General features: G+C 40.3%; 2 protein-coding genes across 3 annotated transcripts; one reads left to right on the top strand and one right to left on the bottom strand.

Moving 5' to 3' along the window:
• The first annotated feature begins 27,498 nt into the window (after positions 1-27,498).
• On the top strand, positions 27,499-45,366 carry igfbp1a (insulin-like growth factor binding protein 1a). 2 transcript variants are annotated; one of them, XM_041790679.1, is made up of 5 exons: positions 27,499-27,619; positions 39,728-40,122; positions 40,284-40,453; positions 42,478-42,606; positions 42,844-45,366. In XM_041790679.1, exons 2-5 carry the CDS (start codon positions 39,741-39,743, stop codon positions 42,952-42,954), a joined length of 792 nt encoding a protein of 263 aa, XP_041646613.1. In that variant the 5' UTR covers positions 27,499-27,619; positions 39,728-39,740; the 3' UTR covers positions 42,955-45,366. The 2 variants fall into 2 exon arrangements, with proteins under 2 accessions (XP_041646613.1, XP_041646612.1); XM_041790678.1 differs by lacking the exon at positions 27,499-27,619 and having other exon boundaries at positions 38,847-40,122.
• Positions 45,367-48,843: 3,477 nt separating this feature from the next.
• On the bottom strand, positions 48,844-105,909 carry igfbp3 (insulin-like growth factor binding protein 3). The gene is made up of 4 exons (XM_041791446.1): positions 105,359-105,909; positions 86,669-86,919; positions 78,391-78,510; positions 48,844-53,905 (listed from the first exon to the last, which is right to left on the bottom strand). The coding sequence occupies exons 1-4, from the start codon at positions 105,720-105,722 to the stop codon at positions 53,780-53,782; spliced, it is 861 nt and encodes a 286-aa protein (XP_041647380.1). The 5' UTR covers positions 105,723-105,909; the 3' UTR covers positions 48,844-53,779.
• Between the last annotated feature and the right edge of the window lie 28,084 nt (positions 105,910-133,993).

The following is a 133,993-nucleotide window of genomic DNA, read 5'->3' as shown; positions in this document are numbered from 1 at the left end:
CCTCTGTGCAATAATGTCATTAGTCACAGCTGCTAACTTAAGGCTAACATGTTCCAGATTCCTCATCCTGTCCATGTTTGCTCTCTGAGCCATAATGAATGTGATTAAATCCACCTGTGGAGGTTCTGACCCTAGAGGTCAAAGGTCAGGATCCAATGTTCTGTTCCTGCTTAAATGAAGCTAACAGATGTCAGCACCTGTAAATCACACACCACTGAGACGAATCATCTGAAGACTTTTGCTAACGACTGCACAGTCCTGGTTAGAAACAGTCGTTCATATTGGTATTGGATAATTTTCTCTATCTGATAACTCATCCTTCAGCAGCTCTTTGCCTCAAATACTGATGCTGTATGAAATTCACGAGCCTTATATTTTCTTCAGCAGGTCTCTGAAGTCATGTCAACGTCTAACTCTGAGCATAAGGTAAGAATTTCCCATGTGCTGCATTTGGTGTAGTGGTAACCTTTATAAATGTGGTTTTCTTTATAATAATGATAATAACTTTATTTGTATAGCACTTACAAAAACATGGGTTTACAGAGTGCTTTAACATGTGCAGAAGCAAACAGAAGAACAAAGCAACAGAACCCAAATAAAGGACAAAGAAGATAGAACAAATGACACCCGACAACATCAGCAGAATCCAAAACACTTTGAACCAAGAAACATGATCGAGAAATAATTCAAAATACATCAAAACCCTGGCGCCATGTAATGCCATGAAAACCAAGACATCATAGGACATCCATCAGAGTGCAGACATCATGTGATGCTACACAACTAAGACATCGTGGACATCATCAGGATGCAGGCAAGACACAGACATCAAGTGCCATAAAAACAATAGGAACCCAGGCAATACAGGAACCCAGCTACACTAGCTGAGACCAAGAGGACCAAAATTTGTGCAACAGTTGTTTGGTTAAAGTTTAAACCATCATGATTTTGGTAAATTGAGCATTTTTGTTATTGGGATAAACTTGTGTTTCATGTGTTACTCAACCTGTGTTACGTATTTGACTTAGAACAAGTCATTGTTGACTGTTGAATTTACACACAAAAAAAACCCAAACAGGTCAAAGTCCTGTGTTTGTTTGGCAATCCGACCACTCCGACCTCTTCTCCATGCACATTTCTCTCCCTTTAACACACATCGCCTCCATTAGAGAGCAAATTAAAGCTTTTTTTTTTTTTTTTTTTTTTTTTTAAATAGAGGATTTCCTGTAAACACAGGGAAGAGGGTAAAAATGCAACATTTTCTGTGTTAGAAGGAATGAGCTGCATGAAACAATACCAAAAAGATATGACACAGTTATAAGTACTGGGGATTTAGAAGTGTATACTTTATGGAGACCAAAAATTAAGGTCCCCTATTGTTTCAGCCGGGACCCCCTTTGACTGATTATAATATTTTCTTTTTTTTTTCAGCCTCACTGTCAGTCAATAAAATTCCTATTTTGTTAAAAAATTTACTGTACATTTAAAGTAGCTGCAATGATTTCAGTGACTTCTCTAGGCTTGTCTGGTGCTACAGATCATCTTGGAGTCTTCCTGAGTCTTTGATGCAGCTGCAAGTCTTCAGCTATCAGTTCTTCTCAGAGTCCAGTCATGATCTGTATTTTCTTGGTTGAACAGACAAAAAATCTCACACAAGTGGGCTGTTACAAAATAGAGGAGTGCAGCCTCCTGCAACTCTCCTGCCTAGCATTGAGTGCTACTTTTCCACTCTAATCCAAAATGCAAAGTCCTGGACTTGAACTACAGCATCAGTTTATCTGAGGTGACATCAATGAACTGCTACTCTTCTGCAGTGCTTGTGTTGCTTTGCATTGCCTTAACACGCCTCCAGTCATGAGTCTGCGCCCCCTTGAGGGGTCACACGACCCACCTTGGGAACTCTGTATCTGGTCAAAACACTTTATAGAAACAGAAACTTGAACTTTCGGAAGCAACTTTATAAGAACTCCCGGTTTAACTGTAGCCATTTTCCCAAAAAATGTAAGTGTGGCTGAAGCAGTCTGTTTCAATTATTTATCCTACATGTACTTTGAAAGATGGTGACATTTTTCGAGAAATACCTGCTTTAAAAAGATGTTGAATAAAAAATAAATAGCTGCTATTAATGAGTAGGATTTTTTTGGTGATTAGTTCTCTAGAGCACTGGTGTCAAACTCAAGGCCCGGGGGGCCAAATCCGGCCCGTGGAACAGTTAAATCTGGCCCCCAAAGTGATCTCATATTTCTGTTATAACTGGCCCATCAGTCTGAGGTTGCAGATTTCCTCAAGTATAAAAATGTAAACTTATCCTTGATGATTTAAGATATCTTTGTTAAGTCATAAAATCTGAAAGAGTAAGAAGTGAAAATATTTAGATAAGAAGTCTGGAATGCGGTTAAAGAAAATAATTGGTGTTTTAATTTCACATTTTTCGATTTAGCATCTCACAATTAGGACTCTAACGTAGGATTTTGACTTTTTATTTCATACTTTGAGCAGTTCAACTCATAATTTTGACTTCTCATATAATATTTTGAGCTTTGAGATTAATAATTCTAATTTTTAAGTGATATTTTGCCCTTTTTAACTAATTATTTTGTATTTTACCTCATATTTTCAGTGCTAAACTTTGACTTCATAATCCCATAGTTTGACCTTTAAAACTCACAATTTAAAATTGTGAATCATATTTTGACTTTTAATTTTATGATAACAAATTTTATTTCATATTTTGACCTTTTAAACTCATGATTTTGACTTACTCTCTAATGTATTTGCCATATTAAAACATTATTTTTCAATTTCAATTTCATGTTTTCACCTTTTTGAACTAATAAATTTACTTTTCTCAGACTGTGAGCCTTTAAGGTGATCTTTTTAACTTTTTAAATGTCAAAATCGTTTATCATCAGTGCCTTTTTTTTTTTTTTTTTTTTTTTTTCCATATTTTATTACCGGTGAAACAAGGTTGACAGTTTATGGTTAAAAGGTGACCCTGTCAAGGCCCATTTATGCTCAACATTACATACAGATCCGGATAGGGACGGAGCCTTCTGTCCGTGCTCTGCGTTCATTTCATCCGTATTTCTGCACGTTTCCATAAAGCTTGCGGATACGGGCCAAACGGGGCAGTACCACCGGAAACCGTGGGGGCAGTGTTGCTGTCACTACTCGATACTTACCTCTAGTGAGACACGAAGAGGAAATAGCAATGGCGAAACTTTTTGAGGAAAAGTTTTGCGAGTTAGTTAGAAACGCTGCCTCTGTTTTTGTCTTTTATGGAAGAGGTACATTATCAATACCTCCGCCACAGTCACCATGTTTGTTTTTGAGTTTGTTGTTGTCATAAACTTTTGACTCTGGGCTGCCCCCCGGTGGATGTATTGGTTAACATCCATGCCAACGTAAAGGACACATGGAAGTATGTGAGCAGTGACGGTAACATTGTTTGAAAAGGACGCATACATTTTCGTACGGAAAGGGAGTATAACTGGGCCTTTAGGCCCTCAGGTTAGTCCTGAATCCAGAATCTGGCCCCTGCTGTGATTGAGTTTGACACCCCTTCTCTAGAAACAACAGACTCAACAGTTGATAGAGGAAGCATGTTGGCAACAACCAACCTCGCTATCAGTCTATTTAGTCCTGGTTCACAGGTCATGGAGCTGGTTCTGTTTTGTAGACAAAGCTGTGCCTCTCATGTCTTTGCTGACTCTGTCCAGTGCGTACTAAAGTTACATTAGCCAATGGCAAAGCCCCCTGCTGTCTTTTAAAAGTCAGGTGTATGACTCATGACTCAGTCTGGGTTGTTTTCCAGAAAAATGTAAATAAAGGCACCTCCAGACTGCATGCTGGAAATCTCCCAAATTAGAACTACATTTAAGCAGTCACTTTTATCCTAGTTGTCTTGTTTGCTTTAACAGGTCTTATATAGGCCATCAAAAGTATTAACTGCACATTAAAGTAGCTGACAGGGACTTCTTAGGATCTAGGACACAAAGGTACCATGCATCCCAGTGCACTGCCAGGTTTAAATTTTGTAGTACGCACATAATGCAACACTAATCAACCACAATCAACCAGGCAACTGACTTTTAAAACATCAACCAGCTAAATTAGAGAGAAATGTACTATGGTGTTACACCTTATTAAAGGAACATTAGGTAAAAGTTTAACTTTAATCTATCTACATATTTATTTGTGCACCTTCCAATGTCCTTTTAGCTCATTAGTGTTAATAAAGCCAATGTGATGTGGAGAAGCTGAGATAGAGCATGCCATGGATGATTTCTGCCGTGTGTGGAAAATATCCGAGTCGTCTTGGTTTGGAAACCAGTCACTGACAAAATATGTGAACTTCCATTGTTTCTGGACTTCGTCATGGACTAGCTGGCCGGAGCCACCTGTTGTACCACAAATTACCCTTGACCATTACTATTACCAGTGATGCTACACTACACACAATCTTAACCCTCAGTCTCAAAATGTGCGTTCCCAAGAAGTGCAAGGGCTGTCCCAGTTCTCTTGAGAGTTGAGTTTACTGCCCTCTACAGTCTGAAATTCTAAGTCACGAGATAGCCCTTACACTTGGTTTTAAGGGACGAGTTTGAGGGCTTTACCTCTCTTAATTCTGAGATGTTCCTGGAGCACCCTTGGTTTGAGGTTATCACTCAAAGAAAGACGGCGGTGAATGCAGGGAAGAAATCGAGCTACAAATGTAAATGTCTTTGTTAATAGAGATCTAAAAATTATGAAAACCACTCCAATATCTTAGTTTAATGTTTTAATGTTTTTTTTTTTTTTTTTTTAACCATCATAAGCCGGTAACTGTGCCGCCATGGACAAGCCTATGGCGTCATTTTCATAGCGGTGATGAAGTTATGTTGTTTTAACAAGATACAGGTAACCTGAAATGTATGGAAAGTCATTTTTATAAAATAACCGCCCTAGTATGATCTACCGTATCCGCTTATCTGTCAGTAGTTGCAACTGGTGTTTGGCGTTAACTAATGGCCGTGTGATACAGTGATTTTCAGCTGAATATGTCCGTGGTTGTGGTGTTTATACATGTTATTAGGTTAAATATTAACTCGTTCTCATTCTTCTTCTTTTCCCCTGAATCAACAGACTATGCAGTTTTGGTACATTACTGCCCTCTACAGTCTAAAATTGTAACTGGTATTGAGGGGTGTCCCATTTCTCAGTCACAAGACGGACCTTACACTTGGATGTAAGGGGCAGGTTAAGACTGAGGGTTGAGCTTGAGAGTAAGATTGAGGGTAAAGGGGAGAACTGGGATTCAGCTTAAAGCCCAAGAACAGAAACAAGGAAAGAAATGAAAAGACATAAACACAGTGTGTGTCGCTATCATGGCTTACTTTTCCTAGAAAAATAAAATTAATCCTGCTAATAAAATGCATGCACAGTGCGCACAGGATTACAGCCGAGTGCATCACTGTAAATCATACTAACCAATGGCAAACCACCTGCTGTCTTTTAAAAGTTAAACGTATGACTCATTCTGACTTGTTTCTCAGAAAATATAAATAAATACACTTGTGGTTTCTGTCTTACAAAAAAACACTACGGAGAAAAAGTCATTTGACTTCCTGTTTGTCTTGTTTCCTTCTGTGAGCATTATAGAGGCATCATTATTAATCTGAGCCTCTGTGAAGAACACAGTTACAGGACCATTCAAGTACAGTGGTGGGTCAAGAAGAAAGATGGAGGGGGTTTAGTGGCCTCACCATCAACAGGATGCTAGTTGACTATTATTTATCCATGATACTAGAAAGATTATTTTGAATTTGTAATGTTTTATAAAAGGAAGGCGACGGATAGGATTTAATTAATGCAAATGCTTATTATTGCCAAGTACATTTTCTCATACAAGGAATTGAACTTGCTCTTAGGTGCAAAATAAATAACCTAGATGAAGTGTTGCAGCATGTTCCATGAGCACCATTAAGATATAGGTGCATGCTTTGTAATAAACTTTGAGATACAGAGCTAGTTAAGTGTATTGGGGTCAAATTGATGCACAAAACAATAACAATTATATGTTAATGCTAATATGGCTTCCATCTGATCACATACTTAACCCCTAGAAACCCAGTTTTTGGTAAAAGACAAATCTATGGCCACCTCAAAAGACAACACTTTAAAAAATAAAAGGTTTAGCTCCTACAGCTTAGAAAAGACCAAAGATTCATGACAGAAGAGTTGAATTTCACACTCAATTTAAAGAGATTTCTGGAGTTAATGTGCAATAAATCTCTCTATGGGGGGGAGGCAGTGTTGCACATTTACAATTTCTTCCCTAAAACTTTATCATGGTGGTAATGCTTAACACCAGCTAATTCATTGGTCATCACCATCATAGCATGGCAGTGTAATTTCATTGCATATGCAATCTCAAAAATGCTTTTCTAGCTCAGTTTTGTCAGAGCTAAGATATCTGCAGAGAATAATTACCATTTTCCATGGACTATTTTTTTTGACTAATTTTCTCATCCTGCAACAAGAAATAGGTTAACTGGTACCAATGTGCATACAAGATAAAGTATTTACCACAGTGTGCTTTGTTATAGTATTGGAATCACAGAAAATACAGTAATAAGTACAAAAGTGCATACAAGGAAAGGCATTTTATCACAGCAAGTTTTCTGGCAGTATTTGAATGAAAGTGAATAGATTAATTTGTGTAAATATGCAGATGAGGTGAGGCATTTTACCACAGTAAGCTTTCTTACAGTACTGGAGTAACAGTGTATAGAGAGATTAGTGCATGTGTATACAAGGAGAGGCAACAAAACAAAAATCAAAATGCTTTTCTAGCTCAGTCTTATCAGAGCTAAGATATCTGCAGAGAATAATTACATTTCCATGAACAAGTATAGCTCCTACAGCCTTAATTTTCTCATCCTGCAGGTTAACTGGTACCAATTTACATACAAGGTAAGTATTTACCACAATGAGCTTTGTTACAGTATTTGAATTACAATAAATAGTGTAATTAGTACAGATGTGCATACAAGGTAAGGTATTTTACCACAGCGAGATTTCTTACAATATTTGAATTAAAGATAATAGAGAAATTAGAACAAATGTGCATACGAGGTAAGGTATTTTACCACAGTGATCCTTCTTACAGTATTTGAATTGCAGTGAATAGAGCAGTTAGTGCAAATTTGCATACGATGTAATGTATTTTACCACAGTGAGCTTTCTTACAATATTTGAATTACAGATAATAGAGAAATTAGTACAAATGTGCACCAGGGTAAGATATTTTATCAGAGCGAGCTGTCATACAGTATTTGAATTACAGAAAATAGAGAAATTAGTACAAATGCCCATACAAGGTAAGGTATTTTACCACAGTGTGCATCTTAGAGTATTTTGGTACAGTAAATAGATTAATGAGAACAAATTTATTCGCCTGTGAGGTGAAGTATTTACTGCATTGAGCACATACAGTATTTGAGTTACAGCAAATGGATTAATTACTGCAAATGTGCTTATGAGCCGTTTTGCCACAGTGAGCTTTCTTACAGTATTTAAGTTACAGTAAATACATTAAATGGTGCAAATGTGCATATGAGGAGAGGCGTTTTACAGTGCATGAATTGTTCCGTTTTGCTTTCATGCCTCAAACAAACAGCACCAGGGTTCATTTGGTAGATACTAAAGGTGGGAGAAAAAATCGTTTCTTAGATGCGTCTTGATGTGGAGGTGGAAGATTCTGAATCGATTTATAAATGTCCAATAATCGATGATCGTTTGTAATTTAAAAATTCAATACTGTGGAATAGAATGAACAAAACGTGGAGCTCTGACATGCAGAGCATAACAGCAAGATTTATTTATACAGTTGTGTATCTGTGAAGAAGGACATTTTTAAGTCTGTAATTTCAGACGTGTTAAGAGGAAAGGATGCTGCTACCTTTGGTTCAGAGCAACTGTAAATTTCCAGTTTACACACATCTTCTATCAGAGGAAAAAGGCATTTAATTTAGCTCTATTTTTCTAAAAACAAATGTAATGTTTTTATTATGTTTGGCACAGAGAGAATAACAGAAATGTAAAAAAAAAAAGAAAAAAAAAACAAGTGCAGCAAAATGCATCAATAATTGATTACGAATCGAATCGTAGCCCTACAAATATAATTGAGTAGAATCGTAAGGTGCCTAAAGATTCCCACCTCTAGTAGCGACCCTTCTTTTCAAGCAGAGCTGAGCTCATTTGTTTGGTCCGTACCAGAGTTCGTCTGTGTTTGTGAAAGTGATCTTAAAAACCTCCTTAACACAATGAGGTGATCTTAGAGTCATGGTGGATATTTCCACAATGTTTGAGGAAAATCTGTGAAAGTGCTCTTCAGTAGAGATGGGCAATACCAATTGTTTTTAATTTGATACGATAACGATGCTTTTTGATGTAATTTTATTGAAACTGATACCAATACTTTTGAAGAAAGAATAAAATATTGGGCTCACAACCTTTCAAAAGTTACACATTTCAGGCAGTTAAAAAGGCGTATGCAAGTCATTCAGAAATTCCTTTAGGGAGAAACTTCAACTAAAGTAAAATGTTTAAGCAGGTTAAAAAAAACTATAATCATAGCACAAACTTGTATATAGAATTAAAATATCCACAACATAACCATTTTCTTTTCTTTTTTTAAATTCAGATAGAAGGGTTAGCCATCAATACCCACTAATTTGAAACAAAAATGTAAGAAATACAAGTCATCAAAGATTTTCATAGAAATATATATCTTGTTATGTTTCTACAATTTGGTCTTTATACGTTTTATGGAATTGGCATGTGGTCTCAGTATTTTTTATGTTTTCTTACTATTTTGAAATTTACTTAGGGACCACACTGAGAGAGAAAGACAGCCAGGTTCACATCACAGACTATAAAATGACTTCATATGCGAGCGAGTGGAGTTGCTGAAATCTGTGTTACTCATTAATGATTGGACCTCAAAGTCGCATGGTACGTCAGGATAGACATGTCCGATTGGTCCTTAAAGCCATGTAACACGGACGAGCAGGTAAGGCATGTTTGATTGGTCTCCAAATTCACGTGACACAGACTGGCAGTAAATCCAAAACAGTCTGGAAGAGAGAGGCAGGGAGGCACTCGGCGAAGAAGCGGTGGTGAGATGTATTTTATGGTAATCATTTGGTATCGATACTTTGCTAAAGGGATCAATACCAAAAGAACATCGGTAAATATCGATATATCAATACTTTAATATCGATACTCCCATCACTACTCTTCAGTTACAACTTAGTATAGAACAGTATAGTCAAGTATAACAAGCAAAGGATAAACATGATGCCAAGTGACCTTGACCTGAGACCTATGACCTTCAAAATTTAATAAGAATTTCCTTGAGTCAGAGTGGATAGTGGTGCAAAGTTTGAAGAAAATCCCTTACAGCATTCTTGAGATATCAGGTTCATAAGAATGGCAGGTGTACATCATGGATAAGCTGAAAACATACCAGTGCTCCTTGCTGTTACTGGTGCAGAGACATTAAAACTCCTTACTGTACATTTAAAGAAGCTTGCAATAACATTTTGGGGTGTTTTACATGAAAACAAACAGAAAAACCCTTTGGTGCTGATCTTTGTGTGTTTTTGTGCCTGGCTGAGTGAGAGGGGATGTTTTAAGTCCTGCTGCAGGAAGAGCCAACTTCCAAACATTCATCAGTGATGTGAAAATGTGTTTGTGTGTTTATAGAGCAGCTGGAAGTGCTGTGGCATGTGCAGCATCCTGAGTGACAGGTTGTCAGGGTAACACAACAAGACTGCCCTGACATGTTTAAAAAAAAAAAAAAAAAAAAAAAGATCAAGGTCGTGTTTCTCAACGAGTCAATGATAAACCAGTCGGCCTTTTGCTTCTTCTTTGTGATTCATGCTGATTGTGATGGGATGTCGATACTCGACGATTTACTGCAGCCAATCAGTGAATGTTATTGTGAGTGTTTACCACCTGCCGGACTCTCTGGTATGATCAAAGTCGCCCCGGTTCAGAAGTGCCAGTGACCACGCTCACACAGAGATAAGTGAGAGGAAACGGCCCTTTTTGGGCAGCGTTTACAGCTGCGATAAAGAGGAACCAGAGTCCATCATCAGCCTGAGTCAGATGTTGCTGAGGGACATTAGAGCTGTGACGCAGCTGAGCAGGACACACTGCAGGGGTAATGATAGTTTTACTGCCCCCCTCACACAGCTTACCCAATGACCCCGTGTGTCATAACATCCCTTACTGTAAACGCCGCAGGAATCTGGAAAGCGCCGCGTGGGAGGACGGACATTAACCCCCTTGCTTAAGTGTGTGTTTGCATCTGTCTGTATGACTTTGCATGTACATACATTCATCATTTTTTATATTTATCTGCATGCAGGTGTGTTTGTCTCCATGTTAAAGTGGTTGCATTCTTGAGTGTGAGTGAGGCCAAACACAAGTTGAACTTTCAGCTTGACATCAAACGTGTTACGTCTGCAGCATGTACCCGAGAACAAACTAAAAGACTGTTAGAAAAGATGGAGGCACTGCTCTCCTGCTGCCTGAAGTCCAGGTCAAAGCCAAAGTTTCAGGGATCACAAGAAAGTCTGACAGGTTCTAAATGTAGAAAACTTCTAAATGTAGGTTAAAAAATATCAAATAATGATAACTTTCTTCCTGCTTAGGTGGGAGAAATTCTTAGTCTTTATCTGTAATTTTTCATCTGCATGTGAGAATCTTCAACATGTCTTCGTTTCAGAACAACACTCCTATTTAAAGCTGAAATTCAATAAGGAATCAGCTTCATAGGCCTGCCCACAGAATTGACTGGACCCTGAAGAACCATGAGAATGGGCCCTGAAACATCATCTGAATCTGATCATATCTTTTAGTGTTCATGTTAACAGAGAAGTTTGACTTGCTATTCCACATAGGACAACGGTGCCACACAGCAAAGTGCCACGGGTTTTCTCCAACTGAAGGCAAGCGACCTCGCCAACTGGAAGGGTATCGAGAGCGCTGCACCGTGGTGTGCAGTTCTCATCAGCGGGCAGAGATCACGGGAGAACAGCGAGTTCATGCTATTTTACCTTTTGGGGTTAAATTATCATCCATTCCGGTATAAGTCCATGATATTATTGCTTCTGCCACTGGCAGAGTACATTAGGAAGTTAAAAGGTTAATGTTTGCTTAAAGGAGCCCTGTGATTCACTGGTGACCAGTCCAGGGTGTACTTCGCCTCTGGGATAGGATCCAGCCCCCCCGCGACCCTGAACGGAATAAGCGGTATAGAAAATGGATGGTTGCTTAAAGGATCTGTGGTTTCATGTAAAATTCTTTGGCTAAATACCTCAAAAGTTAACTTTTCCTCATCAATGGCACCATTGTAGCTCTGTGACCCACTGACCTCTCAGTGACCCTTTGCTCTCACTGCAGGATGAGATGTAATGCTGATATAGTGATGATTTATTATTGGAGTCTGTGCATTGTGTTGTATTTTGAAAGAAAGAAAGAATTGACAACGGGAATATGGCAGCGGCCAGCACTGGAAATAGACCTGCAGCGTATCTCAAATGAAGCGGAGAGGAGTGGCGCTTGCTGTGGAAATGCTCCGATAGACTATAGACACTGTGTGTGGAAATTGGAGGTAAATCTCTGATCGAGATGAATTCAATCAGACTGGGAAAAAAATGCTCATGTAAGCGCTGCTATTGTCCCACTCAAACGTATCTCTGTCCCAAATCTGGTGAGTTAGGATCTTGTCGCCTTAGCTGACAGCGCCCACAACTGCAGTTTCAAAGTGCTTCTCACCAGCGTTTATTGTTGGTAGGCTACAAAAGTTGACTCCTGCTTTTCTGAGTAGTATCCGTAATGCCTTCTTTAAAAAGCAGTGGGTGCAGACCTGGAAACTTTACCTTTGGAAAAACGAGTTGGAACGGCCCCTATCAAAATTTCTGCCCTTGTTTTATTTTGATTGGCTAATGAGGGAGAAGTGACTTTGAGTAGAACTGTTTCAATCGAAAGTGCAGTGGACGCAATGACAAAACAGCTGACATCAAAGGTGTTGTCCCTGCTCAGGACACTGGGTGCTGACACGCTGAAGTATTTTGGCTTTGAAAAGAGTGTTACCAGAAGTTCTTGCTTTGGACACCGGTCTTTATCCCTCTCTGGTTGTTGTTCATGGATGCTCTTGTGTTTCAATTACATGGGCCAGACGTGGCCATCGAACAGGCCGGGTGGATCTGGCACCGTGTAGTTCCATGGTTGTTGTTCATGTCTTTACTGATGATACAGGAAGGATATTCTTTGCTGGATGAGCTGCTTAAAAATGTGGGGATAAATTAAGAATATACCCAGTATCCAGGCCTCACTACTCCACTGGTTTTATCTTTATGCTAGATAAGTGTGTCTTTCCGTTTATGAAGAGGATCCGAGAGAACTAAGGCAGGATAATAAAGTCTAATTCACGCTCCTGTGAGCTTTTCACATTTCCTGAAAAGTAAATCAAAGCTGTTCCCTGGATAATCTTTTCCTGGAAGATCTGATGATGTTCACGTTTTATTATTTTCATTTTATGGGCTCTTAGCAGACATCCTAGAAAAAGAAGTGGGAAAAATAAACCCATAACTGTCCACATGGTCTGATTCCAGTAGTGCTTTCATAATTTTAACAATGGGATGTCCCATGTCTGTCTGCACATGTCAGTCTGTGGGTCAAAGCGTTGTTATGTAGACCTGTTTTCCATGCTTTATCGCTTTACCTCAGGTCACCCCGAGCCTCTCTCTTTCAGAGGTTATTATGACATTTTCTGCCCGGTTTTAAGGTGTTTTCTCTCGCCTCGTCACATTCCATCTGAGTGGACGATCAGAAGAGACCAAACATTCAGGAGCAGCTACACAAGGTTAGTAAGGGTCACTGCTGTTCTTACACAACATACAGTTCAATGAACCTGTGTGTGTCTGTGCAGGCAAACACGGCGTACGAAATGGAGAACAACACGGCTGAAGTGGGGAAATCCTTGATGAGACGCAGTCTCAGGGAGGATGTTTCCCTCTCCACTAATCACAAAAAAGCACTTTGTTTTTTTGGCGCTTGTTTGACTCCTCGAGGAACATTTTCTTTCGCAACCTTGAAGACACTCTTGTTGTGGATCTGAAGTTCCTGGAAGAATACTTTCAGCTGCACACTGAGAGTTTAATCCTTACATCTGGGTTTGATCAAATCTGATATTCAGTGAATCAGGTTGAATCATGTGCTCTAAATTTGAGCTCTGTTTTGCGGCCGACTGTGCTGGCGCTGGGAGACCAGAAGTGGAGCAAACAGTCTGTACTGTGAACCCTCTGCTGCTAGTTACCGCCAAGATTTGATACATAACATGGAACAAATTTCTAAAAAACACCAGCAGGGCCTTTAAAACATTAAGTTCAGACCACAGGTTCCTGACGAGACAAGATGAAACTTACAGTTGTTTGTGACGGCTGCTCTGTAGAATTTAGATCAGGCCCAAAAACTCCAGCCTGGCCAAACCTGAACCACTGTAGATTTTCTCAAAGCCTGTCCCATTCCATCCCATTAACTGTATTTATGAGCCCAAACCCGCAATTTTAATATAACGGCTGTTATGTAAAGTTTAAACTGGAATTCTGAATTTGTTTTATTGATCTGTTCAGATGAGATTTTCATGAATAAAACACAGAAGCATGTATTACGGACTTGTCCTATTTAATTGTTTATGATGAGAGCAGTGAGGATGAGGAGCAGACACACAGACATCACTTTACACCGAATACATGGAGCTTTTTGGAGATCACTTTGCACTGTCCTTTACTCACTTTATTGGTAAACTGAGTTACATGTCCTGACAGCATAAAAGGATTACCCACCCACATTTGGCTAAATGCTTATTTAAAATTGTTTCGAGTCTAAAGAGGAGAAAATCTTTAGAAAAAAGTCAAATTCCCCACAGGGTGTGAGCCTGAAATACTCTCTACAGAGTGACTAACATTAGCCTTCAATCTTTGCAGATTTCTATCCTGCTTTGATATGTGGCCTGTCTTCACTTAGATTGAGTATTTTTTATTTAGAGTAGAAAATGTTTTACTCAAAAGTATTAAAATTGACCCTTTTTGAGTGTATTTATCACCAGCCACCGCCAGAGCTGGAGTAAAAACAGAGTAAATTCTGCTGGAGTAAAACTTTAACCACACCCACTTTAGTTCCAGCTCAGCTGGCGTCACTCACGGTCAGTCACGGCTGCAGTTTGTTAGCTGTCTCAGCTGCAGCTAGTCCTTTGCAATCAAGACCTCCTCACCTGGTGATGAACTTTCAAACACCTGTGCACAACAGCATCTTCCCAGGTAACATGGCTCCTCTTCAACCTTTGATAATCTAGTGATTTTATTGTCTAACTCCATTTTGTCCTCTTTTTTTGCAGTGTCTCCATCTCACTGCCAGTGATTCTGCCAACCAGCAGCCAGCTCACCATCATTTGTACTGCTGTTGTCAAACTTCTTTAACCTCACTGCCTCATCTCGTGCTCTGCTCCTGTGGAGAACATTTCTAAAAGGAATGCAAAACAGCTCTGAAAGGACTAAATATCACTTTATAGAGGAAAAAAAGCTCTATATTGAATAAACTAAGGTCTGTATTACTCTGTAGTGGGTACAATTGTGTTTTTTACTCTAGAAAGTAAAAAACACTCTGAAAACATTACTCTTCAAACAGAGTAAATTTTACTCCAAATAGACTGGGACCAAATGTTCTATTTTCAGAGTATAATTTTATTCAAATTGAGTAGAATTTACTCAGGTAAATTTACAGTGTACCTACCGCTTTTTTCCATTTACTACTTTAAAAACTGTTATACCACGCTATTCCTACTGCATGCAAACAGCTAAGCTACTACTGAGCTTCTCAGATTTACATCCGGTGAAGTGAAGCTCACACAGGAAGGCAGCAGCCTTTAACTGAAGCTAGAGCGGCCTCTAGTGGTGGGAGGTTCAATTTGATTTAAAAGAGCATTAAAAGACTGGGATTTCATGCTTGTGTATAAAAAAAGGATATTTAATTAGTTTAACTGACTTGTAAATCTTGCACTAGTCTAGGTACCGGAAGAGTCCAGACTGCCAGATGTCCGGGGGGTCTGTGCCTTCATTCCTGTACTTTCGTCACAAACATTGTTGACTACAGCAACTCCAAGTGTACAAACCACAATGCAGCTGAGTTGCTTGATGGATTAATATCTAATCGTTCATTTTGAGATAGATCTTCTTGTTTTTTACTAAAAGTGACCTTTTTTTGTAAAGTTATTATTAGTTTTTACTGAATTAGTGTTTTTTTCATGAATATCCTTCTTGTGTAGGTAAATCTTATATTTTAACTATTTAATAGTAGAAAGATATTTGTAATGAAAAATATATATAGGTTTATAAAAGTAAAAAAAAAACAAAATTAATATGTAATTTATTGCCTTTCATAAATAAAGTATTTGTTTTCTCTCACTTGTTAAAATATTGTTTAAGACATCAACCACAGATGGTCCCTCTGATAAACAGCAAAAGCAAACAGTGAGTCATGGCCTTTTCAGATACAGTAAATATCAAAGAATCAAAATATTTTATTCAAAATGATGTGTCTCACACCCTCAGCATCATCACCAAACATACAGAGGGTTGAAAGTGGGTAATTTGGGGGTAAAAAGAGCGTCTACGTATAAATAACATTAAGACACTGAAGTTAGCTTTCAAATTTAGCAATCGTAGAAAGCTAGCGGGTTTGCTATCCCACGGTGTGAGCTTCCAGTCATTAAAAATGAGCTATGTAATCACAGTCAATCACAATATGCCAGGTAAGCAGGTGTAGGCTCCTGGACGGACCTGCCCTGTGACGTTCAGGCCTCGGCTGTTTTCGAATTGGCCTACTGCATACTCCTGCCAAACGCAGTATGTGGTATGTACTGTGCACTGCGTACTGCATTCGACAGTAGTATGCAGTATGACTGCCAGTCGGACAATATTGTGTAGTATGCTTGGCCCGGTTTAGCTGGTTTCCGGTATACAGAAGTACGTCATACACTGGTCAATTGCAAACGACGCTACAGTGTTTTCAATCCATTTATGTACAGAAATAATCTGGGAAGTGTTTTTATTAGATTTCTCGGGATTTTTATAGCCTTTGTTTCTAGCTTAGCATGTATAGTGCAGTGAAAGGACACACTTGACAGCACCTTTCTGGCCGTTATGAGCCGTAAAGGCAAAACAAAAACAACAGTGACCTTATTACAACTTATTTCGCTATAGTACCTGTCAAAAAAGGTAAAGATAAAAGGTAATGGCACTTTTTGTAACCGTCAGCCGCTCTGGTGAAAGTTTCGCCACTCTCCGCCATTACGAACTCTGACTTGGCGCTTTGCATTGTGGGTAACAGTAGGCAAAGCAGACTGGTCCGATGCATACTATGAAATTTTCCCAAATCAGTACATCATCCGGGTATTTTTGGCATACTGCAACTTTCGCATTTGTTCGCATACTGCATACCACATTTTGGGCAAATCAATACGCACTGCTAGTACAGTAGGCGAATTCGAAAACAGCCCTCCTTTGTATATGACATATTTTATTTTAAATGCTGGCAAATGGAAGTGTGAAACAACATAAATATTTTAATTTACAAATATTTACACTTTGTCAAACAAGGGGACAAGCTCTTATGAGTGAGAAAAGTGCAAAAAATTGAATGACAAAAAGGGAAATAGAAACAGTGCATCAGAGAAGAAACTGCCAGATGTACCGGAGTTCGTCATGAAATAAAGGGTCAAAGAAGAACAGTTTTTACAAAGACCACTAGACCACAGAAAGCTACAAAAGTTTGCATTTTGAGTGAACTATTCCATAATCCTCAGCAGTGTTAAGAGTCATGCATTACAAAGCAATGCAATGGTACATTCAGATTACTTTTGTTTTGCTTTTACCATCTCTGGGAATTAAGACGCGAGTATACTCCTTATAGATGTGCTACACCACTGGATAAAAAAGAGACTGGCTTCACTCTACGAAATTTTGCCTTTTTAAAACACATTTCCTCCCACATCCTGTGCACTTCATACATACAACAGAAACAGGGATGTACTGTTAAATAAATCTTTGTACAGTGCCAGATTGTTCTGTCTGTTCTAACCCTAGTGAGATCTAAGATCTGCAGTTTGCAGCAAGACTGTCTTGTTTGATTCTGCAAGTTTAATTGAGATTCTTTCTGTGAGTTCCTCTGTGAAATTATCTCTATAAACAACCTATCTGCAACAATATGGAACGCCTCCCAACCATTAGCCATCAGAGCAACTAGGCAGTTGCCCAAAAGCTTGAGGGAACAAAGTATACAACCAAAGAAATCAGATTAGATTTTCCTTCTTCCTGGAAGCTTGAGTCGCTTCAACTTCTCACACAGTGCCATTGTGAACAGACATACCCCTCGGTATTAGTCAGCTGGCATGACACCGGTCAAATGTAATACCAGTCAGCTTAGTGTTGTCAGTGACACTTGGAATTCAGGAATCTTCCAGTGAGACCGTTTCAGTGATGGGTCATGGTCACCTAGAACTGTGACTGGCCCCTGGACCACATCACTGATGCAATTCAGAGATGGCTTGCTAATGTTGTATGTTTATATATCAAGACATGGACATTTAGTCTTGATTTGATGACTCTCAGATATTAAAACACAGACTGCCACTTCTCTTTCTTGCTGATTTTGTGGTTAGTAGAGGCATTGAGTGTTGGTGGGTAGCTGGGCGGTAGATTTCCCAAAAGGGTCTTGAAAGTTGTTTTCCAGAACCTCGGTGCCATTTTAGTCTGGCTCTGCTCGTGACCTCCTGACAGTGTGGTGCGTTTAATTCTTTTGGTCTAAGTTAGGTAAGATAGTACTTCTTACCTGCATAATCTCCATAAGATTGGACAGGTTCCCAGTGTGTGTTGTGGGGCTTTCCACTGTGACTTCTGGCCGTGCCGATCGAAACCAATTGTGCCGATTTATTTTTCCATCACCAGTTTGGCCGTACAGGGCTACACCAAGCCACACCCAGAATGGTCCTACTCTGGGGTAGGGCCCAATCCCACCTGCCCTGCCTCCAAGTGTACTGCGATGGCATCACAGTGTCTGGTTATCATTCAGGGATGTGCATAATTAGCAACTGTTGCACTAAACTTTAAGATACCTGCTGGATTACCAGTAATGAAGAAGAAACTATGAAGTAGAAACAATGGCCAACTCTTGAACAGAACAATGCTTACTGAGGCCCAGCTATTTAACTGCATCAACCAAAAACGCCATGCTATCAGCTCCAGACACGCCCTCAAATGGGTAGCTCAGTTGTGGTGGAAAAGCAAACCCCCTGCCACGCTGGGCTGCTGTGCCAAGTCAAACCAAGTAGAGCTTAGCTGCTCAATGTAATGGTAAAGCCTCTTCGGCCTCTGCCAGGGCTGCCCCCATCACCGATTCTGTTTGTAATTTTGATGGACAGGATCTTGAGGTGCCCTAAAGGATAGGGGACTTTCTGGTTAGAATTTCATCTCTGCTTTTTTGTAAATGGTGTGGTTTTGTTGGCTTCCTCATCTGGGGGCCTCCAGCAGACACTGGGGCAGTTTGCAACTATTTGCACAGCGATCAGGATGAGGGTCAGCACCTCCAATTCCAAGGCCACTGTACTCTTATGGAAACTGGTGGATTAATTCCTCTGCAAGGGGAATGAGTCTCTGCCTCAGGTGAAGGAGTTCAAGAATCTTAGGGTCTTGTTCACAATTGAGGGTAAGAGGGAGAACGAGATTGACTGGTGGATCAGTGCAGCATCAGCTGTAATACGGGTGTTGTGTCGGTCCGTTGTGTTGGTCAAAGAGCTGAGCCAGAAGGTTCACCTATGATCATGAACCCTGGGTTCACGCGGTTACAGATACAAGCGGAAATAAGTTTTCCCCAGAGAGTGACTGGGCTCAGTCTTATTGAGGGGGTGAGGAATTCAGACATCTGGAGGGACATGGAAGAAGAGCTGTGTCACTTTTGCATCAAAAGGAGCCAGTTGAGGTGGTTCAGGCATTAGATCAGGACACCTCCTGGACACCTCCCTTTGGAGGTCTTCTAGGCACGTCCTGCTGGAAGAAAACCCTGGGGCAGACCCAGAATATGTTAGAATATTGTCTGTTCTGGTAATGCCTTGGGATCATCATTGAGGAGGAAAGTGTCACTAGGGAGAAGGATGTCTGGGGTGACTTGCTTGCCCTGCTGGCACCACCACCCAGCCCAGTATAAAGGGAAGAAGATGGATGGATAACCTCCATATTCATTTTTATTTGAGGCATACAGGCTACTTTTTTTGGTTGCTCATAGTGCTTATTTGCAGCTGTTTGTGCTGTCAATTTTATTTATGAAAACAAAATGTACTTTTACGTAAAAAATAAAGGGGGGAGGGGGGCAAATTGCTTAATACTCCAGCATCACAGAGGGTTTATCAGATGTTGCTCCTTCCCACACTTGTTGATCTTCAGTCTTTATTTCCTGCACTTTCATGTGAATGTTCTACTGTCACTGAAGGAACAATCTTCATGAGGGAAAGGGGAGGAGCATGAAAAAGTAACAGTGAGTTTGGATATCAAAGCTTTAAAATGGGCCATAATAAAAGTAAATCTACAACCCAGCTCCTCTGACCCATTCTTGAGAGCGTTTCCAGATCACTCTGCCAAGTGCAATCCTCCAGCTCTGTCTTCTCATTAGAGCCAGGAGAGAGGGAAGCACTGCAGCTAAATACACACAGAGTCACTCGGAGAGAGGAGGAAATTCAACACAATGGCTGCTGGCGCATGGGAGCCTGGATTTCCTGGGTTTCCCACACACAAGTGTACAATCACAAGCTTACAAATATATACACTTATTCAGAAACACACCGAAACACACAAACACACGTGAACCATCACGCCAAGACGCTGCAGTCTGATGAATAAATCCATCTCCATTCATAAGGGTGATGCGGAGTGAGTGTCCCGGGACTCCTACGTTGAGAATAACCCCGGCTCTGTTTCAGTGTTTTCTCTCTGACTCGACCTACGATGTGATTTTAATAACACCTGGATTATCCGATTAAGGAAATATTGAGAAGGAACAGTACAATTTTTGCTGAGGATTAGTGTCCCTGTGCCAACTCACATCGCATTCTTGGCTGCTGTGCCTCAGCCACGAGAGAGGGCACGGGTTAACCAGAGCACAACAGCGACATGTTCTCCTGAGACCGGAGACAAGACCGCTCCACACACAAAGACCAGACCTCCCATCTGAATGAGAACACCAGACTAAGATATTCATCCCTCTAAGCAACAAATGACGTACGTTATGACGTACATTAATCCTAAAACAACCTTAATCAAGTCAAGGCTTTCCCCTCTGTACATACAAACCTGGGGAAATCTGGATTTATTTAGAGATCTGCATCATTTGGCTCAGCTCAGCTACAAAAGCCAGCCAGACTTCCAAACAGCCCTGCAGCCTGTACCATTTCAGCTTTTCATAAAAGGACAGAATGTTAAGTTCACTGTCTGTGGGTTTCAGTCAGAGCAATAACAAAAGATGATGAGTAGAGATGCACTACTCAGTTCTACCCACCTCTTCTGCTTACATGTTTTTAATTGAGGACTACATTCAAAAGCTGCTCTCCACAGGGTGTATTCTCTACTGCAGTGGTGCTCAGTGGTGTGGCAGGGCACACTAGTGTGCCTTGATGCAAGTCTAGGTGTGCCTTGGGAACCTGAACAACCATACGTTAATACTATGACTTTATGGCAAGTAGCCTACTGTAACCAGGCCTCACAGATATAGCTGAAAAATGGGCCCTCCCCTGTTATGGTTTATTGATGTTATCAGTGTATGTGTGTTCAGATCAGTAGCATTGGTGCTGGCTGAAAAGCATGGATTTTCATGCATTTTCACCACTTCTTTTAACCACTTTTGACCCATTTTTACCACTTCTTTTAACATTTTGCCACATCTAACCCATTTTGCAACCTTTTTGCCACTTCTTGGCCAATTTTGTTATTGTTTGGCCATTTTTTACTCCTTCTTAATCACTTTTAACCCATTTTTACCACCTTATTGCAACTTTAACCCTTTTTGCCACTTTTCTGCCACTTGTGATTTATTTTGACACTTTTTTGGCGCTTTGAACCCACTTATGCCACCTTTTTGCCAATTTTCACCCACTTTTGCCTATGTCTGACCACTTTTTTGCCCAATTTCGCCCTTTCTTATCACTTCTAACCCATTTTTACCACCTTTTTACAATATTTAATCTTTTTAGGCCACTTGTAACCAATTTTTGCCACTATTTGGACATTTTCAACAAGGATTTGCCATTTTTAACCCATTATTTGGGCACTTTTTTTTTTTTTTTTTTACCAATTTTCAACCATTTCTGTCTTTGTTTTGCCACTTTTTGCCCTCTTTTGCCATCTCCATGATCCCCCAGTTGGCTTGGCCCTAGAAAGCTCTCCCCTTTTTCTCCCCTTATAGGCCACCTTGACTGTAACGTTATTTAAAAAGTCTGTTTTGTATCAATTTAAATATGGTGTGCCTTGAGAATTTGTCTTAACCTACGTGTGCCTTGGGCAAAAAAAAAGTTTGAAAACCACTGTTCTACAGTAAGCTAAGTTTTGGATAAATTTCTCATAATGAGGGAGAAAAGCTGCCAAAATGCTGGAAACTCTCATTATGTCATAAAAAAAATTAAACGAAATGTAAACACTTAAAGGTCACATATTTTACCCTTTACGACATGTTTATATTGGTGTCAGAGGTCCCAAAAACATGCCTGTGAAGTTTGTTACTGAAAAAAAAAACTCAGTATTGGATTTCTGAATGTCCAAAAACACCTCTGTTTTTAACCCTGCTCAGGACGAGCTGTTTCTGTGTCTGTGGCTTTTAATGTCAGTGGGGTGTTTGACTCCGCCTCTGACCACGCCCCTCCCAGGAAATGGATGTGGCTTAATGGATGTGGCTCTCCTGATCTGCCTCTCAGCTGCCAACTGGAGGGAGGATCAGGAGAGGAGGGCGAACTGTCTTCCAAGCGGGGAGTTCTCCTGTGATCTTGAGTCTCCAGCTGTTCAGAGCTTTGCTGCACTGTGCTCCAGGAACACTTGCTGTGGGCAATGGCGTACACCGTTGGTTGGCAAAAAACTATGTTCCAAGGACATGGCACAGGTGGAGTATGTGTAATCTGAGCACATGGTGAATGGAAGCAAGTTCTTTCTTTTCAATGACCAACACAGCACATCACACACTTGGAGATTTAATCACCAACAACCAGAGTCTTAACTTTCAAAACTGGGTATCTTGCATGGTCAAACACAAATATAGAGCTAGCAAGCTTAAGGTAGGTGTTAGCTACCTGCTACATCCATTACGGTAGCAATTTGGTACAGCTCCTCTCCTTGTCAGTTGGATTGTAATCTGTTTTACAGGATATGTTGCATAAAATCTTCTACTTCTACTGTCGTTGCCATGGCTGTGTTTGTTGTGCTTCCTCCTTCAGTCAGCTTGTGTCCTGATTGGCTATATTCCTGCTCAGTCGTCCCCAGTTTTCCTCCCTCACAACAGGATTTCTGATCCTAAATATTGAACATGTTTAATATTTGTGGTTACAGGTCTGAGCGGCTTGTCATCTGTAAAGATCAGGGAGGGTAAAATCAGATGTAACACCTCACACATCAGGATAATCCTGCAAGATATTCTTTAAAACCGCCTGATAATCAGACCTTTGCTGTTTTGATTGAAGGAAGGGAATCAGGCCCAAAATTGGCACCACTATCTTGTAGAGCAGTGTTTCTCAACCTTGGGGTCAGGACCCCCTTGGGGGTCGCGAGACACTGAGAGGGGGTCAGCAGATGTCTTAAAAAAAATTAAGAAGAATTTTTTCAATTATGCTGTTGCCACTTTACACCAGTTGTACCAAATGTTAACCCTTTCTCATCACTTTTTAACACCAATTTTAGCACATTTTTTTCTTGCCACTTTCTGCCCATTACTGCCTCTATCAACTGATTTTTTCAATCCTTTTGCCCATTTTCACCACAGTTAACCCATTTTTGCCCATTTATATCAAGTTTTCTTCCATTCCACCTAATTTTCACCATTTCTTGCACTTTATATCCATTTTAGCCACTTTTTAATGGCCTTTTACCACCAATTTTTGGTCATTTTTTCCACTTCTATCAAATTTTGGCCATTTCTGTTCTTTAAAAATCCAATTACACCACCTTTTTTTTTTTTTTTACCATTTTTAGCCTTTATGAACAAATTTTAGCTATTTTTAACCCATCTAAAAACCCATTTAAATGATGTTTATAACAAAAGTTTTTCATCTTAAAAAGGCTAAATGAATAACTAAAGATATTTGTTTCTTGATAAGAGTGGTTATTATTCAGGTCAAATATAAAGTATGGTTTTCACAGCTTAACTTTACAATGGACCATGGTTTTGCTGACCTCCATGGGCCCCCAGTTTGGCTGGGTCCCAGAAACCTCCCCCTTTATAAATCTTTATGTCTGCACATGACTATTCTTGAATGTTCCTGGCTGTTCAATCACCTTCAGGTCCTGGGGAGGGGTCCCCGGTCTCTGGCACCTTTAATTTGGGGGTCGTGGGCTGAAAAGGTTGAGAACCGCTGTTGTAGAGTACACAGTTAAAGGCCTGAGCTTTAATATGATTAAATAAATTGAAAGAAAAAAAGTTGATCTAGCTGATTTTCTTTTTGTAAATGTTAAAAAAGTACTGAAATAAACTTATGCCCAACTCAAACCTTACAAACCTTTAATATAACATACTCTACCTTTAAGAGTATGTCATGATAAAAAGTACTGCCTGAGTGCGCTGTAAATCACAGTCATTCTCTCTAGTAGACTTGACTCCATTGAACCTTCTCTATATGAGTGACAGAGGCTCTTATGCATGTATACGTTAACCTCAGAGAACCTCGTGGTTTTAGTCTGTGTAGTATTCATGCAGGTGTGCATTCTTTCAGTGGGTGTGATTTCAAACAAGCATGTTTTTCTGAGCTCATCTGTCGTAGATGCCCCCCACTCGACGCCCTCCAAAGGGCAAGGTTTAAATCACCATAAATGGATCCCGGAGCTTGTGTTTGTATGTGTGAGAGTGGGTGGGTGTGAGCCGCTCCTGAGACAACAAGACTGTTTTCCCCGCTGCTCTTGTCAAAGGTAAACATTCCAGTCTTGGGATGTTCAATGCCAAGCGCCGTTTGATCTCCATCATGTGACATCTGAAAGAGATGGAAAATCCCGCTTATCATCACTCCCCCAAACACAAAACCCTGCAGCAGCCTTACAGAGGCCCTGTGGTGTTTTGTGGTCCAGGTCTTGGGGCTCTGATGGCTCCCGCTGTGTGCATGTGTTTTTGAAAAAGTAGGTCTGTCCCTGACCTGAGATAACTCGGCTGTGTTTGAACGCCGGGCTCTGATCTGACAGCACAACATGCTGGAGGAGTGAACACATGTGGCTCTTTCATAAGAAAACTCCACATTTTAATCCTTCACGTCTCTTTGTCTTTACATCAACCTGCTCAGTGCATCCATAACTTTACTCAGCAGTTAGTCAGTCATATGATATCATAAGGTCTCATAGACAGACTTCTCACTGGAGGGGTGGAGGCCCTTTCAGGCTATAAAAAGAGGAGTTTAACATTTGGGTGAAATGAGAATAAATGTCCTGACATGCAGCATCCAGTCCACGTTTCAGCTCCCAGTGGCCCGGGGAGTCCACATTCCCTCACAAGGACACAGACTGCAGGCGTCGTCCTCAAATCACAGTTCAGCTGAGGACACGCTGAGCCAAATTCACTGCATGTGCACCAGAAAACATGTGACTACACTTGTAAAATTTTAACTTTGAATGCTGCAATGACGTCTGTTATTTTGGCACATGAAAGCCGGGTTTAGGATTATTTACTTGTGATGGAGTGTATTTATTTTTATGGCGGTTACGTACGTAAATCCTCCAAAGAGCATGCAGTTATCGTCTGTGCTCCAGGGAGCTATTTCTACTATCATTAAAACCAATTCAGCCTCCGCTGCAAATAACCTGCAAAAGTCTTTAAACTTTATAGAACTGGTCTCAGGGGGTTCATTTAAAGTGTTTCTTGATGCCCCTCAGCCGTTTCAGACTGGATGCATGGCAGCATCACAGATGTTTTTTTTTTTTTTTTATTGCGGCATGCATGGAAAAAGTCAGGCCTTTAGGACTGCCTGGGTGAGCGCTGCATCTACTGTGCAGAGAATCTAGAGAATAGAGGACTTACCTTTTTTCTGCAAGCTAGGTGCATCTCTTGGGCAAACCAGAAGGGAAATAAAAAATAAATGGCTATATCTACCTTGTTATAGTAGATATGCATGCATAGACATGCATGTCCACTTAGATAGAACATGTTTGCATATGTTTCTCAATGACCCTGATGAATGCCACAAACCAAAAAATGCATTTGATTAACAGCTCAACAGGCAACACTATGTTTCTGTCAACCAGAATGCTAGCTAGCTTGCTGACAGGAAGTTGAGCTTGCTGGGCAGGTTGTTAGGTTTATCCAAACTTAGGTTGAGACCGCGGATTCAATATGGAAGCCGCCGCAGATTGGCTTCCAAAGCAGTTTGAGTTTGCCTGTTATAAAAGGTTAACTATTTGGGGCCGAAATTCTAGATGTAACGTTAATATATAATCTAAAGATACCTTTGAAAGAAGGTAGTAGTTTCACCATGAAAAACTTCAACAATATCCACTTAGAACTTACAGAAATCCATCAATCCACAAACTTCAGATAGTTCATAATTCTGCTACCCCATCCAGCAATCACACAACTCCAATTCTTTAGCAATTACACTGGCTCCCAGTCAGCTACCACATTGATTTTAAGATTCTGCTCCTGACCTTCAAAGCCATCCGTAACCTCGCCCCTCCGTACCTTTCTGAATTCCCTCACATCAGCACCCCATCTCCCACTCTCAAGTCCTCTTCCTCACTCCACCTTATACCCCTTTCCCACTGGCCAAAAAACCCGCTTAAACACGCTAACAATTGGCTCCTGTCGGCAGTGGGAAAGGCTCTAATTGGCATTTAGACCTGCGTCAACTGACCCTGCAATGGACACAGGTTTTGATCAGCTCCAGTGGGAATGTCACACCCGGATGAACACAGGATGACTTTGCCGTAAAGTGCCGACGTCATAATATCGCGCCCGTAACTTGGGGCAACAAAAGGACGCCGGCAGCTGAGGGATGAGCGTTGTTGTTTTTTGGACTCACCATGTGAGATTTATATTTGCAAGATGGCACAGCACTGGCAAGACAGCGAGATCAGAGAGCTTCTATTGATCCGTGGAGAAGAGGAGATTCGGCACCAGGTCACAGGGACTGTGCAAGACACAACTATATACAACGTGTGCAACATTGGCGCACTGATGACGCACCAGAGGAAGAAAAAACAGCCACACAGCTCGTCTGCTGGCGATCAGACCCCGGTCTGCTGGCAATTGGAGAGGAGTCACTTGCAGATTGTTAGCGGGTTTACTCGCATTTATAAAACCTGCTTTTACACGCCAATTTTAGTGGGAAAGCAGTTTTACTGTCCCACCCTGACCCCCATGGGCTCCAGAGCCTTTAGTCGCTCTGCTCCCCGACTTTGGAACTCCCTCCCACCAGACATCCTTAATATAAACCCTCTCTCCATTTCTAAATCCTGTCTTAAACCCATCATTTCATACAGGTATATTCAGTCTGACTGATTTCTTTCAGTTAACCTACATTGTTTCATTCAGTTTGATTGTCTTGTCTTTAATTGTCGTGCCAATAAATAAAATGCATTATTATTATAATTTTTATTATTACTATTGTTAATTATTATTATTGTTGTTGTTGCTATTCTAATTATTATTATTGTTATTATTATCATTAATATTATTATATATAGCTGCAAAAAGCATGTTAAGAGCAGAAAGCTGGAGTAGAGTACACAGCTCAAAAGTAAAATTAAAATAAAATACTTCCATGCAGATGAACTTGCAGCTGCATTGTGCACTATTAAAGTAATGCAACAAGACATTATGATCATCTCATGGGAAACTTGCATTGATTTAATGCATTCAGTTATGCATAAAAGGACACGCTTTCTGCACAGTGAGAGTAAGAAAAAACAAACAACTGGACATCCGTTAGGACAAACTGTATTGGCTGCACATGAGCTCACCTCACAAGATTTATTAATAGCTTGTATAGATTGCTGTTCTTTCTTTTTAAACCTATGAACGTCATTGTCCCAAAGGTGGGTCAGTCATTACAAACTCAAGCTGTGCAGACAAACTTTGGTCAGACCCCCAGGCCTTTATTCTCCAGGAGATCACGTGTACACGGGACTGTAATGAGGTACATGTGCAGGATTATAAACTGATGCAGAGAATTTCCTCCTGTGATGGAGTTGTACAAACTGTGATCTTCAGAGGAATTTCCTGGTTGTGCCAATTTTGGCGCCACTTTGGACCAAGCAGGACTGGTTTTGAGTTGGTCCTTATGGAAGTAAGTGGCTTTTTCTTACAGACTGTTACTATTTAAAGTAAAACATGGAATTTTGGAAAAATTGGTAAAGTTTAATCAACACTTTTCATAAATTTTTTAGAGGTTACCTCTAAATATTCAGTATGACAGAGAGTTGAAGTGTTAGCTAAAAACCTAAACCACTGGTTCCCAACCTGGGGTCTTTGTCTTCTCTGAGGTTGTCAAAATTAGATTGGTGTTTATTAACTAAAGTCATGATGTAACACTTTTTAAATTCTTAATAACAAAGCTATTTTAATTGGAAATCATTTGCAGGCCTACTTTCAGGGGTTTTTGTCACTGAAACATTCAAAATCTGTTCAGTTTTAACAGCACTGTATCACTTTTTTCCTTATGGGTCTTGGGTTAATTTTTCTTAACTTAGCTTTTCTCAGGTACAGGTAGGGGTCTCCAAGGAAACTTGTAGAAAAAAAATTTGCAGTAAAACATAAGAAATAAGCCAAAGGCTAGCATGGTTAGTTGAAGGAGTAGTTAGTCAAAATATTGGCTATAGGTCAGTGTTGTTAGCTAAAGTAATGCATAAACAGTTGAGATATTAACATTTTTGGCTAAAATGATGCTGTACGATTGAAATTTTAGAACAAGAATGAAAGAGATGGCTAAACTAGTGGATCAATAATTATATTATCTAAAGAGAAAGACATTTAGCCTAAGCCAAAGTAATAGATAAACGGTGTAAAGATTAGCTAAAGAACACAACTTTTTTTAGCCAAAGTAATGAATAAACGGTGTAAATATTAGCTAAAGAACACAACTTTCTAGCTAGAGTAATGGATATAAATGGAGTAAATATTAGCAGAATAACAAGAATTTTTAGCTAAAGTAATGAATAAACAGTGTAAATATTAGCTAAAGAACACAACTTTCTAGCTAGAGTAATGGATATAAACGGAGTAAATATTAGCAGAATAACAAAACTTTTAGCCAAAGTAATAAACGGTGTAAATGTTAGCTAAAGAACAACACTTTAAAGCTTAAGTGATAGATTAATGGTGTAAATTTAAGCTAAAGAACAAAAAAAATGTTAGCCAAAGCAAAACAAACGGTGTAAATATTAGCTAAAGAACAAAACTTTGTAATGTAAATAAAGCAACAGTGTTTCAGCAAGTCGATCAAAGGTTCATGGGTGTAAAGCAGAAAACCCTTTAATGTTGAGAGTCTCCTTCTCCTTATTGTCAGGCTTTAGGATGATCTCACAATCTCAGCTGTTAATAACAAAACAAGACTCCTAATCTTCAGCAGGTTTCCAGACCATGCATAGATCGTACTCATGATGGCACCTATGCCCAAAAAGTTGATGACATTGTACTGCTTCAGCTTCATCAACTTCAGCCTGATCTTGGGCCTTGAGATGGTCATCCTGATAGTAAGCCCAGGCACTGTTATGCATTTTAAATGGAGGCCTACTTTGACTGGGTCATCATGCATGTACTTCCTCTACCCCATAGTACCTGATTCCCCACAGTGATATAGCGCAGAAGTTTCAATAACGGGATATCACTGTATAAAATACGATACTAAAAAACAGATTACAGTTGATCACTGGGAGGCTTAAGTTGTTACAGCACTGAGTTTAATGTATTCAGCTATGCATAAAAAGGACAAGCCTCCAGGTCAGCCACAGTGAGAAAAAACAAACAATTGGATATCCGTTAGGACAAACTGTATTGGCTGCACAAGAGCATACTTCACATGATTTATATAAATAGCACGGGCCAAAAGCTGCTTTGTCCTTTTAACCTTATCAGCTTCATTGTCTCAAAGGTGGGTCAGTCATTACAAACTCATGCTGTGCAGAGAAACTTTGGTCACGTTACAGACTTGTGTTCTCCTCGAGATCACTTCACAGTGTAGGGGAAAATAGATAAGTGAAAATAGCTTGTCTAGTTGTGATAACATTATTGAACAAAGTAAAGAACTGTCAGTTGGAAAAAAGAGTTTCAATACTGCAAACATTTCTTCAGAAACCAACAGTAAGAAATTAACACAAGGTACTGGTACCCTAATAGAAGTAAGTTCTAGGGGAGGACATCTCAGCAAGTAAGTGAGTCAGTGTTTTTTTAAATTAGCAAACCCTTATCTGTATAATAAGTCATTGTATAATTAACAGGTCAGTGCAGGATCTGCCCCCCCCTCCTTGATGAGAAAATCGTTACCCAGTTCTCCAAAAACTTGAATAACTTGATTGTTGTTCTTAAATTGTTGTTCTTATCCGGGCCACAGGCACAGCCCTTGTAAATTGCTTGGTGACTTTTGAACCTTAAGTCATAGGCACTCCCTCTGAAAGCTCTCCATTGTGCCTTTCTAATGAAGCTATCCATGAGTTCGTAGTTCTTACAAAATGTTTCCTAGTGAGCCTGGAACTTGGCTGGCTTTCTGGGGTCTTTAAAGGTCACATATTTTGCCCCTTTAAGACAAGTTTATACTGGTCTCAGAGGTCCCCAAGACATGCCTGTGAAGTTTGTTGCTGAATAAACACTACAGTATTGGATTTTTGCATGTCTAAAAACACCTCTGTTTCAGCCTTGCTCAGAATGAGCCGTTTCTGTGTCTGCGCCTTTGAATGTTAATGAGCAGTCTGGCTCCGCCCCTAACCACACCTCTCTCAGGAAACTGATGTGACTTTATGGATGTTGCTGCTGAGAGGAGGACCAGGACAGGCTGGAACTTGCTTCCAAGAGGGAAACCGAACCTGTAGGCAGGTCTAACTCCCCACATGATATCATCAGGGGAAAATCTGACAATGGCTTGTTTCAGCACACATTTTCACACAGGTTCTGATTGTCTTGGAGATTGTGGTCAGGCCAGTGGCACATATTTTTGTTGGAACCCGAAAAACTGTATTTTGCATAATATGTGACCTTTAAAGATCAAATCCACGGCAGTAACTCTAATCTATAATGTATTTTTTGATCATTCCTGCAGTAAGCTGGTTAGCTCACCGCCATATTTTCTGTTAGTATCCCAGAATGCAATGCGACTTGGCTGTGACACCCAATGGGAAGCTGTTCTGTCATCACGCCATGCTTTGCTAACCTGACTCGCCAGATGGATGTGTTTCACACATCCATCTGGGAAAACTTCAACAGGAAACATTTGAGAAAAGGCAAAGGCTTTGAAAAAAAGTCGGAGTGTGATTGGGTAAACGTTCTGTCATATCTCTATGGGTCAATTGCCACGTCACGACTCTGCTGCGCCTGAAAGTACTGCCTCTCGTCGCTGATTGGTCCTGTCACTTTCTAACCGGGCCCAAACGGTTCAGATGGGAGCTTTGCAAGGTGGATTCGTCAGTGAAAGACAAGGAAAGGGGTGTATCCATCTGCTTTGCAAGGATAATGCTTTGCTGAAAAGCCCATGTGCACAAACTTATAAAAATAAGAAAAGAGGCTGTAATATATCCCTCAGAGTCACTGCATTTTAAATAATGACTCAAATTCCTAAAAGTGCAAGGACTTTTTTTGTAAAAATGTTTGAGTTTTTGTCACAGAATTATCATTTTTAAATTTTTAATTCTTTAGTCCCAAAGAGATGGGAGAACAAGTTTTTACAAAACAAAAGCTCTTAGTCATGCATGTTTACCGTGTTTAATAAACAAAATCTTTGAGTTTTAATTTCTGATTAGTTTTTTCTTTGACCTTTATAGTCCCATAAGTTTTTATAAAATTCCACTGAAATGCCTGCAACACACATATTCTTAAAGCCCAGACTGTCCTAAAAAAAGGATGTTTGGAGCTTGACTGTGCACCACAGGGCTGATGTTTTACAAGCTTTTCCAGACAATAGGTCCAGGAGAGACACAATGGTTGAAAAATACCTCTGAGGGTTAAAGTAAAGGTTACAGTGCACCATTAGTAAGTTATAGGGCTTATGAGGACTGAAAGATTTGAAAAAAAAATGGTCTAACTTGATTTTTCTCCTCAATATTGTGATTGCAATTTAATATGCGATTAGCATTAGGTTCCTCATCTTGGGTATTTTTTAACAAATTCAAGCAACAAATCATTTTATATTATTGCCTACATAAGCATGCGCTTATTATATATTTAAACATTTATTTGCAAAATGGATGTACAGTTTTACTTGGTGGAGAAGGCTCTGCTCAAAAGATGCTCCCTGGCTTAGTCAAGCAACCCCATATGAATAGAAACAATTATGTCAATGAGTATTAAAAACAAATTATTTCAGATGCAATTAAGTCATATGAGGGTGCAACAAGCCTGAAGCTATAAAGAAGGAGGCTGGGGTGGAGGAGGTGAAGCTTTGCCAGCAGCAGCATGGCACATCAGCATTGATGAAGCAGGGATTATTGAGAAGTATATCATATTTCAACAGTTGATGTGTTGACATTTGAATGTTTGCATAATGTGCATAAAATCTCTGCAGCTGTAAAAACGGAATTTATTATACTGGTATTTTGACACCTTTCAAGTTAAAGGAAAATTGCAACTTCTGCTACTTGTAAATTGCAGCATGCTATATTGCGACTTAATCAAATCTGCAATTAACTGCCCAACCCTAGAGCTTATTCACTATTCGTTGTTTGTTGCCAGACCACTCAGTTGCCGGACTGCATGCCATTCAGTGGAACAGCATGCATTTATTTTTTGCGTTTCCATAGAGCAAAAGTTGGAAAGGGTCCCAAAAAACCGACCCCATACCGTCGCACTTTTCGACACCCTTCCGTAGGGGTACCAATCTTACCTATCCGTACCAAAAAGGTACGGAGATTTTTGGACTCAACGGAGATCCAAACTGTGTTCTGTGAATATGGTATCTGGCCACAAATCAAGTTTCCTGACATTTATCTCAATCTGATTTTAAGAACACAAAGCAGAGCCTGAAGGCTCACATCAGCCTGGTCTATCCATGATTGATGTTAAACTAAATTAATGCTTAAGATTTGTGAATACGAAGCCTTAGAACAGTTGATTCGCTGTACTGTAAGTAGTTATTCATCTACTTCCTACGTTAGGTAACTTGTGAAAAGATCACTCTGTGGTTGTTGAACATGCTCGTAAAACTTCAGGCTGCACCCTTTTTAAAAACAAGATCAGTGCACCAGGGATTTCAGACTTAATTTAGTTTGATTTTAACACCAGATGAACTTTTACTTTATTTTTAATGCGGCGAATTCTCACAGTACAGCTCTGAACTTTTGTATTTTGTCATAGAAACTGTTATAGACCAGATATATTCACCTATTCCATCAGCTGAGGATCTGTACTGACAGAATTTAGCATAAGTAAGATGTAGTTATTTTTTAAAAAGCACAGTCAGCTGAAATAAAACTGTTTAATGCTTATTCCCTACTGATTTCTGTCACTCATCCTTTTTATAACTCTGCGGCTGGACCAGCAGACTCGCACTGACTGTGACTTCAGATTCTTAGCCTTTTCAGCCCGCCCACCAAGTTAGGGCATGGGTGTCTGTGGAAACGCAATCTATTTAGGGGTTTAGCGTACCAAACCATACCAAACCTTACTGAATCAAACAGGACCCCCTGATTGAAACACGGCTTTAGTGTCAATCCTGCTGCTGTCCAGCTGCAGGTACAGTGAAGCCTTTAAACATGCAGGACCAACAGATGGAAAAATGTTTTGTCATGACTGACATTAACCTCAGAAATAGCTCACTAATAGATTTAGTTACTGACATTGTTTTCATTCGTCTTTTTAACCTACTCTGCTTTTAGATTATGTCATGTGTTATAAATCTCTAAAAGATGATGGCACATGCAACACAAAAATCCGGCAGAAATGTCAACTACACTGACATCAGATACACTTGGGTTAATAGTATTCTATTACTCTCTGCCACTGTCTTTAACCTGCACTATTGGTGTGTCATTTGACTAAACTCCTTTTCTCACACGCAGATGAAGATGTCAGCATACCATGTGGGGGGCAGTGGGTCGAGGAAACATGCCACATCACATTACACTAAAAGCTTTATTTAGCCTGCAGCTATGAGAATACAAATCTGTTAACACTGCTTGACAGATGATGCAACCCCATACAGCATTGCATCGGCCCACCCTGGTCACACAATGCAGCCAATTGCATCAGAAAAGTGGTTAAGATGAGGTGATTTACACATCGATTAACATGACAATGGATCAGTAAAGGGGGGTGAAATGGGACATATAAAAAGAGTATTCATGGAGATATTTAAGGGTAATTCCCAGCCAAGTTGCTAAGATCTTGTTTACTATATTGGCCAAGTATTTCATCATTTTCTGCTTAGAAAAAGTGCTAATACTTTCTGTTCTGATGCCTTTAAACTGTGTTTACTATGAGTTTTTATGAGTGCTTCTGCTGTAGACTTTAACACATGCACCTCTTGGTAAAAACTGAAAGGACACTAAATGTCATGCTCTATTCTGGGAGCATCAAACTTTAAGAAACACTCATCATCATTATTCTCCATCCTGCTGCACTGTACTCTTTATGCATGAACAACAGGACCCAGAGGGACAAGAAGTCTTTGGCAAACACAATCCCTCTGGCAAGTGCAGCTCCAAACTTCCTGACAGAACTGCTGGTCCTGTTTTGTGCTGTTCTGCCTCTTGTTGTTGTGTTTTGACGTGTGTATTAATAGGTGTAACTAACTGAGAGAATTGTGAGGCTCGGGACGTGTCTGTGGCCATGTCAGCGCAGCCCCCAGTTTCAAAGCTTTGGTCTATTATTGTCCCGGGAAACGTGGATTGGACATCTCCTGGACTGAGCCCAAAGCCAGCCTCAGTGTGCGGGCTTTGGGACACGGAAGGGATCCACATACCACAGTGTCCCGAGCCCCCAGTGACTCACAGGCGTAAACGGTGACCCTCATTTGCGCAGCTATTTCTGAAACTTGGGTTTATTATCCCTCTGGATGCACAAATGCTTTCTCATGTCGTTTTGGAGCTGCTGGTTTTCTCCCAGCACGCCCACGCTCTGAGTGCACAGCGTGGGCGTGCGTAATGTGCACTCATTATTAGAGTTTCGCAAAGTTGTGTAAGAAGTTTGGAGAGGACAATTAATAGAAAACCCTCATGAATGGAAAACACTGTCCCCAAAAAAGAGCTGCTCATTTGAGTCAGGCATGAAAACAAGGAGGAGATTCAGTAGTGAAATCAATCCTGTCTTTGTGAAACTTTCAAATTGAACTATGCAAAGCTTAAACTCATATCATCAACATGACTTCAGAGAAAGTCTACCGGTCCAGCTCAGACCTTCTAAATCAGAGATGAGCAAACTTCTGAGCACATATTGCATCATTCAGAAAACTCTCTTCACAGAGGAACACTGGCCTTCAAAAAGCAGGACTCTTAATGGACTAAGTGACTGTAACTAAGTATGCAATGTATTAGAAACACATCTTCTGTAATGACCTGATATCTGCCTTACTTGCCTGCTTTTTTTGCAAAGAACAGCCCTTACATCATTTCAACAAAGCTACTGACATTGAGAATGAATGGGGACAAATTAGCCACAAGCTAAGAGGCTAGCAGTGCCTCTTTAACGGCTTTTCTCCCTCATGTTAAAAAACTACATTTTGCAGGGTACTAGTTGAAGTGCAACGACAACTTAATTGAAGCTGACAAGTTATCAAGGAGTCGTTCATGAACAAGCAGGTTCCTTTTAAGAAGCGTATTCCTAATCTTGGTTATAGTGTTATAATGTCATTTAGCACAGCGGTTCTCAACTGGTGGGTCAGGATCCAAAACTGGGTCGCAGAGCTGTCTCCAGTAGATTGCGAAGGTGTGCCTGGAAAAACATCTGTGATGTATGGAAGCCCTAAGTGGACATACATTCATACAATTTATTTTAATAGCCAGATTTTCCTATGATAACAAGCAAATTTTGGTCATTCTCTCAAGTTTTCAACATATTTATCTCCTTTTCTCAGGATAACGAGGTTAGCTTTCCCAAAACAAAAAGATAGTTCCTTGAGAAATGACCAGAATGTCCATGTTATATTAGGAAAATGGATCAAAATAAAATGTGCACTTGTATGTCCTTCCAGGGCTTTTGGCATGATGTAAGACATTTTTTGGCCTTTCTCCTTTTTAAATCACTTCAGTTTTCTCCCATCATATTTCTATACTCTAAAATTTTCATGAAATACATTTGGGTGGTTGAAACTTTTGTAAATTTGGGTCGCGATTTCTCACAAGGAGGGTATGGTGGGTCCTGATGCCTGACCAGTTGAGAAACCACTGGTTTAGCTGACGCTTTTGTCCAAAGCTTGGGACAGGGGTTTGCTGGGTTAATGACCCTGCCCAAGGGCCCACATGGATACTCAGTATGCCCTGACCAGGATTCAAATCCACAATCTCATGTAAAAAAATTCAGCGATGTAAGCCACAGAGACATCCAAAATGGTACCAAAATGAAAAGCCACTTGGGAGCTGAAAGACCTTAATGGTTAAATCTTTAAAAAGAGCAAGAATTCCCATCACTCTGATCGAGGCTGCAGACATAAATAAAGCCATGCTTGTGTAAGTAAACATTGCATTTACACAACCAATTCAATCCAGACAAAAGCATCCCAGATGACCTCCTTCCTTTTCAGTACACTTTGAGGTTCATCCATGCAAGCATTAAGGATTACCACTTGGTATCTGAATGCCTGAAATGTATAGAAATCCTTGTTGATGCATTGCTGATGCAATAGGCCTTAGTCTTATTCATGTTGCATCAGTGAAACCCTAATGCAGAGAGGCCCCAAATGACTTAAACAGCAGTGGCATGTTCATTCTCTGTGCACTGATTTTCTTTGTAGTGCTATTTTTGTACATACTGTAGGTGAAACCACAATTTACCCACACTATACAGAAATAGGTAACATTTGTGTTTTATTTACTGTAAATTCTATTACAGGACAAAAAAACTAGATTTCACCCAAGCTGAAGTAAACCCTGAATGCAACTGATCTTGTAACATGGCTTTTTAAAGCCAAAACATAAATGAACACTTCTGATGGTAGTGTTTTGGATAGATCATGTAAGTGATTATTTGATGCTCTGTGACACTAAAGCACGGCTGGTTGGAGATCCTAGGCAAAGACCAATCCCACTTTAAAAGATATTGAATGAGAAGTACAGAAACTTAATGATCTTCAGTCATATTTTAATAAAAAACAGAAAATGTTGTCTGACTATTTTGGCAATATTTGGAAAAATGTAGCAAAGGCTTCCAAATGCTGCCAGCATGTTTGTGCAATTTAGATAGTGTTCAGGAGTTTGCATGCAAATTTTGGATTTGCAAAAAAATTCTGCAAGTTTTGGGTTGTTCTTCCACTGCATAGCAGTCATAGGTGTAGTCCATAACCTGACACGCTAGATGGATGTGTTTCACACATCCATCTGGAAAACCTTCCATAGACGGCGTTTGGGAAAGGGCAGAGCCTTTGAGAAAAAAACTCGGAGGGTGATTGGGTGAAATTTCTGTCTGTGACTTGCATATTTTGCAGTGCTGGACTATACCATTTGGACATTTTTAAGGGAGGAGCAGGGGCCCCCAGTACTGTATTTTACTCTGATACAAATTTCAGTCTGTTGACCAATTCATTTAGTCACTTTTGATTTAATAATGACACTAAAACATTGATACTGAATGTGTGGCTCTTTTGTGATGATCTTTTGGCTCTTTTGTCTTAATTTGAAACATAATCCCCATTTTTGCCACTTTTATCCTGCTTTTTGCATTTTTTTGCCACTTTTTGCCCATTTAAGCTGCCTTTTGCAATTAAATGCCACCTATTTCCCATTTTGCCATTCTTTCATGCGTTTTGCCCATTTTCCCACCTTTCTGCAGATTTTTGCCCATTCTAGTCACTTTTCACACTTTTTTGCCTTGGTTTTTGCCACTTTTGGACCATTTTTGTCAACTGTAACACTTTTTTTTAATCACTTCTCACCCATTTTGACACCTTCTGCCCTTTTTTGCCACTTTTCTCTCAGGGTTTGATGCTTTTAGCCCATTTTTACCACTTCTTTTTGTCACTTTTCACTCATTTTTGACACTTTAATCATGCTTCAGCAATTTTTTGCCTTGTTTTGTCTATTTTTGCCACTTCTAACCCATTAAAGCTGCCTTTTGCAGTTAAATTCCCACTTAGTTCCCATTTTTCCACCTTTTTGCAGATTTTGCCCATTTTTGTCTTTTTTCACACATTTTTTGCCATGTTTTTGCCACTTTTGGACCATTTCTGCCTTGTGTAACTCATTTTTTTTGCCACTTCTCACCAATTTTTGCCCTCAATTGCCACTTTTTCTCTTAATTTTTGCCACTATTCCCTCAGTGTTGGCCCCTTTTATTCCACTTTTCGTCCATTTCAGCTGCCTTTTGAATTAAATGTCTTTTTATTTTGCCCATTTTCCCACATGTTTACTGATTTTTGGCCATTTTCCCCAACTTTTGTCAGATTTGGACAATTTTTTGCCACCTTTAAATTATTTTTTGGTCACTTCCCACTCATTTTTGCCCCTTCTGCCTTTTTGCCACTTTTCTCTCAGTGTTTGCTAATTTTCGACAATTTTTACCACTTCTTTTGTCACTTTTCACCCATTTTGACACTTTTATCCTGCTTTGGCAATTTTTTGCCTTGTTTTGTCTGTTCTTGCCACTTCTCACCCATGTAAGCTGCCTTTTGAAGTTAAATTCTCACTTAGTTCCCATTTTTCCACCTTTTTGCAGAATTTTGCCTGTTTTAGTCACTTTTCACATATTTTTTGCCATGTTTTTGCCACTTTTGGACCATTTCTGCCACTTCATCAATTTTTGCCATTTTCTGCCGTTCAATGCCACTTTTTCTCCCCATTTTTGCCTCTTTTCCCTCAGTGTTTGCCCCTTTTATTCTACTTTTCACCCACTTAAGCTGCCTTTTGCAATTAAATGTCTTTTTTCCCCCCACTTTCTCACTTTTTTTGGCTATTTTAGTCACTTTTCACACATTTTTTGCCACTTTGGGACCATTTCTGCCACCTGTAACTCATTTTTTGCCACTTTTTGCCCATTTAAGCCACCTATTGCAATGAAAAGTCTTTTTTTGCCAATTTTCCCACATTTTTTCTGATTTTTGGCCATTTTTCCCAACTTTTTTCAGATTTTTGCTACTTTGACAATTTCTTGCCACCTTTAAATTATTTTTTGGTCACTCCCCACTCATTTTTTGCAACATTCTGCCCTTTATTGCCACTTTTCTCCCAGTGGTTGCAGCTTTTTGACCACTTTTGCCACCTTTACCTTATTGAAATTGCCACATTTCACCACTTAGATTTTGGCTCTTGCAAAGGTATTTTTCAAAAACTTGGCTCTCCTGTTGGGCAGGGTTGAGCAACACTGCACTAAATGCAATGCTGTTTAAGTGGATCTGTTTGGGGAGATATAATATGGTTTTGAGTGCCTGGTTTCCTTTTGAAAGACATTTGTGAAGTTTCTGACACATAAGTGAACTTTTCACTTGTATTTAAAGTTCAGAGGAAGTGTGCCAAGTGTTTTTGACTGTTTGAAGTGTTTCAGAAAGTCCTCATGACTTGAGAACAGTCCATAAACAGAGCTGCTCATCAGGCTCGAAAACAAGGACTGGATTCAGTTGTGAAATCAATGAAATCGGCTCCAGAGCGCCGCTGTGCGAACTTCTTCTCACGCCAAGTTGTAAAACCAGTGTGGGAGAATAGGACGGAGCCTCCGTGTTGTTCCTGAAAGCCGGCACGGCGCTGAAGTAGTTTAGTGTAGCACGAGGGCGAGAAAGGGGGGGTCCTTGTTGCAACATCAAACACTGTGTCGTCACTGGTCAGCGATACGTGCAGCAGGCACTGCCTGTTCCAAAATAAATATTGTTGTATACAAATGAGCTGCCCGGACATAGGCGGGCCAATCACAGCCCATCCTCTCATCACACCTCTTCATTCATAAGAGCCGATGCGTCAAACACTCAGAGGAGCCGGCTATAAATACGGCTGCGCGCAACGCACAGTTAGACATTTTCCCCAAATCAAAGGAAAGAGACAACTGAGCAAGAAGCGGAACCGTTTACCTTTCATTCTTCTTCTACCTTGCTCCACGTCTTATCTCCTCTCTTTAGTATCCTGATCACTATGTTGGCAATGGGTGGATTTTATTCGCAGCACGTCTTGGTGGCAGTGCTGTGCTCCGCGTTGGCCATCGGCACGTTAGGGTCCCCGGTGCTGGGGCCAGAGCCGATCCGGTGCGCCCAGTGTACTCAAGAGAAGCTGAGCCAGTGTCCAGCGGTGGCGCCCGGATGCGCCGAGGTGCTTCGGGAGCCCGGCTGTGGATGCTGCCTCGCTTGCGCCCTGACTGCCGGGGAGCTGTGCGGGATCTATACTGCGCCGTGTGGCTCCGGACTGAGGTGCACCCCGAGACCCGGCGACCCCCGGCCGCTGCACTCCCTCACCCGGGGACAAGCTGTGTGCACGGAGAGCACTGAGCCAGAGGCGACCCCCGAGCCCCAGACACCAGGTAGGCCTATAACATACACATTTTAACCCCCCCCCCCCCCCCCAAATCTTCTTCACCAACCCCCTCACCAAAAAAACCCCCACCTGCACGAGCTTTTCTGGAGCGTTTTACACTCAAATCCATCCAGTCCGGCTTCACATTCATTCATTTCCCTCCTCCAGATCAGGGAGAGCCAGAGCCGGAGATGGAGAACGCAGCCATCACCTCGGACCTCGGCTCCAGCAACTACCTCCCCGGGCACACTAAGCCCTACGACCCGCGGGCTGCTGCGGACGCTCAGGACAGCATGAAAGCCAAACTGATCGCCAACCGAAAGAGGCTGACCGACCAGGTGAGGATCACTCTCAACCTTCACGTTTCCTGCTCACAGCCGGTGAAATCCCCACTCTGATATGTTCCTAAAAGTTTTTGGGGGGAGGTTTGGAGACAGGGTTTGATCACCACACGGGGGCGCTCCTGTAAAATGTTTGAGGAGCTAATGTGGAGAGAAAAGAGGATGTGGATGCTTGTTATCACAAGTTGCAGTTTGATGCATGCTTTCTGATGACAAAGCACTGTTGATTATTATTTCTGTATGTTGGCTAGGGCTGGGCAACATGGAGCAAAATACCTCAATGTTTTTTAGGCTGAATTTCAATATAAAAGCCATTTTCTCTGTAAAGAAATAACACATGGTGTCACAAGCAGAATTTAAAAACTTTGCTGTGACTTTTAATGGTCAAAAGTTGCAGACATATTCCCAAACCCTGTCTAATTTTACACAAAACACTGGAAACTCTCCATATATTGAGGTTGTTTAAATTTTGTATGATTCTAAATCTCACTTATTTTAATTAGTAATGGTGGCATAAAAGATATGAAAAGAAAATGTTATGCTGTCATATTTTCACCATACAGAAGAGAGAGAGTCTAAATTGCAAAAATATGTTGGCAACATTTCCATACATTAAAGTTGTCCACTGTTTTTCAATACCATGTTTGAAAATGACCAAATTTTCATTATTTTAATGATCATTGCCACCAAAAACTGCAACAACTTAATGATCTTCAGTCATGTTTTTAAACAAACTTAAGAGGGCAATGTTGAAGTTGCACAAATATGTTGGCAACATTCAGAAAAGTGGGTGGAACTGAAAATTAGCACGGACAACTCACACCCCTAGCCAGTTTCACCCACTTTAGCAAGTGCTGCCAATGTATTTGTGCAATTTAGACAGTGTGCAGGGTCTTGTCTGCAATTTTTTTTAAATTAAAAACAATAAAATGCCCGATATTGGGTTTCCAGAACTTTAAGATATGATTGGTGTATCAAAAATTGCAGCAACTTAATAATCTTAAGTCATATATTTACCCAAAGAGAGAAAGAACTCTGGCAAAATTGCACTAATGTGAAGTCAACATTTGGTAAAGTGCATGGAACTGAAAAGTAGCAAGGACAACTCATGCCTCTAGCCAGTTTCACCCACTTTAGAAAGTGTTGCCAACATTTTTTTTTGCAATTTAGACAGTGTGCAGGAACTTGTCTGCAATTAATGACAACTGAAACAATAAATTGCCCTGTATTGGGTGCCCAGAACTTTCTGATTTGATTGGAGGTATCACAAAGTGCAGAAATAAATAAATCTTAAGTCATGTTTGTACATAAAAAGAGAGAGGGCAATGTTGAAATTGGACAAATTTGTTGGCAATATTAAAAAAAAAATGGGTGCAACTGTTAAGAAGCAAGGAAACTCTTGATTTGTTCCAGTTCCACCCACTTTTCTGAATATTGCCAATGTATTTGTGCAATTTTGACATTGTGCACAATGTTGCCTTCAATTTTGTTTACTTAAACAATAAATTGCTCATTTAATTGACCAATTAAAAGATGTGATTCTGGCATCAAAAGTGCATAAACTTAATGATCTTCAGTCATAAATTTACCCAAAGAGAGAAAGAGCTCTGGAAAAAATTGCACAAATATGTTGGCAACATTTGGAAAAATGGCTCGAACCTTCACTTTTTGCCAGCTTCACTAACTTTCCAAAATGTTGCCAATGTATGTGTGCAATTAAGACAATGTGCAGGGCTTTGCCTATGATTTTTGATAATTAAAGGCAATAAATTGTCCAATTTTAGGCACTTTAGACTTCTGGTTTTGCGGTCATATATTAAAACCCCCTGATTATTAATACATATGCTATTTAAATAAAATGATTTGCTCTTAAGCCAAACATTCCAACAGATAAATTAGTCGTCAATAAGTACATACTGTTTGTGTTTCTTACTGTATAACTTCTAAATTCTGTGTGTTTTCCAGCCCTGGAGTTGGCACAGAGCTCAGTTAACCCTTTCCTTGCCTCTTGTCTCCCATAGGGGCCGTGTCACATCGAGCTGCAGAGAGCTTTGGAGAAGATTGCCAAATCTCAGCAGAAACAAGGAGACCGATTAACCAGATTCTACCTCCCCAACTGTGACAAACGCGGCCTCTATAAACCCAAACAGGTTGGTATTATCATCCTCATGTCAGTGTTTGTGTTTGTGGTTGATTCCACTCAGCATGAAAGAATCTCACCAAGCTGTGCTTAGCCAAGATTGTGTCAAATGATCATGTGGGTGAGGCAGGGGGGCGTGTCTTTGTTTCCGGCATGATGTCACCCATTTTCAAGCCCCTACATGTTTGTGTCTAACTGTAAATGAAAATGAAAGCAGTTGAGTGAAATGATCTGTGTTTCTCTGCAGTGTGAATCTTCTCTGGACGGGCAGAGGGGTCGATGCTGGTGTGTGGTCGCCTGGAATGGAAAGAAGATTTTAGGTTCGACTGATCTGCCTGCAGACGCCGAGTGCCCTTAAAAGAGATCAACCACTGCTGAGATCTCACACAAAGAAGAACAAGAACAAGCAAACCACTGATTTTTCTTTTTGAAAGCTGTTTATTTATTGATCTCATCCATGGTGGTGTTTAATTCAGGTACACTGTCATTAGGGGACTAATGCCACGTTTCCACTTAGGTATGTTTACGGCCAACAGGAAGTCCAGTCATCCCTATAGAAATCCTTATCGCTGTTCTGACATGCCTGCAAAGCTCCTCATCCAGAATTGCCTTGTGCATGTTAAAAAATACTAACTTTTGCGTTGCATTTGGGAGAGACAGTAGGACGGTGCACTAGCTCAGCAAACAGGCGATTTCTCTCGATTCAGATGGTTGTCAATGAAGCTGTATGTATGACGGCATATTAGGGCTAGTCTAAATCATTTTGAAATTAAAAAGGTTTTAGTTTATTAGGTTTTGAATTTACAAGAAACTAAACTCAGAACTTCTGAGTTTTAGGAGAAAACACTTGAAATATTTATTATTTATTAAATTTTTTTTAAACTCCAAAATATCAAACTTTTAAAGTCATAAATTTACAAGAATTTCAATTAGAGACACTTGTTTTCTTTAGTTTATGGCAATGCCAATTCAAAGTCTGAAAGCTGATATTAATGAGAATTCTGGGCTAAAACCACAAGTTTTTCCTCACTGCTTTAGCTCTGTAAAACAGTTTGATTAGGCTATCTGCTGCATACCAGCTTTTCTGGTATGATTTTCTTCTGTGCAATAGGCTTTTTTTGACTTTATAATCCAAAGAATTCTAAGTTGTTGTTCTTGTAAATCTATGACATGTGGAACTTCATAATTTTGAGCTTTTATCTTGAAAAATTACAATTTTTAAATGTGAACATTTGGAGAATTTTCAGTTAAGTTTGTGACTTAAAATGCTCAAAAGACTTTTATCTCCAAAAGTCTGAGTTGTTATTCTTGTAAATTTACAAAATGTGGAAACATTTATGCCTTTTTTAACTTTAAAATCTTTTAGTATTTTTTTGTAAATGCATTACTTAAAACCCCTCAAAATTCTGAACTGGGGTATCAAAAAACTTCAACTTATAATCTCAAATGTTTGGAATTTTCTCTTACAATTCACCTCTTTTTTCTTCATTTATTTTTTTTTAGATTTGCCCTAATATGCTCCAAGATGTTCTTGACAGTTTGATATGCATTTAAACCTTAACATGAACGTTTAGAAGGCATAGTTGCTGGAGTGCAGGCATATGGTTCGTTCAGCCTTCGTGAAATATTACACAAAAACTCTACGCCCCTGGCAGGCTGGCGTCTTAACTTACTTTTTAAAGAGCAACATTAGTCCTGCTTTGTCCCAGTAATTCTCCAAACTACCTAATAGTGGAAAACACACAAAATTAGCATCTCTTGCTTGGCTACAGGTAGCTTTGATCACACAGAAATGCACTTCCTTGTGTTGGACGCTAGGAGGCATGATCCGTATTTTTACAGTCACATGCGTAAGTGGAAACACAGCGTGAAGGTCCCGACCACCCTGAACCCCCCTCCCTTCTCTTCAAACACCCGTCCCAAAGAGAAAAAAAATCTATTTTTGTTTTCTGAAAAGGAGATTTTTTAATATTGATGCATTTACTTCTACTCTTCAGCCTTATTTATTTCCAATTTATTTGTTATTTTTAATTATTTCATGAGTATTTATATCTTTTTTTGCCTTATTGTTATTATTATATTATTATTTTTATGGGTGTATAGTGTATATATATATCTTGGCCCTGAGTAACTCCACTGCTGAGTTGAGCTCGCTCTACCCTTAAGGAGTTGTTTGGAGGTTTGGTTTGTGATGAAACTGAGCAAGAACAAAAAGCACTGAGTGACCAAATGTCATTTAGAAGTATTTCTAAATGTTGTTTTTATGATTTATTTTCACATTGCTGCCATTTTTATGTCTTTTTTTGTAATTGTTTCTTTTTGAACTGATGTGACACATGATCAGAATGCAAAACTCTCAGTCGGTAATCCTTCAAACAGTCTCAGAAAACATTTCCCATGATTCCATGGGGCTGCAGATAGCATGACGGGCTGGCGCGTGGCTGCTCCGCCTCTCAGACGGGTATTTCTACATTAACCTACCTCCGATATTTATGTGTCTGCTGTCAGTTGTGTTGTTGTGTGTGTCAAAAAAAGACGTGCTGTTTTACTTTGTGTTGCTGTTCTCTCTGACCAAGAACACATGACCACAATGAGCGAGTCCCGCAGTGAACCCTGCCACTCGCCTCCATCCACATGCTGCTGTTGGAGAGAGAAATATTATGTGAGTCTATTCCAAAGTGACTAACTGCTCACTCGTGTGTATGTACACTTTTGTAATTGAGATGTAATGTAAAAAAAGGTGATATATTTAATAAAAACATTAACCTCAGCTATGCACTCCTGGCCTCTCTGTCACCTCAAGGCATGCTTAATTGGTGAGCAAACATCCATAGGTGGTGAATCATAAGGATCATAACAGCTTCATCAGGGTGGATTATGAAAGCCTGGGTATAGATGCAGCCCTGGACCACACTTTTCTAAATCCAGAGTGTTTGTGAGCAATGTTATCACGCTGATCTAAAGTGGAGGTCCTGGTCTAACTTTAGGACATGCTGCTCTGCGCTGCCTTTTGACCCGCTCTCTGTTTGCCTTGGTCGAGGCACAGGAATTCGCCTCAACCTCTCGTGCCCACTGCCAGCCTGCCTGGCACCACCAGATTTATTTTTATTCTTTTCACAAATTGAACCTTTGCTTTATCCTTATTGACACATTCCAAGACTGAGGGGAGCCTGATTGCATTCAAGGCCTTCAACAGGAGTAAATCTGGGTCCTGATAGCCTGCAGGAATTAAACTCAGCCCATATAAGCTGCCGCTGCGTTTCATAACAGAAGCTGGTTCATGGATGGCTCATCTTTATCTAGATACTTCCTCCACAAAGTTTATTTGGCTGATAGTTCATCACTGTTTGAATTAAAAATCATTTTTTATAAGATAAAGGGGCTCAAAAAGCCTCCTAGCTCAGTACAAGACTCTTTAAGACTCCCTTTCTCTTGATAGATGACTCTAAACACAAGAAGCTCTGCAGGACAGTGTAAATTGTGATACTGATCGCCTCTAAATCTGTTAAATGTTGTAAAAAAAAAAAAATCATTGTTTTGTAAAGTGTAGGAATCTTACTCAATGTGAAAATGTTCGGCTAACTACTGTGTACAGGTCAATTTAGAGCTTTAGAGTTCTTACTTTTCTCCGTTCCCATTCATTCCTTATGGGGATGGCCATAAGGAATGAGTGGATTGTTATGTTTCCCCCCCAAAGAAAACACAAATTTTATAACAAAGGTTGCTAATGGGGAAACCACACTGCTACCCACTAAATCTATCAAAATGATGGAATAACTAAAAACTTGACCCAAAACAAGGATAGGTGGGAGTCATTTCAATTAAGGGGCAAGTGAAATGAAAATATTTTTTGATTTTCACCCCTCACACACAAACAAAAGGCCCTGAAGCAAAGTTTTCTCTTTTCTTTAAATTCAAACACAAATAGAGAGCCAACTAATGGTGTTGACCCTCACACACTCATAACCCCCTACCAAACTGAGAAGCAACCTGCTCCCTATATAACTTCCCAGCCCTGCTGATTACCAACAGCACTCAGCTGGGAGCAGACACCTCAGGTGCACCAAGTTTGCCTAAACGAGCAGGGGGAATTTTTCACTGGGTTTTTGTGTGGGAAAAAGTCATCCAGTTTCTTAAAAATGGTCCCAAAAAACAAACAAACATTTTTCCTTATGTAAATCATATTTGGGTTGTGTTTCAGATTGGGCTTCTCATTACAAAGTGTGAACCCTGAGTGTGAGTGCGCCCTAGACTCTAGATTATTAGAAGGGGAAATTTCACTCTAAGCGAGCTTAATTTGAAATATTGATCCAAAAAACAGCCACTTTAATCAAGATAATAAGTACACGTTTACCATGCCAAACTACAGAAATAAACCTCTGTGTTTCTTGTTGCTAGGTTGAAAGTTTTATTTAAACTTCAAGAAAAAAAGTTAAAAGAAAGTATGCAATATTTTTTCTTTTCATATTTTCTGAATTTAATAATTATCTGGGGGGCCCTGGAAGCTGTGGGGGCCTGCTGTGCCCCCTGGGTCTCCAAGTTGATGATCATTGCTGTATGGTATAGCTTCTCCAAGCAAGTCCTGCTTAAAGGGGAAACTCTCACTGACATCTTAGGAGGCTGATGCCACAACTATTGCCAAGAACCTTATGCAGCCCAACATCAAAAATACCAAAATACCCCTTTAACATTGTTATGCATTAAGAAATATGCAGGAATGCATGTACAAAATGACTCACTGACAAGTGATAAGTAGATGACAGCACTGACATTTTTCTGGAGTTCAGCTTTTAACCCTTAGGGCTCCAGCGGCACGGGTCCCAGCCGCAGGCACAACCCTTTGTAAATTGTTTGGTAACTTTTGAACCGTAAGTCATAGACGCTAACTTGTTTTTTCCTGTGAAAGCTCTGTGTTGTGCCTTTCTATATATGTTCTTCATGCATTAGTAGCTCTTGCAGAACATTTTCTAGTGAGCCAGGAACTTGGCTTGGGGTTTCTGAAGATAGGGTTGTTGTATACAACGAGAAGTGGCAATGTTTAGAAAAAAGTTGATAACTTTTGAACCTCAAGTCATAGACACTCTTTTTTCCTTTGAAAGCTGACCATTTTGCCGTTTGTTTGCTACCCTCGATGTCTCTGTAGCCCTTAAGGATGCTGTTCTGGCAAACCTGGAACTTCGGTGACTTTTCAGGGTCTTTAAAGATTAAATCCACAGTATTAGATGCGATAATAAGCATCTTTTTGTCCATTTTTAATTCATTTTTGTTAATTTACTTTGGGTTTCTTCAGTGGGTAGTGCCATATTTATTGGGAGCAATGTTTATATGCAATGCATTGTAGGAGTGGTAGTCGACCAGTTTCGTCTCTACTGCTTAAAGGAATGGCACAAATGAATCTAACTGCAAAAAAAAAAAAAAAACCCACAGACTTTTTGTATATATGTAGATATCTGAAAAATGTAAGTCACAGAATATTTATTTTTTCACTGTTTTGTCCCCAAGAGATGGGAGAACAAGTCTGTGCAATGAAAAGTCTTAGTCACTATTGTTTACTGTGTGTTATCAATGAAAATCTTTGAGTTTCAAATTCTGATTTATTTTCTTTTGTCTTTAGAGTCACATAACTTTTTCAAAATTTAAGTGACATTATTGTAGTAGATATATTATTAAAGTCCAGGTTGTCCTGAAAAAAAGGATGCTTAGAGCTTGACTGTGCACCACAGGGTTGATGTTTTGCAAGGTTTTTAAGAAAAAAAGTCCAGACGAGAAAAAAAATAGCTGTGAGCTCTAAGTGTTAAAGCTCAGTGACAATTCAGCTAAAAGATGAGAGCCTTTAGGGATGAAATGAGACACTGAAAGGAGCAGAGTCGTCATTACGTTCCATCACTGTGAGAGCAGGAAGATGCTCAGATGAGCTGTAGCGTGCTGCAGCCCTATCACAGTAGCTAATGGTGTACAAAACCACATGATAAATGTTATGAAAGACTAATGGACCTTTATCTCATTGCAATTAACATGTTGATGCCATAATTTTGATGTTTTAAAAGCACATTAAGCAGTTTATTTCAAAGTATAATTCTAAGTAGAAGTACAGAAGAATGTGTTTTAAAGCTGCTTTGAGTACACTGTAAATTTAAAGCACACTTTTACTGTAATGAAGTACACTTCTTTTAACCTGGGACGCAGAATTCTGCTCATGTAAGAAGAAAAAACACAAAAGAGGCATTATTCTTTAAAATGTGTTCACTTTTTATTTAAAAAAGACATTAAATACAAATTATACTTTGAATCAAAATCATTTCCTTTCTCAGAGAAAATAATAGCTGTGTGATTTCTAGTTTAGTATCATGAATCAAAAAAACTCGAAGGATAAACTTGAGAAGAAAAACAAAAATACATTTTACCCGTGAACAGAGAGATTCTTAACGTGACCAGCAGGGAAAATAAATGAAAAAGTGACGTTTTGAGAAGCGTGACTGTGGCTCTGCACTGACGGACTGAGGCGGGATGGCGCAGCATGCATGGAGAGAAGTGACGGACTGAGAGGTGAGAGGTTCACTGGCTGTGAAGAGCAGTGACCTAAGGTGACCAGAGACCTGAGTGACTGACTGACAGATTTTTTTTTTGTTTTTTTGCCCCCTGAGGCTGAATATTGCCTGCTGGGTGCTGAGCTTAAAACTGACACTGCTGAGCAACAGAAGGAAGAGATTCATTAAAAAATAAAACATTCATTAGTGATTATATTCCCCAAAATACACTGAATCATAGAGACTTTGCTGTGCAATCGGTGAGTCACTGAATTGTTCATCAGAAAACCTAGTTTGGATCAGCTTATAATTCTTTCTTAGATAAATAATTTTCATTTTTAAGTACTGTACATGATGTCTAGTCAGACACATAGCTGGCCAGGAAATAATAATAATATATATATATATAAAAAGACACACAAATATTCAGGAGGGAATAGCTTAAACATATTTGTATGTATGTTCCTCCCTTTACATCAAGTCTTTGAATAGATGGGATTTAGCACCAACAGGCTGGTTGTGAGTTGCTGCTGTCTATCAAAGAAAGTGTACAGCCGATTTCATGCTACCGAGCTACTGGGTGAGCATTCTTCGTCGGCACTCTCTCCACTGTTCAAGTCTTTACACAGGATGTGGGAGAGCATCGGGTCAGGAAGCCGCCTCCTCCCTCAGACCCCCTACCACTTGTGTGAATGCATATTTGGTGCTGTGTCCACCTCGTGGAGATTTGTTGGCATACGATCATACAAGCGTTTTTCAAAGAAACAAAAACAACAACAACAAAAAAAGAAAATAGTTGCATTGAATGGAAAATTTCTGAGGGGTGTTTCGCTTACTTTGCTGTCAGAAGTCCTGGTGTAGCTTTTTCTTTCTTTCTCTCCTCACTCCACTATTATTGTTGTCTTACAGTATCACACTGTTTCATCTGGCCTTACCTCCAAGGAAAGGTATGCAGATGCAGATAGGTCCAATTGTCTTTAACTGCATGCATTGACGAGTAGCGGCGCAGCTAAAGTGCTTTAAGTGCTTGTGCTTGAAGCAATAGGGGCAGCTGGCACCTGCAGCGGGGCGGTGCCGGTCACACCGGGGCTGTACCGCCCCGTTCAAACAAGCCTACACCAGGATGCACCGCTGACAGGAAGAGGACCGGAGGAGGGCCGGGTGTTGGAGCGAGGAGTAACGGTGAGGGTTAGTGAGGCTGGACGGGATCAGGCACGCAAACGAGGACGAAGTGTTAGAAAGTAGGTATGGACATGTATGAGAGGAACTCGACATAAAGGCTGCAGGACAGATGAGGACGTGAGGACACAGGTGAGAAGGTTGGAGCTACAGAGGGGTGGGGATGGGAGAGAAACAGAAGACCACTGATCTAAGTAAACTGAACATTTAAGATAGCATATGAGCATCTCAAATATAACTAACCTGAAACCTATCACTGTTGTGTCAGACACTCGCCTCTGTTAGCACCACAGAAGAGCTTGTAACTCCTTCACTAAGAGCAGCAGCTGGATTAAGCTAGGATATCAGATGCAATGCCTTTGATATGATGTATCCTTCTGCCTTCCAGAGTATTTACCACTACATTTTATTCATGAGCCCTATATGCTGCCAGTTCAACACATAAATACCTAAATTGGCAGCCTAGAATAGTTAAGAAATCCTTAAAAACTTCTTAACGCTAAAACTAATGCCTTTAAATTGTGTCTCACTTTGGTGTTGTTAAAATTGTTTAAATATATCCAGAGATTTAAAATGTTGGTATAGATGGCTTAGTGGTTAGGTCACGCCCAATTTACATGGGCGACTCGGGTTCAAGTCCGACCTATGGCTTCTATTTTGCATGCCATTCCTTGCTCTCTTGTCCCTATTTCCAACTATCCACTGTCCTTCTCTCTGAATAAAGGCATAAAAAGCCCAAAAATAAATGCCATGTAGGTAAAGTCTACCCCATAAGAAAGCATTGATCCCCTGTTTTTATATCATCCCAGCAAAGAAACGACAGATGCTGCCATGGAAAAACCTGCTCTCTATTGCTGCACTGCCTGATCAGAAGACAGTATTTGGCCTTCAATTTAGATACTACAGGCAAAAAGATATCCAATACTGTGAGATGTCAGTAGATATCCTTAATGCATAGTGAAGAAGAATTATGTGGAAAAGTTTGAGGACTTCTGTCTTTTACATGAGCATACACCATTGTTTAACACTATGATAGCTCCAGGTTAAGTCTACCTTAAATGTTTATGCCATTATGACATTCCTTTGCACTATGGGTCATGTGCCATGTTGAAGGTGGCACCTCCTTTCACTATGCCAAAAAGATCAAGCTTGCACAACAATTTTTGTGCAGTTATGCAGACGTGCAGGTATGTCCATTGCATGGATATGTTTCACATCCATCTGGGAAACCTCCCATACAAAGCCTTTTGGAAATAACTACTAAAGAAAATCTCTGAAAGTGACTGGAGGAGCATCCTGCCTGTCACATTCATGATGGGCCAGAGTGACCAGACAAAGACTTGTAGTTTATGAAAAGTAGAGCCTGTCAGTGGCCAAAAGTCAGGGAGACGTACAGAAACCTCTTTACTGCCTAGAGCAGGCTTGGTGTGGCTCTTTGCTCATGTTTTAACAAAGAAATGTGGTTGTGGTCTGCTAAAGCTGACGCTTTTCTACAGCTACATCCAAGCTAATCCCTACATTGGTAGCAGCCATTGTATACACCAGCTTATTGTAGAACTTCACCTGTAAGGGCTGCATGCTGAAGCTTGCTCAGAGATGACTGAAAACCTCTTTCCGTTGGCTCTTTGCTCTTGTTTTAATCAAGAAATGTGGTCCAGTTTTGATCAAACTGCCACTATGCTATAGCTACATTCAAGCTAACCGCTATACCAGCAGCACCCATTGCAAGTAGTGATGAAGCCTGATGCTAAACACAAACATGTTGCCGCAATAAATTCATTGCAAATATGAGTTCCAGAGTTAAAAGCACAAATGTGCAATGCAAAGAGAGCTACAAGTAGCCTGCAGCACATTTCTAGGGCCATGGACATCAGTTTCACAAGTAAGGGGTGAACACATGGCCCTGTGACTTTGACCTTTTCTCTTCAAAATGTAATAAATTCATCCTTGAGTCGGAATGGACACAATCCCTTAGAATCTTCAAGAGAAAATGCCTCAGGGCCTGGCTATCACTCACAATTGCTGGCAAACTCCTGCACACTGTTTAAATTGCACAAATACATTGGGCAACAATGGGAAAAATTGATGGAACTGATGATGAGCAACCAATTTGTCCAATCTTTTGTGGTTAAAACAGGACTAAAGATCATGAGGTTTCCACACTTTTTGATACTTCTGTTCATTAGAAAAAAGCAGTCTTTATCCTCAAAATACTGAAAGAACAAATCTGCAAAAGCACCATGGAGTATAGAGTGATTGGGCATGTCTTTCTTTACCCTGTCCCATGGCATTAAAAAAAAAAAAAAAAATCTCAGATTAGCTCATTTACTTAACGTGGTAATCAGCCTTCAATAAGCTTGAAATAAGACTCTTGAATGACGCAAACTATCTGAGATGTGGGCAGCAATTCAGAGGTTTGAACCAAGCTAATATTGGCACATTTCATTCTAACTCACCTTTAATTCTACTGTGGTTTGTCTATAGTCAAATGCATGCCTTAATCTTTACACTCTTGTGACCTTACATCTAGGAATTCTAGCACCACAAAGTTAGTGGTCTTATTAGGAAGAATCTACTGCTGCTGCTAAAACCCAAGCTAGTTGCAGCTGTTGCCTTCAGAGATACTTCAAGATTCCTGTGGGCGAGTATTTGATACGACAAAGGTGGGTTTTCAGGTCGATGCAGAAGGTGAAGGGGAGGTGTGGACTGTTTTTAAGGCACTGTAACTGCACGGTTTGCCTCCACTCCCTCCCAACAGCATGGCAAGAGAGGGAGGCAGCAAGGACGGCCCTGGATAAGAAGTCAAAGCCCTGCTACCCCATAATCCTTCACTTCAAGATGGACCCTGAGCCGGAGAGTGTTTATGTTTCTGCATTGTTTAATGGAGCAGGGCTAGGGAGGGGCAGTCAGACGTTTCTACACTGAGCTAAGTGACATACAGTATTTACATAAATAAACACTTTTGGGAAAGTGCACACCATCTTGCATGCCATCTCGCACAGACATGCAGCTGTGCACACGTATGTTATGCAGGTACTCACACATTAAGACACTCACACAGACAGACACACAATAGAAATGGTGGTGGTGTGTTTTTTTTTCGGGTCACAGTCACAAACAAGTCCTCTTTAAAGTGAGTGGAAAAGTCCCTCCTTCCTCTCTCTCTAAAAGAATAGTGCAGATGGTAGGATTCTCTCTTTCTTCCCCTTCTCTCTTAGCTTTCAGCTTATTTATTTTGTTTTTTAAGAAAGGATAGAGGTTCCCAAAGCACGGGACATATAGCTGTGATGGACAGGAGGCTCGGCCTGTCCCTCCCGTCCCCTTCCCCTTGTTCTCTCTCATACTCTCTGACAGAAATGGGACCTGAATCAAAGGTCCAGAGCCCCCTCTAAATGTTTACATAAAACTACATGCAAGAGCAAAGTAGGCTCTTTTTCTTTCTCCCCCTCCCTCCCCCCTTGTCCTCCCTCTGTCCTCTCATTTGCTCTCCAGGTTGTAGCACTGTGTCTCGCCTCGCTCCCTGCCGTCGTACCCTGGAAGAGACTGCCCGTATTTGTCCACGCACCAGCAGTAGCCCCGCCTCCTTCCTTTGGATGGACGGCACTGCGAAGAGAAGGCAGAGAAAGTAAAATTAGTATGCTGCTTGTTTGCTTTTATTAAACACAACGAAGGATTGCAGGTGGCACCAGCGGGGGCACGTATGAACATCACTCAGCCAGCTCTGACTTCCATCTTTAGTTTCGAGACCGCGGGAGGAAAAGGCTGGAACGCAGCCGAGGACTTATCACTTTGAGACACATTGTGAAAACAGATTAGCGTTTCCAAGGTGAGGAATTACCCTGACACAGCTTTACCAACAGCACCTTCTACGTGCATGTGTGTATTATAATAAGACGATCCGTCTCCCTGCTGGCTCTCAGAGTTTGGATGTTTGTCAGGAGGCCAAGTCGTGCCTCAGCAGAACTCTAATAAGACAAACATCTCATCGATCATGGAGAGGAATGCCCTGCTGTCTGGAGCTGTCGCTGAGATTTTATGAGCAGAATCTATCAGAGATAAACAGTGCACATGATGCAGCTGCTGGCCTTGTGAAAGACGGTAATAAATGTCGAAAGATCAGAGCATCCACGTGCAATCGGCACGCTGCTCAGACTATGCCATCTGCAAGCCTTATTCATCAGGATTATGAGCAGGGCTGGGCATTGTATTTAGCCTTTAAGATATATTGATTTAAAGTACTGTGCATATGTTTTAGATGTGTATACATTAAGGAGCTCAGTGTGCCACAACACATGCTCAGCAGTCAAGGTCAAGCTCAACGGCATCTAAACCCTTTCACCACTGGTAATACCCCTGTAGGCTGCCAGCTATTCTGGAGCCCTTTGGACATCCACAGCCAAACCAGGCGCTCGTGGTAACCCTACTACCTGCCTAGACAGCACCGTCGGCCATGCTTACTCACTACATTCACCCCTTACTCCGCCCTAAAGGTGTGAAAGTTGTTATTTTTTCAACAGATTATTTTCCATGCCCCTAGTAATATACAAGGACATCCAGAGCACGACAAGGGTTGTGCAAATCCTTCTTCCAAACCGATGGTGCCCTCATACAGCTTACACGCAACATCTACCTCTTACTACAGCCTCAAATTTTGGCCCAAATATGCCTAAAAGTTCTGCACAGTCTTGTAATTAAAAAAGATAAACGTTAAAAAATTATTCTTTATATCAATACAGTATGTGACGGTGTATGAGGGCCAATCTAAATAAAGTGGCATCTATACCTTTTTGGGAAAATCCAGAAAATTTTCTACTTTAAAAGCTCATTACATACGAGAACCAAAATTTTGAAATCTGAGATATGTTTGCTAAAATAGCAGGTAAAAGACCAATCCAATGATCCTGTTTACTAGAACTGAGCAACAAAGAAATGATTGTGATTTTATCCCAGAATCATCATGTCATTATCAACTGGACTTAGAAGACATTTCTGTAAACTGGGCTATCCAACCACTGTTTCCAGTTTGGTTTCTTACAAACTTACTTCTTTATTATTTAGACAATTACCACTTTATGAACTTTAAATTTTTGAAAGTAAAAATAAATAAATAAATAAATAAATAAAAAATCAAGTGTCAAGGGTGGCAAATGCCAATCCATGCCCTCCCTGTAAACGCCCCGATATCATGTTTACAAGCAAGGAACATCAGGCCCAATGACTTTGACCTTTGATCTTGAAAATCTTGAGTCATAGTAGATATCTATGCAAAACTGAAGCCTTCTTACAATACTGTTTTCACAGGGACAGTCAGGACATCTGTGCTACGTTTGGATGGTCAGGCATAAAAATTGCAGGCAAACTGCTGCACTCTGTGTAAAGGCCTGCTCCGTCCATGATAATTTGGTCTTTCACAATGGCACCACATCAGGCTAACAACTAAAATCTTGTCCCATCTTGGCCAACAGCCTGGCCACACTAAGAGAGATCCCGACCGCTCAGCTATGCTGACATCATCACTGTCATGTGACTGAGCGCGAGTTCACAGGTTGTCAGGGAGGTGGGTAAAGGAGTGTCAAACATAGCTACAATAGAAGCACTCTATAAGATGCTAGTGGCCTTTTGCTCAGAAATATAAGTAATTTTAAAAAAATGCAACAATTGTGGATTGGATTAGAGATTATGGATAATAGTTGTATAACTGTGATGACGTCACATTCATCTGAAAACCACGTTTTCCCACGTTTGCGTTCCTTTTGTCACAACCATGACGAGTCAGAAAAAGATGGCTGCCCCCGGAAAAGCCATTCTTACGTTAGCCAGTCACTGTTTTTATTAACATTGACTAGCTGCTAGCTGATGAGCTGTTAAAACAACACATTGCGCAGTACTCCACACATTACAGGACTGTTAATACACACTACAGGCAACCACAGTGTCTACAATTTCTAAACATGCACTGAGAAACAGAAAAGGCCCTGAAACAGGTCAAAATCACAGCTTTTACTACACTTAATTCTTTATGAAAGAATGAGTTCATAAGTTGTAAATACGACCTGGTAAGACGTTCCATTTGCCACTTCCAAGTTGGAAGTCGGAAAAACAAGTCAGGATACAAGTTAGGACTACAGAAGGAACGCAAAATAATTTTGGATGATGATGTATCAGTATGAGGTAAAATATGACTGCTCTCTACCAGATAGAACTCCAGGGATAAATGTGATAATGTTAAGAAAAAAAGTCCAATTAACCTAGCTCATACTTACAGTTTCACTGTAGGTATACAAAAAATCCCTGAAGGGAGTAAAAAGTGGGGGCCTACATGAAGATAAGGAGTGAACGCTTTCCTATTGGGAGGCATCGGGATACATGTCATTGATGTCAGGTCAGGGTACTAAACTAGACAAAGATTCAAGAAAGACTCTGACATGCAAATCTTGTCAAGTTGTGGTTGCGGGGCGTCACAAAAGATTATGTCACACTACAAGAGCATTTGTTGTTCCTGACACTCATATTCAGGTCAGACGGTTGACAATCAGCTGTGGCGTTGCACTCTGGCCAAAGTCCAATTGAACTGGTGTAGTCTGAGTCAGCATTTAATTGGACAAATACATTGGCAAAATTTGGAAAAGTGGTTGGAACTGATGACAAGTGAGGAAACTCTTGCCCTTCTCCAGTTCCACCCACCTTACCAAAGGCTGCCAGTGTAATTTAGACGTCTCTGTTTCTGTCACTATTTGTAAAGATAGGCTGGATAGATATATCACTGTGTTTTACAATATTTGGCGATGTCAAAATTCCAGGGTTTTGTATGTTTTGTATAACCATGTGTCAAGGTTATAATAGTTTAGGATTTTTCATTAGCTTTCATTTTTATTTCCTTTCACTTTCTGTGTTTGATTTCAGTTTAGTTTTTATTAGTTTTAGTGTTAGTTTTTTACGGACAGATGTCAGGGCTGAGTTAGCGTCATACATTTTAAAAACATATTAAAACAGGCTACTCTTCACTTATCATTTTATTTACTTAATGATGATGTTTGAATAAAACTCCAGACATAAAACTACCACTTTGTAAAATCTTAACCAATCAGATCAAGCAATCTTAGACTCCTCAGACTTGGGTGTAAGTGCCAGTCAGTATGGTTGTGTCAAAGACTAAAACTAAGGATATTTTGTCTCCATTTTTATTTTATTACCCCCGCCAAGGAGGTTATGTGATCGGGTGGGTTTGTTTGTTTGTTAGTTTGTTTGTTAGCAACATAAAGCAAAAGTTATGGATGGATTTTCATGAAATTTTCAGGAAATGGCAGAAATGGCATAAGGCAGAACTGATTAGTGTTGGGAGTGATCTGGATCACCGTCTGGATCCAGGAATTTTTTAAAGGATTCTGTACTACTGGGAGATAGGGCTAATGGCGGAGGTCTGCGCTGTTACCACTTTACACCAGGAGATGGCGAACATGAGTAACTTCAATCCCAGCAGCAGTTTTTGAGTGTGTTTCTATTCAAGGTTTTGGAGTTTATAGAGTTTGAAAGACACACCCCAGTTGAGGAGACGAGTCGGAGCGTAACAGTGAGAAAGACAGCGAATGGTAGCGAGATTACTCACAATGCTGGGAGGAATAGAGGAATATTCACCCTCTGCCATGACTTTCAGTCATCCGGTGAGACCATGTGTGCTTCCACCATGACAGTCCACACGTAGTGAAACCAATGCTCTGCCTCACCGTGTCTCTACCCACCAGGGAGGGAGTAATCGCGAATTAGATTTTGGGAGTTATCTGGATCACCGTCTGGATCCAGGAATGTTGGCGGAAGTCTGCGCTCTCTGAGTGCTTTTCTAGTTTTAGTTAGTTTTGTGAGCACACTATACAGCTTTAGTTAGATTTCATTTTTTTGGGTAAAGCTTAATTTTCAGTTTCAGTTAACTAAAATGATTTTTGAATTTTAGTTTTAGTTATTTAGTTAGTTTTATTTAACTTTAACAACCTTGCCACGTGTAAGAGTGTGGCTAAAATCTCTAATAATCACAAATGAAGAGATGACTAATTTTAGCTGTGTAGGACTTTGATGCCATGGTATCAAACAGGTTTCAGTATGGTTTGAATTTTCAAGAATTTTATCAAAGTTTATAATTCTGGTAAAGAGACAACAGATTTCTGTAGAAGACAAAAATACCAAGATATACAGTATATCTTCTATTGGCGTCCAGTGAAAATGTTTTTGGTCCATGTCACCCAGCCCTACCCATGTGCTCCTGTCCAGTGGGGGTAAAGGATGAAAAAGCAGATTCTTTAGGATGGCGAGGGGCGGGGAATGAGCGACTCTCTGACTGACTGAGAGTGAAGGAGTGTGAAGGTAAACATGGAGTTGCTAAAATATTTGCCAAGGCCAGTTGGAGGGCTGCAAGGAAACCAGCGCTGCTATTCTGGGAAGCTGGCAGACACTCAAAATCATCTGGAGCTGATTATGGCCCAAGCATGCACGAGAGCACGTGCATGTGCACGCATAAACACACATCAGCAAACATGAACAAACAGGAGTTGAGTGTACTGTCTGTAAACCCCCCTCCCCCCACACCTGCTTGCTCACAAGTTCTCACACAGTCACACGCATGTATGCAGTAATATCGGATGTCCCACAGGGGGCCACGCTTTGTAGAGTGGCAACTTTATGAGCTCCATTTGGGGTTCACATGAAACGGCACAATCAGTCGAGCCAGGCTGAACTCTCTGGCTTAGATTATTCCTCCTCCTACCCAACATCATCCCCCCGAGGGAGCAGTGACGGAGCGTCAAGTGACCAGCCAGGAATGAGGCACATCTGTCTGTCTCACTGTCACTGCAGCTCCACAAAATGAACCGTCTACCAAGTTTATAAGTAAATTTATTCACTCTTGCTTTGTAAAAACAGGGCAGTGATATTCAAATAAAATAAATCCTGTGAAGTCAAACTGCTTACCTTTTTCTATATAGAATATTTTACAGGATTTATGCCTTTATTTTATAGGACACCAAGAGACAGTCAAGAAATAAGAGGAGAGAGAAGGGGAATATGCAAGGGCAGCACCAGGACTGAGATCCAAACCTGCCACCAAACGGGCATCAAAGACTGTCACCTCTGAATATGGGCACATCATGTACAAACTAAGCTACACTAGTGGCCCAAACTGCTTACTTTGAACCCAAAAAGATGACTATTGACCCTTCTTGGTCACATCTGGGAGAGAAAAAAACAAGGGAACCTGTCTGCAGACAGCGGACCTCCATATACACATGCATATTTGACATCTCTGCAAGTGTGGGTGCAGTTGACTTCTGCTAGCACATCTGCATATGCCAACCACTGCTTTCAGCCACAGGTTTTGGAAGAAGAAAAAAAAAGAGAAGCTTTTACGAGAGAGAAAAGACAGATGATGTTCTGTAATGATGATGTTGGTTCTTCAATTGGCCAACTTTTAAAGACAACCATAAGTGCAGCAGAGGAGAATAGGAAGTAATAAACAGTCTACTGAATGTGGCATTGTATAGCCTGCTGGACTTCTGCTGAGTTTTGACACGGCTCCTCTTGAATGTAGAACTCAAGGTGACCACCTTTATCATGTATGCCTTTAGCTAACCTGTCTGTAGCAGCTGCAGGTAATGTGCTAACTTTAGTGCCACCTGTGGAGTGTAATTCATAGCAGAAGTAGCACCAGAGTTGGGCAGAGCTGTGCAATGTGTCTCTTCTTGTCATCTTTTTTTATTGTTTGAACTGAGAACCCATGGTGACAGAATTTACTCACTGAATCTGGTAAGGATGCAGGATTTGTAGCAAACTTCACCTCTATAAGAGGGGCTATAGTTCCTAGTTAGTTTATCAGATATAGATGTTATCACCCTTAAATTAATGCTGAAAATCAGCACTTTAATCTGACAGTCATTTTGGGATCATATAAAATTCCAAAGCTGAGGAATAATGATCAACAAACAAAAAATTTTCTCATGTTGACAGCCTGCATAGTGCTGTGCAGCTACAGACAGCGAGCAGACAGACAGACAGGATTTAGAGTGTGACCAGGTGTCTGTTTCCGGTGTAGTCGACATCCACGTGCAGCCTGAGAGCATGATCAAAGGCAGCTTTATAGAGACAGAGGCCCATTAAAATACCAACAACTACTGCAGCGGTCTGGGGGCGAGTACGCAGCCCGACACGCCCCATTCTCACACACTAACATCATCCAAGGATTCTTTTCAGGAACACAGTTTTCCTCCAGCCTTCCTTCCTCTCTTCCTTTTCTGTCTCTCTCCTCCCTCCGCTCCCCTTCTCGGTGCCATCGTCTGAGTCTGCGGCCAGCTTCTATTTTAGCCCTGACCCAGTGGACGAGACCGCGGAGAGGAGCTTAACATTGTGTTCCTCTGCTTTGGTTAATGATGATGGAGTCCAGTATGCGCTCTGTGTGTTTGTGTGAGGGTTGAAAAGCCAAAGGAGAGGTGGAAGGGAGAGGAAGAGCAAAATGTGCATGTGTGCATTCCCCTGTTGCTTGGCTACCTTTGAATTTCCGCTCAGTCTCTTTCATCTGTGAACTATTAGCAGTCATCTCAAGCCATCCTTTCTTTACGGCTTCAATCTGCACACACACAAACACACACTCATGAAGACTGTAGGAGAATGCCAAAGAAAGCCACATGTCTGCTGAGGAATGAACTGTCATGACACTTCCCTCCTACCTAAGAGAGAATCAAAGTTTTCATTGTTTTAGACAACTTTTACTCATGCAAAATTAATATCTGCACTGCTTCTTTCTCTAGTGGCAACAAAAACCTTAAAGGAATAATGCACCCAAAATGTCAAACGTATCACCTTTAAGCAAAGGATTGGATTTATGGCTGCAGCCATCAAATTCCAAAGAGCAAAAGGATTTTTTTTAAACTGTATAAATTAGCGACTTTAAAACAACTTTTCCACTTGCAACATCCTTGAGTTGGAGTCGATTTCCTGTAGTCAGTCTCTTAACATAACCTGACACGCCAAAGAGCCTGTTTCATATATCCATTACATGAATATATTGGGAAACCTCATCTTGGAAAGTGTTTTGGAATGGCAAGAATTTAAAAAATTTTCCCAGAAGGGGATTGGACAGACGTTCTGTCCGTCAGGGTCGTGACGAGCCAATCAGAGCGACAAGACAAAATGATGTAGCAGGCATTTACAGTTACAGTAGTAACCTGAGCTCGACAGGCAGGCGCTGCTGTCGTTTATGAATGGTGGAGTTTGTTGTTGGATAAAACTCACGCCAAGGCTGGTTGGAGAAATGCAAAAACATCTTCTCTGCCAGGAGAAGGTTCCAGTGTGGCTCTTTGCTCTTGTTTTAACAAATAAATGTGATTAAACTGTTACTGTACTACATCTACAGACTGCAGCAGTAGCTCAGTCTGGAAGGACTTGGGCTGGGAATCGGAGGGCCGCCGGTTCATGTCCCAGTCAGACCATATCTGGACTTTGGTCTGGTACCTGGAGAGGTAAGAGAGGCGCCAGGCCACTTTAAGTGCCCTTGAGCAAGGCACTGAACCCCCAACAGCTCACGAGAGCAGCAAGGCCATCATTCTGACATCTCTCCATTAGTGCATGTCCATGGAGATCCTGTTTGTGCATGTGTATTTGAATGTAATTCAGCCTATGTGTGTGTAGCATGTATAACAATAGAGTGTTAACTGTGAATTTCCCCTTGTGGGACTAATAAAGGAATGTCTTCTACAGCTGAGTTAACTTTATACTGGCGGCAGCCATTGCTAACGGCTAAACCTCGTCCACAGCTACTGCCTCCTCCTCCTCAAATGGTGCTGATTGGTCAGGTCCCTGGCACAGGCGTTCTAGTTTAAAACTTTGCAAGATGGATCTGCCTGATGACAGAAATGGAATGTGGCCAATCCACTGCTTTGCAAGGTTGTCTCTAACATGCACCATTAACTGAGTAAAAACACATGCTTTTATTTTTCCTGGGGGCAAATGAATGATACGTATGGATCTAAAGTTTATCATTATTAACCATAAATGCTGGGTAGAGCTAGATGATATAGCCTGAATTAAGATTTGAGTATTTCTTTGATTTTGAGGTAAAATTTTTATACTTCAGTATTATTAAACTAAAAGGGACCATGCATTTAAATTAAGTGGCAACCTCTGGTCCTGAAAAATGAAGCCAATGCAAAAGTGCAAAAAATTGCAATACCGCGAGTGTCCACTTGAGGCTGGCTTCAGGAACACCGGAGGTCCCGTCTGGACACCTCTTAAACAGCCGGTTTTTACACTAGAAATAAACTGGTTTACAGCTTGATTTAAAAAAAAAAAAAAAAAAAAAAAAAAAAACGTGTCTCATTAGCTAGTGTCTTCATTTACTCTCACTGTATGGGGGATGAATTTTTTTGTACCACAGTGGTTTAAATTATATTTAGGAAAAACCTCACCATGGACTGATTGGTGTGTCTCATTTGATTGACAGATAGCTCAGGCAGAAGCTACGCTTCTGTCAACCAGAACAGAAATACACCAGAAATACACCTTTAAAGAGTTATTAAAGCCACCGTCGAACTGAATGGACCCATTTTTAGACTCAACATTTTATCCTTCTTAATAGAGAACATAATTTTGTATTCCCAACAGGCACACTGCCATGATAGTCATATGTCCTGGAGCACTTCATGCCACCACTTCTGTATTGTTTGATGGAAACAAAAGGCAAAAGTTTTGTCATTTCCCTATCCACAATAAAAATCTGTCTGATATCACCATCAGCAGTCAGAAAACTGAGCACCGTTCATGCAAAGTTTGAGAGTCTCCTGCATGTAAAAATGTTCAGGAGGTGACGTTGCTGCCATCACAGGTGGACGTTCAGTAAAGCCAGGCTGATCTTGGGTGAGTGTTTTCCTGCAGCACCTTGTCCGAGTGCTTATTAATGCTAATCCTAACCCTACGTCACTCCCTAGCCCATAGTTGAAGTTGCCCCATTGTAGAGGTCTGTAGCCGAATGCCTCACCATAGAGGTCTGCAGCCTGATAAGAGAAGATGTTCCTTTTTTAGTCCCGCAAGGGGAAATTCCAAATCAAATGATCTTCTAGGAGAGTCACAGCAACTGATAACAGTGAGCTTTCAATAGGAAGTTATTATTGTTGTTTATCTTTAAGACTAAACCTAACTTTGAATGTCATCAGAAATGGTTGATGACATTTAAGCTGCACAACAACATGCAGTGTGTTCATCTGTAAAGTTTACAAAGAACTATGGGGAAAAAGAGGAGGTGCACCCTTGCTGTACACCTTTTCTCCTCCTCAGTGTGTGTGTGTGTGTGTCAGAGGGCGGTGTGTGATGGAAAGTAGGGTAAGGTTGAGACATTAATTTGAAAATGGCTTGAGGAGCCAAATAAGACTAAAAATTGTTCAAAAATGTAGGTTTATGTCGGTTTTACTAGGCAGTTTATTTCAGCCTGGTCAGTCACACTCATTACATGACAGCAGACTCTGTTAAACTGTGTATACTTTCTGTAGTTTGTGTGATGATTGAATAAAAACTACTACTGCTACTACAAAAGTTTCAACATGTTAAAACCTCTTGAATCCCCCATACCTATCCAGAATCAAAACTGAAAATAGTCGGTGTTCTCAATCAAGAAGCTAAATCCTGGTGTCCTGGAGCAATGTGAGGTGCGAAGTAGATTATCAAAACATGTTTTTTTGGAGGTGTGCTCCTTTACTAATCCTAGCCCTGTGAACCACATAGACTAAACCTCAGCTCAGGGGTCACCTCAGACCTCGTGGCCCAGATACTCAGCCTTCCTCTGGTCCTGCGTGGTCCACAAGGTCGTCTCTAAAAAAGCACATTTCATCCGCCCCGTGCGTTCATAATGCTACCTTTATGGGGCGTGTGTTGTGCGTATGAATGCGTGCTCTTGTGATGTCGGTCTTTATAGCTAATAGCAGCGCCGCTGGGCTTCACGGACATTAAAAAGAGCCTGGTACGACCACAGGATAAACATAAGCTCATAAAATGCAATGTGTGTGAGTGTGTGTATAGGGGCGCATGTATGTATTTGTGTGAGAGAAGGTGCATCTATGCATGCTGTTTGCAAGTGCACCTCAGTGTTGGGAGTAGCTGCAGGATATTGCTTTTTCTACAAAAATATATGTTTAGTTAATGAGAGTCTGGGCGAATTCATCTCCAGAAAGAAGAAATGTTTGTTTAAGAAGAATGGGGCCACACAGGCTCTAAAATAGGAGCCTCAATTATCAATAGAAGTAGTGCCTGGAGGTGGTAACATGGAGGGAACAGGTAGACGCTTTTAGACAGAATATATTTAGGACTTTATCTAATAATAGAAATGCTTTCCAAAAATGGTCAGCTGAGTGTTTCATCAGACTAAATTTAAACCTTGGATATGTTTGTTTAAGTGTCTCTTTAAGATGCCTCCCTCAAGTATACATTATTTTTATGGAAAATCCATCAGTTTCCCAACAGCAAAGAGATTTGAGACATCAGTTTGAAATCAGCTGACTTCGGACTGACTTTTTCTTTTAAGACTACAAAGGGTACCTGCTGACATTTAAGTAATCAGGCCAAAAGATTAACAAAGATACAGATTTCTGTCCATCCGTCCATAATCCATCCATCCATCTTGAGGTTGGGTCGCATTGGCAGCAGGTGAAGAAACCCAGACATCCCTCTCTCAAGCAACATTTCTCAGCTCTGTCCAAACAATCCTGAGGCATTCCAAGGCCAAATAGGAAATAAAACCCAAAGAATTTAACATATTCCAATTGAAAGTATTTCCAGTGCCTTCAAAACACAAGCCCTTTCATACAAGCAATCATGACCATAGCTGTTGGTCATTGCATTAGTCACATACCTGAAAAGCTTCTAGATAATTCAACAAGAAATCTCTCTCTTTAATTTAAAGGCTCACTGGTCATGTCCTGCAAGAAATCGATAGTCTGTGGAAAGTATTGGACTAAGTCTGAGTGACCTCAGTCATTTGGTAACTGCCATCTTTTTGAAGCAAATCTGTGACCTTTGCCACATTTAACTTTCTGTCTCTAAGGTACTATAAATCTGGAAATAGACAAGGATAGGGAGCTGGCAGGTCTTCCGCCAACTAATAAACATCTCCAATGTGTCAGCTTGCAGTCAAATCATATCTGCCTCTAATTATGAATAACTTATTTGCCTTGCCTTTATTTTGCCTTTCTGCAATGGTTAATACACCAATATGTAGAAGCTCTTTAACCCAAATGATATTCATAATGCTAAAATATAATTATTATGTTATCCATGAATTTTCAAATTTACTGATTTACAAAAAACTGAAAACATAGTAAAGTACATTCATATTTCTTGATTAATATGTCAAATTATAGTTGTTTACTTGCATTCCTGAACAGAAAAATGAGTTTTAGTGGTTGAATGTTATGCTTGATTAATTTCTGACTTCTCAGAGAAGCCCAGTGAGCCGGCTCAAATTTGGGTGAATTCAGTTTGAAATTCTTCATTCCTGTTCACAATGGTAAAACTTAGAGAGCTGACTGAAAATGGAAGAGTCTGCATTAAAGCACTTCATGATGCTGGATGGTCTCTGAGACAAATATGACAGGTGGTTTAATAAATTTGTTAAGCACTGTACATACAAAAGAAAATAAAAATCTGTAAAAGAATAAATAAATGAATAAATAAACGAATAAATAAAATATAAATATAGAAAATTCTTTGGTTTAATTAAAAGTTTGGCCCCCAAAGTGCCCGTTTCAAAAAAGCTGGCCCTTGTACAAGTGTAGTTGATGACCCCTGGACTACAGGGTGGGGGAGCATGGAGAAGGATGAGGTGGGGTAAAGGGTGGGATGGGCTAAACTCATGCATTTTTCTTTTGATGTTTGTTTGTGTGTAAAGCACTTGTTCTGTGTCTGAAAAGTGCTATACAATGATTGATTGACTGATTGATTGATTGATATTGCATACTGGGAGAAGATCATATTTAACACTGTGAAAGCTCCTCAGTTATCAGAAGCAGCTACTTAGTACTCAGTTCTTCAACTAAACTTTAAATGACTTACAGTTTACTTTTAGTGGAGTGCATTTATAGACCAGAACTTTTACTTCTACTTATTGTAAGTCCATTTTAGACAAAGTAACTGTACTTTTACACAAGTACAATAGTCTGGTACTTTTCCACCTCTGCTAGCTTCTCATGGATATGTCCAGTGAGGTGTTGGTGGGCAGCGCTGGTAGGAAGGCTCCATTAATTTAACCCACAGAGACTTTTTGTGGCAGCAGCCTTCATAACAGTAGTATAAGATCATTCTGCAGACATTTCAGGAACAGCTTTATTTTTAAAAAAAGTTAGAGAATTAACCATATCATAACTCCTGACCTGGCTAATTTGATGTCCACATTTTATCATTTAGCCGGCTGCTGTTTGCAGCCCTAATGTTTAGATGATGTGGTCAAGGAATCCCCATTAAAAAGTCCATTCTTATGGCTGATTTAAGCATGTTTACAGCCTGCTTCAAACATGGATCTGTTCTATACAGCTCGTAAAATTGCACATATTGAGAATTTTAAAAATAAACGATCTGTTTTGATTACATCAAGGCTAAGAGTGATGCATAATTTGGCATAATTTGGGGGGAGGCAGAGATGACTGACAGGTGGGTGCTTTTTAGCAGTTAGCCAGGAGGTTTACAGTCTGAATTACAGCTTCTTTAAAGTTGTTCAATCATTCCCAGTATGGTGACAGTCATCACTGGACTTCATGTTCTTCAGAAACTAATGGGTGACTGTCTATGGTGAAAATTCTCAGGCCTTGATAGCTGCTTTATTCATATATATTTCATGGTTCTGTATTCCCTGGAGAGAAGGAAGCCTAGGAGGATTGGAAATCCAGGGAGGGAAGAGAGCAAAGGCGAGAGACAGAGTGAAAATAGCTGTCTGGGTCCCTGAAGGTTGGCCAGTTATTATAAAGCCATTGTGGTCGGTGTGTACGTTTCCACAGATCCTTCTGAGTCACGCTCAATAAGTCAGCCCTTATGGGCCCTGGCACTGTCAGAACCCAGGGAGGGAGGAGGGATAAGGGTACGCAGGCACCTGGCTCACATCCTTAACCCACTGCCTCTTCCTCCTCCTCCTCCTCCTCCTCTTTACACACCCCTACACACACTAAACTCTTAGAGTACACAGAGAGGAGGCACAGACACTGTCGTCCCATTCACAAGCCCTCTGCGGGGTGATTCCTGGCCAAACAAGGAAGGAAAAGCCAGGTGGGCGGAAGGGCAGGATGGACAGAATGATGGAGCGGGCAGGCAGAACAAAAGACGGGTGGATGACTGTAGGCAGAGCACAATGGGGCTAATGATGGGTGGGTGAAATGATGAATAAGAGAGAGAGAGACTGAGAGTGACAGAGAGAGAGGCTGTGAGGGGTGTAATGAGAGGGTCAGTGTTGGGCATGCATGGCCTGAACTGGGATACTGGGCCAATTCATATAACTACTGCTAAAAATAGGTTTCTGTGCAGTCGAGGTAACGGCGCTTAGACTGCTCCTTCAGTGCTCGGGATCTCAGTTTACCAGCAACATACACACTGCAAACAACCAACACATGCTTGAAACCACATATTCATCATGATAGTGGAAAGTTAAAGATTTAAATGGGACAAATCTTTTCAGAACCAAAACTCTCCCAACATCTTTAAAAATGGCCAAAGCCAGTGCTGTCTTCTTTAAGGAGGTCAGAGGTCGCACAGTGTTGACAGCCTTCTGGATTCCACAAGTTATGAAGACTAGGACTAGCAAAGCATTACAGTAAACCTTTTAAAAAAAACTGTATCCTGTGCAAGTAATAAAGCTGAAGGCAGAATTTTAACGTTTTGTGTCTGGATGTGCTCTCTGTCTAAGACTGGCAGCCCCAATCATCGTCGTACATCCAGAGTGAATCCAGATTGAATTTTAGAAAATCTGGACACCAGAAATTGCAAACAGAATCACAGCAGCATACTGCGATTATTGGCCCATGTATAGAATTTGAAAAAGGGCATGGCAACGGGCTGAACAGAGGAGAAAACAGCGTGCCTGTGCTGTCAGTTCCAGCCCAGATACATACGCATGTACCCATTTGTTCTTCCATAAAACACATAAAATCACAATTAGTGCCTGTTACTAAGAGTGCATTGTGGTGCAGACTTAACCCAAATTCAACCAAATATTCAGGACAAGTTGAAACTTGCAACTGCTCTGCATCAGCCTAAAAACCTGCTAGTTCACACCGGTTTTTGTCTGTATGTTTGCCTTCTTGATACTACCTACCATCAGGTTGTATGATTCCTGCACATCACTGATCATCATTAACATTTCACAGCAAATATAAACTAAAAATGCTTTGCTAGCTCAGTCTTCTTATAACTGAGATATCTGCTGAAATAACTCATTTTCAACAGACAACTAAAGCTCCTACAGCTGTGACTTTCTCATATAATACTCCATCTAAAACCACGTGTGCTGCTTACCTACACAGCTGATGGATGGGACCGGAGGGTTTAAGGGCTGTAAGTTGGTGTGAAAAGCTTAGAAAAAGATACAACTGGCACGTATATACATTTTAGGCATGCAGGGCACTGGGGAGTTAACACGGGGCCCACTGTGCCACTAACCGAGGCGGGAGGGTGGGTATAAGGCATCCAAAGTCAAACTCAACATGTTGACACACATGTAAACTCTGAAGCCAAGGTCAAGCTCGATGGCTTCTCATTTGTCCACCACTGGCAGTTTTTGGGCCCTTGGAACATTCACAGCACAACCAGGACCAACCCTACCCACGTGGGTGGTACCCAGGGCCATGCTTATTCCCACATCCACCCCCTACTCTGCCCTAAAGGTGTGAACTTTATTTCTTCAACACCAGGGGCAATGGGAACATTATTTTCCCTTCACCTCTGGTATTAATTAAGGACATCCACAGTACAACCTGCGCTATGTCAGTCCTACTTTCTGCCCTTTGGCAGCTATCTTGCCACAATCTACACCATCCTGCAGCCTCAGTTTTTGGTCCAAACCAAATGTATGTATTCATTTCCAAAATTCACAGAATGATTTTTATCTTTTAAAACATTCTACTTTGAACAAATAAGGTGTTTATGGCCTTCCAAAATGAGACTTCTATTTCCCCATTTCACATCTATCTGCTTGCACCATCCTATAACCAGCTGTCTCTGACTTCCCATATTAAATTGCAGGTCATCAGACAGCAGCAACAATCACCTGCAACGTTCCTTCCCTACCTCGGACTTGTCCCTTGCAATCTTTGTGTTGAACTGGGATTTAGAGATATGAGACAGCTTCAAAGTGTTTTTTTGGCAAATGCACCATTTAACACTTTAATGCAATTAGAATTCTGCAAGAGTGCATGTACAAAATGACATGACAGCATGCACACTTTTCAGTAAAAAGCTGGGTCAAGGAGTGTCAATCTACCCTGATATGCTGTTTCACAAACACACCATTCAGAACCCCTTCACTTTTTCAAAATCTTGTTACGCTGAAGCCTGCAGCCAAAAAAAAAAAAAAAAAAACATAAACAAAAAAACATTATTCTGATTACTCTACACTCAGTTCCCTGTCATGACAAAGTGAAACCAAATGTAAGATTTTTTTTCCTGATTTCCAAAGAAGAAAAACACTGATTTATCACATAAACATAAGTATTCAGACCCTTTGGAAAAACAGTCAGAATTTAGCTCAGGTTCCTTCCATTCCTCTCAATCTTTGCTGAGATGTTTCTAATGTTTCTACACCTTTATTGGAGTCCACCTGTAGTATACTGACCTGACTGGCCATGATGTGGAAAGGTACCCACCTCTGTATAAAAGGCCTCACAGCTGACAATGCATATTAGAGCAAAAACCAAACCATGAGGCCAAAGGAACTGAGATCAGAGACAGGATTGTTGCAAGACACAGATATGGGGAAGGCTACAAAAAATCTGCTGCACTGAAAGTTCCCAAGAGCACAGTGACCTCTACAACCCTCAAATGAAAGAGGTTTAACACAACCAGGGCTCTTACGAGCAATCAGAGGAGAAGGACGTTAGTAAGAGAGGTGATCCTGTGTGGAGATAGGACAAGGCTCCAGAAGGATAACCATCACTGCAGCTCTCCACTGATCTGAGCTTTATGGCAGAGTGGCTAGACAGCAGCCTCTCCTCAGTTCAAAACACACAAAAGCCCACTTTGAGTGGGCAAAAATTCCAAGCAGGCTATATCAGTGGGCCTTATCGGGTTCTTCAAGTTATTTTGCAAGCATGACTCCAAACCAAACCAAAGTATGCTGATATGTCTGAGGTTCTTTAGCAACAGTCTTTCTGCCATCTTTGTTAACTTTCTTGCTTTTCAAACTAACTGGAGTACATGTCACCTGCTCTTCACTTAAATTAAAGAGAGAGCTGTTTTAGTGGAAGGAACAGAGAACATGCTGTGCAATAAATGAAGGTATAGTGTGTTTTGTCACAAAAACCTGTGGGCAAAATGAGGGCAACACAGCATGCAGCACATTATCACTGAATTCCTGATCATTAGAGGCCAAAACTGTGACTGAAAGTGAAACTCACTTTATCACCCTGCACATGTTAATACATGTTACTTCTGCATTACAGGCCAGTCTGTTGCATGACTAATAAACCTCTAAAAAAAATCCCCAGCACTGTATAATCCGTCATCTTTCCAATTTGCCTAATCTCAGCTGTGAAAATGCAAACAGGAAGGGACCTTCATAAAGTTCTTAATTTAGTTTCTATGTTTAGTTCCTGCTGATCCCTCATTCCCGGAAGAATGTGGGCAAGAGTCCCTTTTAGTTCCTGATTTAATTCCTGTATGAAAGATGAAACTTCCAGCTTTTATCAGCCACCTTTCAACAGTTTGTGACAATTTGATATGAAAAGATCTCGGTTGGGGTTTCATTTTATGACACTGTGACAGCATGGGTATCATGTGCATGGTTTTGCCCCTTTTCCCTCTGCTCAGTCCTTCACCCCCCCCCGGCTCCCTTCTTTTCACAGTATTGTCACCCTAGACGGTTCACACGGTCTCCTCTTCGCTGCGCTTCCGGTCATAAATCTCTGCAACACACCGTGAAGGCACATCCCCTCAGATGGATTTAACACACAACACCCTGCACCCCACCGGCCTGCTGAGAAAAGGGTGACGAGGGCTGGCACGCTGCTGCACACAGACGTTTACTAACACACATGCATAGACCAGAACTAGGGATACGCTACTGGAAAATATTGACACTGAGATATCTCTTTGTTCTGCCGTATACACTGAGACTGAGAGGGCTTTTGAACAGTGCCTTTAGTTTTAGAGAATATCACTGAATTCCACAGTTAAACACGATAAATTGGATTTTTAGTAGCATGTTCAATATTATTACATTTAAAAGAAGTTTTACCTCCGTGTTGAGAAGGTGAAGTAATTTTTGCCCATGTGTATGTGCATGGGTAAGTGAATTAAAGATGTATTTTAGGATGTTGATTATTAAGATTGAGAATCTAATCAGCCTCAAAGTGATTATCCTTACAAATACACAGACCCTGTTACAGATTGAGAAATGTGCAAGAGTGCATGTACAAAATGACTCTGTAAATCCAAATGATCCCTGACTGATGATTAGTGCATTGACAGCCTTTACTGTTTATCCATATTGTGGTGATGAAAAGTCAAACAGTGCTGTTCTACTGTTTGACACCAGCTCAACTTGTCAAGACTGTACTCTTTTATTCCCCCAGTTGAATTGTATTTGGGCTGCACAGTGTTTAGCAATGGCTGCCACTAGAAGTAGAGCTGAGCAATTAATCGCAACTTAGGTTAAATCGCAATATGGCCTGCTGCAATTTTCAAATCGCTAAAGGTGCAATATTTCTTTGACCTGAAACTTGTGTCAAAATAACAGTTTTATTTTTATTTTTTTGCAGCAGATATTATGCATGACATATCATGTAATCATTCAGATTCCATTTTTTTTAGAATAGTCTACAAAAAAATCCTATCTTCTTAATTTTTGTACTTTTTTCGTATTAAATATAAGAATGACAAAAACCCTTCAATGTAATAATTTATATCCATTTTGCAATAAGAGTCAAAAATTATCATAATTAGACACTTTTAAAGCATCGTTCAGCCCATGTTTAGGTATAAAAAAGTTGGGGAACAGTAACATATCAAATTGCAATTGCAATAATGGGGAAAAAAAATCGCAATAAGATTATTTCCCAAAATCGTTCAGCCCTAATAAGAAGATTCCTGGTTCAAATCCCAATCAGACATGGCCTGTCTGTGTGGAGTTTGCCCATTCTCCCTGTGGATGTGTGAGTTCTCTTTACGTACTCCAACCTTCTCCCACAGCCCAAAAACACACTCATCAGGCTGATGATGCCAAATTGCCCGTAGGTGTGAGTATGAATGTGTCTTGTTTTTCTCTATATGTCAGCCCTGTGATCAACTGGTGACAGTCCAGGGAGTACCCTGCCTCCCATCCAGAAACAGCTGGGATCAGCTCCAGCTTCTGAGCAGGATAAGCAGAATAGATGGATGGATCGTGCCTGGTACTTGGTAAGTGGAGTAGATACTAAAATCTGATGTCAGGTGACTGTCAAGTCAAGCTTTATTTATAGGGCTTGAAAGACAGGGTAACAGAAAGTGCTTCAAGTTGCAAATCAAGATCATGACTTGCAACTTCAGACCAGAAATTCTCAAAAAATCAAAATATACAAAATCCTTCTGCTTATAACTAACTAACCCGAACCCTCCTGTATATCTAACTGGTATTTTGCCTTGCTACTGGCAGCTCCAACTTCCTTTGACTGCATCTAAACTGTGTATGGGTGCATCAAATGCTAAGTTAGAAACCGGTATATATATATATATATATATATATATATATATATATATCTTTTTAATTTATTGCAATAAATACAGACCTCTGCATCATGAATATTACAAAAGCTCCTTTTGCAATAACAATAAAACTGGGATTTATTGTACTTTCCTAACCAGGACCATTACTTTTCCTGGTAGATATTTGTTGATTAAATTCAGGAAAAGAGAGAGGAAGAATCTTAATTTGATTTAAATAACAATGGAACCACATTTTGGAGAGTTTGGGGAAACAGTGAGGTAAATCTGTGAGGGTGACTGTTTCTGTGTGAGTGGTTTGGTTTGGTCTCTGACTCACGGCACTAGTGGGGGGTTTTTAGTGACTCATTCGTTTCTCAGAATGGCTCAAGCTCCATGGAAGCCTCCGATAAGACAACCATTGTCAGGAAATTAGCTGGCGGTGTTTATTTGACATGCCGTGTGCTTGGTGAAAAGCACCACCTCCCCTCTCATCCATTCGCCACCATTCCCGTCTGCCCCTCTCCTCCCCTCAGGTTCAAACTTCTCCGGTGATTTTCAGCTCCTAACAAATGAGCCGGCTATGTATGGGTGGCCCCAGTCTGCTGCACCACGGACAAGAAAAACTAAACCAGTGACAGCCTGTTTGTTTTTTTTACCTCACCAACAGCGCCCCACACCTACACACCCTCACCAAAACTACCGCCATCAAACAAGCGCCATACATACACTCCCCTGCCGCCACATCTACCGTGCCACACACACTCCCAGACCACATTCTTACCTCCCTACCCCCCACACTCTCCCACACCGCACACCCACAAACACACCTGACCGACTTCATTTCCTGTGAGGCATGAGTCAGCCGGCTGAGGAGCGTTTACCGGGGTAATACATGCTTATTAGCCATTCTGATAATATAGTGTTGATGTGGCTGTCAAGGCAACCCGAGCGGCACAAAAAAAGGGGGATTGTGCATGCGTGGGTGGGTGGGATCAGTCTCTGAGGATTCTTTGGAAGTGTTCAGGCATGTGGTGGGTCTATTTGCATGTCTGCAGGTGTGTGCGTCTGGTTAACCCTTACCGGGGATGGGCAATGTACAAAGTTGTTAAGCTACATGTTAAAATGAGATTAAGGGTAAGACAGTGTTGTTTACATTGATGAGTCAAAGTTGATCAAAAAATAGAGTACAGGCTTGATGCTCAGTAAAAAGACTGATTACAAAAAGAACCACAAACAGTTACATGTTAACTGACTGCAAGAGAATCCTTTTGACATTTTTAGTCTAATGGAGAAATAATTTTTTTTTGTTTGTTTTATTAGCAAAACTTACATTAATTAGCAAAAAGCAGGGCTGTCAAGATTAAATGCATTATTTGCAATAACTTACGGTCGACAATAAGTGCACTAATTGTGCATCACGTTAAAGTCTTTAATCCACCTATAAAAGCCGGTCTGTATCCAAACAGGGTAGGACATACGGAGGCCCAAGGTAGACATGTATTCTGGTTGTTATATTGAGTGGAACTATATTCAGTAAAGTTGGTTCTCCTTTGATAATGTCACATTTTCTTAAGACTTTTAAAAAGCAACCAGAATTTACATCATAACAGCCAAACTAAGTGAAATTAAATGTTTGCATGCTAGCCCTCCCATGCTAGTTTTGGCTAGTCTCTGTATTCAGTCATATATTTTCTCCCATCCAAGGTCCAAACATGTTTCATTTGTTTAAAAAAGAAATTGGAAATTTGGGTAGCAGTTTCACATTACGGAGATGGTGGTGGGTTGTAGAGCCCGACCGATACCTGATTTTAGGGGCCAATGCCGATACCGATATTGGGGGCTAAAAAAAGCCGATATCCGATATATTGACCGATATATGAAAACAGAACATTGATATACGCAGGATATATACCGTACATGAACACAAATTCTTACATTTATATTATCTTTGTTTATTTCACAAAGATGCAACTTAGACAACGTTAAAACGCTATATTATTGTCTTTTATTAGTTAATGGTGGACATGTGAATTAATATTTGCATTTATCATTGTTTATTCTCGACTCCTGCGTCTCTACTCCTCTAAACAGTAGTGACACAACTGGTTGACTACAACTCCCACAATGCTTTGCATGTCAAACAAATATGGCTGCCCACTGAAGAAAGTCAAAGTACATGATTGAAAATGGATTAAAAATGTATAAAAAGACGCTTATTATCAGATGTAATGCTGTGGATTTAATCTCCAGGGACCCTGAAAAGTCACCAAAGTGTCAGGCTCGCTACAATGGCATCCTTTAAAGCTATGGAGACACTGATGGTAGCTAACGAACGACAAAATGGTGAGCTTTCAGAGGAAAAAAAGAGTAAGTTTTTATGACTTACAATTTAAAAGTTATCAACGTTTTTATAAATTGTGTCACATATTGTTGTATAGGATAACACTGTCCTCAGAGACTCTGGGAAGAAGGCCAAGTTCGGGGATCACTAGAAAATGTTCTGTAAGACCTACGAATGCTTGGAAGACATGATTAGAAAGGCACAACAGACCCGTGCCGCGTGAGCTCTGGGGTTAATATATCGGCTATATATATTGGCTGATGTTGATTAGTCTATGATACGCTATAATCGGCCCGATTAATCGGCCTGCCAATCAATCGGTCGGGATCTAGGGGGTTGTATCAGGTTGAGAACCAGTAATCTATACTATGGGAAATTTTGACAACCACATGGTGTCGGTGTTATAAGGGGGTATTCGTGTTCCTTCCCTCTGAGCCAGTGCCCCCCCCCCAAACTGAATTTCCCTTGGGATTAATAAAGTATCTATTTCAGCATTGCTGATGTGGTGCTTGGACAGATCAACTTCAGATTCAGCAAGCAACAAGCTTGCTGCACTCTAACCATCCATTAGGAGCTGGAGCCTATCCCAGCTGTCACTCGACTGATTGCCTGTCAACTGCAGAGCTGACATATAGAGACAAACAACCAGGCATGCTCACACCCAACCTACAGCCAATTTAGACCCACCAGTTAAACTAACCAGCATGTCTTTGGTGGTAGTAGGAAGCCGGAAAGAACCCACACATGCACAGAAAGTACATGCAAACTCTGCACATAAAGCTGGGACGCGAACCAAGAACTTTCTTCCTATGAGGCAACAGCGCTAACCCCTGCGCTGCCAACTCCCGGCTTGTTGAATCCTGAAAACGCAACTTTTCTTGATGTAAAGACTGTGAAACTCATTATGGCCTTACACGATCACCCATGATTGAAGTAGCTAAAGAGTTCTTTCAGCACACAGAAACAATCCTTAAAAAAGATAGGCAAACAGGATGATGCAGCACATTCTCTCAAAGCCCCACACATCTGACCTCATTGTCCAGTGTACTGATAGCTTACAAACATACCCATACATTTATTTATTCATTTGTAAAGGGACCATGTACAATAAAAACATAACTGTTTGCATTTGATGCATTGTACCAGAGTTAGCTTAAAGCTATTTTACATCTGCAGTCTCTTGGCAGGTCACAATAAACCCTTTGAACCCTAAACCGATTTTTCAAACTTTTAGGTTTCTGCTTGAAAATTGCATACCCATGATAAAATGGGTGTATCTCTGCAACCACAAGGTCTATTTGAATAATTTTGGTGTCATTGTAGAGGGAACACTTGTGAGATTTGTTGAGATGTGTAAATATAAGTATATGTGATACTGGTGATTGCTGTTTAGTTTGATGTGCAACATCACTATATTCTTTCATGATTAGTGCATTATTTCACACCATGTTTGCTGATGCCTGTCAAAGTCCCCCATTTGGGGGACCTCAGGGTTCACATGTTAAAACATCTGTTATAAAACATTACAAAGAAATTGAAATAAAACATTTGCTCAAAGCTGCAGAGCTGTAGATCACCCAGACAGGCATATACACCCACATTCACACAAACACATTCACACAGGTATATTTAAAATGATGATCAACGAGCTGGTCGTAACAAGTGGTTACAGAGTTAAGTGTCCTTCAGTAGATTTTGAGTTTGTTCTTAAGCTTCCGATAGAATCAGATGCTAATGCTCCTCTGTGATGTGTAAAAATTCATTCAGTTGGGAACGCATTCGTCATACGATTTACCATTTAATTGCTAAATGGATACACAGTTTTACTTGGTGGAGAATGCTCTGCTCAAAAGATGCTACCTGGGTAAGTCAAGCAGCATGCTTTGACTTTCCTGGGAACGCATAGCTAGAAAACCCTATTTGAATGGATACAGTTATGACGATGTGTACTGAAAACAAAAATTAGTTCAACAGCCATATAGCCATAAGCCATAGTAGCATGAATCTCAATATGGCGGTGCAACAAGCTTTATGCTATAAAGGAGGAGGCTGGGGTGGAGGAGATTAAGCTTTGCTAGCAGCACGTCATATTTAAATACGCTGCTAGTTGAAAGAGCTGTGATTGGCTGTAAGAACTGGGAGGTGATAAAATGCACACCAGAGTGGAAGGGTGCTTCACAGGAGGTTAAGCACCAACACTTGCTTCTTCCTGCTGGTAAGAATATGTTTAAATAACTAGACTGCTTGGGATTCATAATTATTTAAAAAGTTAAGTGATCTTTGAAGTTCCTGTAAAATGATGATGCGCTAAAGCGTGCATAGCACAGCAGTGTGTGCATGTGAAAAGGGTGTGAGACAGGGATAAAGGAAAACAGAGGGACAGACATGGCTTGCATATAGGCAGTGGCACAGTGCCTTGTGTGCATGAGTTATAAATTTTGCAGCATGTGTTGAAGTGAAACTGGCTGTGTTATTAACAACAAACATGAATGGACATCATAGATTCAGTTAGAAACGGCAGATTGTGTCACTTAATGCCCACCCATCCATTTGTGCTAGCATCAACTTTGCACCCAGAGTAAATGTAAATGTTTTAATTGTTGCTTATGCTTTTGTCGATTTGGACAGTATGTAGGAGTTTGTTTGTAATATTCAAGACAGAACTATCTGTTCTATACTGTGTATTTCCATCCAGCCACAAAATCTTGAGATGTGAATTTTGCTCCATATTGCCCAGCCCTACGTGTGTGAGAGAGAGAGAGAGAGAGAGAGAGAGAGAGAGAGAGAGAGAGAGAGAGAGAGAGACAGAAAAAGAGAGTGAGGGGAATCAGCAGGTCGAGCCACTCACCTGTTTTTTCTTGTAGAAGCCTTTTCTGTCACAGTTGGGTATGCGGAAGCCTCTCGGGTTAAGCACGTTGCTGATTTTAAGGCTGCTCAGGATGCTCTCCATCTCCCGCCGACACGGCCCCTAGCAACACGGCAAACACACCCCGACGACACAAATATTACACACTCACCCTTACACAGTCACAGACACGAAGAACATGAGGAGTGGTCATGCAATCGTGAGTTTATGATGAACATCAGAGACTATTAGAGTTCACTTCCTGATCCCTGAGAGTGCCAGTAAAACTAAAGTGTTTTCAGAAACCTCCTGACGACATCAGTCTGTTAACTGTTTGGTAAACACATCTCTTGAGGGCGTGATGCACCGACATAAGTGGGTATTAATGTTTTGTTCTCTTGTCATGCTCCAGCTGTTTCAGACATTTAAGACAACATAATTTTAATCTTTTCCTCGCAGCAATCAAAGCGGACAAAACAAACATCACAGACCCTTTTGGAGCAACGACAGTATGGCACCGTGTTTGTTTACAATATAATGACAGTTTTTAAATGTGTAGTAAATATATGCCATCCTCTATCATATATATGCATGCGGATGTCTCTTATGAGAAGGGTTTAAGTGGGTATGGCTGCAGCTAAAAATGGATGCAAGTTAATTTGTGTAACTATTGATACAAGCTGCAGGATTTGTATGCTGTGCAAGTGAAACATAATGGCTCATATAAAACAAAATGTCACTTTTTATTCTATGGAGGAAGTAGGATAAAGTATTTTGGTGTGGAACCCTGCTTTTATTTTTTAGCCAAGTATCCTGTATCACAAATGATTAAAAAACAGCATGTTATGTGTATTTGAATCCTGACTTCCTGTTATCATGGACTTATTTTGTTCCTTTATTATAAGCTAAGGAACCAGGAAGTATTGCTTTAGAAATAGTAGCAGTATAGAGATGTTGTGCATATATATGTTGATGCTTTGCCACTACAAATTAGCCGGCTCAACTCATTTTGACTCTACCTGATTTTTAAATTTTAAAAGTGATTGTCCCTGGTACTTCTTGTGGGAGGAGTAGGATGTCCAGCATGGGCATCTTACAAGCATCAACCTTTGGTTCTGAAAAAGAAGCCAATGCCAAAGTGCATAAAAAAGAGAAGTTCTTCTTGTGTCTACTTGAGACTGACTGCAGAACCACTGGGAATAAAGTTTAAATAATGCTCAAAAATTCCAGCCTGACCTTACTCAAGCCTGTGCAAGTTCTCTTGGACCGCAGCCTGTCCTGTCCCATTAACTGCACTTATGAGTCTGAGTCAAATTCAAACCGGACATTTTTTAAAAGTTGGCTTGTATAAAGTTTGAACTACAATTCAGAGTTGTTTAAATTACTTAAATCTGACAAAGTAGAAGCATGTATCAAAGCTGTGTCCTATCTGTGAGCAGTGAGGATGAGGAGCAGACGCACAAACATCAATGTGCACCAAACACAGTGAGCTTTTTTGAGATCATCAGTCTTTAAACAAGTGTTTTATTGGTAAAATGAGTAGCATTAGAACATGTTAGAGTTGTACTGATTGTAAAAATTCAGGTAGACACCAATACCAATGTTTAACATAAAAATTTAGCCTATGCCAATACTGATATCAGTGCTGTTTTAGAACAACTTCTTTTATGTTTGACCCTGAAAACAGCTCAGAGTTTGTCCAACTAGTCACTTCTTTTGCACTGTAAACATTCTCTTCTTTGACTCAGCAGGCAGATATACCAGATGAAAGCATAAAATTGATTGGATTCAACAGATAAGCACTAATAACTGATCATATTAAGAAGGCTGTTATTGGTGAATACCATGTTAAACTGATGCATCTGTGCATCCCTGGAACAGATGATCTCTGGCACAAAAGTGTTTGCTTCTCTTTTTCAAATGCAAATATTGGGGTGATATGCTCCCCATCTCATAATCGTCACCCCTGCACTATTTCACGGTGTGCTCATAGAGTGGAGCAGGCTAGCAGTGCCACTCTTTAACTGTTTTTCTCCTTCATTATGTCCAAAATACACTGTACATTTACAGAAAACAGAGATATAACACTCTGTAACAGTATATCAACCACTTGAAGTGTAGTTCTTAATTGATGTTTTAATTCAATGAAAGTGACCAGGGCTGGGCCGTGCATCTATAAATTGTGCACCAAGGTAAGTTATTCTGAAGTTATTACAAGAAAAAAGACAAAAATGAAAAAAATGGGGTCAATCTTGGCTAGTTGTGCTGCTGTATTTGACAGATCGTCACATTGTGTCATATGACTCCCCTCCCTAGCAAACACTGACAGCAGGTCAAACTTCCCATCAACCACTGCATGGACAGATTCTTGATACCAGAGCACAAGGCCCACCTGTGACATACCTTCTCGTCTCTCTGAGTAAGTGAAAAAAATAGGGGAGTGGTGCAGCTGCATCGGCAGCTGAGGCCTCCACACCCTAAACAAAAGATGGTGCTACATTTCTTTTTCTGTGTGCTCAAGCAGAGCTGCTACTAGATATATGCATAGAATTAAATGAGGACGATTGTTTGGACGTATGCCGGCCGGCACAAGTGAATTTTGGGCTTTTGACTTCCTTTAAGCATGACCTATTCTTGGCCCAAAGGGGAGGGACGGGGACCCTGACTAGACCCGGTTCCAGACGTGTGCCATGTTAGCACGGGTCTGGAAGTCACATACACAACCCATGATCGAAAGTGGATTTGTACAACAGAAAAAAACATGTTTACAGCCTGGTTTTAAAATGATTTTAGTCAGGATAGTTTATTTCTTCACGGGCACACTTAAAATTGAGGAAATTTTTTAATACTCTTCCCTTTTCCTTTAAATAAGAAGACCAAGTCATACATAATAAGACGCAGGGCTGATATGACTGCTTGCTGACCCAGTGTGCCTATTTGTCAGGATGCTTAAGACCCACTTCTTGGTCTTAAAGACAGTCTGAGGCAGCATTTTCAGTATGCTGATAACCATGGATTGGCCCCTTCAGTAATGGGGGACGTCATGGCAGAGTGGCACAGCCATGCTATGATGACCTCGCCTTTGTTGAGGAGGTATTATCAGTACTGTCATGCACCATTGGATTTGCTATGTTAAACAATGCCCTGAAAAAAGGATTTTGATTGGCTGTCTGTGGCCTTCTTCTTGCTAATTCATCTTAAATGATCCATAAAACAGGCCTGGCTGTTCTGTTGTCAAACTTGTGCATGATTCACAGCAGCTTCTAAATGTTTATAATTATTGTGACAGTACTTCCCTTCCTGTGTCGATTAGGAGATAATCAAACTAAGAAAGGTTGTAATTTTCATGGTTTCAACATCACAGTAATACCTAAATTTGATGCGCAATTCCCGAAAAGTGGATTATGAAATCTTTGATATGCAAAGCAGAGCTGTAAATGTTTATTTTGCTTGTCTAAATCTTGATCCCACCATCAGGCCCAGATTAAAAAGCTTATTCAAAAGTTGGACGTCACTTAGACGTCAAAATTGGTACCTTCTCTTACATAATCCTTCATTGCATGCAATTAAAAAACTAGGTTGTTTAAATGATAGTAGATATCTTAAAGTTACCCTTGTGGTGTGTTTGACCACAAATTGCCCTGTGGATCAATGTTTTGATGATTCATTCTCCACACTGTTTGTATCTGCTGTTTTTCCTGCACGTGCATGAGGCTCATTCATACCACCCACCGCAAGTTGACAGCTGTATGAATACCAGCATGACTGCACAGGCCAGGAGGGCTTCATTTCAACAAATTATCCAAGCAGCTGATATCACTGATGAGTTATCGCTCTTTAAAATGAGCGTTCAGTGTTAGGTGGAGTCTTGAGCTGAATAAACAAAGGGGTGTACTGACTGAACCCGCTGCTGTTGATTCTCTCTCACCTGGTTTCATTTCTCTTACATCTTTAAAAAGCTACAGAATGACTTTAAAGCAGTGAAGAATTTTCAGAGGTGAATATGTTGATCATGTCTATCAGCAGAGGATGGTGGTAGAAAGGCAAAGTATCATCGACATGATAAACAAAGTGTGTAGAGTTTCAGGTAGAACCAATAGAAGCAGAAGTCTGTCCTTTTTTAGATTTTAAAGTAGGGCTAAACAATTTTGGAAAATAATCTAATTGTGATTTTTTCCCCATTATTGCAATTTGATATGCAATAATTCCATAACTCTTTTTTATTCCTAAAAAAAGGACTGAGCAAATCTCTAAAAATATCTAATTCTGATGATTTTGACTTGTATTGCAAAGGGGATGATGATGATAGGATATAAATTGTTGCATTCAAGGGTTTTTGTCATTCTCATATTTAACAACAAAAATTACAAAAATGAAGGTAGGGATTTTTGTAAACTTTCTTTAAAAAAATGGCACTTGAATGATTGTATGATATGTCGTGCATAACATCTCTGCTGCCTAAAAAAGTTTAAATCTCCAATTTTAACATGAATTTTAGGTCTTCTGCGGTTTGAAAATTGCAGCAGGCCATATTGTGATTTAATCTTAACAGCCCTATTTTAAAGTGTGTTTGAAGGACTCCAGTTTTAGGCCAATAGCAGGATCGATATCAGTATCAGTTAAATATCAGCATATTGTATATCAGTAAAATCCAGAATCATGCAGTTGAACAGTAAAGATAAAATAGTAGGCAGGAAGTTTAAAAAAGTTTTTCATTAAAAAATGCATTCAAAAAGATCATTCTCATCTTCACAGGGGAACTCTATACTTATATAAAAAAAACCCAAGACTTTGGCAAGGGTAAGTTAAGAAGTACTAAAACAGAGCAAGCAAGCTAAGGTGGAGCTCAAGGTTATTACAGTTAACTAAAACTATTTAACTAAAACTAAAATGTAAAAATCATCTTAGTTGACTGAAATTAAATAAAAATTAAGCTTTCAAAAGAAAACTAACTAAAAGTAAATCTTGTGTTTAGAAAACTAACTAAAATTAAATGAAAGAAAATCTCCTCAGTTTTAGTCTTTAACAGCAGCATATAATGACTGACATGTATGCCCAAGCCTGGAGGGAGTAAAATCCCCTGATTTGATTGGATAAGACTTCACATAGTAGGATGTTTGGTTTAAGTTGTATACAAACATCAAAATTGCAAAAAATGAAATGAAAAGTGAAGAGCACTTTTGGGTCTCTGCCCTGACAGGTATCCGATGTTTCCGAAAAAAACCCGAAAACTAACACTTAAGACTAATAAAAACTAAACTTAACTAAAACGAGACATTTTTGCAAAACAAAAACTAAACAAAACCAGCAATACAGCAAGAAAAACTAATTAAAACTAAACTTAAATAAAAAATAAACAGTAAAAAATAAACAAAAATAAAAACTATTACTAACTATTCTAACCTTGGTGGTGCTCACACTGCAAGATAAATGTATCAATTCCCTCCTTCTGACCAAAGTCATACATTTTTAAAAGATTATCTGGACAGATTTCCCTGTGGTTTGAGGTGTGTTAAGAGTGATTTTAACCCCCCTGAAATTCGAAATAGTAAATATTAAGCATGATCAATATTTACAATCAGGAATCCTGATGTGGAGAGGGGGTACAAAAGACTAACCTGAGAGGCAAGACAGGCTTCATATCCAATGCATGTGATATATTTCACATCAATGTGGGCCAATAGTGTGGCTATAGTCAGTGTTTGGGGAGGCAGAACTTTGGAAAAAATCTCAGAGATTGACTGGATGAACGCTCTGCCTCTTACATTCATCATGGGCCAATAAAAGCAAAAAACACATGATGTAGTAGGCATGCACAACTCAAGAGTGTGAGATCAACACAACTAGCACTAGCAGCTATATAGCAGCTGGCAGTAAAACTAAACCAAGCCCATGACTATCGCAAATTCATGTTAAAAAGCTAAAATTTGTCCGCCAAGAAAAGCTCTCAGCGCAGTTCCTTGATCTTCTTTGGTGCAAATTTCTGTATCAAAAGAAATGTGAACAAATTCTTATAAATATCTACATCCAAGCTAATTGCTACACTGGTTGCCATTGCTTCCCCGCTTTACTGGTACAACTAAACTCTGCCTGCATTCTCCTCAAATGAAGCTGACTAGTCCGTTTGTTCTCAGAGCTGGAACAATCGCTTTTAGATCAGAGCTTTGCAAGATGGATCTGCCTGACAACAGACATGGAATCTGGCTGATCTATCTGTTTTGCAAGGTTAGCTGAAGACAGTGCATGAGATCTGTTGGTCGTTATAAGGAACAGAAAAATAGCCAATCATAAAGCAAGACGACTGAGGAGCCATAGCAGCTATAGTAAACGTACAGTATAAGCTAATGGTCAGAAACTGAGGAACAACTTTGATGTATGGCAATAAAACACGTACTTAAAAACACAAATTGACAAATTGCTGAAAATACTTCTGCGATGGATGTTGGCCGCTTATAACGAGCCATGTTTAGCTGTTTACTCTAAAGTCTCATTTGACTGCGCAAGATTTGAGGTTTTGGGACCGGAGACGCAGCTTGTTGGTAAATTCTACTGTGTTTGGCAGGCTGTGCAAACCACACACTATTAGTGCTCGCTCTGTCCTCCAGCTGACACTTGTTGCCTTTGACTAAGGAGTCTTTTCTATCAGTCCAGCACAGGTTCATTTACCTAAAAATACACCTGTTGTCTTCTTTAAATGGATAATTAACAAATGAAGGAGAAAAACGGTTAAAAAGTGATACCAGCCTCTGTGGTCTGAGTCATTCTGTATTCCAGCAAACTCTGAGCAGTGAATTTGCTGCTAAAAATGCACTGAATGTTCAACCTTGTTAGTTCTCATGCAGTCTATGGCAGGTGCAGATTGTTGCAGAAATGATAGTGCACATCCCAGCAATTTATAATGGTATATTGTTTTGCATAAGTATATAAGCCAGTGTTACTCTACCCTGCTAAACCGCCAAACTTTTGCTAAAGAGCCAAACTTTTGAAAAATACCTTTGCAAGAGCCACAATTAAGTGGTGAAATGTGGAAAAAATGGCTTGAAGTAGCACTAAAATAAGTTAACAGTGGCAAAAATGGCCAAAATGCAGCAAAAATGGGTTAAATGGGGAGAAAAAAGGGAAAAATGGTCAGAAAGTAGAGAAAATGGATGAGAAGTGACAAAAAATTAATTACAGGTGCCAAAAAAATGGTCCAAAAGTGGCAAAAAAGTGGCAAAAGAAATTAGCAAAAATTGACTCAAATGGGCAAAAAGCAGTCAAGATTGGCAAAAATGGGCAAAAAAATAGGAAACAAGTGGTATGTAATGGCAAAAGGTAGCTTAAATGGGCAAAATGTGGCAAAAATGGTGAAAAGGGCAAAAAATAGGAAAAAATGGCAAAAAGAAGAGGTAAAAATTTAGGAAAAAGGAAACAAGTGATATTTAATGGCAATAGGTAGCTTATTTGCACAAAAAGTAGCAAAAAAGTTTTTTAAAAAAGGGCAAAAATGGGGGAAAAGTGTCAAAAAGAAGTTGAAAAAATGGGCAAAAAAATAGGAAAAAAGTGGTATTTAATGGAAAAAGGTAGCCTAATTCGGCAAAAAGTAGCAAAAAATTGTGAAAAAAGGGCAAAAATGGGATCAAAGTGAAAAAATTAGAAAAAGGTGGCAAAAAAATGCAAAATGGCCAAAAAATAGAAAAAAAATGGGTTTGTAATGGCAAAAGATAGTGGAAAAGTGGCAAAAATGATGAAAATGGCTAAAAGTTTCCCCCTTTTAAGATTTTCTGGGGAAATAATATTTAAAATTAAGGCATAAAAGAGCCACAAATACTCACAAAACAGCAATATGTGGCTCCAAAGCCCCATATAGTGTATCACTGATATAAGCTGTAGCCGACTTTGTGGATGCACAAACAACTGTGGGGGTAGAGGATTGCCTGGGTAGGCAAGGGTGGGTAGCTAGCCAAATCAAGTTTGTAAATGTATCTTTCCTAAGAGGTAAACAGAGAGCACTGAAAGTTCTCTTGCATGCTGATTCTCAAAGTTCTTGACTCGTTGAGCTCATGTTCTCTATATATTTTTGTACTGACTTATTCTTCCTCTGTGGGTGTGGTTGATGAGCTATGATGTCCTGCAGCTGTCCTTATTGTAATTACGTTAGTATAAAGCTTTTTCCCCTGAAGTAACTATTGTGTCAGATTTGATGACTCCTTCTATTGACCTGTCATTTCTGTTTTTCCTTTAAATCCAAACTCTTTATGAACATTTATACAAGCATCTCATTGCCTCTCATGTGACTTACATACTCAGTCTCCCTCTTCCTCTCCAGGGAGAAGTTGTGCATGTCCATATTGGCTCCTCCTGACACTGATTCCACCTTGTAGCTATGCGTCTTCCTGTTCTGATCCTTCTCGATCAGTTTGTTGTGCAGCTGCGGCCTGGTGTCCACTGACCCTTGACTGTGCCCGCCCTTCACTGTCCCAACGCTGGGCAGTATGGTCCCCGCCGTGGTTCCATTGGCACCGCCTTCTTCTACCTGATTTCTGGCATTCTCTGGAAGGGATAGAGGTAATGCATTACTTTAAAATGCTTCACTAATCTTCAGTTGATTTTGTTGCTTTCATTGCAGAGATTGAGGCCCAGTTCACACAAACACAAAACTCAGAAAACTTAAAATGTATGTGTGAATATAAGCAGACAGAATTTTCATGAAACTTTAACAAACATTAATCACTCCACATTTTACAGACTGTCACCCCTTACAGCAGTGGTTTAAGTTACAGTTCAAGACCCATGAAAATGACCATTTTATATTCAAAAACATAGACTTAAGAAACATACAGGCAAAAAACACTGCATAATCTGTAAGCATCAGAGAGGAGGATCTGAAAGAATTTTGTACTAATGTGGCTTCTGACAAGAGACAAGGAAGAGGAAAAGCATGTTTGATGATTTTCAAGAGTAAATTTGACTCGTTTTAATGTCTGCAGCCATTAATCTTACTCTAGCAGACACACAATATGCCTTTAAAAATACTCAGAGACTGGCAGTCACCTATTAATACAGAATACTGTAGCTCAATCACAAGAACTGCAGTCCATGTTTTAGAAGGTGTACTATGCCTGTATGCCTTAGCCTTTGCACAGGACCAACTGCCTATGCTATGGTGTAGGTTTGATGAGAAAGTAGATAATCTGGCTAAAGAAAGCAGCATAAAATACTTAGGAAATATTTAGATTTAGTGAAATTTACCACAAGCAAGAAGAAGGGGTGATAACACCATTGTCCTGCAGCCAGCATACAACCTTATCCAGGATCTATGCATGATGAAATTGTTAGTAGAGATGTTCTGATATCATTTTTTCCTTCCCGATACGATTCTGATACCAAGGTGTTGGGTATCAACCGATACTGGTGTGAACTTTCTGGACTGTCTGTGCAGGCTGTACAGATCATAATGTACAGCATCTCTGTGACCCTAAAGCTGTTTTTCTGCTGATTATTGAATTTAGCTGCTAAATATTAAAATAACAGTAATACAGGGGGCTGAGCCACAGGCTCTCTCTTAGTTATGCTCTATTCAGGCAGCATGACGTGATTATAGAACCCCCTGTCATTGAGTGTCATTTTTTTATTTTCTATTAGTTTATAAAGCACTACATGGCCTCGCCCCAGACTACCTATCAGAGATGATTTTAGTTTATGAACCTGGACGCACCCTCAGATCCTCTGGCACTTCTCTCTTGGCTGTTCCACAGAGCAGAACTAAATAGTACGGTGATTCTTCTTTCAGTTTTTATGCTCCAAGACGGTGGAACAGCCTGCCAGATGATCTGAGAGGAGCTGAGAATATTGAGATTTTTAAACGCAAGCTAAAAACACACTTAATCAGTCTGGCTTTTATGTAGTACTCTATAATTTTTCATAACTGGATTCAAATGGATAAAAAGACTTTAAGTATGGTTTACTGGTGTGGATTTAATCATTAAAGCCCCCAAAAGTCACATGAATTTCAGGCTCACTAAAAATGCAGCCATAAGGGATTCAAAGGCTTCAATAGCGTCAATGGTTCTCCTACATTGCTCTAAAAATGGTAGCTCGTGCATGCAGTGTGTTCCGACAGTGAAGACGAATTGATTTCCTGTTGAGGGTGCTAACATTTAGCATGGCTAAACCCAGCAAAATATAAAGTTTACCAGTATCAGATCAGTGAATACACTGGTGTACTCGCCGATACCAATACCTGCATTTAAGCAGTATCGGACGTATTTCCAATACTGGTATCGGAATCAGAACAACTCTAATTGTTAGATATAGATAAAGGTATATAGATAGATATCAGTATTTGTTATCTGGCTTTAAAAAGTGTAGGAAATATGATGATGTGAGTACTTAGCTGACAAATATATAACTTTAACTTATTTCTTAACAATTCAGACATCCATTCGCTTGGAGCTTTGAGCCTGTGCGGTATTAGCCTCCAAGGTAAAAGATGCACTGATTGTGAAAATTAAAGCTGGCTTTGATATTAATGTTAAATAGAACCATTTAGCGCTATCATCACTTGTCTTAGTATAAGATTCCTGCTATGCCAACCTTTTTTTTTACAGGTCTGTCCATGAAAACGGATCCGAGTCTGTCCAACAGACCACTTCTTCTGCCCTGTAAAAATGTTCTAATTGAAGTCAGCAGCCAGATTTACTAGATGCCAGCATAAAACTGACTGGACACAACAGATAAACATTGGTAACTGATAGATGTTCATGCTATGCCATTTTTCAGATGGCTGATGGTTGAAAAGGGGCCAATACCGATGTTAAATTGGTGTATTAGTGCATCCTAAGATGCTCATCTTCTTTGTAGTGTTATGTGAACCTGCATGCATAACAAGAAATAAAGCCGTTCCTGTTTTCAAAAGTTAAATCAAACCATTAGATGTCCTGAAATGTCTTTAAAACAACCTCAGGAGTCTGCAAAAGTATCTGATCCAAATGTGACCAGAGTAAGAAGAGTGGTTTTTAAGTTAGACCAGGTCTTCTGTGGTTTTTAAGTTAGACCAGGTCTACTGTGGTCTGTATGTAGAAAAATGTAGTGAAAAATACCCTTTCTGATTATGAAGGTAAAAAAAGAAAAAGGATTTCCTACATTTGGTCCAAACAGGCTTAGGGATTGAATTATATCCTGTGATTGCTCTCAACCAAGCTGAGTCCTCTTCTCCAAACTCAGTGTGATACAAAACAGGCAATCAGCCCCTAAATATGATCATTTATTTTTCCATTAGCTCTGCCCTGAAGCTAAGTATCAGAATCCCAGAGTTGTTTAAGTTTACAAGTCTGATCAAAACATTGTAATACAGGATGATGAATGCCTGCTCTTCTTAATCCGGCAGAGAATTCTCCACTGAGTGGCCTGTTTAAAAGAGGCAAAATAGCGTTAGCTCATTGCCTTGTGGGCTGTTTGGAGCCAAAGAGCGAGCCAAGTAATAAACAGAAACATGACGATCTCATATCCACAAATTTCCACAGCATGCAGACCAAGAGATAGAGCCGCAGAGAGGAACTGAGTGTAAACAAGACTTTTTAAGGACACTGTGAAGAAGAGCATGTTTTGTACGTGTTTGTAAGTGTCGGCCGGGGAATCGAGGATCGGGAAAAACAGAGGAGGAGGTAAGGGCACTGGGAGGTAAAGTGGGAGATGAGGAAGCAGGTTTATTATTAGCCCTGGCAAAGATTCTTGTCAAATCATTAAAGACGCACCATCTGACTGAGAGGAGGGGGAAATACTCCACCCTGATATAGGAGAGGATTAAACCTCCCGTCATGTGCCACCCGGTGAGCCACACCGCCACAAGGCCACAGTCTGGGACGTCCCGGGGAGGCATGGGGACGATGATGGGAACACACACACCCAAACAGTTTTTAACTGGAAGCAGATTGGAGGGCTGTGGTGAGGGCGGCGGACAGGCATGTACGGGTGTAGCTCGTGTGGGGAGGCAGGCTGGCAGCCCACTGGGGCTGGGCGATACATCGAGGTTTTAAGATGTATTGATACATTTCAATCTGGATATAGGACAAAACATTGATATCAGCGGTCTTCAAAGTTTTTCTACCAGCAGATGAAAACATTTTTAAGGCCTCAAATCCTAACTGTAGACACAGGAATAGGGAGGTAAGGTGTTGAATTTTTGCTGATATCTGATACGCTGATATTTCCAAACTCTTTTCACTAGCATGGATATATGCACGCCTTATTTACTGTAAAATACACCAAGAGTACCCGGTGCGAAGAGAGGCTGAGTCAAGCAGAGCTGAGAGAGGACAGTCGACAGTCCGGTGGTTGTTCTACATTTGGGGTTTTATTCAAAATCTTCAGGCCTCTTTAAGCCAAAACTAGCCGCCTTCACCTGATAGAACAGTTGCAAATTTGCTGATATTTAAGGCCGATATATGATCTATACTGCCAACATGTACAGCTGATATAGCAGCTGTAAATATCAGCAAAAATGTTCACATCTGCTGATATTAACCCTTTAAAACCTATGGGAGAGCCATCGCTCCTATCTGCATATCTATTTTTAACCAAAATTATAACAAAACGAGATAGAGCAATAATTCTTTTTGCATATAAAACCAGAGGAGTAACACTAAAAAATCACACATTCGATTGTTATTGTTTTAACAAAGGCTTCTGCAAACATATGTATTATAAAAAGTATCTGGCACCTTAGAGATTTGATTTCACTACTGTAAATAGTTGAAAAAGATGCTGTCTTTTTTGCAAATTGAGCAAAATTTCATTTTGTTTTCGTTTTTGCCACAGTTTATAAAGATTACTTTATTTCAAAAATCAAGTTATGACCATACCCATTTTTCTGTGGTTTGAAATGATCTTTTGAACTTTTTTACAACCACAATTTTGATAACCTGACACGCCAGATGGATGTGTTTCACACATCTATCTGGGAAAGCTTCAATAGGAAACGTTTGGGAAAAGGCAGAGGCTTTGAAAAAACTCGGAGTGTGATTGGATGAACGTTCTGTCTTTCACATCTCTACGGGCCAATCAGAGCAACAAAACACGTAACATAGCAGCTATCGAGCTGCGCGTGCACAGCTACCGAGGAATAACGCGAAAAACATGGCGACTGTAGACATGTAAGTACTCGACTTTTGTCGTTTTTGAAAAGAAAACAAATCACTGCTGGCGCTTTAGCAGCATCCGCGGTAAGCTCTTCCACCATAACTGCACCGGCCTCTTGCTGCTGCTCGATTACATCGCAACTCTGCTGCACCTGAAAGTACTGCCCCTCGTCGCTGATTGGTCCTGTCACTTTCTAACTGGGCCCATACGGTTTAGATGGAAGCTTTGCAAGATGGATTCACCAGTGAAAAACAAGGAAACAGGCGTATCCATCTGCTTTGCAAGGTTACAATTTTGAGGGATACAGCAATAACATCCCTGTATTTAGGAAAATGTGTAAAATAACATGAAACCTTTTCATTTTTCTTGTGTTTTTTGCACTTTTGAGCAATTTAATCTGTACTCAAAGACACTGTACAATGCAGAAAAACAATACAGACACTTATAAATGAGCATTAAAGGTTGATAAAGCCAACATAAACAAACAGACAGACAAACTGTCTGGCTGTCGGTTTAGGCCTTTGTAGGTGAAGAGGAGGATGTCACATTGAATACGAAAGGGGATGGGGAGCCAGTGGAGTTCTTGTAGGATGGGGTGATATGGTCACGGGATCGGGTGTGGGTGAGGAGGCATGCTGCGGAGTTCTGAATGTGCTGGAGTTTTTTGAGGACTTTGGAAGATGTGCCATATAGAATGCTGTTGCAGTAGTCGAGTCGTGATGTTATAAATGCATGGATTAAAGTTTCTGAGTAATATACCAATAATGTTGACAAATTCCTTTATTATAAGAATTTAGCTCAGGCTTAGTGTGCAAAAAAAAGTACAGAGTAGCAACTGAGAGTGGCCCTTAGGCTTATTTTCAATGTCCAGCTTTGACAAAACATTGTGAATTTACTTTATATTGCCTTGCCATGATCCCCTGTCATAACCTTGGGCCTCCCTTGGGAGCCATGGGCCCTTCTTTGGTAATCACTGGTTTATTATAATAAAGTTTATGTCAATGTGGATTTAAAAAGGCCTACTAGGTAAAGAAGAGACCCTTTAGAGCAGGGGTGTCAAACTCATATTAAGTCTGGGGCCAGATTTGCTCTGATGAGAAATCCTGAGGGCAAGAATACTTAGGCCAGGATTGTTAAAGTCAATCGCAGATTTTGGCTTTAGACCTTACCTAAGAGCCTAACAAGGTCAACATTCAAACATTAACTGTCAACCTCATTTTCATTATTAGTAAAATATGAAAAAATATAAATAACACTGATAATAAATCATTCTGAGATGAAAAAAGTCAAAATGATAGGCTTAAAGGCTCAAAGTCTGAGATAAAAAGTCAAACTTATTAGTTTAAAAGGTCAAAACACAAAATTTAAAGGCAAAATAATGTTTTTTAAGGGCAAATAAATGAGATAGAAAGTCAAAATTGCAAGTCCACGGGCCGAATTTGGCCCCTGGGCCTTGAGTTTGACACCTGTGATTTAGAGTAAAAAACAAAAGTAATATACTTATTAAAAACAACAAAATCAATCTGAAATCTTAAGCCTGAATGGGTTATATTCATTTTATTTATCTTATTGAATTTAAGAGCATTTATATCATTAAATGAAATCAAATGATATTGATTATTGTCTGCAATGGTAATAGACATCCTAGATACCTAACACTGAATTTTTATCAAAATAGCCAGCAAACTCCTACACATTTTCTAAATTGTCCTAAAAGTTTGCAACATTTCAATAAATTGGGGTTGTCAAAACTGGGAAAGAGCTCCTCACTGATCCATCGACTTCTAAAATGTTGCAATTTATTCTTATTCAAATTATCTTTTTTAATGGTATTGGTGCAAATTAGACAGCTGTCTGTCTATTTGAATGACTGAAGATCATTCAGATCTTGTTCCATTAAAGGTGCAGTGTGTAAAATTGTGAATAAAACTGTGGCAACCAGTAAAATTTTTTTAACTGCTATTTGGATCCTTCCAATAGTGTTGTAGTACTCGAGAACAGTCTTGGTCTTGACACCGGTCTCAAGACCAGATTTTGAATGTCTTGGTCTTGTTTTGGACTTGAGAGCATTTTTACTCTGTCTTGTCTCGGTCTCGGACTGGCCAGACTCGGGATTTTCAATCAAGACCTGTGGAGACCAGCGCTGATCTGCTATTCTCCGACTTCATTAGTGTGATAATAAGGAGAAACACTCGCTTCAACATCAAATAGCTACACCTGCAAAAACTCAGACATCAGTCCATCTTAGAAATCCCTCTGAACACTTACTTTAGGCCTCATTCACCTGATGAATCTTGATAAACATCTCATTGTCAGATATTTAAAATAACTCTGGACTTGTCAGTGGCTTTTAATACATACAAGGATTTAGCTGAAAATTAGTTGAACAAATTTGTTAAGATTTAAGATTTTTTCATGGTGTGCTTTGAAGGAGTTGCAGAAACCTTGTTTTATCTGTCAAATTTATTAAAAAGAAAATTAAAATAAAAGAGAGAATGCTCTTTAACTTTTCAACCTTCTCATGGTTTTTTGAAAATTGATTTTTATGATTTTCGGTTTCGGTTTCCCAAAAGTCTTAGTCTTGCCTTGGTCTTGGGGTCCTCTGGTCTTGGGCAAGTCTTGGTCTTGGATAGTGGGGTCTTGAGTACATCACTACCTTCTAAGTTACCAGAGAAACACGCCAAAAGCCAAGATGGCAGCATCCGTGGAGGAGACCCATAAATCAAAGGCTTATTCTGAGCTAATTAAAAATGACACATTTTGTAATCAGGTGATTAAATACTAATTTAGACACACCAAAAATAAATATTCTGTTTCATTTTTACCAAGTTTGTTCTGCTAAATGCTACTTGGCTAAATATTACCATGCAACTTTGAACAGTACAGTAAGGGGGGATGTCATCATGTTGAAATATATGGTTCATAAGTGGTCTTCCTAGTGCTCATTCAAGCAGAAACCTCTGGTGTTAAAAAATAAAGCCAGAGCAGACGTGCAATAAAACTGTAGTCCCTGAGTGTCCACTAGAGGCTGGCTGTAAGCACCAGAAGAGACAGCATGCATCACACTAAAATTATGATTTTTACATCAGAAATAAACACATTTATAGCCATTTTAAAAGCCAAGAAGACTTTAAAGTTCATGTCTTTGTGGACACTCACTGTTTAGGTTGAAATAAGGATATTTCATTCATGCATTATTAGTAGCATGGCTGTTGTGTGGAGGTTTCAGACTCACCACTTCATCTCCACCTCTCTCTGTTTCAAGGTTGATGTAAAGTTAGTTAGAGACTGCATTTCAATATGGTGGACACTGTGGACTGGGGTCAGTATCTCCTTTCTCCTAAAAGCGGACGTCACTAAGGTTTCATTCAATATTTCTACAGTCTCAGTTCATCACGAGCTACCCGCAAACCCTTCTGGGATCTTTTGAAGTGGGAAGAAAGTGTCACTTTTAACAGCTTTTCTCCCTCATCTCATGAAATTCTTTCCTTACTTGGAAATGTCTAGTTGGGCCACATCATGATTGGGTCTAGTATAGGAGTTAATGGCTGTCATTCACAAAGATGACTGAGGTACAGCAACAGAACAGCCACTTCGACTATCAGCTCTTGTGTTTCTGTGTATCAAACTCTGACATAACATCCAGTGTTTCCACTGCAACTATAAACACACTGTCCTATTATAACCACAAAATATACATTCATGGATGAAAGTATTGGCACCCCTGGAATTCTTCCAGAAAATACACCATTTCTCACAGAAACTGTTGCAGTTACAAATGATTTGGAATACACATGTGTATTGCCTTCATGTGCATTGGAACAACACAAAAAAAGAAGAAAAAAGACAAAATTGACATAATTTTACATAAAATTCAAAAATGGGCTGGACAAAATGATTGGCACACTTTTAAAACTGTGGGTAAATCATTTTATTTCAAGCATGTGATGCTCATTTAAACTCACCTGTGGCAGTAACAGGTGCAGGCAATCTAGAAATCACACCTGAAGCCAGTTAGAATGTATAAAAGTTGACTCAGCCTCTGTGTTGTGTGCTTGTGTGTGTCACGCTAAGCATGAAGAAGAGAAAGAAGAACCCAGAATTGTCTGAGGACTTAAGAAGCAAATTGTGAAAAAATATGAACAATCTCAAGGTTACAAGACCATCTCCAGAGATCTTGAAATTCCTCTGTCCACTGTGTGTAATATAATCAAGAAGTTTATAACCCATAGAACTGTGGCTAATCTCCCTGGACGTGGACAGAAGAGAAAAACTAACAAAAGAATGCAACGCAGGATAGTTGGAGTGGTGGATAAACATCCTCAGTCAACTTCCACACAAATTCAGGCTGTCCTGCAGACTCAGGGTGCAAAAGTGTCAGCTCAGACCATACGTGGTCATCTGGATGAGATGAAGCGCTATGGCAGGAGACCGAGGAGAACCCCACTGCTGACAAAGAGACATAAAAAAGCCAGACTGAAGTTTGCAAAAATGTACCTGAGTAAGCCTCAATCCTTCTGGGAGAACATTTTGCGGATAGTTCAGACTGAGGTAGAGCTTTTTTGAAAAGCACGTCATTCTACTGTTTACAGAAAATGGAATGAGGCCTTTAGAGAAAAGAACACAGTACCTACAGTCAAACATGGTGGAGGTTCAAAGATGTTTTGGGCTTGTTTTGCTGCCTCTGGCACTGGGTGCCTTGACTGTGTGCAAGGAATCATGAAATCTGGAGACCATCAAAAGATTCTGGGTCGCAATGTAGGGCCTAGTGTCAGAAAGCTGGGTCTGTGTCAGAGGTCATGGGTGTTCCAGCAGGACAGTGACCCCAAATATACCTCAAAAAGCACGAAGAAATGGTTGGAGACAAAGCGCTGGAGAATTCTGAAGTGGCCAGCAATGAGTCCGGATCTAAATCCCACTGAACACCTATGAAGAGATCTCAAAATTGCTGTTGCAAGAAGCACCCTTCAAATCTGAGAGACCTGGAGCAGTTTGCAGAAGAAGAGTGGTCCAAAATTCCAGTTAAGAAGCTTGTTGATGGTTATAGGAAGCCATTGGTTTCAGTTATTCTTTCCCAAGTATGTGCAACCAAATATTAAGTTGAAGGTGCCAATAATTTTGTCCAGCCCATTTTTTGAGTTTTGTGTAAAATTATGTCAATTTTGGCTTTTTTTCTTCTGTTTTTTTTTGTTGTTGTTTTTTTGTTCCAATGCACATAAGGGAAATAAACATGTGTATACCAAAAACATTTGTCATTGCAACAATTTCCGTGAGAAATGGTGTATTTTCTGGAAAAATTCCAGGGGTGCCAATACTTTCATCCATGACTGGGCATATTTCCCTGACTTTGAACACTTTTGAAACTATTTCAGGTAATATACATAAAAAAACTGAAAAAAATGTATCTATATTTCATATAAATGTAGTCATTTTTAAAATAAATAGACATTTTACTGCAAATATTCTTCATGTTGTTCCTTTAAAATGATAAAACCTCAGTAAATGGAGATATTGTCAATTTTTTTGGAACAATTTGGGCATGATACACCAGTTTGTCTGCACTCTCTGATAGCTAGATTAACTATTAGGTGTCAAGGTCATCTATTTTTATTGCTGGGGTATTAAACAGGTTTAATTATGGTTTGATTTTTATTTTTGCGGAGAAAGTATAAAGACTTGCATCATGTTTTGCCATTTAGCTTAAAAATATTGATTTGGTTTTGGTCCACATTGCCCATCCCTACTGCCATCTCCTTTCTCCAGATCAATTAGTGCCATGGTGGGGCTCCACAGTCTCTACTGCTTAGAATAACAACATGAACATCAACAACATCAAGTGGAACAAGACGGAGTCAGGAATTAACAGATGCTCTTTAACATGGTGCAGCTTTCTCACGAGTGAACACAACTATGCAGAGAAAAAAAAATCTATAAATGTCAATAACCGTGGACAAAAATACAGAGGTCTTTGTAAGAGTCCTGCAAACATTAATTTTTATTGTCAATATAAACTTTTATATAACCTTCAAGGATGTCTGGGGCGTTTTAGATAAACACATTACGCAATTTGTTTGTATAATGGCACAGGGGTAAACAGCACAAACTGCGGTTGAGGGGAGCTTGTTAATGTCTGGGAGGAGAGGCTGCAGTTAGGGCTGCAGTGGCACATTGTCACCAATAGGGGCGCTGAGGGTTAGTTCCCACCTTTTAAATCTCCGTCTCCAGTGGAAGTGCTGCAGAAAAGCATGCATGCAGACCTTTCTCACTGCAATGTGATCTGCTTTAAAATCTGACACTTATTTTACAAAGAATACCTGAGCTATACCTGAGCTCGCAGGTGGAAATGATCTGATTTTGTCTCAGAGTAGAGGCTTAAATATTGAAAAGGCAGGTAAAGAAGAAATACAAGAGAAATACAGGTAAAGTGAGAGAAATGCAAAAAGCGAGAGGCCAGACTGTTTGTTTATTTTTTTTAAGTCAAATCCACATGGTTCAAATAACAAACAGGTGCTTTAGCTAATAGCCAGCTGCACAACATCAACATGTATATAAAAAATATCAAAATAGACTACTTATATGTGGAAAAAAAGAATGATAATAAACACAAATGCTCCTTTAATACAATAAAATTTAGAAAATGACATTGCCCAACATTAATGTTAGGGATGTACATTTCCAGTACAATTATGCCTTAAAATATAACAGGCAATTATTAGAAGCAAGTTTGACTTTCTAATATGGGCTGAGATGTGCATCTGAGGTTGATGCTAACACACAGTGTGTGTTGCCATTAATGGCCAAACAATTTAGCATCACTTCACACTAATTCAACCTTAGGAAACAATGCATTTTTATTAAGAATACTAAGTGAAATCCAGTGGTTCTCAAATGGTGTGGCATGAGGTAAGTTTAGGTGTGCTAAGGGAATTTGTGCAACCATACATTATAACTACAGCTACTGCAACTACAATGACTAAAGATACTAAACCAAGAATTACAGAGGTTACTTTGCATAGATGCAGACATGGTCTGCATTGAGGTTTTGGCTTGATCTCAGGTGTCCCAGGTGGGAAAAAAAGAAAGAAACTACTAGAGCCATCTATCTGTCCTTTATCCTTATGTTCGTTGCCCCGTTGGTTGTTGGTGTGGAGCTGGAGTTGATGTCATGCTGTTTTTAAATGCAAGTATGCAAGTACAAGTAAACTTGACTTGACCTGAACCGGTTGCCTGTCGATCACTAACCTTGCAAAGCAGTTGGATTTGCCAGACTCCAGACTATCTGTATCAGGCAAATCCATCTTGCAAAGCTCCAATCCACAGTTACTGCAGAACTGAAAACTGTTTGGACCAATCAGTGTCATTTGAGGAGAACGAGGTGGAAGCTATGAGTAGGGTTTGGTTGTACTTAAAGCTGATAGCAATGGCTGCCAGCAGTGCAACGATAAGCTCAGATGTAGCTAAAGTATAGCGGCACTTTTATCAGAACTGGATTATGTTTTTATATGACATAAAACAGCAGTGAAAGCTTTCCATGATATAAACGATGTTTTCACTTTTCTGCTGACCTGATTCGGCATGAATTTGAGATGTTATGGAGGGGGTTTGCTAGTGTATACTATGGATGCTGCCATGATAGCTAACAGCTCAGATGTAATGTTGTACAGTGGCATTTCAATCAGAACTTGGCCACATACCTTTAATAAACAAGAGCAAAGAGCCACACTGAACGCTTGTCTTGGCAGAGAAGATGATTTTGCACGTCTCCTGACTGGCTTCCGCATGAATTTTATTCACTTGCATGCCTACAGCCTCATTTTGTCTTCTCACTCATGGGCGTGTAAGGAATGTTCGTCCAATCACCTTCTGAGAATTCTTTTGAAAGTCCTGCCATTTCCAGATACTTTGAATGGGAGGTTTCCTTTATGAAAGTGAAATATATCAATGCAATAGATATCAAACAGTCTATGTTGTGTCAGGTAAGTCAATCACAGGGCTGACATGAAGAAAATGCTGAAACTCCCATCTCCTGACAATTTAGAGTTACTGATTAACCCAACAGGCATCTCTTTGGTCTGTGGGAGGGAGCTGGAGTATCTCCCACGTACCAACTCATGCACAACAAGAACTTGCAAACTCCAAACAGAAAGGACCTGTCCAGCTGGGTTTCAAAGACATGTTGGCTGTAAGGCATTAGCTTTAACCACTACACTACTGTGCAGCCCTTGTTTAATTGACTATATTCAAATAAATGTTGAGTGAAATTAATGGTTTTTCAAATTAACTAAAGTAAATTTCGAAGCATCTCTATTATCTGCAGAGCTGAAGCTTTGTCCCCAGAAATTACTGTTCTTTTTCCTTTTGTTGTCATTTGATGGTGGTTAGCAAATAATTTTTAGATGTGCTACAGACACTGTCTGGTGATAGTAGCATGTTAGAAGCATGCACCTTGAAATAATATAAAACATATACTTTAAAATTGAGATAATACTTGCATTAGATATTCAAATTTCTCAAATAAATGACAGTTTGAATATTCAAGAATAATAGTCTATTGTAAATGGAAAAAAAAAAAAAAAAAAAAAAATATATATATATATATATATATATATATATATATATATATATATATATATATAAAGGTCTTACCCCAATAGCCTATTGATTTATTTGGGTTTTTTCTTGGACTGAACAATTTTGGAAAATGATCTAATTGCAATATTTTCCCTAAATATTGCAATTGCGAGTTGATATGCAATTATTCTTAACTTTCTTTTCTTCCTAAAAAAGGGCTGAACAATTCTTTAAAAGTGTCTAATTCTGATGGTTTTGACTCCTATTGAATTATGCATTTAGGGTTTTTGTCATTATTTCAGTTGATAAGAAAAAAATACAAATATGAAGAAGGTAGGATTTTTTGTTGACTATTCTAGAAAAATGGCACCTAAATGTTTGCAACCGCATGCAAACATCTCTGCTGCTAAAAAAAAGGATAAAACTGGTCTTTTGACACAAATTTCAAGTCAAAGGAATATTGCACCTTTTGCGATTTAAAAATTGCAGCAGGATAACCTTGCAAAGCAGATGGATATGCCTATTTTTGCGTTTCTCACTGGCGAATCCATCTTGCAAAACTCCCCTCTGAACCAATCAGTGTCGAGGGGCGCGGCGGAGTCATGACATAAGCACGCAACAACATGAGGCCAGAGCAACTATGGTGGAAGACATTAGTGTGGATGCTGCACACGTGCACCTCGGCAACGACGTCACGTTTTGTTGCTCTGACTGGCCAGTAAAGATGTGACAGACAGAACGTTTATCCTTTTTAGATTTAATTGCATTAAATCTAATATTCGATGAATTGTCCAGCCCTAGTTTTTTCTGCCTTTATTTGTAGGAGACAAGACAGTGGAAAATGTAGGAAACTTAATGCAACTTAACCGCTAAGCCGTCTGCACCCTATACCTGCAATAGTGAATAGTCAATATGCTTGGTGTTCCACCCATCCAGCTCACTCCAGTGTAAATCACATTCTTTCTTGTCAATCTTTGGATTTAAATAGCATGCACCACAACCTGTCAGAAGTACCACTCTGTTTTGCTCTGCTAGAGATATGCAAGTGTATTTTCAGCAGAGTCACTGCAAAGATGCATCAATCTGAACAGAGTGGCTCAAGCTAAACAGGAAGTCAGACCTGAAATACGCAGAGCATCTGGTAAATTTCAGAATAAAACACCAGGTACAGACTACTGGCTGTTTATTCCGCCACTAAATCAACATTGCATCAAAACAGGAAGCAAACACATTACAAATTGATCTCATACAAGCAATGTTGCATGCTGCTGTAATGTTGTTCTTGTTGTTCCAATGTGAAATTGTGATCCATCTTTGCTGCATTTCAGAAACAGATCCAGTGGGCGAGAGTGCATACAATCAGAACCATTGGATGGGTGGGACGCTGCAGATAAAGACTCTGTAGATAAATGGGGTTATCCTATATCTAGTGGGGCATATGTTGACATATCATAAAATCTCTAAGTTGCCCGGCCCTACATGGATGCATAACATGTGAGTTTAAGTTTGTGTGTGACAATGTGACTGCTTAGTGCATGCTCACCACACACATTACTGTGGCCAAACCAAATAACCAGGAAGAAGAAAACACACAGAAGCTCCTGGAGGCCTGACGTCAGCGGTGCCTAAACACACAACAGTGTGTATTCACATGTAGGTGGCATGTGTGCCGTTTCACCGGTGTGAGCAGCGTGCATCCATTCACACAAAACAGCATGCAGATGTAAAGTCTCTCAGTGTGAGCAGACATTACAGCTGGAAAATAAGTTTTGGGGTCATTGATGACTTGTATGTGTATGTGGTAGGTGCTTATAGAGAATTTTAGAGAAATGACCCCCTCTCTCTCGTCTCTGCCACACTCTTGAGATGTTTTGGCCCACATCCTGGACAGGGAAGGCAGCAGCACATATTTTCATGCTGTGTACAAAAATCCCAGAGCTTTACTTGAAGGAAAAATAAGGACATTACAGAAGACAAGGACATGGTCTGCACTCAGCCTCAGCTAAATACTGTATACTTACAGTATGTATGTGGAATTCCTTAACTATTGGTTTCAGGGAGCCAAGCTGTATGTCTGAGTGACTGTGGATGTGTGTTGGAGAGAAACAGACATGGAGCAGTATTGTATGCTTGTTTAAAAAAAAAACAATCTCCCAAACCCAGAGGACAATCTTTTAATTTCTTAAATTCAATTTGCACTTTACACATGACGTTCCAAAGCTGTGTGCACATGGAAAAAGTAGCCGCCTGGTGGGAAAGCAACGATTAATTGCTGCGTAAAGCTCCAGCTCAGAGCTAGTGTTATCCACTTAAACTTTCAGGAGCCTATGGGATTTGTTTCGCCAATGCGAACACATCCCTGCACAATGTCAAAGCTCTTCTCTAATACCCCATGGCAAGGATAGTGTCTACAGTGGGGCAAAAGGGGACAGAGAATACTACAAATGTTTCCTTATGCCTAATAAGTCCAGTAGATTACAATAAGAATCTTTAACCCATCTATTATCAATACAAAGCATTCAATCAATGTTTCCATGAGCAGGGAGCTCCCAAGACCTGCTCTTTAAAAAGCAACACCTCCTGGGGAGAAAGCCTGCTAGGGCTGGGCAATATGGACCAAAAATCCTATTAATATATTTTTTAAGTGAACAGCAATACATGACATGCATATCATGATCATTTTCTCTGTGAAGACATAACAAATGCTCATTACATTAAAATGATAAAATTTGTTATGATTTCAGTAAAAATCGAGCCAAACTCAAACTTGTTTGTTGCCATAGAAATAGAATTACGGGACATCTAGTATTGGGCTATTTTTAATCGTAATGATTAATAATTGCAGACAAACTTCACAGTATCTGAACTGTGCAAAAACATTGGCAATGTTTCTGTAATGTCACCAAAATGTTCGATTCTCTCATGTTTTAAAATGGCCAAAATTGACTTTTTTTTATTAATCTGTACAAAAATGTATACAAATTGAATGACCTATAGTGCAACTTTAGCAGAGAGACAGCAATGTATGAATTGCAAACATATTTTGCCAAAGTAGTTTCCAAATGTTGCCAACATATTTCAGCAATGTGCAGGAGTACGCCTGCAGTATTTGATTGCTAAAACCAATAATAAGAAACAACATAAGGTGCGTACAACTTCTACTTTTGTTGCTGTGAGATTAAACAGTTAATAGTATGTCAATTTCAAAATGTTGCCAACATATTAGAGCAATTACAACAATATGCAGGAGTCTGCTGCAATATAAGCTAGCTCTAATTCTTAAATGACCCAATATTGGGTGCATATGTCCTGTTTGTATAAGTGAGGTATCTGTTGTCAGTACATCAGTTTACCAATGTTGACAACATATATGAGCAATTACTGCAGTGTGTAAGAGTTTGCCTGCAATGTTTGGTTGCACAAATTAATAAAAACCTACATTATGGCGGCTACTACTACTACTACTGCGGCTGCTATGGTATTAAACAGTCAATATGTGTCAGAATATTGCCAACATTTTTGAGCAACTGCTACAATATACAGGAATTCGTCAGCAATATTTGCTTGCTAACATCAATAAATAACCCAATATTGGGTCCCTAGGACTTCTATTTTTGTTGCCATGGTATCAAATAGTTTTCAGAAGGTCAGTTTCCAAATGTTACCAACATATTTGAGCAATGTGCAGGATTACGCCTGAAGTATTTGATTGTTAAAACCAATAATAAGAAACGACATTAGGTGCTTTCAACTTCTACTTGTGTAGCTGTGAGATTAAATAGTTAATAATATGTCACTTTCCAAATGTTGCCAACGTATTTAAGCAATTTGAATATTGTGAAAAAATTTTCTTGCAATATTTGAATCTTAAATCAATAATATAGCCCAATATAAAGTGCCTTGGGCTTCCATTTGTGTTGCCCTGCTATCAATCAATGTTGCCAATGTATTTGAGTAATTGTGAAAAGGTTGTCTGCAATTTCTGAATGCTTAAATCAATAAGTAACACAACATTTGGTGTGGAGGACTTCTATTTTTGTTGGAATCACACAGTTATCAATATGCCAGGTCCAAATGTTGCCAACATATTAGAGCAATTACAACAATATGCAGGAGTCTGCTGCAATATAAGCTAGCTCTAATTCTTAAATGACCCAATATTGGGTGCATATGTCGTTCTATTTGTACAGGCATGGTATCTGTTATCAGTACATCAGTTTGCCAATGTTGACAACATATATGAGCAATTACTGCAGTGTGTAGGAGTTTGCCTGCAATGTTTGGGTGCAAAAGTCAATAAAAAACCTACATTATGGCGGCTAGGACTACTACTGTGGCTGCTATGGAATTAAACAGTCAATATGTGTCAGAATATTGCCAACATTTTTGAGCAACTACTACAATATACAGGAATTTGTCAGCAATATTTGCTTGCTAACATCAATAAATAACACAATATTTTGTCCCTATGACTTCTATTTTTGTTGCCATGGTATCAAATAGTTTTCAGGTCAGTTTCCATATGTTGGCAACGTATTTGAGCAATTACAACCGCGTGCATGAATGTGCATGCAATTTTTGATTGCTCAAATCAATAATTATCCCAACATTAGGTGACTAGGACTTTGATTTTAGTTGCAGTGGTATCAAACAGTTATGTAAGTTTCCAAATGTTGACAACATAAATGAGCAATTAAAACAATATGCAAAATGCATGCTAGCAATATTTGATGTCTATAAACATTAAAACACCCAGTATTGTGTGTATAGTACATTTATTTTGTTGGCATGGTATCAAATAGTTCTCAATATGCCAATTGTCATATTTGCCAACAAACTGGAGCAATTACAACACATTGCAGGACTTAGGATGCAATTTTTGATTGCTGAAATATATGGATAACCCTGCTGTAAAACAGGTATTCATTATGTTCAATAAGCAATAACTACAATGTGTATGAGTTTTAATTGTTGCCCTGGTATCAAACAGGTATCACTATCATGTATTTTTATTAAAGCAACTGCATCTAAATGAAATGAAATCAATAGAATGATCAATCAGATTCCCTTGGTGTCAGCTATCATATCACTGTAAGTGGCTTTAACTGTAACCCACCTTTAAAGAAGCCTGGCATCTTTTCTTTCAAATCAACGTATCAATCCTAATGAGACAGTCTCACCCTAGATCTTGATTGAAAATGAAGATAATGGGGTTAAAATTGAATAAATTGCCCATCCCCAGTCCATAGAGCACGAACAGCGCATTAAAAATGCCTCTCACCTTGTCTTTGCGCGGGAATGAGAATGCTCTTGAGCTTCTTGGACGCAGCGCTGGAGCACACTCCTCGTCCCTCCAGCAGGGCTTGCAGAGGTCGGCTCTCCCCGGGCTGGTGCTGGCAGGTCAAGCCGGATCCACAGCGCCCCGTGTACACTCCACACGCCAGTCCCTCACCCAGAGCGCACGTCATGCAGCAGCCGCAGCCGGGCTCCCTCACCCGCTCCGCGCAGTCCTTGGGCAGAGGCTTGCACTGCAGGAGCGCCCCGGCGTCGCACGGCTCGCATTGGACCACGGGACCCACGGTGCCGGCGAGCCGGGTGAACGCAGCCAGCGCGGCGGCCAGACAAAGCACACAGAGAGCGGGCATTGTGCCGATTTGAGCTGGTCACAAAGGGACAGTATGAGAGTTGTCACGCAGGCTTAAGGGGACTCTCTGTGACACAGCGAGCCGGCTAGCCTTCTCCATCTGTATTTTCTTTTTCGCGAACTTCTCGTTTTATACAGGCGGAAAAAAGAGCCAACAAGTCACACCCTCCTCCCTCCGTATGAATAATGTAAGCGGAGAGCCCCGATATGAGGACCGCTACCTCCAGACTGAGGAGAGAGCTGCTCAAACATTCAGCTACTTTAATCCCTTATAATAATTCACTCAGGGCTGCTCATGCCCTCTTTGTGTTCTGAGAAAACACACTAAGGTGTTTGTTTCCATCCTGATATGTGGCCTCCAGTCAAAACACAGAGAGGAGAGCAGGAGAAGGCATGCAGCTCTAAGCCTAGGTTACATTTCTGATCCCTTTCTGTGATATAAATATTATTTTACTGGACTGATAAGATGCACATGTAGATTTCCATCAGAGGGATTCACCTGAATAGTAGGGCTGGGACAATATGCCTTTGTCCTGGTACAATTTTATGACTCTTGATGTCAGTTAGATTTATAGTGCAATTGTGAAGCATTGCTGTTGGCTTCAAGTCACGACCCAGGAATATCGATCATGATTTTTTTTTCCCACTTAGGCCGGCCACACGCTAGAGGATTTTAAGCCTGATTTGGGGAAAGATTTGCCTCCCCCAACGATCATGGGGGCGTATCCCCAGAAGAGCCTTGTCTCGAACAACTGTTTATATGAGTAGTCTGCATGTGTGTGGTCTCAACATGATTGTTTTACTGCTCCAAATTGCGTCGTAGCCTCCAAAATCCCGAATTGTAAAAATCAAACACGTTTGATATTTACAATTCTAGGTCGTAGTGCCGCTGACGGAGTACCCACAACAACCAATGAGAGCGAGCAGACCGGGTACCATCACAGCCAGATCATACGTAATTTCACCTCTCACAACCATGAACACAACTTTTAAGAGGGGGTATTACACTTTTCTGATTTTTAAAACATAAATATAAAGTCACAATGTTGGGTGTCCCTATGTCACGTATGCCAATTTTCAAACTGCAAGATAAACATGTGGCGGTAATCTTGGAATTAGAGTGTAAACTGATGAAAACAGTTGGTTGGGAATCTTTCTGAGATCTTCCCAAAGAGATTTCGATGAAGCGAACTGATGAGGTCATCGCAATAGGATCTCCTGACTGATTCGTCCATGCTGCTGGAAAAAGTGGAACAGACCGCCCCCACAAGGCCTTTTAGCCATTCAATAACACAGTACTGTAATTAAACACTTACCAAACAGATATGTCCTGCTCTATCCTTCGCTGCTGCTGGTTTTCTTCCCCCCTCTCTCTCCAAACTACTCCGGGTCTAACACGTACGGACGTATATCAAAATTCGCCATATTTACTCAGTCGGACCAGTTCATTCAAAGTTTACAAGTACGTAAACATGGCCACATTGGATGGGGTGGGCACAAAACATTGAGTCCTGCCCCCGGCCAGTCCCTGGAAAATCAGCCAATCAGAGGAAAGCAGGTCCATGGGGGGGGGTGTTAAAGAGACAGCAGCGAAAACAAAGCATTTCTCACAGAGGTTAAAATAACGGTTTTTCAGTTTTATGAGGTGCAAACCATGTGAAGCTACTACGTGGGTATCAGAGAGATGGTGTAAAGCCTTGAAAAAAGGCATAATGCCCCCTCTTTATCTTAATTTCAGCCATGATTTCATCCCGAGTCTTTCCCATGTATTATAATTTTTGCATCACCTGTAACACACGCCAGGACAGCCTGTTGTTGAAAGCCAGCAAGATGGTATCGACAGACATCCGAGTTTTTTTTTTTTTTCTTTTTCTGAAGTCACGTGATCACGTGAGATTGTTGGCAGGTCGGCAGGTGTGTGGTCTCCAGTGATCTGACAGTCTGGCTGAGTCGTCTAGTATGTGCGTTCAGAAGATTAAAGATGAAAAATCTTTGGAAATTGCCCTGAAGTCTGTGGTCTCTCGCGGTTCCCGCTCAGGGCCTGTCTGTGTGGAGTTTGCATTCATGCATTCATGGATTCTCTGGCTCCCTCCCACCACCAAAGACATGCTTGTCAGGTTGGTTGGTGACTCTTAATTGGCCGTAGGTGTGAGTGCAAGCATGCCTGATTTTTCTTTTATATGTCAGCCCTGCGATTGACTGGCGACCAGTCCAGGCTGGTGGAATGAAAATGGATGGATGGATGGATGGCGAGGACCAACGTTAGTGTTGTGGTTTGAAAAATTTAAATACCCTTCTTGTTACACAGCTTCAACCCTGATTGGTTAGTTGGAGGTGGAAGTCAGCCACAGTGAACCAATACTGTGACAGCCCTCATATATGGTCCTTTAATCCAATCACAAATGTGGGAACATTAACAACAAAATATACACAATATATACGACAGATGACAATTTGTAAAGACAGATCACCTGCTGCAATAAGGCATGCAACAATACATTTAGGGATACATGATATTGGGTTTTTGCCAATATCCAATATGCCGATATTTACAGATTTATTTTAGCTGATACCGATATCAATACCAATATTGAAAAATGTTTTTCTTAACTAAAAATTCAGTCCTTTGAACGTAATTTAAGGTTTAAGGATGAAACTTTCTTCTTAAAACACTTTAAAGTTTAAGAATGAGGATGAATAAAGAAAAAGAACTGAACTTACATAGGTCTGTTGGTCCAGCCTAAAAATCCACTAATTTATTGGCATATATGGTTGAATTTTACAGTAGATATATGCTGATATTCATGGCCAAAATATCAGATGTAAATATTAGCAGAAATTTTGATAGCTGCCGATTCCAATATCAGGCCGATAGCATCATGCATCCCTTAAATAATTACAAAAAAAAACATGAGTGTCTAAGTTTATTGTTAAGTCTAACTGGTTGGACCGTGTTGAGGGTGTATATCCTAAGGAGTTCGTTCTCCATGTCACCACCTCTGATGAGAGAGATTACCTCAATGACCCAGATATAAGTGTTGCAGCGGTGCCGTGATTTGCCTGTTTGTAGTGTTGTGCTTTTTAGGTTTTTATTTCTGCCACTGTTATGCCTCTTATTAACTATGGTCATGTTCCGTACATGCATGCATCATTACCTTAAATCTTTTCATACTGTGTACCATGGGGCTCTGAAGTTTATAATAATGATCTTTAGTTCTTAACTCATTATATTCTGTATGATCAAGTTGGTTGGCCTTCATTGACCAATCGTTGGCTAAATCATTGGACTATCTTTATTTATAAGGCTATCACCCGTGTGATTTTATTCATGTTGAAAGTTCTGGCAGTTAGATTCTTTGCTCTGTGGCTCAGTCACAAAATCTGGTTTTACTATCTGTTTCCAAAGTCTGCCTTGAAGTGGGTAAAAGGAGTTTCAGGTACGCTGCTCCTGCCGCTTGGAATCTGCTACAGGAGAATCAATCTCTTGAAGGGCTGGTCTCTTTAAATATTTTTAAAGGCAGATTGAAGACATCAGAGGAAGATGCATCAGGTTGTAGATGTTTGGTCTGCTGACTTTATGCTCTGGATTTAGTTTTTTGTGTTGTACTGCTCTGTTTTGAGTGTTTTTGTTAATTGTGCTGCTCCCGGTCTTTGCCAGGACTCTCTTGTAAATGAGTTTCATAATCTCAATCTTGTTTTCTGCTTTAAAACAAATTAATAAATAAATGTGATGAAAGAGAGGGTGAAAGATTCCTCTTAATCAGCGGTTCTCAACTAGTGGGTTCAGGACCCAAAGGTGGGTTGTGAAGCCATTTTCAGTAGGTCCTGGAAGTGTGCCTGGGCAAAAAAATGCACAAAATTGTCTATGAGACTACATAAAACATGCATATTTTCTCCTGCTTGAATATTTTTATTATATACATCTGATTTACCAAAAGATCCCAAAAATTATGGTCGTAAATCTTCTGGAGAAGTTGATGGTGGGTCCCCTGACTCAAATTATTGAGAGCTACTACTCTAAATAAGTGGTTCTCAACCTTCTCAGCCAACAACCCCAAAAATAAAAGAATTACAATTAAGAAAACAATTAAGTCAAGCTGGAATATCCATATTTTACATTTATCCTGAATAATAGCCACTCTTATCAAGTAAACAACATTTTTTAAATTCTTTTGTGCAGTAGTATATAGTCTTCTAAAAAATGTATATCCCCTGTTTTAAAAACAGGAAAAGGTGGTGAGATGGGATTCAGAAAGTAGTAGAGATGGGTCAGAAGTGGCAAAATTAGATAAAAGTGGCAAAAAAAAGTATGCAAAAAGTTGTACACCTGGATAAAGGAGGCAAAAATGGGCATATACAGTAATAAAGGGATTTAAAAGTGGCCAAAAATGGGCAAGCGGCAAAAATGGGTGGAATATTTGGTAAAATTGGATGAAAAACTGGCTTAGATTGGCAAAAATGGGTTAACTAAGGCATGAAAATAGGCAGAAATTGGCATAAATAGGTTAAACTGACAAAGATAGGCATAAAAAATGGTGAAATGTGGTTTAAAATGGCAAAATGGGTGTAAAAGTGATCTAAAATGGTTAATACAGGCAATAATGGATCAACAGAGACAACACTAGGCAGAAAGTGGCAAGAATTGGCAAAAACAGGCAGAAAAAAGTGGTGGAAAGGTTTTAAAATAGACAAAAATGGGTTTAAAATTGTAAAAATGCATTCAAATGGGCAAGTGATGTAAGCAAGTTCAAATTTGGCAGCAATGGTTTAAAGTGGCAAATGTGTAATGAGGCATTGGGGGCCTCCTCTTAGTGTCTGGCGACCCCCAAAGGGGTCCTGACTGCAACATTGAGAACCACTGCTCTAAATGATCAGGGCTGTCATCCCTAGTGATCTTTAACTGCCTGGCTGAATCATCTGGTAAAAAAATCATATTCTCTGTCAATGTGATGAATTAAACTGAACATAATATCAATTAATCCAGTATTCATAGCGCCCCTGAAACCATCCAACACTGTTGACAAGGTGACAATAACATTAAAGCTACATTAATGAAATGCTGACCACAGCGTACACGTTTGGCTTTTTGATCCCATGGTGACACAAACCTTGACTTCCTGTTGGATGACCTACTCACTGGAGGCTCTGTGCCTCAGTTGGGTGAATACAGAACTAAAATATTTAAAGATTTTAAAGTTTAATTGTAGTACAGAACTGCAGCTCCTTAGAAGTCTTTCCTTAAAAACTGAATGTTCGACAGAGCATGCTCACAGTGAGGCAGCTGTATGAAAATAAAAGCAGATTTGGTTGTCTGCTTTCAGAGAGAATGGAACGTTTTCTTTGAAAGAGATCGTATGGGATGACATAGCTTTATTTATAAGCCTCAACACTTGAGACCTGTCTCCATTGGCTGATCTCAGCTCACATCAGCCTCCAGTGTAAGCAGACATGATATCACGATTACTGATTCAAGAAAAAATAAAATTTCCAAAAGCATTTGATAAAAAATCATACCTGATGAGTCGGTTATTCCCCACTCTTTTAAACCAGGATATATTTCATCTGTGTTGACTGTTTTTAACCTCTGGAGGTTTCCACACCACTGGCCACATCCCCTGCTGCCATCAATGGTATGTGAGTGAATGCCATTGGTGTTACCCCCCACATGCAGCACTGATAAAACATTCCTTTGGGCAGGTGTGTTGGTGGCCTCCATAATAAGCCATTAAAATAATGATTTCTTTGCATATAGCCTGTGTGTACGTGGGACCACATGCTGAGTGCTGGGGGTTTACCTTTCTGTTCTGTGTTGCAGAAGCTGCAGTGTCTGAATGTCAGTCAGAACCTCAGCCGCAGCTACCGGGCACGTGCAGACCAGGCTGCATACCTGACCCTTTTGCTCAAATAGCTTCAGAAGCGATGCTCATCTTTCACGTAGCCTGAGCAGACCTAGTAACACCCCCCCGCCTCGCCTTTCATCCACTGCCCCAGACCCCCTGCACCTTCCCTCCTGTATTCGTCCGCACTCGACCCCACAGGATCTCAGAATTATTAGAACGAAAATGTTCAGATTCTGCGGGCTCAGCATCGCCCCCCTGTCCGGCATATCTTCCTGTTCTGCAATAACAAACGTGAGAGGGGGGTACACACTGAGAAAATAAAGCAATCAGTATCGGCCATTGTGCGATTTCCACCACAGAAGCAGAAAAAGTGTTGAGACTGCATTATGAAAAACAAGCAGAGAGTAAGGAAACACCCCCAGAGTAGCAAGAAAACGTCTACGGCCAAGATTAGTTTTCTTATTACTTGACATTTTTTTCTTCTGGTTGGCTGTAATATTCAGCTCCTGACCTTTGGCTTGTTTATTATCTGCCCATCCGTGCAGGGTCTGATTTACCTAAAGCGCCCTAACCGTTTAAACAAAGTCAGCAAAAAGACTCTGGGGAAACTGTGTGTGAATACAGTATGGTAAATGTGCCATTGTTCATCCTAATGTGCTGCTTTTGCACATAATAGGACAAGGTTGAATACTCAGGGACTCAAGCACCTGTTAAGGACAGCATTACTGGAGTAATGATTCGATACTCATCCACTGCTACTCATTAAAAATAACAAATACTACACATAAATCATCACACCAGCCACAGCTTTGGCTCTATTTGCACAGTGAGTCCTTTCACAGTTTCACAATTACTTTGCAGCAACTATGGCAGCTCACAAGGGACATCTGAATCCTGGCTCACTACAGTAAAATCATGCTGATTTTGTGTCAGATTAAAGCAGTGGTTCCCAAACTTTTCCAGTCCCTTTGGCAGATGGAAATATTCTCAGCCCCCCCATACATATCAACATGTAAAAATGTGTAAACCAATGACTGTCAGTCACAACATCTGCAAACAAATTCCTTTTATTTCAGAATTTACTACCCCATGAAACAACAGTCATTCCCTTAAACAGACTTTTGTAGATCTGACTCTCTGAAGACAACATCTTCAAGATTTATACCCCCTACCCCTGACTATCATGGGCTTACTTGGTGCTAAAGATCTTCCTGAGTCTCAGTTAAATTTCAGAGCCTAGCTTTAATTTTTTATTTTTTTTTTGTCTTGAGGCAACAGCAGAAAAACCTGAAAACCAGAATCTCACACAGGTAGGATGTTGCAAAAGGGAAGAGTGTTGTCAGGGTTCTCCTGCCTAGCAGTGGATACTCCTTTTCCTCCTCCAATCCCAAATGTAGACAACATCTTGTACTCAACGCTGGACTGTATTGTGCATTGCCGATTCTGAAGTGGTGTTGCTAAGCCCTGACTCGTCCTCCTTCATTGTGGCATGCCCCCCACTTAGGGAACCACTGGACTAATGTTGGAAAAGGCTTTATTACTTGATGGTTCTAAGGGTGATCCTCTGAGATCTTAACCTTGCATAGCAGATGGATCGGCCCATTTCTGTGTTTCTCACAGGTGAATCCATCTTGCAAAGCTCCCGTCTGAACCGTTTGGGCCCGGTTAGAAAGTGACAGGTTCAATCAGCGTTGAGGGGCAGTGCTTTCGGGTGTGGCAGAGTCGTGATGTAAGCAAGCAGCAACAGGAGGCTGGTGCATCTATGGCGGCAGGCATTAGTGTGGATGCTGCTATAGCGCCATTTTTATCAGAACTTAACGACATTTCTTTGTTAAAAGAAGAACAAAGAAGAGCAGTGAGTTGTTTTCTTCTCAAAAACAAAAGTCGTATTCTGACATGTCTATAGTTGCCATGGTTCGCGTTATGCTGTTCTCTATGGAGTTTATTCCTCGGTAGCGTTGCACTCGGACCTCAGTCACGACTACGACGTCACATGTTTTGTTGCCCTGATTGGCCCGTAAAGATGTGACAGACAGAATGTTCATCTAATCACCCTCCAAGTTTTTTGGAGAACACACTAGAAAGCCAAGCAGTTGTGAGTAGAACTGTTTCACTGAACGGAATGGTAGAGGAAGTAAGATGACTGAAGGAGGAAGCACAGCGAACACAGCCATGACATAGATGGTAAAAATGAAGCATAAAGTTAGCTGGACATGAGAAACTGAGAATCTTGTTTATCTGTTGCAACAGCACAAGTTTTTACATCACATGTCCTGTAAACAAAACTGACAAAGAGAGGAGGTGGACTGATATTGCTGTTGCAGCTGACAGCAGGAGCTAATCCTCAAATTCCACATACTCTGCTTGCCCTGGCAGCACTTTGATTTGCAGAAGTTCGCAGGTAAGCTTTGCTTTGACAAAACGTACGAGTTCACGCAAGGAGAGTATGAACAACAAATTATTTTTCCTCTCTGGGATTAATTTGAATATTTCTTTTTTTTCTGCTTCCACCCCTAGTGAGTATGTTAGGAAGTAAAAAGGTTTATGTTTCCTGCTAAGGATGTGTGGTTTCATGTCAAATTCTGTGGTTTTCCATCTCAAAAGTTTCTAATTCAGTGGTGTCATATTTCTTCTTTGACCCATGACCAACTGGTGATCTGTGGTTTCTGCTACAGGAAAACTGGCACATGCACTTGGTTTGCAGAATGTTACAAATATTAGCAGTGCAAGCAGCGCTGGTCTTTGAACCTTTTTGCAGGTTCACCTCCACATTCCTGTGCTGCAAGTCATTCACCTGACATGCGATTGAAAGCATTATGGCAACATGGCTGTAGACATTCACTAGCTACAGTGGCTATGCGTAGTGTAGGCAGCTGTGCAATATTAATAATACAAAATGTTTAAAATGGGAATAATTATCTTTGACCTACTGGTAATTTTTGGGACTGATTACCAAGGGATCAAACTGTTTAGCCACCGTGCATCTCTACTGATAAACAGCACACTGCAGAAAACAGAGAGCCACTGGCAGTCTGTCCAAATCTGAAATTAGCAAGCAATCAGTTACTTTTTCATAAGGTAATAACTATAAATAAAGTTCCCTTGCAGAAACTACTTAACCAGTCTGCAGAAAGTGTAAGCACAGGCTAAATTTGATGCATCTCCGGGTTGATGATTTTCTTTGCGTGATCATTCATGATGCAGTGCAGAACTGACAGCATGAGGTAAATATTAACCAATTCACACATGACTTCTTGTCCTGTAGATAAATTTGGATCCTCCAGGTGTTAGGTTTGAAGAGTGAGAACAGTGCTGCAATTTACCTGGGGACAGTTTGGATTTGATAAAGCAGATAAAGAAGATAGAATCAAACAACTGCTGACAAAAACCTGCACATCTCATTCCCTAAAGCCATATGCTCAACCTGCCGTCTTGCAGCCTCAGCAAAATGTAATCAGAGATAACATTTTTCTCCCTCAACGATCTTGTCTTCGTCTTGCAAATCATCCGTCTCACGCAGACCTAGACGCTCACGTTATTAATCCGTCCTTCTCTTCAGCGTCTCAGGCAGCATTCCTCTGCAATGCATTCCCACAATGCAGCAAACTTCATGCTGTAAATCACTGATTGTAAACCAAAAGTTGACGACGGCCCTCAGTAACACTGGCACAATGCACTTTATAATTTGTGGTTTTGTGGGACTGAGCGGATCTGGACAGATTTATTTGTTTCCTTCCTACATGTGATTCCAGCAGCAAATTATCTTGCTGTCATCATACGGCGTCTTCATATATGAGCTATACCATCAGCACGCAACGCACTAGCTGACCGTGACATGACCCAACTTCATCCTTAAGACTGATATTTTGCATGCTTTATTCCATAGATGGTGTTGACAGCTTTACATATTCAGTTCTCTTCCAATGGATGACACATCGCTCCACAGCTGGTGAGAGCATGCTTAGGCTGATATAATCACAAAAATGTTGATTTAATCAGGAAAAAAAGTCCTACAAAACTGACAAGATCCTCTTTAATGAGGTACTTATTAATAAAATATTTTTTATCTAAAACTGTGATCCTTTTCATGGCTTAACCAAGAAGTTTATTTTTATTGCCATGATTTAATCTGTAGATATACTGACTGTTTCATCTCACATTTGCATAGGACCAGCTGCATCTCAAGCATTGGTATGCATACTAGCCAGCAAGTGATGTGTGACCCGCAATTTCCACATACGGCTACGCCGTCATACACGGGCAAATCGTGCTACGGAGCAAAACGCTCCCTCTCTAGTCAGTTAGAGCAGCTCCACTGCCTGTGCTGTAGTCCGGCCCCAGCGCGTCCCTGAAGCGCCACTCTGCTTCACTGGAGATTCGCTGCAGGTCTATTTTCAGCACTGGGTACTTCCAAATTGCGTCAATTCTAGTCGACCAAAAAGCTCCAAACAGGAAGTCAAAAGCCTAGAGTATCTAGAGTACTTTTAAAATATAACACAATGCATGGACTCCCAGTCATCATCCTGCAGGAGGTCAGTGGGTCACTGAGCTACGGGCACATTGATGAAGAAAAGTTTACTTTTTAGGAAATTCAGCCAAAAACGTTTACATAAAACCACACATCCTTAATTGAACCTTAACTTTTAAACTTACTAATGTTGTCACCCATGGCATTAGCAATAATATCATGGACTCATACTGGAAGGCATGATATATTAACTCCAAAAAGGTAAAATAATCCGCTAATGACATACTATTCCAGTGTAAACTTTGATATCTCCTGTGATCTCTGCCAGTTGATTTGGGCTGAGCACAGTGGCGCAACACTCTAAACACATTTCCAGTGGGCGAGGTCGCTCCCCTTCAGTAAGAGCAAAACCATGGTGCTGTGCGGCACAGATGTATATGGAAATGCGGGTGAAATCTCTGGAGGGTATGATGGTAATTCAGAACTCAAAGCCAATAAAGTAAATATCAGTCATTAATAACAACATATAAGCTCTGGCGACTCGTGACGAGTGTCAGGATGCCTTCCATTTCTACATTATATTCCCGCATGCATAAACATAATGCTTTACTTTAGTTAGAGACCAACATAACTGTTGACTTTCTGTGTAAAGTCAGGCGTATCATTTGTAATTTTAAGCAAACTCTAAAATGGTCATGGTGAAATGTTTGTTCACACTGCAACTCACGACCATCAAGCACAATTTACGTCCTCACACTGTCAGGTCCCGTGGTCAACAATAATGAGCAATTTACTGAAAAATAGTAACTAGTTACAGTTCATGGAGTATAAATGATTCATTAAAATAAATTTAATGTGATCGTTTGAGCTTTTTATTCAGAAAATTCACACATTCCTTGTCTACTTGTATTGCATTACGTACCGGACTTGCCTTTGGCAACATGGCGGCTGTAATCACTGTGCTTGTTAGCCCAAAAACTCACGTAATTCTCGTCTACTTGTATTTCCTTATGTGGGCGGACCTGCCTCCATTAATATGCCAGCGATGCACACTCTTCCCCTTCCACTCTCTTCCCCTGTTTCCGAGTCTTTCCACTGTCCTCCTCTAACTAATAAAGGCCCAAAAATAAATCTTTAAAAAACAAGACATTCAGTTCAACTGACTTCTGGTATTAGAAGATGAGATATTGCAGCGCTCGTCCGACTTCCAGTATGAGGTTGAGGTCTTCAGCTGAATCCAGGTCCCTCTCCGTTACCTAGTAACACTGATGGTTAGCCATGGCTCACTGCATAAGTGAAGTCTGATAGGCCTTTCAGACCAGCAGGGCTCCTTGTTGGTTCTGCTTCCTGAACTTAATTTGAACTGGCTGGCACATTCAAACAAGCAAACAAAAAATGGTTCAGAACCTGAATATGTTGGTTCTCAGCTGGAACAAAATATGTGGTTCCTCTTTGCAAACTGTAACATCATCCGTGGGCGTGTCATATTCTACATTGTGAAGATGAGTGGAAAATGGAGAAAAAGTGTCTGCTGAGTAGACACAATGTTGATCTGGGTATCGACAGCATTCCAGGTGAAGCTGGAGAGTAGTACAAGGAAGAGCAAGTTATATGCTAAACTTGCAGAAGAGATGGCGAAGGCTGGGTTTACCTGAACGCCAGACCAAATAATCAATAAACCCAAAAAACTGAAGACCAAATACTAAAGACTTTGGCAAAAGTGGAACCATTTTGCTGGTGATGTGCTACTGAGTAATGCTGAGTAATGCTAGAGTGGGTGATGTCATCACCCTAGAGGCTGAGAGAGCTGACACATCAACTGAGACCTTTGCGAACAACTAGTGACTACGGCCACATATCTAACACCACACACCTAAAAAATATATCAAAACAGAGGAAATCTTGTCCCGCTACTGTCAAACCAAGAACCAAAGCCATATCATGCATGGTTTTGGCGTGAGAGGACCAACTGTCCCAAGTATGCTGACACCTCTCTCATCTGCTGCAATGGTATTGAATCTGATGAATCTGTCTTCAAAGTCAGAAAGATGCCTGTTTTTAGCTCGCCACCCTGGCCTCATTTCTTGCACAATCAACACCAAAGTAACATCACTGATAGTTCCAGGCCTGCAGATGCTCATGCCGAAATCCTTTTGATGATACCATTTACGGTTTTCGCACATGGAGAGGAGAAAGAGACTGTGTTCACAAGCAAAATCACTCAAAACTGCTCTCTGCTGTCTCAGGTGTAACTGATCTGTGATCAGTGATGCGTAACTGTGCAGGCATTAATTACCATGGCAACAGCAGCTCTGGTGCTTTGATGATGTCATCGCTGCTTGACACACATACAGCCCTCAATGAGCTCCGATCACACACACACACACAGAGCTGTTCCAATAAAGCAGCCCATTTAAACAATGCTTTAAGAGGATGGTGGGACTGTGGGTGGCTTCTCATCCACATACAGTCCCCCATAAAGAGACAGCCACACATATATCCCATATATGGGAGAGATTGTGCATTTGTGTGTGTGTTAGCGCGCGAAGCACACATTCGCGTGTTTGTGTGTTCTCTTGACTTTGGTGACGTCAGTCAAAATAAGAACCCAAAATCCTTTCTCAATTCAAGTTTTTAATGTGTTCAAATGAAGCTGGAAATGATAAAATTAATCTCTTCTGTACCTGCTCTCATCAAGACTCTGTATAAAATTCAATTAAAGGACTCTATTTCATAGGGAGGGCGAACACCACACAGACAGCTGAAGCTCAGGCCACACATGACTAAAACACATGAATAAAGTCTCCTATCATGTACAGTGTTTCTCAACCATTTCACCGTGTCATTGTCCAGCTACATGCTGCTTCAGCCTGGACTTGCACATGACCTTGTAACGCCAAGTCAGGCTACTGTCATAAACGACCTTGTGAAGAAACCGACACCACCCCCGAGCCCCTCTCACGATTTCCGCTTGAGGAAATTGTCTAGTTTTTCATTTATGACACTAACACCACCATGATTAAATGGCATTCGATAGTAGGTCAGTAAGTTTTTAAAGCATGCCAGTATGTTTAGGTTCCACATTACCAACCCAATCAGGATGGCATCTAAGGCTTCCTCTTAATGCAGGCTTAACTAACAGATACCGGACTATTTTCGGTATGGGGTCCAAAACAGATAAGTATGATGAGCACAGGTCTGGTAACTGCCTAATGCTGCTGACAGGTTGATTATAATTAATGTGTTTAGGTCTGATAACCATAACCACTGATTTAGTCAAAATAAACTGGACAAATTACTTGTGGCTGAAAATTTACTGGAAGTCAACTTTTTTTCTGAGACAGTGACGATTTCGTGAGGAATGACTGATCCTAACCCTAACCTAACCCTTCAAAATTGACTAAAACAATTGACAGAGCAGTGAAGTCAAGACCCAAGCTGTAATAGGCCAAGGTAATCTTGAGGTTCATCTCCAAAAACAAAGCAATCTAGCTGAGAAAATCCTGTACTAAAGTGGTTCAGATCTTAAAACCAAACACTTTTTTGCAAATCTGCTAAGAAAAGTGTTGTTGAAATGTGTCTCACTGGATCCTGCATGCTCCAAAAAGCATTCCTGTGAGCAGCCAAAAGCAGACATTCCTCATCAAATAATCTGCTCCTCTGGATAATCATCCTTTTAACGCACTCCAAATGTTTTCAAGTAGTCAGCTTTGTCTCTCACTGCTGTCATTAAACTCCTCGGCCAGCACAGCTTTTTTCCTTCTGCACAGTTGGGTTGCTTCCCTATCAGGAGAATGATTAAAATGTAATTTTGTTGAATGATGTTGACTGTGGCTTACGAGTTAAAAGCATAAATAATGTGTACTGCCAGTATCGCGTTGAGGAAAATCATTTGGAGCTCCTTAACTCAGCCCGGGTGCTGACAGCGAGGACAGGCCTCGTCCGTCATGGTGGGAACATGACGATCGACTAATGAAGCGGCGTTCATTGCCGCTGCCTGAAAATTACAGCTGGAATCTTTAGCAGCCCTAAAATGAGAGTGTACAGCTTGTAGTCAAATCTAGTAAACTTGCCGTAGAAAAATATAAGCGTTGGTGGATGGATGTTGGAGATCTGTTCGCCCCATCATAATCTAAAATGACATCCAGCATTACCACCTAATCCTTTCAACTGCTTTTTAACTTTAGCAGAGCAAAGAAGATGGGTATGTTTGGTGCCAACTTGGGTGGTAGACATCTGCCTCTGTTAACCGCCATCCTCAGACCCTATTAATTTGGCAGTTTTGAGGTCAGGACTGACAGTTGAATCGTTTTCCAGAAAGTTCAAGGCCTAAACTTGTTGTTGTAACTGAAATAGAAGTCTGTTCAGGGCTTTCTGTAAATAACTGTGTCAATACTGTTCAGTTTCAGGAGTTTTTCAACTCTGATGATCTTGAATCTTCCTACAATTCCCTAAACAACTTTAGAGGAGAGTATGCGGCAGATTTAAGAGGAAATATTCCTCTTCTTTTAGATTCATATGTACGGTTGCCCATAAAGTCAAATGCAAAAACATTTAATGAAGGCAAAAACGGATGTGTGAAAGACAAAAAAAAGCATGTTGACAAATACAAAAATGTTTAATGAAACACAAAAAAATAATGTGAAATGCAAAAAATTTTTATGAAATGCAATTTTAAAAAATGGTTGCCGTTCATGCTTTGATAAGTGCAAATAGACATTTAGTGAAAAACAAAAACTTTCATGGAAGGTAGAATACTTTTGTGGAACACAAAAAAGTGAAAAAAATCCTCTCATTGAACTTAGAACACCTTTTTGAAATTCAAAAATATCATGAAAGGAACAAAAAGTTAAAGCAAAAAAAAAAAACTTCCATGCAACACAGAACATGTGTGAAACTAAATTTCATCAAACACCAAAAAAGCAGAACTCAAAATTATTTTGTAAAATGCAAAAATCCTTATTGGAAAAAAAAAAACATTCAATGATGAAAAATAAAGAAATGCCAAAAAGCTCCTGAAATGCAAAAAAAAGCTATGAAACACCAACTTTTCATGAACACAAAAACATTTTGTTAAGTGACAGATCCCCTTTCATAAAACTAAAAAAAGTATCGCATGATGAAGAAAATATTTTTCTGAAATGAAAAAAAAAAAAAAAAAAAAAAAAAAAAACTCATGAAACATAAAAACTCCTTACGATGTAAAAAATGTGTGAAACATAAAACCTTCAATGAACACAAAAACATTTTAAGTGAGAAACCCCCTTTCATAAAACATTTCTCTGAAATGCAAAAAAAACAAACAAACAAACAAAAAAAACCAAAACAAAACAAAAACAAATCATGAAACACAAAAGAAATGTATGTAAAACCATCTGTGAGCATAATAACCTTTTACGAATGCAAACATCTTGTGAAACGCAAAAACATTTTGTTAAATGAGAAATTAAATTTCATGAAATGCAAAAAAGTTTACTAAATGGTACAAAACCATTTCCTGAAATGCAAAAAGTTTCGTGAAATAAAAAGAAACAAGTCATAAAACACAAAAAATCTTTATGTTGTAAAAATGTTTGTAAATCATAAACCCTTTCATAAACGCAAAAGAAAAAAACGTGAAATGCAAAAATGTTTCATTAACAAAACATAAATAATAATTTTGTTGAGTAAGAAAAAATCTTTTAAGTTCTTTAAAAATTGTTCATGAAACACAGAAAAACGAGCCTTGAAACACAAAAACTGTAAAAGACCCTTTAAAGTTAAAATAAATCTATATCTAAGTTTGGTATATATAAAAGTAGGCCAATGTGTTCTGAACATTCAGTCAAATTTCAGTCAAATAAAACATCTCTAAGTTTATAAAATTAATCTTCAAAATCATGAAAAATGAGCCAGAAAATCTGCTCCAGGATGGTGTGGGCGTGTCTATTGAATGAGCTGAAGCCACACCCACTCATGAGAAATATGATCCTCTCAGATTTAAAAATATGCTAAAATCTGAATTGAGGAAACCACTCACGCTATCAGCCCGCCCCTTGACCTTATAGGAAGAGACAAAGTCCTTTTTCCGGCTGAAATTTCTGTTATGATGCTTTAAATAATCCATAGACCATTGTGGCTGATAAATTTGGCAAATTTACCTCACAAATAACAGAAAAACAGCATTAGCCTGACTGTTAACTTTCAATAAAGGCAGTGACATCAGCTAACAACAGACTGGACTGAGATAAACCGCTCTGTCGTTTTATATTGTAGTGTTAGAGGGGCGGGGTCATTCCCTACTATGGGCTTGTGACATCATGAGCCCACATATTGGCCCCGCCCCCAGCCAGGATACAGGTGAAAAACTTTCTAACGATCTAGATCCAGAATTTAGTCACTTAGATCTATGTTTTCACATGTTTACAGCAACCATATTCCAACATATCTAGAGTGTTAAGGCACAAATTTTGGATTTCACTTTACACGCTCTTTAAGGAAATGCATACAAGTCTGTGAATGACAGAAATCATTCATGAAACATGAAAACATTTCACAAAACAGCAGAATATTTGATAAAATGTCCAAAAAGTCATAAAAAACACACTTTTTTATTAAACACCAAACATGTCAAATACTATTTTAATTTATTAAATTCCATTTCATTAACTGAAAAAACACAAAATCTGTTTCTCATAAAATCTATTTTTCTGTTACATGACCTCAAAAAGTGCAATATTTTCTGTTGTTTTCCTTTAGGGCCACCGTACATGCAGCTGCAGCTGTCTCCCTTTTAAGAGAGATAACACTGTAGACTGAGTTTCTCAATAAATATTCTTCTGTTCTTTTTTTGTAGTTTATCCTCAGGGCCACCATACAAAAGCCAAAGTTCGTGCCCTTTTCTGAAGAGATAATGCTGCAGCTTTTAACGAAATCTAAATACCATGCATGCTTTTAAAAGCAGCCATTCTCTCTCGATTGCTGTAATGCTCTCAAACCCTTCCCGTTGTATCTGTTTTTAATAAATTGGTGGAATGAACATGAACTGAGCGCTCTCTGTCACTGTCTGCGTGACATGGTTAGAGAAACATCTGGAGAAAAGAGGACGACAAAAAAAGGAATGCAGAGGGCTGGAAAGGTGAAGAGAGAAACCCAGAAAAAGTTAACTAGCTGTAGGTTTTTAATCAAGGCAGCTGCATGTGGCAGCAGAAGGAAGCTAAGAGGTGAGGGTTCGAGCATGTGTTATGATGTGTTTGTGGTGAAGCCTGTGCTGTTGTTTGGGCTGCTCTGAGATATGCCCGGCAGCCCTCAGCGGGAGGTCTGAGTCCTGCCCAGCAGAGGCTTTCTCTAATTGGTCAAACAAGCAGTGTGGCACCTTGGATTGAACTCATGCCTGGAGGGCAGGTACGGCAGCAGCACACTGAGGAGAGATCAGAGTCATGTGCGCACAGTCACCAACTGTCTTTAGGTCAGCAATCCTCACACGGCCGGCTCGGCTGGAGGAGGAGGGAAGGAGATACAAGGATAGGCAATCTCGCCTGGCGCTCTCAGGTTGAGCAACTCAAGTGACACTTTCCTGAGAGTGGGCCAATTCCAGCTGGCTAAGAGGATCAGTTTCTCCTTCCTGTCCTGACACACATACCCGGCTCCCCTGTACTCAGAAGTCTGCAGGCTCTCTGCTCACCAGGTACAGCCGCTTCAAACGCTAGTCCACACTTTCTAAAAGCCATGCAGCTCTGCAGCACGGACAGGATCACAGAGCATTTTACTGCAAAGACAAAGTCGTCACTAAGAGGATTGAGATCTTAAACCTACCTCTGACAAAGTCTTACTGTCAAGGGTCAGCAGAGCAGGCCGTACTGGTGCAAACTGTGTAGAATAGACCAGGATTGATGGAACTTTTAAGGGAATGCACTGGGATTGGGATCAGAAAGACACTCAGAAGAAGAGCAGAGAAGGAAAGCCTGACACAGTGGGGGAGACTCACAGAGAGGTGTCTAATCTTAGATCTTGGAGTGGCCAAGCTCACACAGAGCTAGTCACATGTAGTGATGTCATCTCCGGAGATTCAGGCATGTGTTTCAAGTCAGTACTTCCTCCTGCAGAGTCTCTAGGAATCTGTGAAAGTACTTTTCAGAAAGAGCTAAAACGGCCAGATCCCCCCATCTTGACACAGCTAGTACAGGGTGGCTTACAAATATGCTAACTGCTACTGTGATACAGCCACTTAAAGCTCCCTTAAGCCATAGTTTTTTCTTGACTTAAAGCAGAGCTCCACTGTCCCTGATGCAATGATTTTTAAGACTTCGAAGAATTTTAAAAATTGTAGAGATCCCCATCCTCAACGATCAGGAGTAGAGAGGCTCAATTTGTTGCTTGTAACAACAAATTATTTGTCCAAATACATTAATCCTAATGGCACAGATGGCCTTAGCAGTTGGGCTGCACCTACGTGTGCACAGGAAGCCCAGGCTCAGGTCTCACCAGTGGCTCCTTATTTGGATGTGATTTCCCACTCTCTCATCCCTGCTTTGGAATCCATCCACTGTCCTATCTCTGTAGAAAAGGCAACAATGTTAAAGACCCTGTGAAGTGAAAATGAATTTGTATTTAGGTTTGTTGTATGACAGGCCACTGAGTTATGAACCTCCAGGTCAAATTTCAGTCAAATTAAACATCTCCAAGTTTATAAAATGAAGCTTCAAAATCATGAAAAATGAGGCTGTAAAATCTGCTCCAGGATGGTGTGGGTGTTTCTGTTGAATGAGCAGAAGCCACGCCCACTCAGGGAAATATGGTCCTCTCAGGTTTTAATAATGTTACTGTTGCTACCCGATCCGTCCCGGAAACCCATTAAATCTCTTGACGATTTAGGACATTTATTTATATATACTTATATTTCCTTGTAAGTTATCATTTTTATATGGATCGTTTAATAAATTATTTATTAAAATCCATGTAATCTTGTTGTTTGAGTATTTATTCCGAAAACTGTATTGAATGACGTAGTGGGCTTGCCTCTGGCAACATGGTGGTCCGGCCAGCCAAACTCCTGTCACAATTTGGATCATAAATAAATTTAGTGAAATTCATGTTATGGTTGTGAATGTGAATGGATGTTATCGCTGTGCTTTTTAGTCTGAAAAGTCACATATTTTTCGTCTTCTTGTATTTCCTCATGGGACGAACTTGCCTATATGGCGGCGATGCATGAAGAAAACAACAAAGAAGCCATTCAGTTTGAGTGACTTCCGGTATTAGAAGACGAAATATGGCGGCACTCGTCCGACTTCCGGTGTGAAGTGGAGGTCCTCTGATGCATCCAGATCCCTCTCACTTTCTTTGGCTCACTAATTCGCGTTTGTCTCACCTATTTTAACACAGATTTCAACTTTGGACGTATTTTCAACCAGCGGGAGTTAGTATGAGGTTTTGGATTTTTTTTTTATCACTGCCACTCTGACCAAGACTGAGGAAGCAACAGAAGCTATTATAAGAAGTCTATGCTACTCAACAGCCGATGGAGTTTTTCAACGATTCAAAGGAAGGCTGGCTGCATTTAGTTTGATTCCTTGTAAAGACCACCACTAGAATACAGAGGAGAGCTACATGTTTAATCTACCTATCAACTCATCTCTCTAACAAAAGTCATACTTTTTGTATGGGTTTTTTCATCAGTAATCTATTTTCAGCCCGTCCTCATCCGTCTCTCTCAAGGAAATTAGGTCGTTAACGAACATTTTTTGTCTTAGTTTTTGTTAACAAAATTATTGCTCCAATAGATATTATATGTATATTAGGGTTGTCAAAGTTAACACATTAATTACCTGTTAACTTTGATTCATTTTAATGTGCTATTTTTTCTGTCTCAGGATTAACACAAGTGTGTTCTGTATGACCTTTGGCCCATCCTGTGGTTTGCAAGATCAGGAAGTGGTGCCATAATTTAGTGGTGCAGGTGAGCGAGCAGAAATGGATAAAGGACAGATACTTGTGAGGGCAAGGTCAGCCTTTAGATGATGCCAGATAAGACAAGTTATTTGCACTTACTGTCGATTTGAACAGAGTTACACGGAGTTCGTATAATCGTAAAAGGAACCATATATGATCAGACAAATTAACTAATTGGATAGATATTTATATCTCTTATATGTATATTGATCAAAAAACTCACTAGATATCTGCATTTTGAGTAAATTTGAGCTCATGAACTCACCAGAAGGCCATAATGTTTTGGTCATCACTAGTAATGTGACGCCAAAGCCAACAGCCTTCATCCATGAAGGGGAGAAACATCAGCCGAACTCCTCAGCTTCAATATCAAGCCCTATAGTTGTAGCCAAGGATTGGGAAATATGTGTGGACCTAAGCCAGAGACTCACTTTCCAATCAGAGATCGCCAACCTGCACCTAGACGTGGTCCAACTCCTGCCACTGTGTCTTCATTATTTCATTATTCAGAGAACTCACCACGGCTGCTGAAAAGGGCAGTCACTGGCCTTGGCTGAGACTGAGCATGGGGAGCCAAATGACCACAACCAGGTATGATCAGTCTGCAGGGGGCTGAAAACACCCAATAAATGCTGGATACACAACAGACAGCAATAACTGTGCAAAATCATTAGGAATGTAACATCTAGATCTATTAAGTAAATTTTAAAATCAAAAGATAAAGATTTAAAAAACTTCTTCCCTGATAAACAGGACAGGTGTTAGAGCTGCAGAGATTTCTGCCAAAAGGCCAGCGACCAGCTTGTTTGGTATAAATGTACCTCTATATATTTTCCACACATGTTGGAGCCTGACCTGACATTGAGCAGGTGTGTTAGAGTGGACTAAAAGGCAGCGTGTCCCACTCACCATCTGCAGAGTGGCTCAGGGTGAACCCTGCTAAACCTGTGCTTCTGACGTGGTGTTTGGATTGGGGGTGACTGATTGGGTTGTGATGTGAAGACCTTCCACCTCAATATGTTGTAGCTGCTGCACTCAGGAGGCTAACAGCTGCTCAGAGCTGCACCTATCTGTGGACTAATGGACGGCAGTCAGTGGACATGTGGAGGGACTGACAGGCTGTGTACTAGAAAACTAATGAGAGGCCATCATGGTCGACATGTTAGAAAGTGTACAGAGCTACTTCTACTCATAGCACAGTTTACTGTTCAGAGATGGCTTATTATTTGAAACCAAGGTAAGAACAGAGCTTCAGTTTAACTTGTTGTTGATTTAGGAAAAACATAGTGCAAGAGTCCATAGATTTTTGACCTCTTGGAGGGTAATTCACCTCCAGCTAACAAAGCGTTCTAAGCTCTGCGGTTAAGAAATGGATGCCAAGGCCTATCGGTAGATGTGCAATAACACCTTCTTTGCCAAGACAAGCTCTCAGTGTGACTCTTAGTTCTTGGAAAATATGGTCCAGTTTAGATTAAACTGCCGCTTTCCTACAACTACATCCAAGCTAACAGCTACTGCAGCAGCCACTGGATACAGTGGCAAACCCATGCCAAAGCAGATCAGGAGAAGAGCAAAAACATATTTTCCATCATAAAACGCTTTAGGTGTGGTTCTTTTCTCTTGTTTTGATAAAGAAATGTTCAGCTCTGACAAAACTGCCGCTGTGGCTATGCCAAAGCTAATCCCACCAACTAACCACCACCCCGAAAATCGTAAATCATCACTATATCAACATTACGTCTCATCCTGCAGTGAGAGCAAAGGGTCACCAAGAGGTCAGTGGGTCACAGAGCTACAATGGCGCCATTGATGAGGAAAAGTTAACTTTTGGGCACATTTAGCCAAAGAATTTTGCATAAAACCACGGATCCTTTAAGTAAACATTAACCTTTTAACTTCCTAATGTACTCACTCAATGGAGGAAGCAATAATATCATGGACTTATACTGGAAAGGTTGATAAATTAACCCCAAAAGGTAAAATAGTCCACTGTTGACATGCTATTCCTGCGTGAACTCGCAGTTCTCCTGTGATCTCTTCCTGCTGATCAGGCTGCGCGCCATGGCACACAGCTCTAGACTCGCTTCCAGTGGGCGAGGTCGCTCGCCTTTCGGTCACGCTGCATGTGGAAATTAGGAGTTAATGCAAACAATCTCGCCTACTGGAAGTGTGTCTAGAGCGCTGCGCCGTGGCGTGCAGCCCTGATCAGCAGGATGAGATCACAGGAGAACAGCGAGTTCACGCAGGAATAGTATGTCAACAGCGGACTATTTTACCTTTTTGTGGTTGATTTATTATCCTTTCCGGTATGAGTCTGTTATATTATTGCTTCTGCCATTGGTTAAGTACATTAGGAAGTTAAAAGATTAATGTATGCTTAAAGGATCGGTGGTTTTATGTAAAATTCTTTGGCTAAATGTCCTCAAAAGTTAACTTCTCCCCATCAATAGCACCGTTGTAGCTCTGTGACCCACTGACCTCTCGTGACCTTTTGCCCTCACTGCAGGATGAGACATAATGTTGATATAGTGATGATTTACGATAGGGAGTCTGTGCATTGTGTTTTATTTTGAAAGAATCGAAAATTCTATGCTTGTGACTTCCTTTTTGGAACTTTCTGATTGACAGGTATTGACGCGGTTAAGCTGCGGCTAGCCCTAAAAATAGACCTGCAGTGTATCTCGAACAAAGCGGAGCGAAGTGGCTCTCCAGGCATGCGCTGCTGCCGGACTGGAGCGCCGGCTGTGGTAACGCTCTGATAGACTAGAGAGGGAGTGAATTGCTCTGCAGTATGATTTACTGGCGGATTGCGGCATAATTGCTGAATGTTGAAATTGGAGGTAACACAGAAAACACTACTAGACCCACCCCTGTACTTTCACTGTCTGGTTATTGGAAAGTTTATGGCGGTTATAACTGCTCGGTGGTAGTTCCAGTTTGAACTGCATGTAACTGAAGTGAGTTTCAAGTTTATCACTTGCATAGAAAACAGAGAGTCTGTCACATCAGTGCTATGTCAGCGGTAGAATCAGGGGTTCAGCTGTGTTTTAGTGTAATTTGACAAAAAATCAGTTGTATATGTTCAGAAGATTTCTAACTGTACAGCTTCCATTTATCACAACTAAATGAAGCTGTCATTTATACCCAGCCACAGTATGAGCATATACACCAACATGTAACTCTGCTGCTCGCATCAGTGCTTCGGTAAAGGGCACGTTGAGCTCTGCTTATTGTTAAAGTGAAGAGAGAGAGTGTGGGGGAGAAATTAATGGTTCCCTCAGCAGAGAGGCCGGGTGAAGCTGGTAGGTGGAGGAGGGGGTGCCAGTAAAGTAGGTTGGTAAAGTAAATACACCGTTTTCTTCTTTCGGCACTGGAAGAACAGGGAAGAATGAAAATGTAAGCTCACTCCAGCTTTTAAATCAGTCCCCCCTCGGGGACCATGAGAACAACACATTTCCCATCAAACGGCAGATTAATCTGGTATAACTCATGCACGGTCACATCCCAGTACTCTCACGGTGCTGGGAAGCCTGAGTGGGAGTCAGCGACAGAGGAAGATGACAGAGGAAGAGGGGAGGAAGGGCTCATATCGTCTGATTTGTGGGGAGCGTGGGGGGAGAGAGCAATAATAAAGCAATATCTCTGTCTGGGCCAACATCTCTCTGTAGAAAAGCTTCCCATAGGTCGAGGTTCTATGCCACCTGCTCTGCATTAGAAAGCTGCAGAGAGGATGAGGAAGCGGCAGACTGGTGGTCCTGCAAATCTTAAAGAAAACAAGAGAGAAACAGTGCAGGTTTTGTAAGGGAAAATTATTTTATTATTGGGTTTTAGCTGTTTTAATCATCTTTAATTTTATGTTCATTTTTTGTGCTGCTGAGGAATGCTGAGAAATTTTTATAGTACAAAGATAATAAAATGTCAAATCTCTTATTCCTTCACCAGTGTTGGTTTTTATTTTACGAGATCACTGCCATTATAAGTGAACTTGTATTGTTCCTGCCCTGCACACTGAGAGAGGAAACCATTGTCGCCATTTCAACCTGGGTGCATGTTTGCTGCACGACAGCGGAGGCATGTGTCAGCTCTGGCTCACACTGTCACAGCTTTCATACTAAGAGCATTAGTCACAGCCCCTGTCTTCTTCATAAGTTTTATCTCATTGCAAGTGACTTGATTTATTGCAAAACTAAGCTGGGAAAAACTGTTAAAGCATCCTGTGCAAATGAGGAGAGTTTCTCCGCAGAAATGCCAAACTTGGTTTTTACTTTGAAAAGCACAGAGGGTTATTATCCATCCATCCATCCATCCATCCATCTTCCTCCACTTATCCGAGGTCAGGTCACAGGGGCAGCAACCTAAGCAGGGAAGCCCAGACTTCTCTCTCTATGGCCACTTCATCCTGCTCTTCCTGGGGGATCCTGAGGTGTTCCCAGGCCAGCTGAGCAACATAGTCTCTCCAGCGTATCCTGGGTCTTCCCCGGGGCCTCCTCCCACTGGGACATGCCTGGAACACCTCAGCAGGGAGGCGTCCAGGACGCATCTGGACCAGATGCCCGACCCACCTCATCTGGCTCCTCTCAATGTGGAGGAGCAGCAGCTCTACTCCGAGTGTCTCTCTCTCAAGATGGGAGAGATTCCACTCTTTTCTGACTGAGGAAAGAGAAGGGTTATTATGCTGTTTTGCTTCTCTGTGACATAGTCTGCCAATGTGGACATACATGTCTGCTTAAAAACTGTCAACATGGCTCTCTTAAAAAAAAAAAAAAAAAAGTGTCTATTTGGGGTGAAAAATATGCACCACTCATGGTTAAAGTAGGCCAGTTTTCTCTCAAGATTCTCAGGGCATCAGATGGGAATCTTAAGCCAGCAGTTTCAGAGCTCCGACTTGATAACATGCATGCTGAAAAGAATAGGAAACTGCTCACAGATCCGTTACGCAAGCTCCACATACTCACTTCGAAACTTCTTCTTTTTGTGGTCCCAAAAATTAAAACCATCAGGTGACTCATTATACATCTGCGATATCGTCCACAGTGGGGAATGACCCCGCTCCTCTGACATAAAATCACAGAGCAATTAATCTCAGTCCAGTCTGTTGTTAGCTGATGTCACTTGAAAGTTAACAGTCATTTAAACGCTGTTTTTTTTTTCATTGTGAGGTATGTGGTCTATGGATCATTTAAAGCATCATAACAGAGATTTGTGTTTCTGGCCCAGAGCCAGGCAGCTGCACTCCGATCATAAGGTCAAGGGGCAGGATAACTAACTACTTGTGTAACTACTTTCCTCTAATCAGATTGTAACATTTTTTAAAACCTGAGAGGTTCATATTTCTCCTGAGTGGGCGTGGCTTCAGCTCATTCAACAGACACGGCCACATCATCCTGGAGCGGATTTTACTGCCTCATTTTTCATGATTTTGAAGCTTCATTTTATAAACTTGGAGATGTTTTATTTGACTGAAATTTGACCTGGAGGTTCATAACACAGTGACCTATCATATAACAAACCTAAACACAGATTTATTTTCCCTTTAGACGGTCTTTAATGAGTAAAGAAACTGTTGGATGATAACTGCAGCATGCAGGCCAACTTAGAGTTTTAACAGGCTAACTTTCCTACATTCCTATTGATTCTGACATTTTTATTTCCTGCCCCCATCTGACAATTGCTTGTCATCAGGATTGCTTGACTGCAAACAATCTGCAGAAGATGCCAAGATTAAATTAATGAAATATAAAAGATAAACATTGCATCATGGTGCACCAATGCATCAGTGAATTCCTGGTGTTTTTAGAAGGCCAATGAAGATGACTGAGGCTGCATTTCATTTGCACATTAAATAGAAAAGTGAGGGGATGTGGTTGCTTGACCATCCCTCTTTACGATCATTGAAACGGTTCAGAGTTGGCTAAGGAGATGTTCAGAAAGCAGAAGTTATGCAAACATTTACTGGTTAATTGATCCTAATGAGGTGCCTTTGCAGGTAAAACTGGGCGAAATGTTGATGAATACTTAGCATTCAGACAACCTGGGTTCTTCTGCTTCTCTCTGAACAGCTTGTCCATGTCAGATTCATATTTCCTGACCATATAGTCTAATGTATTTTTGCCACGACCACGTGTGAAATTCCTCATGTGAACTTTATTTCTCACACAAAATATTTGGGAGCTACTTGACATAATGAAGAAGAGAAAGTGAGTGGGGGAATGAAAAAAAAAAAAACACTGTCATGCACGCAAATGGGCTCATCAAGCCTCACGCTCACACATATGCACATACATCTCTTTTCTTGGAAAGCCACAAGTTTCTAATTATATCCTGTGTTTCAAATAAAAAGCGTTTACAGCCGATTCTTTTGCGTAAATGCCATTCCTGTCTGTGTGGAGATCTGTAACCATTTCTACCCCGAGACAATAAATAGTTTATTGCTTTTATTTGTCATGGCTTTATGTTGTATTGCCAAGCCTTAAAAAAAGCATATTTTCCCACTAATGACTGTGTGTGATTTACAGAGTCTGTCTTTGACATAGGGGTGTCTGTGCTTTCAAACCGAGCATAATTAGACCTCTGGAGCTGCATGCAGCACAAAACACATCGGACAGAAATGCAGCACTTCCCAGAGAGCCTCTGCTGTGCGGTTTAATGCAGTGCATGAGAAAAACGCCCGGAGGGTTCCCTTCCAAGCACACGCACAGATCTGCGCATGCACACATAGGTCAATGATATCTGAAACAAACATAATGATTGGCTTTGACACACTTTCAGAATCAGATACAAGGGGAGAAGAAAGAGCATATAGATTGGCTCAGCAGGGATCCAAAGAGTTAGTCAAGCATGAGCTGTTCCCTGCCGAGCGGAGAAAGAGCGGATTCCCCTCCCTCCTTCGTCCTCACTGACCCTGAATGCTCACAGAGTGATTTTAACAGGTCACAAAGGAGCAGGAGTTCACACTTTTTTTAACGCCCCTACCCCCTCTCCTTGTCTCTTCTCCTTCTTCCTGTCTCTCTTTGCTTTGTCTCTCTCTCTCTTAGTGAAAGAGAGTGAGGAGAGTCGTTTCTGTTTCGGTTCCCCGTCAAGTGATTTCTAATGACACGCTGCCCGTCCCCACAACATGTATTTTAGAGTAAATGAATCAGGCAGTACATGGCCTCGTTAAGTTGAAAGTGCCGCTCTGTGCCGCAAAAATACATGGTGCTCTGGAGCCGGGACGTTCACACCAAGAGGCCGGTGGAACGGCAGCGCCGACTTCACACACATGCAAAGACAGAAGATGAAAGTGTGTGAGTGTGGAGCAGTAGGGTAAATCAACTGAGAGGTAATTTCACTTTACTTTGACGTTTGTTTATAGGCCGCATTTAAGAGCTCAAACACTTTGCAGACTTTGGCTCTCTGGTCAAAGCAGCTTTTCTCGATTTGTTCAGGGCCCAGCACACCAAATAAAGAGTCACGTGCAGCAGATCTGAAGACGTTTACCGTCACTTGAAATTTAAGTCTCAAAGCTTTGGATGTTTGGATGATGTTACTGATGTTTGTCCAACTCTACATTTCTGTCTCTGAAACATCAGACCAAGCGCTCAAAGATCTAAAACACAACAGATACCAAAGAAAGCTCTATTATGCAGTATCACGTGCAGTCACACTCTGGGATCAGGAGTTTTAGGTATAAATCTCAGAAACTCTGAAGATTTTCCTCTCTATATTACAGCCCTGGACACTAGCAGTGATCTGTGCAGTGTTTCCAAGTGCATGAGGCTTTTTCTTGAATCGTAGCTTCCTTTCTCCAGTGACTAACATATCATTGCAACCTCTACATGGACCAGACTAAAGACATCTTTAGAGAGGGGGTATTATACTTTTCTGATTTTTAAAACATAAATATAAAGTCACAATGTTGGGTGTCCATACTCCACGAATGCAAATTTTCAAACCGCAAGATAAACCTATGTGGCAGTAATCTTGGAATTAGCGCGTAAACTGATGAAAACAGTTCGTTGAAAATCTCTTCAAGATTTTCCCGAGACGAGATTTCGA

The sequence above is a fragment of the Cheilinus undulatus genome, linkage group 7 (genome assembly GCF_018320785.1).
Source record: "Cheilinus undulatus linkage group 7, ASM1832078v1, whole genome shotgun sequence".
Taxonomy (NCBI): Eukaryota; Metazoa; Chordata; class Actinopteri; order Labriformes; family Labridae; genus Cheilinus; species Cheilinus undulatus.
This window is presented reverse-complemented; position numbering and strand designations above follow the sequence as displayed.

Bases quoted from the DNA above. Each gene is read 5' to 3' on its own strand.
- igfbp1a (XM_041790679.1), top strand. From the start codon at position 39,741: ATGTTGGCAATGGGTGGATTTTATTCGCAGCACGTCTTGGTGGCAGTG. The intron at 40,123-40,283 runs GTAGGCCTATAA...TCCCTCCTCCAG, and splicing joins CCCCGAGCCCCAGACACCAG to ATCAGGGAGAGCCAGAGCCG. The intron at 40,454-42,477 runs GTGAGGATCACT...TGTCTCCCATAG, and splicing joins GAAAGAGGCTGACCGACCAG to GGGCCGTGTCACATCGAGCT.
- igfbp3 (XM_041791446.1), bottom strand. From the start codon at position 105,722: ATGCCCGCTCTCTGTGTGCTTTGTCTGGCCGCCGCGCTGGCTGCGTTC. The intron at 86,920-105,358 runs GTGAGAGGCATT...TATCCCTTCCAG, and splicing joins CATTCCCGCGCAAAGACAAG to AGAATGCCAGAAATCAGGTA. The intron at 78,511-86,668 runs GTAAGTCACATG...CCGTGTTGCTAG, and splicing joins GGAAGAGGGAGACTGAGTAT to GGGCCGTGTCGGCGGGAGAT.